Source organism: Natator depressus, chromosome 26 (assembly GCF_965152275.1).
Source record: "Natator depressus isolate rNatDep1 chromosome 26, rNatDep2.hap1, whole genome shotgun sequence".
NCBI lineage: Eukaryota > Metazoa > Chordata > Testudines > Cheloniidae > Natator > Natator depressus.
Window position 1 is genome coordinate 11973881 of NC_134259.1, and position 144179 is coordinate 12118059.

General features: G+C 45.1%; 1 protein-coding gene across 1 annotated transcript; it reads right to left on the reverse strand.

Moving 5' to 3' along the window:
* Window positions 1-21829: 21829 nt before the first annotated feature.
* On the reverse strand, window positions 21830-117828 carry LOC141978094 (substance-P receptor-like). The gene is made up of 5 exons (XM_074939943.1): window positions 117039-117828; window positions 74696-74890; window positions 32731-32881; window positions 31689-31885; window positions 21830-28699 (listed from the first exon to the last, which is right to left on the reverse strand). Exons 1-5 carry the CDS (start codon window positions 117467-117469, stop codon window positions 28408-28410), a joined length of 1266 nt encoding a protein of 421 aa, XP_074796044.1. The 5' UTR covers window positions 117470-117828; the 3' UTR covers window positions 21830-28407.
* Between the last annotated feature and the right edge of the window lie 26351 nt (window positions 117829-144179).

Below are 144179 nucleotides of genomic sequence, written 5' to 3' on the forward strand. Positions count from 1 at the left end.
AGCTAACATGTGCCAAGTGGCATGTTTTAAAAGTCTAATGTGGATAAAGTGCCCTGCCTTTAACATGTACAGCATTAAGGGAGAGTGTAGCCGTAAGTTTACACTTTAATATGCTAAACTGGACAAGCTAAAGTCAATGTACAAACACTACAGAGATGGGAGGGGTTCTTCAATTGTTGTTGTAAATCCGCCTCTCTGAGAGGCGGTAGCTAGGTCTTCAGTCGACCTGTCCTACACAGCGCTAGGGGTTAGGTCTGCTTAACTATCTCTCTCAGGGTGCCAATTATTCATACCCAGGAACAACGTAACTAGGGCGACCTAAGGTTTGGGTGTAGAGTGGGTCGAGGTCACCCTTTCTCTCTTCCCAAGTGGTGTCTGTATTATCACTTGCCCAGGAAGTCATGTTGGGACATCCTTAAAGTGTGTCCCAAATGTATCCATCATCGTTGTTTTACTGTATTGGATGTTTTTGATTGGTTTGGTCTACTTACAGTTTCTGATGTTAAAAGAAACTCTTTCCAATGGACTCTGCAGACCTTTCGCAGGCATTGACTCTGGAATGTGTTGATGTTATCCATTTTTGTTTCAGATTTCCATGCCTCTGATCCACAAAGGAGGACAGACAGGATGGCAGAGTTAAAACTTTTTTTGTCAGTGCCACTCGGGCTACATTTCCAAATCTTTTCAAGTTTATGAAAGGTGTTTGCTGCTGTTGATTTACTTGTCTTATATTAGTGCCTTTTTTAACATATTAGTTAGCATGTTTGCTAACCCATGGCAACATCCCATCTGAAGTCCTAGTGTACACAAAGCCTGTGACCATGGTTAAGTCACTTAGGGTATGTTTACACAGCCCTGGGCAGCAAGCCTCCCAGCTTGGGTCAACGGACTTGGGCTCACGCTATCACACACTCATGAGAGCTATGTAGCTACTGCTTTGAGGTTGTGATTTGGGCTCTGAAACCTAGGGAGGAGGGTGAGTTTCAGAACTAGTGCCACCGCCCAAGCCGCAACTTCAAAGCCCTGTCTATGTAGGTGTCTTTAGCATGGTCGTGCGAACCCAAGTCTGTTGACCCAGGCCGGGAGGCTTGCTGCCACAGGCTGACCTACCCTCTGGGTTTTCAGAAATGCTCTGCACTGACCAAATTCAGCTCCCACTGATGCTAATCGGAGTTCTACTGCGAACTTAATGGGAAGCCGTTTAGCCAATGATGAGCAATTGTGAACATCAAATCCCATCCCTTAGTGTCAGTGCCTCACACCCAGGGGTGCTGGAATGGTGGGGCAGGGGATCATGGCCCCCCATTTTTATAAATGGGAGGGCTATGCCCTCCCACTTAGAATCATAGAAGATTAGGGTTGGAAGAGACCTCAGGAGGGCATCTAGTCCAACCCCTTGCTCAAAGCAGGACCAAGACCAACTAAATCATCCCAGCCAAGGGCGTACGGGCAAGTGACAGGCAAGAGGGGACAGAGAGAAATGAGCAGGGGGTGGGGTTTTGGGGGAAGAGGCAGGTGTTGCGAGGGAGGGGTGCCACAGTTCAAGTGCCTGTGGGCTCCCCCCCCCCCCCCCCAGCACTTTTAGGACACTTCGACTGCTCCTGCTTAGTACAGCATCTGTACAAATAGGTCTAATAACCCTTCCTTTGTCTTGTTTGAGACTGTACATACAGCAGCAAGCATGACAGAGCCTCAATCTCCATTGCGACGGCTGGATGCTACAGTAATAATACATTCCTGCCTTCAGCAATTTATATTCTTCCCTCCTCCCCACCCACAGTCCATTTAGCTCTTTGAATTAGCATTTTATAATTAACGTCTCTGCTTTCTTCGGCATGTTTTCAGTTTTTTTTCTCTCCGGTCCTTTGTGGTGGTTGCTGGTTTGTTTTTTTGGAAAAGGGACGTGTGAGATAAAGGCACATCCCAGGGGAGGTTAAGCTCTAGCCCAATTAGGCAGCTTTGTCATCTCTGATTGTGCTGGGTTTACATGTGTGCCTTGACTGAGAATCTGCTCCTGGCTATGAAGGAGCCAAGGCTTTGTCAGAGGGCTCTTGACTGATTAAATTTATAAGCCCATACCAGAACTCGGGGAGGCCCTGTTGGGGGGAAAACGCAGCCTAATCTTGCCTAAAAATGCCTGTGCTGAAAGTCTCTCTCCAAGGCTGCAGACATAAGACATAATAATGTGTACAGTTTTTTACAAGCGAGAGTAATTAAGCATCGGAACAATTTACATAAGGTCGTGAAGGATTCTCTCCATCACTGGCCATTTTTAAATCAAGACTGAACCGGAGCAGAAAATCATCCAAGCAGGAATTGTTTTGGGGAAGTCCTTTGGCCTGTGTTATGCTGGAGATCAGATTAGATTATTCCATTGGTTCCTTCTTTGAATCTATGAATGTGAGGAGGGGGAGGGAGTTTGGCTTTTAATGCCACTAGTGATTTAGGGAGGTCCTGGGGCAGTGGTATTGTGTTGTACCAGGAGAGGACACAGTGAGGCAAACACATCCAGAGAACATACTCTACCATTGTATTCTGGCTACCTGATGTCATGGAGAGGGCTTTCTGCTCCTCATTGTGTTCCCGCACAGAGGAGCCAGACCTTAGCCCCATTTGGTGTCTCACCAGTATTGTCTACGTTGGAATTTTAGACACTAGTGTGGCTGTGGTTGCATTATTTACACCAGTGGCTAAAATTGCAGCACGGAGAAGGCACGGAAAACTTATTCTTTGTTTACAATAATCCCCAGGGGCAATTTTAAGATCTCCCAGGGTCTACAGCAAAAGTCCCCTCGCTCTGCTTTTGTTTCATGCACTGTATGCTGGATAATAACACGAGAGGGCTCCAGGCTTGTAAAACTAAATTGTCTCTTTATTAAGAGAACTATTTACAGAGGTTCTGCAACTGCAGTTAATTTTCCAGCCATTTGCACACAGACTGACTTCCTGGTGCATCTTCCAAACTCTTTCCTCCTGCAACCTGTGCTCTTCCCTCCAGGTTTCATGCAGGTGCCTATTCTGTTCCTCACCGTTGTGCTTGCAGGGGTATCTTCCAGAGTGAGAATCAGTGATCCCTAACTTGAGTAACCCTGTCTGTGGAGCTTATTCTAGAGTTAATGAAGATCTTGCGTCCGCTTTGAAGGTCAGCTGGTTTTGGCAAAGCTTCAAGCCCAGGAAGATTGAAAGAAAAGGGAGATGAGTGGGAATAAGGAAGGAGAATTGCATATATTTTATGCAACTGCTTGGAGAAAGGCCTCTCTGAGGCTGTGATCTGACAGTATTGTTCAGGGAAATACAGTATCACTGGAGACAAGAAGAAAACTCATGGAAGGATGAGACCTTCAAGCCCCTATGCAGAGTTCACAAAAGCCTCAGGCAGAAAACAGTGTGGAAAGAACAATATTGATTCAGTGTAAGAAATGTAGTTCTGTAGACAACCAAAGCAGTTTGCCAGGAAGAATTGGAAGGTACAATAAGAAAAATTAATGAAGAGGTTCTTGATGCCCGCTAATCTTTTACAGAGCTAATTTATAAAGCAGAACTGAAGAGAAGTCTGTAATAACTATCAGCAAGGAGCCTCTACATCAGGTCTGCTTTGCAGAATGGCAGTTGACTTTGCAGAAAGCAGGCTCCTAGGAATTTGAAGCTGCTTTTCACGCAGAGCAAAATAAGTCACATAACTGCAAAACACCATGCAATGTTGTCGGGCTGACATTTTCTAACCAACTGGGGGATTTAGTTCCACAACTTCAATTAATTTCCAGTAGGAGTTGTAGGCGGTAAATCTCAATGTTTGATGCAAAAATGGTTAGTTAAAAAAATATAATGTATTCTTATTATGTCGGATTGGAATAAACTTTATTGCACCTTCATAGAACCATAGAAGATTAGGGTTGGAAGGGACCTCAGGAGGTCATCTAGTCCAACCCCCTGCTCAAAGCCTCACCTCAGTCCCCGGAAAAATCATGGAGCAGGTCCTCAAGGAATCAATCCTGAAGCACTTACACGAGAGGAAAGTGATCAGGAACAGTCAGCATGGATTCACCAAGGGAAGGTCATGCCTGACTAATCTAATCGCCTTCTATGATGAGATTACTGGTTCTGTGGATGAAGGGAAAGCAGTGGATGTACTGTTTCTTGACTTTAGCAAAGCTTTTGACACGGTCTCCCACAGTATTCTTGTCAGCAAGTTAAAGAAGTATGGGCTGGATGAATGCACTATAAGGTGGGTAGAAAGTTGGCTAGATTGTCAGGCTCAACGAGTAGTGATCAATGGCTCCACGTCTAGTTGGCAGCCGGTGTCAAGTGGAGTGCCCCAGGGGTCGGTCCTGGGGCCGGTTTTGTTCAATATCTTCATAAATGATCTGGAGGATGGTGTGGATTGCACTCTCAGCAAATTTGCGGATGATACTAAACTGGGAGGAGTGTTAGATATGCTGGAGGGCAGGGATAGGATACAGAGGGACCTAGACAAATTGGAGGATTGGGCCAAAAGAAACCTGATGAGGTTCAATAAGGATAAGTGCAGGGTCCTGCACTTAGGACGGAAGAACCCAATGCACAGCTACAGACTAGGGACCGAATGGCTAGGCAGCAGTTCTGCGGAAAAGGACCTAGGGGTTACAGTGGACGAGAAGCTGGATATGAGTCAGCAGTGTGCCCTTGTTGCCAAGAAGGCCAATGGCATTTTGGGATGTATAAGTAGGGGCATAGCAAGCAGATCGAGGGACGTGATCGTTCCCCTCTATTTGACATTGGTGAGGCCTCATCTGGAGTACTGTGTCCAGTTTTGGGCCCCACACTACAAGAAGGACGTGGATAAATTGGAGAGAGTCCAGCGAAGGGCAACAAAAATGATTAGGGGTCTGGAACACATGACTTATGAGGAGAGGCTGAGGTAACTGGGATTGTTTAGTCTGCAGAAGAGAAGAATGAGGGGGGATTTGATAGCTGCTTTCAACTACCTGAGAGGTGGTTCCAGAGAGGATGGTTCTAGACTATTCTCAGTGGTAGAAGATGACAGGAAAAGGAGTAATGGTCTCAAGTTGCAGTGGGGGAGGTTTAGGTTGGATATTAGGAAAAACTTTTTCACTGGGAGGGTGGTGAAACACTGGAATGCGTTACCTAGGGAGGTGGTAGAATCTCCTTCCTTGGAAGTTTTTAAGGTCAGGCTTGACAAAGCCCTGGCTGGGATGATTTGATTGGGGATTGGTCCTGCTTTGAGCAGGGGGTTGGACTAGATGACCTCCTGAGGTCCCTTCCAACCCTGATATTCTATGATTCTATGGAAGCAGGGCCAATCCCCAACTAAATCATCCACCTTCATTAAATTGGAAGAAATACTTGGGGCTTGGAGATTAATAATATACAACAACTGTGAGGAAAGGTGCCAGGGAGTCATGCTGGCTTCTTCCCGGCTGGTGCTTTCTACCAGGCAAATTAGTCTGTCCCTGCAGCCTCCAATATGTCAGTGAATGGTCACTTAGCTATGATTGTCAGTTGTCTGTGATTGCACCTGATGGAGGTTTCGGCCTTTCCTTTGTCTGGGGCAGCAAACTTGTCTGATTCAACCACATTTTAGTCCCATATTTCTTTCATATTTGTACAGACCTTTTGGCATTTAACACATACACCATGCAAGAATATTAATGATCAGTGTGGTGGTGGTGGTTTTTTCCAGTGATACTATACATAACCCCCTATTAGATCCATATTATTGCGTAAGTGAATTGGGGTCCACTGACCTGATCCGACCAACTGACACTCGCTATCCGATAGCAGTGAGCAAGCCCCTTGCCATCTGGCATAGGGATGCTCTTAGGGTCACACTTTGTAATCTTGGGAACTGTTTGGTTACTTGGGAACTGTAGCTCACGAAAGCTTATGCTCAAATAAATTGGTTAGTCTCTAAGGTGCCACAAGTACTCCTTTTCTTTTTGGGAACAGGAGTGTCTTCTCAAAGAACTACCCACCTCCCCCTTTGTTAAGAAATGTGTATATTCTCCTTTTTCTAAGATCCCGAAGGGAAGAGAGATATAGCATCTGGCATGTCAAGGCCACAAAAGCTAAGACAGACGCCTCCTCTCTCCAGCTTCATAAAGAAAAACTTCAGTTTTAAATTCACACACAGAATTTTCAGAATATTCTTATTAAAAATGAATTCATGTTTCCCTTAAAGTTACATGCATAGTTGGGACACAGTTTGTAGAAAACTTTTATTTTTTAAATCCTTAAAAATAGCATAAGCTTCCTTGAGGTGCTTATTTGTAAATGTTTTTTGTATTTAAATGCAAGCCTTACAATAATGGCATGATGCCATTGTTCTATAATCAATCGTATGTTTTATACACATGTATACTATCACTGATTATTAATATAAGAAGCCATCTGAGTACAAGGTATTGATTGGGCAATTAATTAGTTACCTAGCAGTGCTTAAACAACTTCCCTACCAAACTCAGAAAGATAACAGTTCTTGGAGAGGTGGTTCTTAAGACAAATCAATGCCTTTTTGGAGGACTATTTGAGCTAAAGACTCTTTAAGAATCACGTAACTTTAAAGGCTATTTCAAGGCTAAGACACTTGTTTGAAACATGGTTCATGAGTTGAAGTTCTAATAAAACTCAAGGAATATCTCAGACGTCGGACTTAATACAAGAAAGAGCTAAAAGGGAGATGATCTGAGAGTTCAGAATGATATACTTTAGTCTTATCTAGAGCTACCAAAGACAGGGCCACTCTCAAAGGTGTAATTCCTCAAGGCTGTCGGCAGACAGACATACAAAATAATTTGTAACTGAAATAAACATGGTTTATTGTTTGTGTTTAATTTCCCCCTTTAATAATAAAACAGCCAGTTGATCGTCATAATTATTTTGTTTTTAATCATGGCATCCCCTAAGGCCTGGCAAAGAACCTCATGAGACTAAAATAGTGGGAATCACATCCCTGAATGGACATTTGAGAGAGAACTTAAGATTTGGCCCCTGCATTTTCTTGTTTCTGTAGTTTATGCATTTTAATAATTTTTTGGAATACCATTACTTGGTGCTCAACAACTTGGATCTAGCCCATACAGTCTTGTGACTTAACTCCCTAGTCGTCCTGCGAAATCTCAGCCTCAGACTGTGGAATGAAAGTGAAGAAGAAGACTCAACACATTGGCTGTGTTTTGCTTGATTTGAAAGGACTGGATAATTTTATGACCCACAGCATTTGCAGCGTGCAGGATAAAATAATATAAACTCGCTCTTATGTAGCTGGTCACTGGACGTGCCAGGGAGGAATTCTCCACCCATGTGCAGCAACATGTATAGCACTGTATTATTGATTTAGAAGCATTAGTTTTTTCACTTTCCTTTAGAAGCATCTGATATTGGCCAGTACTGGAGGCAGAATACTAGACTTAGTGGTCCCACAGCAGTAGATGTATCCCTGTGTTAATATGGGGGCAGAGGGCAGGGGTTGGACCTCCCTATTAAGGAGTTACTGGGGGGCGGGGGGGGGGCTGGATCAGCTCTCAGTGCAGGGTAGGGCAGTTCCATGGGCTGCTCTTTCTTGTTGCCATGGTGCAGTGGCCTTTAAGACACAGGTCGCCATTGGCCATGTCTCCATTTGCCCCTGGATTCAGCTCTATGCCTGGCATAAAGAGGATGATGATACCCTGAGAGAGGTTAAGACCAACAAACACCATAAGGCAATGACTAATCTGGCCCACAGCATGATCGTGGTAGCAAATTTTTCTTTTCTTTTTTCAGTGAGTCTGGAGGAACCCCACTCCCTTGTGAATCAAGGTGGCATGAAGCTGGTATGTCTTTGGTCCGCTTCCATCCACAGAAAGGTCACATAACAATGCAAGTACCCATAAACAGTGTAAGTACCCACCAACACAATGGGATCTGGGGACCAATATAGAAGCAGCCCACTGTTTGCTAGCGGTCCTTTACTGGGATCAGTCATGTTTTCTGGAGCTCGGTTGTAACTTTGCAAATGCACCTATGGTAGGTGGGTATGAATTTTTATAATTAGTAGAAGTGGACTCTGCTTGAAAATAAGGAAGATGAAGTTTCAAGGCAAATAAGTGGCTGCACAGTGACTTGCTAAATTGGAGCTAGTTCTCCAAGCATGTAGAAAATAATCCCCATGCATTTTTCTCTGTTAAAATTTTCCAGGCAGTTTGGATTCAGTCAAAATTATGTTACTCTTGTTTCTGAAAGTTCCTAGATATGATTGATGGTTTCGTTCAAATGCCAAGTTAATTTGTTTTGTTGCTTCTTTAAATCACTCTTTTACGGATTCTGGCAATGTCTTTAATCGTCCCTTGGATATAAATTACTTTTCAGCAATTGAAATATGATTTTCTTTTGTGGTCTCTCTGTCGGAAATGTAACGACCAAAAAAACAAAAATAAAACCCTTTTTCCTTTGCACAGAACAATTCTCTCAGGAGTTTCTCATTAGCTGTCAGCCAACAACCCATCTGTGTCTGTTTGTTCTCTGCCATTTCCGCATGCCAACATTTAGTTTCACACAATGTAAAATCATCCAAAGATCAGGGTCGAGGCCACATAATAGGAAACCCAAAGCCTATTTGTTTTTATACAACTGTACTTTAGGACCAAAATGCCCTCATAACAGAAGTGAATTGGTATTTTCTTAGCTCATTTTTCTAGAAGAACCACCTGGGTTTTCTGTTCAGGCCAATAATTCTTGCATTTAGATTTAACTTTATGGTAGCTTAGATTAGATTTCAGAAGCTCTTCCTTTCTGGTACCTTGCCTGTGACCTAGCACAGGGTATTGGTTTCCTGACTTCTCTCCCCTTCTCTGCCACTGACCTGCTGTGTAGCCTGGAGCAATTCTCTTAGGCCAACAATTTTCAAAAGCGTCCCCTATTTTGGGATGCCTCGAGTTTTTGGGAGCCCAATTAACCCCCAGGACCTGATTTATTTCCCCCTCTCCCCCCCCCTCCCCAGAGGTGCTGAGCGCCATCAGATGCCAGGGACTGCAGCTGGGGCTCTCAGAGTCTGAATCTCTGCAAACTGGGTCAGACCAAAGGTCCATCTAGTCCAGTGTCCTGTCTTTCAACAGTGGCCAATGCCAGATGCATCCTTAGTCATAGCTAATATTTGTAAAACACATTGTGATGTTCGGGTGTTAATATAATTCTCCACTCATCCCCGTCCAGTGCTCCTGGCTCTTGCCAATTTCCCTTCAATTAGAGCTGCCACCAAATTCCTCCATCCCATTTGTGTTATTCACAGGTAACATCAGATACTTTTGCGAGCACTTGTATTTGCTACAGATCCAGTTCAGAGCACAGAAATTCAGAGGTTGGGTAAAGGTCATTTTGAAAATGTTGCCCAAATTTAACAGGCCAAAATTAGATTCTAATTTTGATGTTAGTTTCAATCTCCCCTTGCTAATGGAAGTGTTTTGCATATCCTTGGACTTTTCTGATATTTACTACTTGTGATCAAAGGCACCTATTGTATAGACAGCTGTGCACACACAACAAAAACATGGTCTGTGCCTGAAAGGGATTTTTGTTATGTTGTGAATAATAAACCCAGCATTATAGGTAATGTGACAGCTACGGTTTCTGTCCCTGCACATCTGATTTATAAAGCAATTAGCTAGGTTCTCAACTGGTGCAAATTGGCATGTTCACGTAGCTTGAACTGAGTATCAGAGCTACATGGATTCACACCAGCTGTGCATTTGTGTTCTAAATCGAACACAATTTACTCACCCTTTGAAGACTGATTCTTCTTCCTGACATCTATAAAAGAAGCATTGCAGTGTTTAATATCTTCATAAATGTATGTGTGGACTTTAACGTTCAGCAATGCCCGTTTATTCTAGAAGCCAATGTCAAATCCAAACTTGTCATGACTCTGAATGCTTAACTTTGCTCGGTTACATTTGAATAAAGTGGCCTATTGGTTGTTAACAGAGAGAATGAATTTGTAATGCATAGCAAGTCAATCTTGCAAAACATTTTTGACTTGCTCCTTTTCAAATTCTACATAAAACTGTTTCATGCTGTGAAGTTATACTTTAGTGGTAAGACACATTGGACTTTTGATAATGCTAAAGCAAAAATATTCTTTAACTGTAATTTTTGAGGGGTGGGGACTGTTTGTATGTTTGTACAGCTTTATACACAGCAGGGAAATACTGGAAAGTGACTAGTAAATAATATTAGGGCAGGTGTCACTAGGTGGCACTGTTACAAATCTGCAAAGTTCATTTTTTTAGCATGTGAGCAAATGTTCAGTTTTGGGTAGATGTTCGGTGCTGGTGGTGTTTGAAAGTTTTGGGTTATACAAGGTCCTATATAAAGGCGATGCTTCTTGGAGAAGGAGGGTGGATATCACCAAGAGAGTTTGCTTTCTCCCTTAGCCTCTGTTGGAAGTCCATTCAGAAGGCAGAGTTGTTCCTTGGGAATTAAGCTTTGGTGTAGGGCTAGAAGAAGAGATTGCCGTGCATGCTTTTTGACCATCTCTGTTCCAGGACAGGTGTAAGGCCTGATCCTGTGAGTGCCTTGTGGAGATGGCTGAGCATGCTGAAATCTCACTTCAATAGCAATTGAGGGTGCTTGGCATTTTGTAGGATTGGGCTCTAAGAGGGCAGCAACATACTGCAGTAACTAAAGTTCTTTACTGGTCTTGAAGATGAGCACCAGGGGGTGGCAGGTGAAATTCACTGGTCCATGTAGGCCTTCACAATAGAACTCAGGTGGTGCCGAGGCCTTGTTTTAGCAATCTACACAGTGTGCGCTTTGCAGTGATCCAATCTGGAGGGAAGAAAGCCTGGGTAATTATGGTGGGGTCCTTATCTGTGAGGAAAAGTCACCATCTATTAGCAGGGCAAATTGGAAGAAGCTACTCTCTGGGAAACCAGGACCTCCACTAACAAGACCTGACTAACCATACTGGATGTATATCTGGCTACAAACCAGTGGCATAGCTAGGAGTGGAAATTTGGGTGGGACCCGACTTTCAGGTGGACGGACAATGACAGATGGCGCTAGCTCAGCTTCTCTGCCGACGCCACGCCCTCTTCCTAGCCCTGGTGCCTCCAGGCAGAGGGCTTCACCTGCCAAGCTGGGCACGCGCACGGGGCGGCTCAGAACCTGGCAAGGCAGAGCTGCCGGAGCGTAGCTTTCTGAAGGGTGGGTACAGAGCTCTGTCCTGGATTTCAGGGGCCCAAGGGATGCTGTGGGCTGCTGTGGCAGCCCTACACCCCTGCTCAGATTTAGGTGGGCCTGGATGCTAAGCGGGTGGGCTGCAGCCCACCCAGACCGCCTCCCTCCGTCCCGCCCCCTCCCGTGGCTACGCAGCTGCTACAAACCCTAGCTAACGATGCATTCAGCTCTGCAGCTGCTTAAAGACGGCTGTGGCACGGCATGCCAGGCCTGGCAGCAGCAAAGAAGTTGAAATTGTTTCCAGTGTAGAAGACTGCCCCTTTGTTCTTTTTCAACACTGGTGACCCCTCGCCAAATTAACTTGCTTGTTGCAGGAGCTTCGTTAGCCAGAGTGCGAATCTCTTCCCCCCGGCAAGCTTGCAAAAGGAAACGCATGTAGGTGTTGCCTTTCTAGTCCGGAGAAAACAAACAATTCACCCTTTCAGACCCTTCTGCATGGAGAGAAGAACCTTCTGCTGTTTGCTCTCTGGCTGCAGAGATTCCATGGAGCACAGACGCGCTATCCTCTTCTGCAAAAAGAAAAGGAGTACTAGTGGCACCTTAGTAGCTCACGAAAGCTTATGCTCAAATAAATTGGTTAGTCTCTAAGGTGCCACAAGTACTCCTTTTCTTTTTGCGAATACAGACTAACACGGCTGTTACTCTGAAACCTGTCCTCGTCTGGAGTCTGTTCTTGCCACAGTCACCTGGTCTGAGGGGTGGGGTGTCCCCTACTGAGAAACCAAGGTGATGGGCATATTAAGAATGCCTAGCAATTAGGTTTGATTATTTCTATTGCAATGGGATCATTACTCCCATTGTACTAGGTGCTGTATAAACAAATCTCTCTCACACACACACACACACACACACACACACACACACACACACACACACACACACACACACACACACACACACACACTGGTGCAGCAATTATTTATTCCTTCAAGGTATAGCTCTTCAAGCCTTGCGAATGCTCATAACATGAGATCACTCAGTTAAAAGTCAGAGACCTTCTACTTCCTGAAATGTAGTAATAATCATCCTTAGCTTTTACATCAGCTGATCTCAAAGCACTTTACTAGGAAGGTCAGTCTCATTACCTCCATTTTACAGATGGGGAAGCTGAGGCCCAGAGGTAAGGCAACTTGGTCCGACGTCACCCAGCGGGATAGTGACAGAGCTGAGAATGGAATTTAGGTGTCCTGAGTCCCAGCCCCATGCTCTATTCACTAGGCCACCCTGAGTAATTTATTTCGTGCTTTTCAGCTAGGAGATCTCAAAACACCCCTCAGCAAGGAGGACGTCTCATTATCCTCATTTCTGTAGATGGAGGAGCAGAGACTTTTCCAAACAAACTGGCAGAGCTGGGATTAGACCCCAGGTCTCCTGACTCCAGGTCCCATTGTCCTTACCCTATCCACTGGACCATGCGTTCTCTCACTTAGGAGTTTCTGAGACCTGTGCCAGTCTTACTACCCTGGGTTCTGAGTGAACTTTTCGCATCTCACACACTAAGGAGCAGATCCTGCTAGGTGCTAAGCTGCCTTAACCCCAGATAAGCACATTCAGACTTGTGGGCATTCAACATGTTGCAGAAGGCATTCTGTTTCAAGGAACCAGATTTAAGCAAGGCCTATATTAGCTGTAGAGATGGGGGTGGAGGGACTCTCTCTCTGGCTAAGGTAGGGTAGTTTCCTACAATAAATTTTCTAGTGCATTGTTCGTTCTTTACTTAATGACCAAAATGATGGGGTTTCCAATCCCATTCCATTTGGAGAATATTCCATCGTTTGAACATATTTCACTGTCAGGACCGTCTTTGGATAATCGGGCTATACAACCAAGAGATCGGTTCTGCAAATCCTATGTTCTTAAGTACTAGACAAACTCTAATATTTTCTGAATGGCACAATAACTGCGCTCCTGAATGTAATTATTTCATTGAGAATGCAACTTTCTTCCTCCATAGACTTCAAACCAGGCAGGGCTGATGTAGTGTGAATTCCAGTTAGCTCATATGACTTTGCATCCTGTCAGTTTTGCAGTTGAGGCTTAATTGATAATCCTTTCCAATAAGCACAGCCCAGACATTTTACTCAACGCAGGGGTATGTGTTTAAAAACTGGGAGTAAATATGATGAGGCATTGATTTAAATAAAATATATACATTAAACGACTGTATCCTGGATCTAAAACCGTGAATTTTGGAGAGACATGCCATTCTTGGACTTCACTTTTAAGGGAAACCATGTAGTTTCTGTGCATAATGCAGCTTCCATTCAGCACTGAACCAGAATTATGTTTCAGACTTCTAGGTGCTACTTGTGACTATGCCCCCCATAAGGCTTTATGGAAATATGCTTATGAATGTGTATATGACATAATTAGAATATGTTTTAGGCTACATATGCCATGTAACATGTCTCTCTCGAGGTTATGATCTACTGAATCTATTAATCCTATTTGTATGTATGTGTCATTTTTGTATTCAAAGTTATGAATATTGGGTGTGTACTGGCTTGATTTTTAAGTAGCCTTTGTAAAGCATTTGGTCAGCTTCTTCAGAAAGGAACGGGCAAATTAAATGCCCAATCAAGAAGCACTTAAGGGACAATGGATCTTGGAATGCTCCAATCCACATAAGAAGTCTACCTGAGGACCTTCAAGGTAGCATGTGACCCATGGCTGCTACCTGTAAGTTCTGAGTCATGAATGGACATGTGACTGGCCCATGTGACTCCAAAACTCCATTTTGTAGCTGGATTCTACACAGGGGGAGGGAGGGGTGTCTACCCACAAGAGAGAGTCTATTTAAACCCCTGGGAGACCCCTCTATTTTGTCTTCAGGTTGCTCAAGAGAGAGCCTCTCCACCACCAAGGATATCTGAAAGAAACTGGAACAAAGGATAGGAACTAGAGGGGGTGTGAGTGATTGCTGGACCCAGACTAGAAGGGTCTGTAAAAGGAAACTTACGGGGTGAGGTTTTTAATCTGTATTCAGTTTTTTCTTAGACATAGACTTGCATGTTCTATTTTATTTTGCTTGGTAATTCACCTTGTTCTGTCTGTTACTACTTGGAACCACTTAAATCCTACTTTCTGTATTTAATAAAATCACTTTTTACTTATTAATTAACTCAGAGTATGCATTAATACCTGCGGGGGGACAAACAGCTGTGCATATCTCTCGATCAGTGTTATAGAGGGCGAACCATTTATGAGTTTACCCTGTATAAAGCTTATACAGGGTAAAACGGATTTATTTGGGGTTTGGACCCCATTGGGAGCTGGGCATCTGAGTGTTGGAGACAGGAACACTTCTTAAGCGGTTTTCAGTTAAGCCTGCAGCTTGTGTGGGACGTGGTTCAGACCTGGGTCTGTGTTTGTAGCAGGCTAGCGTGTCTGTCACAGGTAGGGTTCTGAAGTCCCAAGCTGCCAGGGAAAATGGGCTTAGAGGTAGTCCCAGCACATCAGCTGGCAGTTCCCAAGGGGTTTTCTGTGACCCAACGCATCACAGGATTCACCCAAGAGTTCTGAAGGAATTCAAATGTGAAATTGCAGGACTACTAACTGTCGCCTGTAACCGATCATTTAAATCAGCTCCTGTACCAGATGACTGGAGGGTAGGTAATGTGACAGCAATTTTTAAAAAGGGCTCCAGAGGTGACCCCGGCAATTACAGGCTGGTAAACCTGACTTCAGTACCGGGCAAACTGGTTGAAACTATAGCAAAGAACAAAATTGTCAGACCCATAGATGAACATAATTTGATGTGGAAGAGTCAGCATGGTTTTGTAAAGGGAAATCATGTCTCACCAATCGACTAGAATTCTTTGAGGGGTGTCCCTAGCCTCTGTTTGCTGGAAGCTGGGACTGGGCAACAGGGGAGGGATCACTTGATGATTCTCTGTTCTGTTCATTGCCTCTGGGGCGCCTGGCACTGGCCACTGTCGGAAGACAGGACACTGGGCTAGATGAACCTTTGGTCTGACCCTGTATGGCCGCTCTTTATTCTCTTTACACTGTTAGAGTGGTGTATAGGTGCTATATCAGGGGTGAAAATCTCATCTTCGCCCCCAGCACCCACAAAGGCTGAAGTCTCTGGGTTTGCTCCTCCTTAATCTGAGTGAGTTGGCTGGGGGCTGGACTGCTGAGTTAAGAGCTGTCATTCAAATTTCTTCTTTCTCAATCATCCTTTAAAATGAAGCAGCGATCAATTAAATTCAGACCCCTCCAGCAAGTTCTGCTCCAATAAGAACCCTTCTGAGATGGGTTTGATATAAAATCCTTCTCTCCCGTCTTCTATGAAATATTTAATATTTTGCTCTGAATGGTTGGTGGTCTCCCAGAGGCAGAATGGTGCTGCTAACTTCAGAGGGAATCAGTTATGTGGAATGAAAGACACGTTTAAAAAGCCCAGACTCTCCGTGTCCCTGAAGAGGCAGGAGAGATACTTTTAAACTTCAAACAAGGGGTAGGAGAGAAATGAAGAGGGCATAGGGACAGGCGGAGTAAGGTGATGGATCGCTTCACATCTTGCTGATCGGAATGTAGGGATTGCCAGACTGGATCATGTGGGGGTATTAAAACTGTGTAGTCTGTCACTTTAAATTTCTGCAGGTCTTCCTGGCCTTGCTTCCAAGCTAGGGGGCTCTGGAGGGACATGGAGGATCTATGTCCTGAGCAGTCAGTTCTGCAGAGAGCCAGCCTCAAGTAAGGTGGGATGAGTTTAGAGAGCAGCCTGTTTTCTCCCTCTCTGATTTTGGGTTCTTGTGTAGCATCATTCTGAATTCTAAGAAACAAAGTCATGTTACATTGCAACCGTCCATCAACAGTATTTTGTTTTTTATCTAGCGTAGAACCATAGGTTTTGAAGGGACCACAAGGGTCATCTAGTCTAACCCCCTTCCAAGATGCAGGATTTGTTGTGTCTAAACCATCCAAGAGAGATGGCTTTCTGTGTGTATGCCAGGAAATGTAACAGATGGGACCCACGGTCCCATATCTTGTCTCTAACACTCCAGTCCCAGCTGTATCAGTGGACAGTGCAAAAAGCGGGTATTGATGGGGTAACCTGCCCCCAGAGGAAATCTGACTCAGTCTATCTTCCAGAAACAGATCTCAGCCAACAGACTTCATGGAGGGCTTCAAAGCATCAGGTAGGATTATTAAGGAGGAGTTGATGCAAAAAGGATCAACGGGAGTAAAGATTTTCAGGAGAGACTCTTCTGTCTTTAATGGCTAACCATTTTAATTCTATCAGCAGCCTTTGCTACCATTGGTCATGATGTTTTCTTGACTCGCGTGGTCAGTCTTCAACGGCTCTGTCCCTTCCTCTTGAAGACAGCTTAATTGCTTTTCTACCCTGAAGGGGGGAGCTCTTGCGGGGCTCTGCAGAAATCTATTGGAGCACAGATCCTGTTCAACATGCCTCTGGGGCCTCTGCTGAAATGGGGAGGGGTGCTTCTACCTGGCACCTAGTCAGTGCAGGAAGGGGTTAACAGCATATTGCCCTGGGATCAGGCAAGCAGAACTAGGCTTTGAGAAGTTTAAGGCTTCATAGCAGAGCTGAAAGCAAAACTTAGGAACACCTCAGATGGTTGACAGTGCAGTTTAGTAACACTCTGTATTAAGTCATTTGGTGGAGCGATAAGTAGTCAGCAAATGCATTATATATTGCCCTGCAAATGTCAGCTTTGCAAAAGGAATCCTCCAATAGGATGCATACTATAGAGCACTGCCAACATGGGCTGGAGCCAGGTCAATTTATGATACCCCTGAGGCTTCTGCATTATTCAGCGTGCTCCAAAAATAACTGGAAACTAGCGTTCCCCTGCCTTATGATTCAACTCCAGGGCCGTTTTTTCCTCCATTGCTCTGCGCTGTGTGCAGTCATTTTCAGCGATCCAGTGTGGATGTACAATACTCCCATTCAGATTTGTATAATCGTGCAAGGCACTGGAGAATCAGACTTTAGATTCTTCTGGGTGTGAAAACTTGTATTGCACCTGTCTCTGGGCTGACATGTCCTGTGACCCACTGTGTAGCATATCCCAACAGGCAGTAGGCGAGGTTATAGGTGCAAAGTCTGGGATGTATAGAGAAGAGAACAATAAAGAGAAGGAACCAGGGAGAGACTAAGGCTACGTACACACTACAGCTTAAGTCGGTATAAGCTATGTTGCTCAAGGGGGTGGCTTATTCACACCCCAAGTTGCACTGACCTAAGCGCCGGTATGGACAGTGCTATATTAGCAGGAGAGCTTCTCCCACAGGCATAGCTGCTGCCACTTGCAGGGGCTGGAGTAATTAAGTCAATGAGAGGGCGCTCATCCATCGGCTGAGAGTGTCTGCACTCGCGGCCCTACGGAAATGCAGCTGCATCGGTACAGCGGGGCCACCGAAAGCTCTGCAGTGTAGCCATAACCTGAGTAAACTGTGATCCAAGACAAAGACCTGGGATATGCCTGTTGAGTATCACCTGAGAAGCAGGCGGCGCTGAATGGAAAGTGGGTCTGGCCCAGGGCAAATGGGAATAAATTGCAGAGAGCCTCTCCCCGTTAGCTCCCTATTATTCAAGTGTTGCCACCATTAACGAATTGATCTGGAGATGGTTCATCTAGTGTATAACTTGTAATTTAATGATCCACTGCCTGGGGCATGAATAGGGAGGGATTCTCAGTGTCCAGCTTTCTATCTCTTGAACTAAAGGAATTAATGCCTTAACTGGTAGCCATAGTAGGCTGTTATCCTCTAATGAACCAGCCACTAGAGGGAGATGCATCATACCCTTTGCCAGCAAGATAGGAGTGGTAGGATTGTGAGAGCAGTAAGTACTTTGATACCCACCTGGCTCCAGCTGGAAAGCTTTGACTCTTGTTCAGTGACCCACACGGCTTTATTTGTGGTTGACCAGCTCACGCTGGAGAACAATCTTGCATTACAGGGAAAGATGCTTTAGTTCAGGAACCTTTTGCTGAGAGCCAGAACTTCCAGGCTTAATTTAGCCCAACCCAAAGGAATGCACAGTTGATAAATTGTATGGTCAGTTGCTTGACCATGCTTTCATTAGGTGTGGAATATATTCAAGAGGCCAAATAACGAATATCAGACAGGTTTATTGCTAAATGTCAATAGTAGTAGAGTACAGGAAGAAAGGCTCAATATGATACCATTTTCTGGGAAACCATCTCGTGCAGGGTTGTTAAATTCACCTTATGCAGAAGGTGTGCTTCCAAAGTGACACATTTCAACTAGTAGTATTTATAGGATGATCGTATAGGTTACAAAACTCTAGAATCACTAAAATCCGACCCATCCATCTGTACCGGTTCCTTAATGTGTTGTTCTGTACCTCCCTTAACTACGTTTTGGATACAAGCATCTGAGGTACTGTTCAGTGAAGGTACCTCCCCAGTTTGTGCCAGGACAAAACAATGATGTATTTTGCCTTTGATGTAAGTTTTTTGCGTTTTCTAATGCCAAAGATGATTTTCAGCTTTGCAAAGTGTTATGGGATACCTAGCACATGTGAACCGGGTTATAGAAAGACAGGCCAACTGCTAGAAATACATATGCAATACATTGTTATATTGATATTGTGTGCGTAATGCATATTAATATATGGGATGTGAATAGCACATATTGATAAGGTGATACATTGGCCAATGTTATAAAAGCAAGGACAGGAAGGAAGACCTCTGAGGACTGAATTGAATTCAGTATAGTGGGGGAACTAGATTAAGCCATTTTGTGACTAAACTGGAAGAAACCAGATGTTCACGATGCTTTTGGTCTGGGGGGGACTGACCCTGGGCTTTCTGGATCTCTGAGGAAGAGCTCCTATTGGTTAAGCTAAAAGACCACAGGCTGGCTTTTTAAAGGTATTTAGGCACTTTAAAATGTAGATGGTGCCCAATGAAATTTTCAGATGTGCCTAACTCCCATTGATTTCAATGAGAACTAGGGAACTAAGCCCTCTGAAAACCTCACTGGGCATCTATCTCCAACTTAAAGTGCCTAAATACCTTTAAAAAAATCTAGACACACATCCATTAGATTTAGCAGACACACAAACCACTCTCCATGGCCTTGGCACTAGAGGGAGACAGAGCTACACTATATTACTTTTGCTTTTGCATAGGCTGAGACTAATTCCATTTGCTCCATCCCAGCTAATTTGGGTAATAACTTGTCCCTCTGAGAAGAGAGGGAATTTGAATTCTGCTTTGAGACCAGCGTGGGATGAGAGAAGCCTAGGCTAGCCCTTTAAGGGGGAATTCTTCTAGCATTTGACATGACCACTGGATAGAGGTATCACCAGTGGGAAGATCAAAAACAAGATGCTCTGTCAGAGCATGAGGGGCTTGATTCTACGGCCCAGCATGGCCGCTTTGCACGAAGCATAACCTCTCTCTTCTGAAAGTGATGCAAAGTGTCCTTAATGACTGTAGATAGCCAGCGGAGAACTCGCGGTGCAGGGGAACTCTCCACTGATGTAAAGCTCTTTGAGACAGCTCTGCCCTAAGGGGATCGGGAGTGTGACGTATTGTAGGCGAGTTGGAGCTCCACTACCCCATAGCCTCTGGCAGGATAAGGTTCTTTATGCAAGCAGTGTAAGTTAGAGCTGCTCCTGTGTGGCTCTAACTTGCCTTGGGGCTGGGTGACAGCTGAGCAGGGATTTGCCTCTGGCTCCCTGCACTCACTTCCCCTCACTCTAAGTGAGTTCCAATCACATAAGGTGGATAATCATCCCCAACAGTCCCCTTTTCTCTACCTGACGTGCAGCTAACGAAGAACATGTATCCAGGAGCTGTAATCTCCACTCAGCTGTGATGTTCCCTCGTGGGACGGCCAGCACAAAGCTGTTCCATGGCAAAAATACATTAGGGTTCCCCCCCTCCCCCGCCCCAATGAAGTGATCTGTAATGAAAAGGGATCTGCTGAAGGCTTGGTATATGAGCATGTGTGCGGCTGGGACTTCAGCGGAGATGCCAATCAGGTTTGCCTTTGCAGCACTAGTTCAATTAAAAATTGTAAATTACAATCTGCTGGAGATAATTAAAAGGGGTTGTGTGTGTGATAGGAATAGTCAGCTACTGATTGCAATACCGTCTGTGCTGTCTTTAGGAATAAGGATGGGGCTGTTTTTCCCCCTCAGTGGGAATAGTTATGAGTGGTACATCTAGAGAAAACCACTGAAATATGCACTGACTGTTGCGGTGAAGGCCGGATTTAGAGGCAGGTGACCCTGGGGTGCTGGGCTTGGGGGGCGCCAGGCTCGGGGGGGTGGGGGCTGTTTTTGTGGTTAGCAACAAAAGGGAAAATACAACATTTGGAGTCACATGTTTCAGGTATTCAGTGTGTGGATTCATTCTTCACTAACCTCCCAGAATGTTCTGGACCTTTGTAGAATCTTGTGGCACCTTCCAGACTTGCTGAGACTTTCCGTAAATACAGATTTACAGATTCGAGTGTGCAAATGTATCCTCTTATGTGACAGGGATAAATCGTGCATCAAAGTTGTGAAATGGGCTACAAATGCAATAAAAAATAAGGTATTCTAAAGTTTAACGAATGGGGGGTGGGGTGCCGCAGACCCTCTTCACCTCGGGTGCCGTTTGGTTTAGGGCTGGCCCTGGTTGTGGTCCAATTTTTAGAAGTAGCTGTAAGAATAGATATGATGGTACAAAGCACAGAAGTGACAGGATGATATATTCATGCCAGGCTGGGATAGATTGCCAGGAGCATGCCTGGTGTGCTTGAGAAGGCTATAGAAGTGATGAAGTGTGTTCACAGTGGTTCCTGCCCCATGAAACCTGAGAGCTGATTAGCATAATGCTATTAATATTTTAGTGGGATCACCTGCAACACGAAGGACCAAATTCAGCCCCTGCATAAATAGGCGCAACTGTTGTTGAAGTCAACGGGAATTGTGCCTACTCGCACCAGGGATGGATTTGGTCCTGTATTTATATTGCATCTTAGTGGTGTTACTCTCTGGTTTGTGTAAGGCCCCAATCTGGCAAAGCCCTTAAGCTCATGTGTAACTTTAAGCACGTGGGTCATCCTATTGGAGTTTCAGGCACATGTTTAAATGCTTTGTCAGGTCTTATATATATATAAGCTTGTTGGCGCTACATAATTGAAAATTGTGTTGTTACAGGCTACTGCCAGAAGGGTCTTCCCAGTTGTCCGACCGCAGCTCTTCGTGTAAAGAAAGGAGCTGGTAAGTACATCACATTTTAAAACGTTACAGCCACTCTCGGACGCAGTGTGTCACACTTCATGGAATGCTGATCTGCTCACGTATGGCTGTTCCCCTGATCAGCCTCCCCTAGCTGTTCATAGATGTATCATTACAGATGTATCATTACTCCTTGCGACTCTGAGTTCTGTAGCATCTCCTTCTGCTCTTGTGTATCAACGTCTTTAAATTCAGGGAAAGTGACCGCCCCTTCGTTCAAACCCAGAGAGAATACCTCTCGCCCACCCACCTTTCCAGTTCTTGACTGGCATCACCAACAACCCACACACAGCTAAAATCACTGTTTATCCAGCAGCCGGTTTGCAACACAGCCTCACGAAATAAATGTTTATTTATGAAAATATGTTTTTGACTTAACAGTAAACAAAATCAACATTTTTTGTTTTACATAGACATTACCACCGAATGCACGTCATACAATACTGTAATCATTAGCTGGACCATGAATTGAACATAACAAGCCATTGGTACATCACACTGTGATTTTTTTTTTCTGAATGTATCATATTGCACAGAATTAGAATCACGTTGTCCAGGGCTAAAAGCTTAGACTCAGACTGGATGAAACCATCATCTAGTCTGACCTCTTACCCATTGCAGGCCACAGAACCTCACCCACGCGCTCCTGTAATAGACCCCTAACCTCTGGCTGAGTTACCGAAGTCCTCAAATCTTGATTTAAAGACTTCAAATTACAGAGAATGCACCATTTACTCTAGTTCAAACCAGCAAGTGCCCCACACGGCAGAGGAAGGCAAAAAAAAACCCAGTCTCTCAGGGAAAGCCAACTGTGATCTTTTACCTTTCTCCAGCTGTTGCTCAGATTTATTACCCCCTTCTCCAGGGCATCATGAAGCTCAACCTAGAGGTTTTACTGTGATTCAGCCATCTGCATGCAAACCATTTCAGATCATTTAAAATACTGGCCTGTGGATTTTGTGAATGGACTGACAAGGTGGCAAATCTTTGAGTCTTGGGCTGTGACATTCTTTATATAGTGTATGGGGTGGGGAAATTATGAACATGACATTAAAAGATTTGAGTCTGGATGTCTCTCTCTAATGACAGGAAGAAGATTGAATCTTGTAGAATAGGTCCATGAAGCCCGTTGTGGTTATAAAATCCTGCAAGATTATTCTAGCTGAGAGGCAACTGTGCTTTCCCAGCTCAGGGCAGATTGCCAAGAGCTAGTGGGCTTCACCGATGTTGCATAAATGTAGAAGACTGCAGACACTCCTCTTCCGTACAGGAATGGGACCTGTTGGGTCGGCATAGTAGAAACGCTAATGCCTCAAAATGAGCCAAGCAGCTAGTTTTGGATCATTGCGTGGTTGGTAATGGTAGTCTGAAGACCATGATAGCCACAGATCATCCTGTCCAGTGCATAGAGCTAAGTACATTTCTCTTGCATGGGCCACAAGTAATGGCAGTTTGGGTTACACCTATCACTTGAGCTATCCCCTTTCTGAAAACTTATTCTAGATTGTGGCAAATAAGACGGAGCTGCTAATTTTCTTCTTGCTGTATGTATGTTGATCACTGACAGTAACGTGGCGGGTGTCTGGGGATATATAGGGAAGAATGTGTTAGTGAGCTGGTATAGCCCACAGTCGGGGCTAGAAGATCTAATCAGCTTTGTGTGGGAATTCAAGTTAGGGGTCAGTCCATTGGCCTATCCAAAGCTACCGAAGAGAGCCAGCTAAAGCAAATGCACCATGTTCGGCTTAGTTCTGCAGACATTGATTTTGACAATCTGAGATGATGTCTTTATATCATGAGGTTGTGATCTTGCTGCACTTTGGCATTGTGATTTGTATGTCATCTTGTTTGGCCTCTCTGTGTGAGGACTAGCCGCGAAGAACAGCCCCTGAACTCCACGAATCTGGCCTATTGTACTTATCTATTTTAGGGCCCGGGCAAGACAGGGGAACCAGGTTCAAGGTACAAGTGCTACTGATTTTCAGCACCCGTCTGTCATCAGATGCACAACTGGATGCCATACGCCAGCCCCTAGAGGGATGAGACTCATTATACCTGTTCCCAAAAGAGAATATTTTAGATGCTGATTTCAATTTTGGGGTGTTCAGACACAGTGTTTTGGTTTGGTTCCTCTATAAAGACAGGGGTTGCTTTCAATCAGACCTAGGTTTGGTTTGCAGAAATCCCTTCCCCTTCCCAACGTTTTGGGGTGGTTAGAGGCAGAGTTTTGTGTTGGAGTCAAGTCTGCTTGACATCCTTAGATTTTGAATAAATAGAAAAAGCTGTATTTGTCCTGACACTCCAGTGTGTAGGGTGCTTAATTAGTAAATATACTGCTGTTTACTATATTCGTGCATCTCTTCGCTCTCCCAGGAGAGAACATGCAGCTTCCATTAATGTCAATAGGAGTAATATGTATGAGTAACAAGGGAGGAATAGATCTCCTATGTGACTATCTCAGAATATTATTATTCAGCATTGCAGAAAGCCTGGAAATAAATCACCATGCTTTGGGAATTGGATTTCTGATAAAAGAATTGAGAGTAAACCTGAAACAGATAAAGCCCAAGGACTGTGCAATACAGTTACATGCTTTGAAAGGAAAGGTACAATAGTATTTAGACTCGCAATGTGTTTGTGCGGGGGCGAGAGGTCCCCATGTCTCTTTCATGAGCTCTTCAATTAGCTTAGAAGATTTACATGCCAATATCCCTATCTCATTGCACAAGAGGGTCCTCAGAGCTAGCTAACTTGTTGCATACATGTATGTACGTCTTATTTATTTCTAATAGATGTGGACCTGAACCAAAAGCCGAACTCCAGATCCTAATTCTTCAGAGTCTCTACAACAGGCTGAGGCCAACCCCCTAATTCAAATAACCTTGCATTTTTGGGAAATTTTGGCTCTGGACTCCCTCTAGCTTTTAACTATGCCCATTTTATATTGAACACTTTGGTTTTTACTAACCCACTCTCCACCGAATAGAAAGAAATACCTTTGGTGGCTTAGTCTTTGGAAATGTCCTAGTCATTGGGCCAGATCCTGAGCTGGTATAAATGCTTGAGGCTCCATTGAAGTCACTCGCATTATACCCATTTACACCATATGAGCATCCTGGCCCACTTTATTTCAAGAGACAGATAAAATGATTTTTTGAATGATCAGTTGGATGCTACATGAGGCCTCATTTTAAGATTCTGAGCCTGCAGCCTGGATATAGTTCACACACATGTTAATAAGAATGACCCCCTGATCTAACTTTGTAAACCATTCGAAACTCTTTGTAAACAGTTACAGCATACAGATATTGATGATTGTGTATTCCATCACTTTTAATTTCACCACAAAAACTGTAACATTACTTACTACTTTCTCACTGAGTTATTACTTCAAGTAAAAACACTTAGGTATGAACAGAGTTGCTTGTAAAGTTGAACAAGTATGAACAAGAAGTATCTTATGTTGTGAACTATGGTGACTTCATTATCCCGATGCATGTCCTTAGGGCTCTCCCATGTTTAACATCTAGTGTTGGTTGTAAACTTACTGTAAATAGGCCACTGATAAAAGAAAACAATAATTCTTGTTCTCCCTGTGTGCCTTGTAAGTATGGAACGACTATAGTGTAAAGCATGCAGGAATGTAGGCTGGTTAGGTGTGTGTTTGGGTTTTTTTAAGGTCAACCTGTAGGTACCGGCCCAGCACAAATTTTGTGTATATAATATTGGGAGTACAAGCCAAATCTTGCTTGCCTTACTCATGTATGTACTCACGTAGAGCTTTACTTTGAATCATGTGGTTTTACTTTGATTTGACATTTCTGTTGGGGCTGCTTGTCTGAATAAGTCAACCAGCGTTTCGCTCTGAACTGTCATAAAAATGAACTCCTGCTTTTACAGCACCTTCTTTACGTATTGGCAATGCAGCTCTGATAAATTTTGCAAAAAAAGGATATTATCCAACATCCATTTAAAAACCTTTGATAAGATCAATTCCACAGAACTTTGTCAGAGCAAAAGCTCATTGCTGGCATCATAAACTACATTGCTACTATCCCACTAAGGCATTTCCATTCACTGGGCTTATGCTGTGCATTGGGTACTTAAATGTTGTACGACAGCATGATACCAAGTGGTGTAGATATAGGGTCAGACTTCAAGCAGTGGGTCTGAAGTCTGCATGCAAAAAAAAAAAAAATCCTCTCCTTCATCTGTGACCCTTCCTTTTCCCCACATCATGCAAGCTACTAGAAAATGGTCTGAAGAATAAGACAGCAGCAGTGGGAAAAGGAGTGTGAGCTCTTGTCCCAGAAGACGGGAAGCATGGGAGATCGTCTCAACCAGGACTTGGATGAAAGGAGATGTTAATAATATACAGGAGGTGTACTGTAGCAAGGGTATACATGAAGTGTGGCACCCTATAACCTTATACGGTCATCACAATAAAGAATGGCAGGCTGATATGTCCTGCTTGGCAGAATGTAGACTAAAAAAGGATAGGGTGGCTTTTGCTAGTTCTACCTAGCAACAACCATGAGAGAAATCTGTGGACTTACTACTGGTATCCTTACTTACATTAAATAAAGGTATTTCTGCCATCAATGAAAACAGTTTGGGATGGGGATTTATTTAACAGCTGTATCTTCCTGCGGTCAGTTCACAGGCTGCTTAATAAAGTACCTCCCAAATGTAATCTCTGTCTTAATTCCATACATTTCAGGGGATTTAACCAAAGGATAGGCAGTCCCTTCCCCTACCCCACAGTTAGCTCCACCCATGTATCTGCAAGGTATTTCAGTCTCTTACAACGAATCAGAGTTTTTCAAGTTTTTCAAGGTATATTGCAACTACAGTAGAACCTCAGAGTTATGAACACCTCGGGAATGGAGGTTGTTCGTAACTCTGAAACGTTCGTAACTCTGAACAAAACGTTCTGGTGGCTCTTTCAAAAGTTTACAACGGAACGTTGACTCAATGGAGCTTTGAAACTACTCTATGCAGAAGGAAAATGCTGATTTCCCTTTATTATAGTAGTTTACATTTAAGACAGTACTATGCTGTATTTTGTTTGGGGGGGGTTTCTGGTCTATGCTGCTGCCTGATTTCGTCCTTTCAGTTCCAAATGAGATGTGGTTGACCAGTCAGTTCGTAACTCTGAGGTTCTTCTGTAATGGTATTGAAATGCAAGGCATACAATGGAAAGCATCTTCCACAATAGACGTATACCACTTCCTTTTTAGTAGGTTTTGTTTGTAGATGTGTTAGACATTCCTTGTACCTTTCAGTTACACAGTACATTTGTATTAGATGACACATGATATTCTTTCCTGTTAGCCTTATTCCATGCTTCTTTACAAAATTACTTTCCACTGGCATTGTTAAGCCTACATCTGACTACATGCACTATCTACTGCTATCTCTCTCGTTATCCGTAGTCTAGCCCCACATGCACACTTACGAGGTTTCATTCATTCAAAAGATGCTTTTTGCCAACTCTACTGTCCAATCGCAATTGCATGTGTTGGAGACAGATGTCTCTTGGCACTCTGAAGATCTTGCTGCTCTGGTGTCCCAAATGAAGCAGAGTCAGGTCTGGTCAGCAGTTAACTGGGAAACATCCAGGGAAAACCCAGGCCATGTTTTGAGAGGCTGGGAAGTGTGCACTGCTGAAGGCCTGTTTGCAAACTATATTTATTTCCTGACAATTAGGGCTAACAAAGACATTTTGTTTCTTGCTGTATTTCCCTTTATATACGAAGAATAATTTGGTGGGTGTTGGGGGGGGTTAAAAAAGGAAGAATGTATCAGTGAATTTGGTATTGTGCGTCTCTTGTACTATCCAGATGACAATGATAGAAGCCACAAACCCCATGTAGAACTTTAAACAAAGGCATTTCAAAGCTCTAGAGTGTCGAATTAGCTTTGTGTAGGAATTAGAGCAAGAACAATGGATTGAGGTGTATCTGAAACCCCCAGAGCCAACCAGCTAGAGCAAACACCCGAGCTTCGGCTTGGTTCTGCAGTCATAGATCTCGATGATCTGAGATGAAGTCTTTGCATCATGAGGTTAGGATCATGCAAAGAGTTGAGTCTAGGAGACCCAGATGAAATCAAAGGTTGTGCTAGAACCTTTTCAGGGGTAAGAGCAAAAGAAGCTGAACATGTCACATGGTCAATTTTAACTTGAATCCAGTAAGCAATGCTGGACTACACTACGAATAGGATCCTCAGAAGGAGGAGGAATATACTTTGACAGAAAGTTGAGCAGTGGAGAATAAAAAGAAAGGCATGGTAGCAATAAACCTGAAGAGCTCAATCTTTCCTTCACCTAAAAGGAACTGAAATCCTCTGTGTTTAACCCACCACGTGCAAGAGAGGCAGCCTTGCTGTAGCGTAGCCTACTAAGCTAGTGGAGGTGGACGCTCATTTCGTATTGGCTGGTTCGTAAGTCGCCAGCTCTGTCTTCCTCTTTTGATACCATTTCTCCATTTTGTTAATCAGCAACAAGTGAATGGCGAGTAAGGGAGGAGGTAGGACAACAAAAATAGTGGGGAAAGCAGATGGAAAAAGCCCCCTCCCCCCCAGTGGAAATCTATATTGCATTCAGACACCGATCAATGGCAGAGCATAGCTTGAGAATGAACAGCATCACTGCAGGCCAGGTTCTGATACCTACCAATGCTGTATCCTAAATTAAGATCTGCTTTCAGTGAACAGCATCTGTTAAGCATTCAGCCCAGCAAACAACTGCAAGATCCCATAGAGAGAGAAGATATTGTCGGTGTTAACTGGTGTAATTACATTGGGTCAGACAGGCACACTGTTGAGAGGTGGCTACTGTCACAACCAAGGCATAGCATCTTAATCAGGAAAAGGTGAATACAGGCACACCTGGATATATGGTTAATGGAGACCTGGGGCGTAGGTATATGCAATATTTTCTGACCCTTGCTCGGTTGGATGGCAGCTTAGGAGAGCGTGTTGGAATAGAAGCTGAAGCTCTCAGAGATGGTTTTAGAGTCACTGCGGGAGGAGCCGTTGGATGTCATATCCACGGACAGGCGCTTAATTTTGTTGCTCTCTTCAATGTCTTCCTCAGTGTTACCGGTGACGGAGGATACCGTTGTCTCCATCCGGCTGACCTTGTACATGCTGCTCTGGGTCTGGAGGTACCTGGCAGACTTCATTTCCAGCCCTTCGTATTCCCTAGCACTGATGAAAGGGCACCACCGGAAAGCGTGCTTAAAGCCAATGCGGAATCTGAGGAGACAGCCAAGTGCAGGGATGTTAGGCCTAGCATGTGCTGAGCTGGTTTCAGAATGTTTTCAATGCAATCCATAGGAGGAGACCCCCAGCATATGCATTGATGCAAGAAGTGTGACCAACTCTCAAACCTTAATACCCCTATGGTCCAGTATTCTGTTCACTAGACCATGCTGCCGCATTCTGTTCCCATCTCTGCTGCTGACTCACCATGTGACCTTTAAGTCTTTACCCTTCGGTAAAGTGGGCATTGGGATTTCAGAGAATCCTAGAAATGTCGGGTTGGAAGGGACCTCGAGAGGTCATCCAGTCCAGCCCCCCTGCACTGAGGCACTTTGAAGTAAACCTAGACTATCCTGGACAGGTGTTTGTCCAACCTGTTCTTAAAAGCGGCCAATGACGGGGATTCCACAAGTTCCCTTGGAAGCCTGTTCCGGCACTTAACTACCCTTTGAGTTAGAAAGCTTTTCCTAATATCTAACTTAAATATTCCTCATTGAAGATTAAGCCCATTACTTCTTGCCCTGCCTTTAGTGGATGTGGAGAACAACTGATCACTGTCCTCTTTACAACCGCCCTTAGCATATTTGAAGACTGTTATCAGGTCCCACCCCCAGTCTGCTTTCCTCAAGGCTAAACATGAAAGGTTAGAAAAACTGGGCCTTGTAGTTCAAGTTTTCTAAACCTCTTGTCTGGACCCTTTCTGTCTCTCTGTGCAGTTCACCCACATCTTTCCTAAAGTGTGGTGCCCAGAACTGGACACAGTACTCCAGTTGAGGTCTCATCAGTGCCAAGCAGACCTGGACAATTCTCCTGTGTCTTACATGTGACACTCTCTCCTGTTAATATACCCCAGAATGACATTAGTCTTTTTAGTGACCGGTTCACATTGCAGACTCTTATTTGTGATCTATTATAACTCCCAGATCCTTCTAAGATGTACAAGTGCCTAGCCAGTTATTCCCCACTTTGTAGTTTTCTGTCCATTGTAAAAGCACTTTGAGATCTTTTGGATGCCAAGTGTTACATAAGAACTAGGTATTATCATACAACACCTTTTAATCCAGGATCTAAAAGCTCTTAAGTATTCTTCATTTTGGTGCTTAATAAATAATTATTCCAGTGAATACAACAATCAGTACTATGCTCCCATTTCCAGTAGGCGAACAGAGATATCAAACTTCCCCCAGCATCACAACACAAGTTAATGGCAAAACTGAGAACAGTGTCTTGTGCTGTGATCCCTAATCCAGCCCAATGTAACCACTGGACTGCACTGCCAACAGTCAATCAACCATCACTACCTTGCTATGATACTTGGTAAAAGAGAGAGGCTTGCCAAACTCTTTTGCAGTTGGGGCATATAACTGACAAATTTACTCAAACAAGTTTTGATTTACCCAGTCCCTCTTTGCATTCCAAGTTCTTATTTCCAAGGGTAGAACTCTTGATGGCTTTTATGCATCTGTTTACGTAGTAACACTGATTAAGGGCTTTAGCAATGTTTTGTGTGTTTCTCACCAAGTTTAGACCGGAAATTCTTGGGTGCCTGAAGTGTGCCGTACTCAATTCTGCATGAACCGATGACATTATATACAAGTTAAACTGAAAACCGTACTCCATCCAAATACCCACTGGAGCCATGGGAGTTTGACAGACTAGACACTTCAGGATTGGCCCAGTTTTATAATCTTGTATCTGCTAGCACAGTTACAATTTTATTTAAATGCACATACATGTGTCTCTATATAAAGCAGGGATCATAGCTATGGTGGGAGGGTAGGACTGGTATAATCTATTAACCCAGAGGCTGCCACTCATGCCATGGTGATGGGTCCCTTTACAAATACAGACCCAGCTGGGCAGTAAGAGGGTATCTCATTCCAGGCATACTGCTGCTATCTGCTCTCTGGGCATGGATTAGAGCCTGCTGATATTTGTTGGTATTTTTGCAAAATATTTCAAAACTGCATTGCTTTGTTTTGAAATTTTAGGAATTAAGGTTTGCCTAAAGATTGTTTGACTTTAACTTTTCTTCCTCCTCCTTGACCCTGGAAAAGTAGGGGATAAGGGAGAGAAAGTGGGGAACAGCCAAGCACCTTTTCACCCCCATTGAGAAAAATGGAAAGTGTTTCCTTTTAAAGGAAAAACACATTGTCGAAATGAGAACTTATTTCATGCTGAACTTTTTTCATTTAAGAAAATACAAGGTGACCATCATTAAAGCGATTTGATTATGCCTTTTTTTGGTAACTGAATAAAGATTGGATATATCCCAGCTCTAGCAGGGATTTTCATCTAGCTAAAATGGGGAGCACCATTATTCTCCACTAGACTGCACTATCGGATCCCAGAGGAGCTATTAGAAATATATACTCTGGTGAGTCTGATCTACAATCTGCTGTAGCCCTATTGACAAGGGAAAACTGTCCTGGAAATAGCTTGGAGTTTTTATTTGACTTTGGCTGCCTAAAGCCTTGGAAAATATAATGCCTGATTATTCAGAGGTGCTTAATACCTGCAGTTCCCATTGACTGCCGATGGAGATGTAGGAGCTCAGTACTTGGGAAAATCAGCCCCTTAATTTAAGAAACTGGTAGGGAGAAGCCCTGGTGTAGCTGTTAATTTGGTACACTCCGGCTGTAGGAAAAGGAGGGATAGCTCAGTGGTTTGAGCATTGGCCTGCTAAACCCAGGGTTGTGAGTTTAATCCTTGAGAAGGCCATTTGGGATCTGGGGCAAAAATTGGGGATTGGTCCTGCTTTGAGCAGGGGGTTGGACTAGATGACCTCCTGATGTCCCTTCCAACCCTGATATTCTATGATTCTATGAAAACCCAAACAATTTGCTGAGTAATTTGAACAGCCACCCCTGATGTGTTGGCTCCCTGCTAAGCTGCAACTCACCACCATGTCTAGGGTCCTCTTCTGTACCCAACCCATCCCCACATCTCCCCTTTATTGCACTCAGTCAAGCTCATAACCCACCTGTCATTGAGGCAGCAGTAGATGATTGGGTTATACATAGTGGAGCTCATGGCCAGCCACATTACTGTTAAGTAGACCTGCTGGATAAACTTCTCCTGGTACCAGTCGGGGTTAAAAAAATGCAGGAGGAAGTAGACGTGGTAGGGCAGCCAGCAGACTGCGAACGTGCACACCACAATGATCATCATCTTCACCACCTGTACACGAGAGAGACAGAGACCTGGTTATATAAGTTTACGCTGTACCCTTTGAGCAAAGCGTACCAAACAGAACCGAAGCCAGCGTGATCGACTAGGGGGAGAATGGTGGGGTGGCCGTCCTGGGACGAGCAGTCCTCTGTTTATCCACAGGAAAACAGATTGGCAAGGCAGACTTGTGCTCCATATGCTTCAACTCTGCCCTGGAAAGGACCGCTTCAAGGAGTAAGTAGTGGTCGTCTTCCTTCCTTCAACCCTTGGTCTTTCTATTGTGATTTTCAACCAGGGGAGGCAATTATTTCTGTTGTGAGAGTGGTGGGGGCTTTGGATCCCTGTCTTTAGGAAATGGATTGAACCCAAACATATTCTCCCCACCCCGCCCTATATCAGTGACTTTGGGCCACTGCTGTCTGGGGCTAGATTTGAAATGGCGGCTCTGTCCCGAGCAGGATCCCATTACCAGTTATCTGAGCCACCCAGTCTCTCCAAAATACAACACACGCCTTAATTTCAGTTCGGTATCCAAGCACTCAATGCCACATTGTTAAAAATATACCCCTCCTATTTTGGTGCCGGAGTTTTTGGGTATCCAGCTGGCATCTTGTTGGACCTGATTTTTCAAAGGAGCTGAGCAACTGCCACTCCTATTGATTTCATCTGTACTGTACACCAAGGCATCCAAAGTTGGTGGCCACTGTTGAGAAATTTGACCGCTGTGTATATGCTACGTTCCATTTAAAGAATGGCTGAGAGAGAGTAAATTAACCATAGACCCCAAGTCTATTCAATTGCCTTTGCACACCCACTCCCCAATTATTCTGCCATGAGGCCGGAAAGCTGCTTACCTTTCGCTTGGCGGACACTTGCTCGTGGTAGCGGTCAGAAGAATCGCCGGGTATCTCACTAGCCCACAGAGTGATGCCAACCACCGTGTAGGCGCATCCTATCACCAGGAGCGGCAAGAAGTAGATCAGCACGGTCACACAGAATTGATACCTGAAAGTTTGTCCCAGTAAAATGCGGTTGAGTGCACAGGAAAACAGGCAGGATATTTGAGGTCTGATTCTCGGGCGCGCTGAGCACCAGCAGCCCTCATTGACATAAGCAGGATTTGTGAGTGCTCAGTACTTCTAGAAGGTCTGGCCGTTGGATTTAAGCAAAGCAATCGACACCCTTGCGAAAACGTGGTGTAGCGGGGCAGTCGCCCTGCTCTGCCCCTGAAGGGGTTAAAAACAGCCCCGGGGAGCCAATCGGAAAAGGCTGGGAGGCAGCCAATCAGGGCCAGGCTGGGCCCTATAAAAGAACTGCAGGGCCAGAAGGCAGGGCAGTCTCTCTTGAGCCCTGGAGGGAGAGGGCCTAGCTTCTGGGGAACATATGGTACCTGAAGCAGGCAGTGCTGGGGAAAAGGGCAAGAGGAGTTGGGAAACTCCAGCCTGGCAACTCCCCAGGCTGAGGCCTTGGTCAAGTCCTAAACAGGTACTGGGGCTGCAGAGGTGCAGCCCAGGGACAGGAAGAGGCAGCTGGTCCAACCCCCTTGCCAGTGATGAGTGGCCATTACAGACTGCAGTCTGCCCTAGGGAAAGGGGGCTGGATGATGACTGGCAGTAGCCATTGAGGAAAGGTGGGCATAGAGGGCTGGGGGTTCCCCTGGGAGGGGAGACCCAGAGCATGGGGGTACTGCTGGGGCAGAACCCCGAGGTAAAGGGCACCAGGGTCCAGGAGGGACACGGGGCCAGTAGCAAGCAAGACACCAGCCTGCAGAGGGTGCGCCGTACACTGGAAAAAGGGCTAATTCCCGGACGACCAGCAGGAGGCGCCCCACCGGTGAGTCTTTGACTTCGCTACACGTTGCAGGAAAAATGTTAAGGCTATGTGGCAGGGTAGTACCCAGGTCGCTGAGATAATTGACTGACCGGAGAAGTTTGCAGGCTTCACTGGAATCCGTTAACCTACTGGGATAGGGATTGTTGACGTTTGTGGGGCAATGATTAGGCTAATGAGATATTTAGCCCAATAAGTGTGAAATCTAATTGGCAGGAACAGGAAGTAAGGGGGAGCTCAGAGAGTCAGGTGGGTGTGGTAGAGAACGCTGGGTGCCAGGCTTCTCCTGACACATGCCTGTACTGGGTTCTGCAGTGCCTGGAATCTGAAGGTGAAAGGTAGACATGGGGGAAAGGAACAGGCGGTGTGTATGTTGTGAGTTAGAGACGACCCAAATGGGCCAGGCAGCGTGGCACACTGAGTAGCTGAGGGAGTGCTCTGTGACAGCCTAGTTTAAACTACCTGTTAGTTTGCTTCCTCCACCTGTTGGATCTTTTCATACACCTTGAAGGCTGGGCTTTTCAAAAGGGCTCGAGAGAATTAGGCCTCCAGTTCCCACTGAAATCCAATGCCCTTTTGACAATCCCAGACACGCATTCTTTGGGATGGAGGCTGCCTCCTTACTTAATTTCTGTGCTTGGGGCCACTACAGGTGAGTAGTCTACAAGTCAGTTTAGTCTCCAGAGTGCAGTCAATTTCTGTTCTCAGCTGCAGCTAATCTCAAAACCTCCTGAATTCTATTATTGTTGGGGCATCCTCCTGAGAAGTGATTTTTGTTTTTAGGCAGTGAATCATGAGTGTGGCTGAGCTGTTTCTGGAGCTGACACTGCTTCATGTTGTCATCATTTTATTGAAGAGAGATCCTATTATCCCATACAAATAAAGGGCTTCACACCCCAGCCGGCTATCAATCAGGCCATACCCATCCCTGATGGGAACACACACAGAGCCAGCCTGAATAAGCAGCTGTCCGGAAAGGAGATCGCCATCTCCGTGCATGCTATCATTCTTGCTGTCGAAATGTTACAAATGGCTTCCGTGTAAACATTTGAGTGAGCTCACAAGCAGAACTGGAACGTTGCTGTCTATCTGGAGTTTCCCATGCAAGCAATGCTACGTTCTGTGCTGAACTGAGTTGCTGTGTTTAGTTGTGACTGACATTAGCACCTTTCCAAGAAAAAGGAAAGCATGCACTTTACAAACTGTGTTCTAATTGGACACGGCACTTCTTCCCCTAGAATGTAGAATCCTACTTGTCTTTGCACCTTCCTCCATACAAAACCTTCTTCCTGAAACCCCATTCTCTGATCCAGTCTACCAGAGTTCCCCTTCAGGCCCTCAGGGAATTCTAGTATTTCAAAATCTAGTTTTGTCCCAAATCGGAACAAAGTAAAAAATCTCAATTTTTTTTCTTTTCAAAATGAAATATTCCAAAAAGTTTTGCATTGACTGACATTTCATTTTGATGTTTATAATGAATAAAGTCAAAATGTAATGTACCCTAAGCAAAACAAAACAAATCATTGACTTCTCATGAAAATGTTGATAAAATGATGCATTCCCGTGAAACATTTTGGTTGTGTGGTATCAGCATTTTCCAACAGAAAACTGTTCCATTGGAAAAAAATTTGACCAGCTCTACCTCTTACAGAAAGCCTATAGAGCCCATTCCTCACCCAGCCTTCCCTACACAAAGGTTTAGCTAATCCACAGATGCCCTCAAAACACTGTACATTCCAAATTTGAAATAAGTTTTGAAAACATGGCCCCAGGCTTTGACTTATTCTCGTCTACATTCCTTTATCAGCTGAGACTGGAAGAAGTACACCATTGAGAACTCACCTACCTAGGAGGGACTGAGCTAGTTATCAATTCACTTGAAACAAAATGTCGTGGTTTCTTTAGGCCAAGCTTGGTATAAAGGGAAATAAACACTGAACTATAGGAGAACTCAGTGTAGAGATAGGTTTAACATTATTCTTTGTTACAGTAGCACCCAGCATTGGTACTTCATTGTGCTAGGTGCTGTACATACACATGGTAAGATGTAGCCCTGGTCCTGAAGAGCTTATGATCTAAATACATATCAGGGAGAAAGGAAGACTTGTCCCCATTTTACAGGTAGGGAACTGAGGTATAGAGATACCAAGTAACTTACTCAAGGCCATATAAGAGCCAGGAACTGAATCCACGTTTCCTGAACTGCAGTCCAGTGTCTTAACCACAAGATCATGCTTCCTCTATCTGACATTGAGGAAAAGTCAACCAGCTTTTTTTTTTTAAACCTGTTAGTAATCTGTAACCACCTGATTGCTGTGTATCCCCAAACCCTGGGGAAATTCAGATCTGTACTTTGCTGCGGGGGGTGAAATTTTCAGAAGTGCTTATGCTAATTAGGAGCCTGTGGTATACTGAGGACTAGGTTGGAGCTGCAAGCTTTAAAGGCAGAGGGTTTTCCTGTTCCTGCTTGAAGCCGCAGGGGCTCTGTAGGGAAGCATGCAATTATCAAAGGCAGTCTTCAGAAAAGCCAGCCTAGAGTAAGACTGGGTTAGTTGTGGCTCTCTGATTTAAGGAGCAGCCTGTTTTGTCTCTCTCTGTTTTGGGGTTCTTGGGTTCTGAATTCCAAGAAATAAAGTAGTGTTACGTTGCAACCTTCCAGCAAGAGTATTTTTGTATCTAACTTCTCTGTGTGTATGTCATGAATGTGACAGAGCTTTTATGCCCCATTTTCAAAAATTACGTAGGAAAATTTTGCTTCTGGTTCCTCTTCTAGTTTACAGTTGGTATGAGATGTTTCTCCCCACAAGAGTTTCCCAGATGCTCTGCTGCGTTTACAACAGTTGCAGTTTCCTGCCTTCTAAGTTTACATTGTTCCTCTCCTGCCTTCAAGGGCAAAACCATATATTTGGACAGCAAAGAGATTGGAATCCAAAAAACAAAACAGATGGAGGCTCCCTGGAAGCTGCTGTCCAGTTCAAGCATTTCTCCAGTATCTATTGCCTCATTTACATTGTCTGTCCCTGGTCTTGAATGGTGAAATCGGACTTCAGCTTTTGGAAACCAGATATCACTTAGCTCTTGTCACTCACTGTGTTTGGTATCTAAACATGACCTGATGATTACCAAGGGCATTACAAGTATTAAACCTCTCAGCACTCCTCTCAAGGAGCATTGGTTATGTTAGATCCGTTATACAACTGGAAGCAGGCACCAGGAAGGATTAAGGTGTGTATGATTTCCACTGGGTGTTAGTGGGAGCCATGCACAGGTATCCAGGGGTAGGGTTCAGCTCTGCGAGTTGCCTTCAAGTCTCACCATACAGCAATCCTTTGGCAAAGCTAACAGAGCCAGAAGTGCCCGCTCCCGGTCTGACTCTAACCACTAAAACGCACATTGCCCTTAGTTCAGTTACTCAATGCATGTCAGGAGAAAATCTACGGAAGTTGAACTTGCTGTTTTTAAGTCAGTTTAAAAATCAGGTCCGTTGGGGCAAGTAATGACCTCGGCTACAATGGTGTAAATCCAGAGAGGTTAGTCGCTCTGGTGTAATGCATGGCTGAAAGGCACTCAGATACAGCGGCAATGAGCACGCGCTAAGCACCTATATAGATGGGATAGAGAACTCTCTTTACAGCAGGAGATTTAATCAAGGGGAGGATGTTCCAAAGTGCCTAGATGGTGCGGGAGTGGAAGTCCCATTGAAAGTCAATGAATTTTAGGCTCTTCTGAAACCTGCAGCAGGGTAATTCAGGGGATTTGGGCCTATTCCAGGTTGATAAATGTAATGGTTGGCTTTTTTTAAAGCCGTGTACTTAACCACTCCATCTGAAAACAAAGAGGCTCCTCTGATTGCCCTTTCACTCAATCTTTGTCTAAAAGCATTGGCTCTTTCCTGAGGGTACGGAAATGGCAACATAAAATGACCTCATCTACAAAATGGTGTATTTCTATGGTCGCTGTTGCTTCAAAGGATTTCCAGCACCCCCATTCCCACCCCCCCCCCCCCAATACATTAGCAGTTCCAGGAAGGCAATAGATCACGAAAGCAAAGCTAGAAGCGCCCTCTAGTGGCTGAAGACTCATCATTGCAGGCCTGCACTGTGATCGCAGCCCTGGGCGAATAAGAATTTATTTTGCACAAGATTGCAACCCTAAAAAAACAACTCCATTGCAAAACATGACGAGATTGGCCTGACGCCCTCAGTTGCGAATCCAGGTGGGCAATTCAAAGTGCCCCATCAAAATTATAAGTAAAATTAAATAGACATGAGCTCACTTGATGGCAGTTCAGTGGCTGATATGAAATGAGTTGGATGTCTCCGCCCAGTTTATACTTTGGGGGTCCTGATCAAGTTCTTAATGGGTGAGTATCTGTGTCCCAAAGGCCACCTTCCCAACCGCACGTCTAAGCAGGAGGCACGTGGATCAGCTGGGAAAAATGGGGACAGCTTGTAATGATAATCTGCATTAGTCTCTGGGGAGAAGGGGGGGTCAAGCAAGCATCTGTTGCCAGGAGCAATTGACCTGAAGAATTCAGAATGAGGGATGTGGTGCAGTGTACGGGGGGTTGGTGCTGTACACTTAGGCCCAAGTCCTCAAAGATAATTTATGCTCCTAACTTCCACGGATTTCAATGTAAGTTGGGAGCCTGAATACCTTTGTGGGTCTGGGCCTTCCTGTGCGTCTCTAAGTTTGGGGATCGGCATCGTGCTTAATACTAAAGGAGAATACACGGACAGCAGGGCTGACCCAGCTCTCACACCAGTTGGACTATACGGGCTACTTTCTGATTTACGTCGGTACAAGAGGAGAGGTTTGAGCCCACTATGTATGCAGGCTGCCGGGAGGATGGCAGAACAGGTTGGGAGCATGACCGTGTCACGCTGTATGGTGTGATGAGGCAGCTGCATTTCAGGTCTTCCCTGCCTCAAGGGTATTCCTGCACAACACTTGATTTGGTCCATTATAGAGACAGGAGCCAGCTCTGCAACTGCGATCGGGGCTCAGATTCTGAACCCACTCAGAGTCGGGGGTGGTTCAGACCAGAGGTTTGATTTGGGCATCGTCGGGACGTTGTGGGGCTTAATTAACATGTATGACGCACTCTGCCATAGGGCCTTTCATCTGATGATCTCCACAGGAAGCACTATTACAATGACACAAAGCAGAACGCTGACTCCCCACTGATTAGGAAATGCCATAAAACAAGGCACTATGGTAGGTCAGCATTGCAGTCCGGGGTATGAATGGCAGCTCGCGTAATTGGACTGCCCAGCTGTACAATAGCTAGCTCGCTAAACTCAGAAGTGGGGATGCTCCAGCACAGGCTTCAGTACAGCTGTCCTAGCGAGTATGTACCTACAGGAGACAGACGGCTTGTGCGGCCCAAACTACGTCTTCCCTGCTATTTTTAGCAAGCTAGCTGTTAGCACAGGTACATCTCCACCAGCTGCTATTCGCACCCCTGGCTGCAATGTAGACTTACCTTATGGTTAGGGACACCCAGAGCGGGTGTTCCAAAATCTCAGACTGTCAGAAGTTGGGACCAGACAACAGAGAAAGGATCACTCGATACATTGCTCTGTTTTGTTCATTCCCCCTGAAGCACTTGCCTCCAGCCCCTGTCAGAAGACAGGAGACTGGGCTAGATGGACCATGGGTCTGACGCAGTACAGCCGTTCTTGTGTTACCAAGGGAAGTATTCCAACAGTTGAGCAGTGAATTGTTAAAGAGGTGATTCATCATTAGTAGAACTCCAGCGTACCTGGCACAAACAGAAATAAGACCGTCTCTGCACCAAAGACCCCAGAGTCTAAAAGAGACACTACGGTGGTGATTTTTCTCTAAATCTGAAAAGCCAATGGAGTTGAGAGGCTGGGAGATTGGTACATCTTGGTAGTGTCAAGTAGCAAGTTGTATTGGTAATTAACTCGGAATTCCCATCTCTTCGGGTTGAGTGTGACCCCATGAATACTGTTCCAGATAGCCCAGGGTGTAATTTTTTGTCTGGCTCTGATGTGTTTATTAATGTGGGATTCTAGAAAAATAAGTAATCATAGAATGAATCGGAAGTTTGCTTGCTAGCTGCAAACTAGTGAAGCGGTGGGACATGTTGGTAAACACAGCACCCTGTCACCGTGGAGCTGTGTGAGATTTATAACTCAACCTTGGCTCGTAACAGGGCAGCCAAAAATGGATGAGAAGAGAAAGTGATCTGTACCCTGCTTGGGTCATGGGATGCCAAGTATGGCTTTGCAGGAATTTTTGAATGATTATTGTCTTAAGTGAAATGCCTTTAAATGGGATTAATGAAAACTAGGAGAACTCTGTTAGCAGCCAGTGGCACTGGAGGCTAGTCCTGGCCTGTGACCTTTCATATCCCAGCGTCCTGTCAGGTGATTGGGGTCAAGGGATAAACTTAGATCTCTTCCCAGCACTATTGTCACGCATTTATTGCAATAACTAACATTGGTTGCTGATCACCAGTAATTTTCTTTGTGCTCTAAACTGAATAGCATACCAGTTTGTAGACTCTCACAGGCACATCTGTGTCTTGTCTGTGACTCTGTCCATCCATCTGTATTTATAAAATATCTGTCACTGGTATCTAAGCGCAGAGAAATGCTTTTTATGCCCTAAATACTGCCTGGGTATCTAAGCTCAAATATTACCAGGAGAAATGGGGATCAGCGTGTTTGAAGAAGAGCAGGGGGACCCAAGGCGGATTGAGTAAACGGGTTTCTTTATTGTGGTATTTGTTCCCCTAGACCCAATTGTCGAGTAAGCCCGGAGTTAATTACATTACAACTTTTTTATTTAAGTTAAAATGTAAATGCCCACATTTACTACAACACCCCCAAACCCTTATTTCATAATATGAACGCCCATATAATGAATATTAATAGCTATATACTGAATATATATTGTTTACAGCATTAAGCATATTATACAGACATTTTTACTGTGAAGATACATTTCTTTGCAGTAATTGTAGTCACATGTTCCCTTAATCAGCTGTTCGCAGGGGAGGGAGGAAGGGGCCATGACCCCAAGCTCATCTATGCAGCTGGGAAAGGAAGGGAGGCAGAGATAACACTTCTTTACTCGAAGGGTATATTTTAAACAACCGCATTCCTTATATAGCTGCAACGCTTATCTATCCTTAACGAGCAGAAGGGAAGGGAAAAGAATGGCTGCGTGTCTGTGCCTTTCTCCCTACTACATGGTGCTTGCCTGTGCCTCACTGCCTTATACCATGATAGTCGTCACCCGGAGTAGGTTTTTACTTAACCCTTACGTACCCCAACACAGCCATATAAAGTCTGGTTGAAATTCTGCTCTCACATCCTCATCTAAAAGTGCCCAAACCCTGTAGGGGTTACACAAACTGGGCTCTCAGGGTTGATACCCCGCCAAGCCCTGCTGTATTGCTTGAAGGTCGGGGTTTTGGTCTTCCTCTCACAGAGCACAGGAGTACGCTGTTTCACCACTCCAACCAAAGCAGATGCTGCACTGGCCGCAATGGCGTAGATACCCCTAGGCCTTTGCCCCGTAGCTAAAAATAGGTGAGGCTAGCCAGCAGTCCACCCTGGATAAGATGCCCCAGAATGTATAGAGGATGGATGCTAGAGAATGCCGATGCTGTGTGGGCTCTGAGAATACGTCTGGCTGGAAACGGGAATTTCTCTTCCGAGGGAAATTCTGACACTTAATTTTTTTCTGTTTCAAACTGCAACAAAAGCCAAAAATTTTTAAATTTTCCCAAAAACAATAATTCAGAACTATTTTTATTCAGGATAATCCAATCCTCTTGTTTCAATGATGTCAAAACACGCAGTTTTAACTTGATCATTTTAATACATTCTGGTTTGACTTCTACATTCAATTAAAATATTGAGTACAGTATATTTAAATCCATACGTTATGATGATTAAACTGAAATGCATTGAAACATTAAAGTTGAAACACAAGGTTTTTGCCTGATTAAAACCTTTTGACATTATCAAAATGAGACAATCAAAATGATTCATTTTAGATTTTTTTCCCATTGAAAATCTTGTTGAAATTTATATGTTCCGGTGAAACGTTCTGATTTTGATTAAACTGCATTTTTGGCAGACCACTGTTCAGCTATTACTTTTTTTAGCAGCTCCAGCTCTACTGCAGATCTTCCTGAATTGGGGGAGGAGCTGCTATGGCTCTCAGCTGTTGCCCCACATCTCCCAAGGCTGGGGAAAGTGTCTCCCCCACCCACCCCTCAAAGACACTAGGAGAAATGGCGTGTGTGATGTGTATAATCTGTATCTAGTTAAGACTTGTTTTATGAATTGTACCTGTGGAGCAATTATGGGGGGTAAGGGTAGGATTGGGGGGAGGAAGGGAATTGCTGGGTCCTGGTGGGAACCTCAGGCTGTGAAAACAGCATTGACCAGTGTTTGCAGATTTTGCAGTTCTAAGTTGGCCACAAGGTAACAGACAGAGCCTGACTCCATCCTGGCTTCTCGTGGGTTTATGGTTCTGCTTTAAGAAGTTTATTATCCTTAATCATAGCTGATATTCTGCTCTTCCTGTGTGCTCAGGTCTCATGTTACAGAGAGAGCAAGATATAGTTCTGCCCTGGCTTGCCTATCCTGGAGCAGAATGTTACCCTGAGCAATTAGCCTTGTAGCACCGGGAGCACTGCCAGTAAAACCCCAGCACTCAGGAAGAGCAGGAAATCAAATGAGAAGCATTCTTCAAGTCTCATGAATTAGTATCTGCCTTCCTAGAGCAACGTGCTAGGCCAACAGCCTTCAACGGAGCCTCTCTGGGTCACGGCCTCAGATACCCATGGGGGGAGTTTTCTGTTGTGGCTTCGAGCCAGGATTTCAGAAGGTTCACCTTGTTTACCTATCTGGTTGGTAGATTATTCTCAAGCCTCCCCAGGAAAGGGGGCAAAGGGACTTGGGGGAATATTTTGGGGAAACAGAAACTCCAAGTGGTCCTTCTCCTGAATCTTTGTCTAACTCACTTGGTGGTGAAAGCCGTACCCATCCAAGGACAGGGAAGGATTTGTGCCTTGGGGAAGTTTTTAACCTAAGCTGGTAGAAATAAGCTTAGGGGGTCTTTCATGCCGGCCCCCACATCTGTACCCCAGAGTTCAGAGTGGGGAGGGAACTCTGACACAGACAATCAAAGAACCATTAGGATACCCAAAAGAGGCCCAGTATTAAATGCAAGAACAGAATTCCCTCTTTCTTTCGCTGCCCCATCCTCAGCAGCTTTCCCCCTCCCCAGCTTCAATCCCTTCTCACTGTGCTAAATTACAGAAAATACCTTCCTCAGCAGGTAAATACAGTCTCTGTTGCTGGTATCGTACAAATGCACCCACTGCTCCTTTGAACCAGTGTCTGACACCACGTGGAGTTTGATGTGATTCAAAGATTCATCCCCTTGATAAGCCGCATTGTGCTGAGGATGTCTGGTTATCTCAGTTAGTGAAATCACAGGTGTTAGGAAGAGGCCTGAGTTTGACTGTCCACACCACTGGTCTTGGGCAAGCGTTGAGCCTGGACTTTCAGCACAGCCTTCTACCACTTCAGCTAAAGGAATAACTCCATTAGCCAGCAGTAGGTCTTGATCCTCCTTGTGGACCTGCCACCAGAGGGGGATGTGACATGCACTTTACAAGCGAGTGACAATTAGATTTTTCTTCTGACAAGACAAACAGGGATTGTCATTTCCTTATGTAACCACATTGAGGTTGGTGTCTACTATGTCCAAGTGCATTGCTATTATAATTTATACGATGCTCACTTTGGGTCCATCATTCACAGAGTTTGGAATGTACAGGGTGTGAATTTCTTAGCAGTGGGACAACTTCAAACTCATTGGGAAGGTGGATTCATACAGGAGGCTGAAACTCCAGGGGCTTATCTGGAATTTATCTGATAAGCTGGAGCCTTCAGAATTGGACTGGAAATAAGATAACAGGCTTTTTTGCAAGATTTCCAGCTCTTCCATTAGTCAAGGCAGAGTTATTGCAAGAAGACCATTTCTTGGGGTATTTCCAAGTCCCAACTAGTTCCAAGAAGAACAGAAATTGTGAAGAAGGGGGAAAAGGTCACTGAACTTTTTCAAACCTGATTCTGTTCAGATGTTTGGATGAAGATGCAGTTCGGTCCTTTTATTGAAGTCGTTTAGCTCCTTCTTAGTAACTTGGAGCCTGATCCTGAGATGCCCCAAGACCCTACAACTTTCATTGAAGTGGGGAAAGATATATGACACAAGATTCAGATGCACCATGAAACCAATGATATACCTAAGATATATGAAGATATTTGCGTCCTCTGGACAGACGACTTAAACTCCCTCAGAGATTTCCACCACAATGTCAACAGCCATCACCCCTCCACTAAACTCTCTCTCGAACACTCCCACACCAGCATCAACTTCCTGGACACCACGATCAGCTTCAGTGGTGGAACCTACAGGCAACCATATACAAGAAACCCAGAGATCACCACACCTACCTACATAGATCTGGTAACCACCCCAAACACACCAAGAAATCTGTTATCTATGGCCAGACACTCAGATACGACAAAATATGCTCCAAGAAGAAAGTCTGGGATATACACCTTAACACACTCAAAACAGCCTTCACCAGACAAGGGCACTCCATCAGAGAAGTAGACTGAGTATTTAGGTGGCCTGTTCCCTGATGCAGAGAGAATCTGCTTTAATACAGCCTTAGTTTAATGCACAGCCCTAGTTGTCACCTGCCACCCCACACTGGAACCCCTACAGGGTATCATCAAACTACAACCATTCTGAAAGAAATCTTTCAGAACCCCTTCTTCTGGCCTTCAAACCATCCCCCAACCTCTCTCAGCTCATCATCAGAAACAAGCTCCCCACAAACCAAGACCCACCAACTCAAAGCAGCACCAGACCCTGCCAGAACAACCGATGCAAAACCTGTAGCTCCGCTGTGACAATGCTCAACACCCCCCACAACACACCTTTCGAGATCCATGAGTCCTACACATGCCTATCACATCATGTGGTGCACTCATGCAGTGCACTAAACACCCCAATAACTATGTGGGTGAAACCAGACAATCACTACGCTCTCAAATGAACTCACTCAGGAAAATGATAAAAGTCAAAAACACCCTATCTGCTGGGCGGGGGGGGGACTCCCTTCCCAAAGAGGTCAGCTCTAGAGTAATCAATCAGTTCCCATCCTCAAAGGAAAAGTGCACAATGCTCTCAAAAGATGAGCCTAGGAGCTTAAATGACTGTATTAAAACTATGATTTATGGTGTCTAGCAAAGACATTGAATTTATGGCTTCTTATAATAATCTGTTACCCTCTGACCCCCCTTTTTGTCTATGGCTACAGGGATGTTAACGAGCCACTTCACCTTGAATGGTCCCTTAGAATGTGCGCTAACTACTTATGCTAAAAGAAAAGGAGGACTTGTGGCACCTTAGAGACTAACAAATTTATTTGAGCATAAGCTTTCGTGAGCTACAGCTCACTTCATCGGATGCATTCAGTGGAAAATACTCCTTTTCTTTTTGCAAATACAGACTAACACAGCTGCTACTCTGAAACCTGTACTTATGCTAAACTATCTGTTCTACCTGTTTTTAGCTATAACTCTGAATACCCAGACCTGAAGAGGAGCTTTGTGTAGCTTTCGGCAGCTTGTCTCTAGCACCAACTGAAGTCGGTCCAATCAAAGAGATCACCTCACCCACCTTGTCCCACGAGGTTCATGAGGCAGTCTGGGACAAGCTAGTGGAGCCTAAAGAACAAGGACGGCGATTTAGGCCAGACTGATGAAACGCCAGTGGAAAATGTTTGAGGCTCATTAGTGAATCATTTCCTTGCCGATGAAACACAGGCATCTATGGTGCCGCAAAGAGTGGGCCATGTTATTGACCAAGGGCCTGATTTTTAAAAGGATTTAGATGGAGATGGGGTACATGATGAGATTTTCAAAAGCACTGCTTGTGAAGAAAGATGCCATTCAACTTGAGTAAAGGTATCCAAGTCTGGCTCATGAAGAGCAGTTTCGAAGCATAATTTTGTTTCCAATCACGTACAGCGATCAGTGTGGCCTAACACAATGCACACGGTGGGCAGGTGTCTTACTCGAGCAGAATTGATCAAAAAGGTGATTGCGCCATTACGTTTGTTATGAAGCTCCGAACTTATGGAGCTGATCCAATAGGCTCAGCTGAAGTGGAAATTTTATCCAGTGTCCCAGTGAGCACTCATCAAAACTACAGCAGCGGAGATAGCTGTGGAAGAATGTGGCCTTTGGTTGTAAAGAAATGAAGGCAAAGTCTTGTTAAAGATGACTGGACTGTGAAATCATAGGATGTTTCTTGGGGCTTATTAATGGGAGGAATCACGTCTGCTTTTGTATCTTGGTGTATTGGTCTTTTTGCAATGGTGAAGAGGAATGCAGATTGCTCAGTGGTATCTACCATATTGGCCCATATCTGCTTTTGTCTTGTACACACCAGTCCACAACAGAGCACGGATGTTGCTGAACTAGGGAATAATGCGTGACTGACGTCCCAGTGCCTGACCCTGAGCAGCATTGAGGTGCAGTCTGTTAGTCCCCCAGATTTTGTCACCGCCTGCAGCCATACCTCGTGATGTGCTCTTGTTAAAACTCAAACTAAGCAGGTTAGGCTGGGTCAGACTTCTATGGAAACCCAGGCTGATGCAGGAAACTTAATCAGTAATTCAGCAGGTAATTGAGCCAATGACCAAAGGTGATTTGAAAGGTCTTTGTGTGCCACTGGAAGTGCATAGTCGTCTTTTGGATAAAAGAGCCCCTGGACACTTTTGGTCATTAAAGACCACCTGGTGTGTGTTGAAAGATTTGCGGCTGGGGGAGTTGCCTCAGTGTCCTAGCCAAATTAAATTCCCTCTGCAGCTACCATTGGATAAGTTAGTCTGTCTTTGTCCCAAACTGTTCTGTTGAATTGCTGCGCACTGTTTATCAGCCACCACACCCCACCTCGGAGGAGGCAGCAGAAAGTGCATGTTGAGATTCTTCTAGATGAAGGGGCCATCAATGCAAAAAGCTCTTCTCGCTGAAATACGTATTCTGTTGAGCTTCTGAAGAATTCTGCCACGTTTCAGCTCTTTACAGGAAGCCTATCAAGAATGCACTTTGCTCTACACTGAACGGAGGTGCAGAAACAAATGCGTCTCAAATGTTGTGCAGTGTAAGAGGGCACTAGTTCCAAACAACTGTGAAGCAGTCTAATTCTGTTGGTTCAGCTGTGTCTTGGGGCCAGATTCGCAGTGCTTGTCAAACTCAGTGGAGTGACACCAATTTACTTCAGCTGAGGAGCTAGTGAACTGGTACAGCTGCCTGACCAGGTTGGCCTGGAGGATATCTGAAAATGGATAGCTTGGCTGGATGCCACAGATGGATCCATCTTATTCTGGGGCACTTATAGCCAACAGGGGCCATTGATTCTTTTCTGGTCGATCACCTTTGTTTTTAATATACCATGCTGCCTGTTCCTCCACGGCATTGCACAGGGAGTAAGTCATTTACACCCGTGCCAGGAGGCTGTAAAAACCAACTACTCTGCCGTAGAGACTCTGGCGCTGTGTCTGTGAAAGCGGCTGCTGTGTTTTATGCAGTTCGCTGTCAAGTCTGTGTGGCATGCACTCTTGATGGATCATGATTGCAGTCTGTAATCACCCAAGTTCCATACCAGTGCAGTTAATTTCAGGGCCAGATGTTATCCTGTAGGTTCAGAATGACTGTGTGTTTTACTTATCAGAAAATTGTATGATTGAATAAAAGCGCAAAGCAGTGAGCAAACTTCCTGACAGCATGAATTATATGTAGCATTATTATTCCTAAACACATGTTTGTTGCAGAGGTTAATTAAACCTCAGGAGCCACACAGTGATGGCATCAGAATCTCAGCATCGCGGCAAACACCTAAAGGTAAGAAATGAGTAAAGGTTTTAAGCAAACAGTTTCTTATGTTTTTTACGTGAGAGCCAAATCTCAGCAGGCCGAACATGTGGGGCATTGCTTCCTGATGAGAGATGTAGCATGCGCTTTCTGAGGATGCTCTGAAGTGGAATACAGCCCTGATTTTCTGGAGGTGTGGAGCAGTGGCACCCAGGAGCTTTGGGGTAGAGGGGCAGAATTTGGGGTTTGGGAAATAGAGGGGATCTGAGTTACAAGGCCACAATGTGTGCCCTGGATTCCCCCTTCCAAGTGACATAAGTTTTGCCGACATAAGTGGTAGTGAAGACATGGCCTGACGCTGTTTAGAAAAGTCCCCAGACAGTCAACGCAGGCTTGCTTAGAACGCAGAGAGACACTGGCGGCAAGTGTTTTGCGCTCATTGCCCAGCATTAGCCGCTACATAACGTCATTAATACAGCACGGAGGAAGATGGTTTCATGAACTCAGCAGTGCATCCCTGTTCTCTGGGTTCATGTGAGGCTGTTGCACATATTACTTACATTTCAGGACATTAATGTCAGTAGAAGCTAATTTTAATTGTCATTAGAAGTGTAATGCAATTAGAACTTACTAATTACAGTGACATAGATATTCATGGAGACCTGAATAGTGCAGTTCAAGCCTCCACAACTTCAGCTTATTTCCCTTCTTGTACTTTTCTATGGGGGGAAATCCATGCCATCCTACTTCAGAACTCACCACTGGGAACGATGTTGGGTTAAAATAAACAGTGACTGCATTAGCCAGCTTCTTCCTTTTCTCATCTTCATTCTCACCTTTTGATTTACTGATGCCAAAGGCCTTTGAACACATCAGTGAGGTGCAGCCGATATTTTAAGGAGCTCATCCCATCCGTGGGCTCTCCCATAATCCAGGAAGCAGGTGATGCTACTTGACAAAGTATGGAGCAGCCATTAGCTGCGCCATGGTTAAGGTTGCAGCTAAATTGCTTTCTGATAGCTGAATTTCACATCCCCCTTAACATTCACCTCCTCGGATAGTTTGAAATCTGATTTTGCCATTTCCAGAAGTGGGGTAGAGTTTGTGGTGCAGATCTAAGGCCATTTGATCAAGGTATCCTCAGTGGGTGAACACTCTGACTGAAGTCAACAGCTGAGGATCTATCTCACAATTGCTACTGATCGCATTAAAAGCATGGACACCAAAACCCAACTGGTAAAATGCACGGATTTGTAACGAATGAATGTATCATTGCATATGATCCAGACCATGTCAAAAACCTCAAACTATTCCTAAATAACACTCTCACCACATGGGAGTGGACGCACAAAGGCAGTGCTGCACAAACTTAGCCTGGTCCTCTTTGCATGAGGGAATGAAACTAACAAGAAGGAGCAGAAGGGCGTGGATGCAAAGCACTTATTTTTTGTTTGTTAAAAAGACCCAGGCTAGCAAATAGCATCAATGATGTTGGCACAGGGCATTTTTGGGGGCACAAACCACTAGCTACAGTTAATCGACTCTCCCAGGTGGTCACTCACCCTCAGGAGATGCCTTCTGCTTTGCCTGAGTTGGTGTTTAATGAACAGCCACGCCAAGCAAGCAAGGATTCAGCTAAACTGGCAATGCATAAGTAAAGCAGAGTCTCTTCGCTATGCGCTCATCCAAACATGTCTTTCATCAGCCTATTGTAGCTAGGCAGCATGTACGGTTTGCTTTTTTTAGTACAACACTCCTGCAGATCCATACTTACGTTTTCAAATGACTTCTTGTGATTAGAACACATCCAGTCGCCCTCCACTCCATATATGGCATCTTTCTGCCAAATTTCTCATTGTCTTTAGTCATTGGGTCCCTGGGTTCTGTTCCTGCCCATGTGTTACATGTCCTTATACAGTTCACTTAGGGCAAACTTTCTTCCCAGCATTCAGCCTGGGTGAAATTCATCGCTGTTCAGAAGGCCACGAGGGCTTAAATGGTGAATACACCTTGCACTGACTCTGAGCAGGGGTGAACTGCACTCGCTGTACACTATGGTGGTCTGCTGATTCCCCTTCCAACCTGCTCTGGGAGAGACGGACAGATGCCGCTTGCTACGTGTCTTAGAGTAACACCTGCTTTTCTCCACTGCCACAAACTAGAGGTTGCTCCCCTTTAACCCTGTGCAGCTTGTGATGTCATTCATCAATATTGTTAGCTAGCACAGCCCCAGAATCGTTAGTACTGTATCTACTGTGGGGCTGTGATCGGTGCTTCAGAAACTGTGGGTGGAGGCCTTGGCTACTGTCCCTCAGCATGGCGTATCTGGAGAACAGCACGGGGAGCTCACAATCTTCCCATTAACCTGTGCACGATAGTCTCTCCACCTCTGAGTAGAATGCTCACTTGCCTCACCGGGGAGATTTAAGTGTCTACAAAGTACTCTGAGCTCATAAGAATGGCCAGACTGGATCAGACCAAAGGTCCATCTAGCCCAGTATCCTGTCTTCCGACAGTGGCCAGTGCCAGATGCCCTAGAGGGAATGAACAGAACAAACAATCATCAAGTGATCCATCCCTATTGCCCATTCCCTGCTTCTGGCAAACAGAGGCTAGGGACACCATTCCTGCCCATTCTGGCTAATAGCTATTGATGGACCTATCCTTCATGAATTTATCTAGTTCTTTTTTTAACCCTGTTATGGTTTTGGCCTTCACAACATCCTCTGGCAAGGAGTTCCACAGGTTGACTGTGCATTGTGTGAAGAAATAGTTCCTTTTATTTGTTTTAAACCTGCTGCCTATTAATTTCATTGGGTGACCCCTAGCTTCTGTGTCATGAGAAGTAGTAAACAACACTTCCTTATCTACTTTCTCTACACCCATCATGATTTTATAGACCTCAATCAGAGCTCCTCAGACAGAAGGTTCTGTATTGCTGTCTAAATATTTTTGGGCCAAACACTGTAAGCCAAACTCAGTTCTTCCTTGGACAAGACTCTAGTTAAGCCTTAATAGGAGCTTTGACTGAATAATAACTCCAGGGTTTAGCACGTAATTATTGGGCCAGATTCATCCCTGGTGTACCTTCACTGGCTCCAGGGGAGCTGCTCCAGGGATAGGTTTAGTGCAGTATCAATTAGAGGGCCATTTTCTACTCATTTTGTACATGGAATCTCATTTGGCCTCATCTCCATGAAATACTAATCTAATTTTGTAGGGCTGTTTTCTATTTGGCTCATTACAGAGGTGCCTTCGCAGCACCACAGTTAAGGTTGCGTTGTGATCCCCATTGAACGCAGGCTCTAAAGCAGTCTCAAAGAGCTGAATCCAATTGCTCAGTGGCAGCGGAAATATCTCAGTGTGAAAAGGGAGGACGTACTTGACTCTGGGAGTGACGTTAGACAGAAATGAGGCGTCCCTTTAAAAAAGGAGCCATAGAGGGAGTGTGTGTGTGTGGGGGGGAATTTGCTCCTTTTGGAGCAAGAGCGTCGTGGCTTTTCAGACCCATGTTACTCAGGATTGACAACAGGTAGCCATTTGAAATTTCCTGCATCTTTTCTCTGTTATGTTATGATGTTTTTGAGGAACAGGGACTAGTGTAAATGACTAGAACTGGGTACAATTCACTTGATGAATTTCTCAGCAGAGACTCTAAGGAGATTGAGCTGTCCTCTCTAGCAACCAGGTCTGAGTTTAAGCAGAGGGCCGAGGGTGATGGGTAGGAAGCCAGGCACCCTTCGTCAACACAGAAGCTAAAAAAGACACTGACAAGCGCAAGGAACCCCATGACGCTAATGCACACTCATGATAGTGAGGAAATACGGCACTGAGCAATGAGAAGGATTCTAGTTGCAGTACTTGAATGTCTTTACTGTTCCAGCAAAAGTCCCATTTAAAAAAGCCCGCAGTAGCCTTCCATCTCTTTCCACATGCACAGGCAAGCATGCAGATTGCATTTCAGCTTGGAGGTTCAGCTATTTCGTGTTTACTTAGCCACTGCTAGAAAGTAACATGGGACTCTTTCTATATTGCAAGTGGAACAGCATGTGCATTCACAGAATATTATTCCAGGGCTCCCGAATCATTCAGTGCACCTGAGAGTCAGTGAGTGTGCTCGCTGTCTCTCCCGCCTTCCTTTGTTGGAGGCAAATATTAAGCCTGGTTGAGAGAGGCGGGTTGAAAAAACCTGTTTACAATGGATTTGGGATCCAGAGAGCGGAGCTGTTTTTTGTTTCCCCAGGAATTGCATTGTGATGGTTTTATAGCATACACATGCTGCACAGATGTGAATTTTCATTCATAAAAATGCCAGGTTTAGCCTTTTTTTAGCTGTGTTATCTCAGGAAGCAGCTATTTTCAAATGCACAAACAAATCCCAATTGCTGTGTTTTAAGAATACTGGTGTGATGGCTGCCTTCTTGGCTGACAGACTGGGGGATTGAACCGGGGACAGTTAAAGTGCCAGGGCTCTGCGGCTGAGGGCTGTAACAGCCGATAGCTGGGGCTGCACAGAGGTCTTCCAGGGTTGGGGCAAAATCTGAAACTGAGGCCCCCCCCCTTCCAAAAAATGATCACTGAGGGAGGCATTTGATGGTTGGACAGTGAGCCCACCCTGCAGTCATCCCACAGCGGGCTGCTCACAGTGGTGCTGGAACAGTTTTTATAGCGGGGGTGCTGAAGGCAGAAACCTTGTTTGAGTTGTTGTTACTGCTTCGAGGCAGGGGGTGTGACAGCACCCCTATTTCCACCACCTATGGCAGCTCCTGTCCCATAAGGCTGGGCCCAGCTCCCCACTCCACGTGTTGTGACCTGATTATACAGGGTCACACCCCCATTCAGGTTTGGTGCAGCTGCCTCTCCATCACAGCTATAGATGCAGCCAGGCCTAAATTTTTAGAATTGAATTAGTGAATTTAGGCAGCTCACTTTTGGGTGGCTTAACTTGAGATAGGCCCAATTTTCCAGAGAGGTGAGCATCTACCCTCTACAAATGAGACCCCTTTTTAAGGTGTCTGAAGCGGAGTGCACAGAAACGGTGCCAACCAAAGTGACAAGTCACTTTTGGAAAGGTAGGCCCCCAGTCTTTGAGTCAAGCTAAGCTTTCCATGCCCACTGCTCTAGACCAGAGGTTCTCAAACTGTGGGCCGCGGACAACCGGTGGTCTGCGGATGGTTCCCTCTAAGTTGCCCACCTGGGCAGCCACACACAAGAGAATAAAGGGCCACCCACCTAATTAGTGGAGCCGCACCTGGGCAGCTCCACTAATAAGGTGCCTGGACCCTGGAGAAGATGCACATGTAAGGTGAGGTGGTGGCCTTGTGCAGAATAGGTAGGGTGACCAGATGTCCCAATTTTATAGGGACAGTCCTGATATTCGGGGCTTTTTCTTATATAGGTGCCGATTACCCCCCACCCCCGTGCTGATTTTTCACACTTGCTATCTGGTCACCCTAGGAATAGGGGGTAGGTGGGAGGGGGCAGTGCGGTGAGAAGAGGGGGTGGGAGGAATTTGGGACATGCAGGGCTGCGGTGGCTAGAGAAAGGTGACTTTTCCCAGCTCCAGGGCTGCAGCTGCTGGGGAGAGATCCCCTTCCTTCCCAGCCCCAGCTCGGGGGCTGCCGCGGCGGGGGAGAGAGGGCACATCCATCACATTAGAAAGGTGAGACTACTGATACTAAAATATGAGTTGTGGGCTTTTATTTGTAGAACAAAAAAAGTTAATTATTATTATTTTTTTATATAACGCTTTTATCCAAAGCGCTTTACAATACTTAGCTAATGGTACAAACAACATTTGGAAAGATCATTAAGCGGTCCGCCGAGACCCTCAGCAATTTTCAAGTGGTCCACAAAATAAAATGCTTGAGAACCCACACCCACACACAGCCTCCCTTGAATTAGCCCAGTTCAATCCCTATGCATTCTAGGGAATTCGATCATCACTTTGAGACTACAGCTGGGTGGGAAGTGGATTTCCTGTCCCATGAAAGTTTCAGAATTTCAGAAAAATTCCCATTCTACCCTGGGATGAAACGGAGACCTTTTCATGGAAAAACCCTGGCGGTGGGGAGGGAGAGACACCCACCCCGAATAGTCCCATGTTTAGAGCACCTGGTTTGTAGGAGCTCACCTTCAAGTCCCTACCACATCTCAGAGCAGAGCCTTTCATCTGAGTGCACTAACCACTGATCTGCAGAGTCCGCCTTTCTTGTTCTGTGGTCCAAAGAATATTTAATCTACCCTATTGCAGCTTCCTTTCAACAAGGATCAGTTGAGGGCTCTTATCAGGAGAAGAGATGCTTGATCTGACAAGTTTGAACAGCAGGTGGTTGGTGGTGCCAAACGTCACTCTGCTCTCCAAGTGTAGAGACTGCCTGTTAAATTGATCAAACGTGAGTCTTATGACAGCCCACCTGTGAAAGACTCGTTCATGTCGCACCGCACCCTGAAATAGTCACGGGGTGCAGGCTTAATTCAGAATCAGGCCCAGAATTTTGACAGCCCTTTGCTGTCGTTGACTTTGGGGGAATTAGCAGGTGTTTAGCCCTTGCAGAATTGGGCCTTTAGCAGGTAAGGTATTCTTATTTATACGATAGTAGCAACTAGCAGCCCTGAGTGAGATGAAGTGCTGGGTGGATACATATAAGAGCCATAAGACGCCCACACTATAAGTAGGCAAGACAGACACTAATAACTTTTAAACTAAGTTTCACTACCCACTTCTCCCACCTTTCTCATTGTCCAGATACAGCAGCCAGCCGGGGATTTGGACCCATGTTGGTTTTATGCCAAATAAAATCTTAAATGAAAAACTTCAGACACTAAAGGCCAGATAGTTAAAAACGGCTTTTACAGTGTGCCAACAGAATTTGCTGGGGGCATCCATTGTGGCACAAATGGACAACTGAGTGCACAATCACGCAGACTTTGGTTGCATTTTGAGGACGTGCCTCTCAAATTCTTCTTTCCTGGTCAGCGCATCAACAAACCACGAGTCGAATACACATGTAACTTGGCAACAATGGGCCAGGTTCTTGTCTCGCCTTCGTGGGTCTGAATTGGCAGTTACCTCACTGAAGTCAGCGGAATTACCACCCTAAAGCAGGTGCCAGGGGAAAATCGATATCTTTAAAAACGGATATTAAGCTTGCAGAAGTGCAAACAGGCGAGTGAAAAAGAATGAGAGCAGCAGGAGAACATCACTTACCCAGCTGGGCTGGCATGCAAAAGACTCCAGATTGTGAACTGTAAATCAGTAAGACTCTGTCCTTTTATTTTGCAAATGAAAGAAAAATAAGCTTATTTTACTTAGCAGTCAAGTGCAACCATCTTCCCCTTCTCCTAAATTTAAAAGCATTGAATCAGCAGCTAATAGAACTGGAATAGATTAGACCTCAGTTTAAAAACAAAGTCAATTGTTTATTATAATTCGTTAACAATGGCAAGATTAAGTTATAAGTAGACACCAAAATGGTGTTAATTCACAGGGGTCTACGCAGGCACGGTATTTTATCCACTCGAGAGGGGCTTAACTTCCGTAAAGAAAGAGGTTAAGATTTACTTTCTCAGTATCCCTTAATGCAGGACAGAGTAGTCTACTAACTGGAGTAAGGGACTTTGAGTCAGGACTCTTGGATTTCATTGCCAGCTCTGCCACTAACTTAAAATGATCTTGGTCAAGTCATTTAACTCTCTGCCCTAGACCCTTGCAATCCAACCCCAACCCAGCTACAAGTGTCGGGTTCGGGTTGGGCCTGAAAGCAATCTGACCCGCTTGAGGTGGGTAATCTCTGATCGATTCCTCCTGCCTGTGGTGGTCAGCCCGCAGTGGCTGCATGTCGTGCTCCCAGCCGACTGCTGCCATTTCACTGCATTGAATATGCTGTGGAGCGAGTGTGCCAACGAGTTGCAGCATCTCTCACTCTGCAGCATGCCCGGCACAGCAAGAGGGCAGGACTGTGGCACACACGGCAACCCCATGGGCAGGAGGCAGCCAGAGGAGGATTGTGGGCAGGGGGCCAGGCCCCAAAGACAAGGCAGAGATGGTAGCAGTGACACAGATTCTAGGGCAAACGTTGGGTCTGAAAATGACTCCACGCTCACAATGGGTTCCGATCGGTTATGGACTAGTTGAGTTTGGGTTGGGCTTTAAAAGGAGACCTGAACAGACCTCTTCTCTGCGCTTTTGTTGATACATATCTAGGTTAGTTGTTATAACTACTTCACCTCACCATGGTAGTGAGGCTTTATTTGTCTTATTCATTCATGTCTGAGAAATGCTCTGACCTTTTAGGAAAGGTTCTTTGTAAGTGCAAAGAGGAGAATGAACTGGCTAGTGTGTATGTGCACCCTTGCCCCCTACTGGGTGGAATTAGAACTGTTCACCTGGGTGTCATAGGTCCTATACTGCCAGCAGCCCGCTGAGAGATTCTCCTTTAACTCAAGTGGTAGATGCATGATCTCTTGGAATAGCAGGATCCAAGTTTGTATCCTCACTGCCTTGAAGTTCCAAGTGGCCACGGTGTGTAGCTTAGTGGCAGCTAGGAAGTGATAGGTGCCCATGTTTGTTACGTTGTTGTTAGAATTGTTCAGGTTTAGTTATCTTCCCAAATAAGGTATCTCCTTAGATAAAGAAGCTTTTTCCTTTTGTGATCCACCTCCCCCCAGGAAGTACATGATATTGCCCATTTGCTCTGTCTTTGGCTACCAGAGACAATGTTTCTATTATAGCCTTTTCTTTCCTATCATCTTTACTAATTGTCCTAACCTTCGTGAGTTATGTGAATTGGGTTGGGTTTTTCTGAAAAGAAATGGGATATCAAATGCCAAGCGGGATGATAAATATCACTAAATCTAAGGGAACAAAAGCAAAAGAAAAGTCGATTCATAAGGCCGTAAGGGACTGTTGTGATCCTCTAGTCGGACGACCTGCATAAGACAGTCCTGTAAAGAACATCTATGAATTATGCTCTAGTTCAAACAGGAATGATCTTTTAGAAAAACATCATCCTGTCTAAACACTGGCACAACATTAGCTTTCTTCTAGTCTTCTGGAACTTCCCCAGCATTCCAAGATGTATTGAAAGTCACATTAACAGTCCAGATTGCCCCTCAGCCAGCTCTTTTAAAACTCTCAGATGCTGATTTTAAAATGTCTGACTTTAGTAGCTGTTTAACTTCCTCCTGAGTTACTTCTGAGATGAATAGTGCCTTATAGAAGCCCTATCTTGCAAACTCACTGACATCAGTAGTCCCACCGACGTTAATTGGATTTCTCCTTTGAGTAAAGGTCTGTAAGAAAGTCTTGACAGGACTATGCCCTAATAGTCTATGTTGTAGAATAGTTCTGGCTGGAATGAAATTGCATTGCTAGCTGTTTTCCCTTTTCTGATTTTCTGTGTGCTCAGAATATACAAACCCAAAGAACAAGAGAAATGACTATCAATGGGGAGGGGGAAAAAAACAAACAGATCATTTAATTTAAAGCAAATAACTTATTGATTTTTCAATGGCCTTCTTTGTGGTCATGGTACGTAACTATGATTCATGCTCTCTTGCAGTTATCCTAACATGCACCATGAAATTTAACTGTTCATGTTGTTCATTAACAAGGCATCTCCATGGCTACGTAAAGCCACGGGCCAATACCACCTGCAGCAGAGGAGAGGTACATTGACCAAGATGCTATGTGACCTATGCCAGGAAGAGTCTCTATCCAGACGGAGAGCCCCAGCCCAAAGTCTGTTTATCTGGATTTGTCCCTAACGTGGATTCTGAGAAATGAAAATTGTCAGGCACAAAGGGCCAAATTCAGACCTGCTGTGAGTGCTTCCAGCTACCGATGCAAGGTATCGGATATCTCTTTGGTTCCAAGTATTCTTTCAATTTCTTCCATAATGGGGAACCTGGTTATGACAGGGTAACCCCCATCTTGGTGAGTACATGGCTGGATCTTGAGTGGAGAGAGGACAAAATTGCATCCCAACTAAGCACCCAGTTTGGACCACAAAAGACCAAAGCATGATTCAAAAATACTGTGTAGACATGGTTCAGTGCCATGAACACGGCAAGGCTAAATGATGTTGTATCCTTGACTTGTTACGATCAGGAGTGCTCCAGTATGGCGGTACTGGAGCTCTGTCCCCACCTGTCTTGCCTCTGTCTTCCTTCCTCTCCCATTTCAAGCTCTCTGCCCATTATCTTGGCCATGAGACTGCAAACAAGCTAGCTGTGACAGCATTTCCTTCCTTAAAGAAACCCAAGTCATTCCACAGTGTCAGAGTGGCATTTGACACCAGCCAGCCATCTGCCTCTTCAAAGTTATTTTAGGAAAAGCAAAACAGCGTCCGGAATTAACACTGGCTTCCCATTACTAGGGCAGTGTTAGAACTGGGACCCACAGACCTCACAGCCCACCAAAACCCAACTGCAAGGGAGATCAGGGACACAAGATGTAAAAGTGCAGGGAACTTAAAACCAGCACGGGATGAATGGCCCTGATTCTTTTGCTACATTATTTCAGATCCACACCACTATAACCGCAATGATTTCCAGGGGAGAATTAGGTTTAATATGGATGAAGACAATATTTTAAATGAGCGCCATTCCCTGACGTATCCACATCTCTGCAATAGTGACAGGCCTGTGTGGAACTAAGGAGACTGGATTCCATCAGGACAGGTGCCTTTTTGCTCTGAGCAGTGTGCGCAGTTGCAAATTGCTTTGCATTCCTACAGATCGTTCATGCAAGCAATTGGAGCATTTGGCCAACATCAATCAGTATTAATCATTTAGTGCATCCCGCTAGGAGGTAGGTTTTAGGTCCATTTTATGCATAAATTAATTAACAAAAGATGAGCCATACTCAAAGGTAATGCCTATTCCTTCATGTTTATACACCAGGCAGCAGAATAATAATTCTGATTATACAGGCATCAAAACTTAACAGTTCACAATCACCACAAATAGACCTTCCAACGCAGGGGGAAGAAATGGAGAGAGTTCAGGGAGCAGCCATGGGAAGGATTAAAGGATTGGAAAACCTGACTCATGATAGACTCAAGGGGTTCCATCTGTTTTCTTTAACAAAGAGAAGGTTAAGGGATGACTTGATCACCATAAGCTCCTATCTGGGGAACAGAAATTTGATAAGACATCTCTTCAGTCTAGCAGAGAAATGTATAACAAGATCCAATGGCTGGAAGACAAAGCTAGACAACTCCAGACTAGAAAGAAAGTGCAAACTTTAACAGTGAGGGTAATTAACCGTTGGAATAATTTACCAGTGGATTCCACTTCACTGAAGTTTTTTAATTCAATCATGGCTTGCTGTTTTTGTAAAAGATCTGCTCTTATTCAAATGGGAATTACTTCAGGGAAGTCTTATGACCTATGTTATGCAGGAGGTCAGACTATGGGGCCGTCTGGCCTTAGAATCTATGACCAGCAAAACTGTCTTCCAAGGGCAGGTGCTGAAATCCTCACCACTCATTCACATCCAGGTGAACTGCAGATTAAACCTTATTCATTCCATCAGGGCTCTATGTCAGTGGAGGGAGGCAAAATTCAGCCACCTCCAGCCAAGAACCAGGACACTAGGTTGGCATGTGACCCCCTTCACCCCCTGTGTACCACCACCTCTCATTCTGCCCCCCCCCCCCCAGTTCCAGTTTTTTTTCAGTCTAAGAACTTGATAGTCACATCTCCCTGTCTTGGTTGCACATTTACCTGGGGCTAGTAGATCCACATAAGGACAGTCTGTAGCCACTCCCAAGGCCATTGTCAAGGTGACCTCCTGCTCTGCCCCAGCATGTGCCAGCCAAGGGACTAGTTTGGCAGCATGCAGAGCCTGGGGAAGATGCATGAAGCCTTATGTGGGGCTTCTGGGGAGTGGAAGATCTAGCACTGCCCACCTTCTGTTGCCATTTCAGATAGGCTAGAGAGAGAACTTAAGTCTTGCCTGAGAGCAGAAGTCCCAAGCTGGCTTGTAGGAAAGGTAACTGTAAGAACTGAAATTTTGCTGAGCAGTAATCTGTGGTGTATTGTTAAAAATAGCTGTTCAGATATTTTTGCAATATTAACCGCAAAATAGGTGCAAAAGATACAACAGATAAAATTGCCCAAATACAGGTATAAACAATGAGTAACTATCTGGAGAAAATAACCCAAGATAAGAAGTATGTGCCAAAAGAAGGAACCGGGTAAGGGTTAGTGTGATAAACAAGAAGGGAAAGAAAGGTTATACTTATCCTAAAACATCATGAGGAAGTAGAACTATGCAGCCTGGATGAAGGCTCTCGGAGAGCTACATGAGCTGTTGGTAACTGTGTGCCTCTCTGTGTGTGAGCTGGCTTTGCTATTTAATCAATAAATCCAATCAAATAAAAATGGATTTATCCAAGGTTTGTTGTTGTTGATGAGCTAATCCAGACTTGAGAGAAACCCCTCTGCTTAAACCTCTAATCACAGTTAAAATTTGTAATTGATTACTGGTTATCAATTCATTATTAATTATCAGGAAATTATCAATACGGTGCACCAGAGATTAGTTTCACCCTGTATGAGTAGTGTCTGCAGTGACACTTGCAATCAAGCCTTACACTTCCAAGGTATAATCTGAGGGCACAGATCACCAGCTGGGCTCAGGGAGAAATCTGCCCCCTCACCCACACTTCCCCCCCATTGTGTAGTGTTGCAATTAGGTACATTGTGTAATTTATATGCCGCCTTCTAAAACATCCAGCACTGACTGCTGTTGGTGGCAGGATGTTGGCTTAGATGAACCAGAGACCCTCCGCAGTGTGATCAGCTCTGGTATGAGGAAGCTTGGGATTTCCCAGCCCAGCTTTTTCAGTGCAGCTCTAGTTTTGGCAGAGGGTGTAAACTGACAACAAAATGGAATGAAATATTCGGTGCTTGGCATGCCAACCTGGAGGCCCTGGTAAAAACATAAGTACAGCCATACTGTGTCAGACCCATGGTCCATCTAACGCAGTATCCTGTCTTTAAAAGGTGGCCAGTGCCAGATCCTTCAAAGGGAATGAACAGGGCAATTACTGAGTGATCCATTCCCTATCCTCCAGTCACAGCTTCTGGCAGTCAGAGGTTTAGAGATACCCAGAACATGAGATGGCATCCCTGACCATCTTAGCTAATCAGAGAGAGAAGGTGGATAAGGTAATATCTTTTATTGGACAAACTTCTGTTGGTGACAGAGAGACTGACATTGTCCGACACAACTACACTGCATACTCCTTGGCTAATAGCCATTGATGGACCTATCCTCCAGGACCGTATCTAATTCTTTGTTTTAACCCAGTTATACTTTTGGCTTTCACGTGAACTGCTGGCACCAAGTTCCACAAGTTGACTGTGCGTTGTGTGAAGAAGTGCTTCCTTATGTTTGTTTTAAACCTGCCGCCTATTAATGTCATCGAGTGACCCCTAGTTCGTGTGTTATGAGAAGGAGTAAGTCACACTTCCTTATTTACTTTCTCTACACCAGTCATGATTTTAAAGACTTAGTCTCCTCTTTTCCAAGCTGAAAAGTCCCCGTCTTTTTAATCTCTCCTCATTTAGAAGCTGTTCCACATCCCTGATCAATTGGTTGCTCTTCTCTATACCTTTTCCAATTCTATGTATCTTTTTTGAGATGGGGTGACCAGAACTGCGTGCAGGATTCCAGGTGTGGGTGTACCATGGATTTGTATGGTGGCATTACGATATTTTCTGTTTTATTCTCTATCCTAATTATTATCTAGCTGTGCCAATTCATTTGTTTTCTAATGCCTTTTCAGCCACCCGGTCGATTTCCTGCAGCAGAGGAGACTCAAAGGTTTGCCTCAGTGCACGATGGAGCAGCATTTCCCCTGCATGAATCACGCTGGAGTGATTTTGCTGTTTGCTGCCCCATTAGAGTAATACACTTAGTCCCGTTTGAGATGAACAGCAGCGCTTCAGAGAAGAACCTTTCAGTGCAACTGCATGGTGGGCTGCAGGACACATGGCTTGTACAAAACAGCCTCTTAAAGCTGCTGGTACATACAGCAGGGTTCACCAAAACACGGGTAGCTAGATTCCACCTGCTCAGCCATGGTAGGGTACATTAGCCTGGGGAGAGGACCCAGCGAGCCCTTCCCAGCAGGTTAATCGGCTGGCCTAGGACTCAGGCCGGAGCTCAGTTCCCATCTCTCTGACTCCTGACCTAAGGCAGTTCTCTTCCTCTTTGTGCTCCCCCATAATTTTTCCATTCTCCAACCCTCTGTCTGGGCCTGTCTGTTTAGATTATAAACTCACTCTGGCTGGATGTCTGTATAGTACCTAGCACAACGGGGCCCTGAGCTCAGTTGGGGATGGGTCAGCTAGCGCACTCGGCAGGAACAGTAGAACAATGCTGGCCCGTCGATTTCCTGGATGGCTGTGTGGTGAAGGACACTGGCTACACTGCCTCACCCCCAGCGATGCCCTCCCTGCATGTCTCCCAGTCCTTAAGCATTGCTCCTTCGAAAGGTATCACACCTGCAGGCATGGTCACTCATGCAGGGCGTGTCCTTCCCTTTGTTTGTGCTGTCCAGGCTCATCAGAGCCACTGTAAAGCCCCATGGTCTTCATCATTCGTAACTCGGGATAGGCGTAGCGTTTTGGAGGAAAAAACAGCCTGAAGGCAGGGATAACAGAACACATTCACCCAATGCTAATTGAAGGACAAACGCCCTGCGATCATCAATAAGTTGCCTTGTATTTTCTGCAGTATCAACCCTAGATATTTCTACAAGGAACTGATAGAAAAATGTGACATTTTCGCTAAGTGTCACTGGTTTCCTGACAGCCTCGGTGAAGGTAAATAGGTTTTAAAAGAGGGTGATCCCAATGCAAGATGCAATGGCTCTGCCCATTCAAAGCCAGAGGCTTAGAGCGCTTAGCTGGATATTTTTCTTCAGCTGACGAGACGCTAGACAAGCATCAAGAGTGCCAGCATACCTGGGATGAATTCTAAACGGGATCACAAAGGCTTTTGTTTGAAAGAAATAGTGAGGAGAGTGGATTTAGTCAGCCCTTGAAAAGGGTGCCCAAGTTTTCCCAATTCTCCCAGGGAAGCAGAGTTGCAAAGAATCTGCATGGAAAAGCAGCCCAAGCTTGTACTCCAGCAGCTGGGACTGGAGAAGAAGGGTTGGATCACTCAATAAATTACCCTGTTCTGTTCTCTTCTCTCCCTCTGACACACCGGTCATTGCTGGAAACCAGGATACTGGGCTAGATGAACCACTGGTCTGACTTACTACGGCCGTTCTTATGACATTGTAGTATGAACAACACATAATTGGGAAGTCTCATTTTGTTTGCGAGCACTCAGAGCAGCCTGGAGGAAGCCTCTGATGACAGCAGCCTGCATTTGATTGTAGTTTAGCCTGGAGACGTGCGGATTGCTCCCTAACAGATGTTTTTTCCACCCAAAGACAGGGTGTCCTCTGTATCTTTACTGGAATTCCGAGGATTTCCCCCTCAAGCTGTGTAGCAAAATCTCTAGGCTAAATAGGACTCATGTTGGAACCAGTCAACATGGCTCTTTAATCACCCAAAGTCTTGTTTCACTCACATCCTTGCCCCTCCTTCATAACTGGAGAACCCTGGTTTTGCATCTCAGCCTGGGAGCACTGCTAGAGAGTCGCTGAAATACATTCTTCTGTAACGCTAGTTTAATTCAATCTGAGTCGATGCATTTTTAATGGTCCAACTGAGAGGATAATTTAGTTTCCGGGCTTGGATTAGGGCCTCAATTATGTAGCAATTCCAAGCACAGCTACTGAGCTGGTTCCACAGCAGGTATCTGCATGGTGTCTTATGCAATACCTTTCATCTGAGAGCGTTAATGTTCCCATTTTACAGAAGAAGCTGAGTCATGGATGAATTCTGAGGGAAGACCTATTGGGTGAGCCAGGAAAAGAACCCAGAAGTCCTGACTCCATCCTCTGTTTTTATCACCAAGGCCTTGCCTACACAGAGGAAACTGACTGGCATAGCTACTCCAGAATAATTATTCTGCAGTAGCTATTCCAGTGTAGCTCCCCTGTGTGGACGCTATTCTGGAAAAAGAGATTTTATTCTGGAATAATCACTCTGCCATCAAAGTGAAGTAATTATTCCAGAATAAAATGACTATTATTCTGAAGTAGCGTCCACAAGGGGAGCTATTCCAGGATAGCTACAGCAGAATAATTATTATGGAATAGCTATGCTGGTCAATTTCTCCATGTAGACAAGCCCCAAGATGCTTCCTTGATTGCTTCCTTTTTAAACAGTACTCCATTGTTTCGCCCCCAGAAGACAGACTATTGTACACTCGTGCATGTCCTATGCTGATAATTGAAGTTGAGTGGGGAGGGGGAAAGGAAGTGTGTGCATGACCCTGGGCCTAGTTGGATAAGATCACCCCGCTGTAAACTGACATCCAAAGTGGTTACCATGCGAGGAATTGAGGCAGACTGGAGAAAGTGCTCTGTTACTCTAAAGTCTCTGGCAGAGATTAGCTCACGTGGGGTATTTATATTCGGACACCTCTCTGCAGAGAGATTATCAAAGAATTCACTGGTTTCAGAGTAACAGCCGTGTTAGTCTGTATTCGTAAAAAGAAAAAAGAAAAGGAGTACTTGTGGCACCTTAGAGACTAACCAGTTTATTTGAGCATGAGCTTTCGTGAGCTACAGCTCACTTCATCGGATGCATAGCATATCGTGGAAACTGCAGAAGACATTATATACACACAGAGACCATGAAACAAAACTTCCTCCCACCCCACTGTCCTGCTGCTAACAGCTTATCTAAAGTGATCATCAAGTGATCATCAAGGAAGGCCATTTCCAGCACAAATCAAGGTTTTCTCACTCTTCCCCCCCCCCCCACACACACACACACAGACACACATACAAACTCACTCTCCTGCTGGTAATAGCCCATCCCTCTTTGAAACCTCTCTTTATAATGCGCATGATAATCAAGGTGGGTCATTTCCAGCACTAATCCAGGTTTTCTCACCACCCTCCCCCCCACACACACACACACCCCCCCTCCAAAAACCACACACACAAACTCACTCTCCTGCTGGCAATAGCTCATCTTACAATGTGCACAGCAATAATCCAAGTTTAACCAGAACGTCTTGGGGGGGGGGGGGTTTGTAGGAAAAAAACAAGGGGAGATAGGCTACCTTGCATAATGACTTAGCCACTCCCAGTCTCTATTCAAGCCCAAATTAATAGCACCATCAACCTCAGCCTGGTCCAGTCCACACATGAGATCCACTTCCTGGACACTACAGTGCTAATAAACGATGGTCACATCAACACCACCCTATACCGGAAACCTACTGACCGCTATTCCTACCTACATGCCTCCAGCTTTCACCCTGACCACACCACACGATCCATCGTCTACAGCCAAGCTCTGCGATACAACCACATTTGCTCCAACCCCTCAGACAGAGACAAACACCTACAAGATCTCTATCAAGCATTCTTACAACTACAATACCCACCTGCGGAAGTGAAGAAACAGATTGATAGAGCCAGAAGAGTTCCCAGAAGTCACCTACTACAGGACAGGCCTAACAAAGAAAATAACAGAACGCCACTAGCCGTCACCTTCAGCCCCCAACTAAAACCCCTCCAACGCATTATTAAGGATCTACAACCTATCCTGAAGGATGACCCAACACTCTCACAAATCTTGGGAGAAAGGCCAGTCCTTGCCTACAGACAGCCCCCCAACCTGAAGCGAATACTCACCAACAACCACATTCCACACAACAGAACCACTAACCCAGGAACCTATCCTTGCAACAAAGCCCGTTGCCAACTGTGCCCACATATCTATTCAGGGAACACCATCACAGGGCCTAACAACATCAGCCACACTATCAGAGGCTCGTTCACCTGCACATCCACCAATGTGATATATGCCATCATGTGCCAGCAATGCCCCTCTGCCATGTACATTGGTCAAACTGGACAGTCTCTACGTAAAAGAATAAATGGACACAAATCAGATGTTAAGAATTATAACATTCATAAACCAGTCGGAGAACACTTCAATCTCTCTGGTCACGCAATCACAGACATGAGGGTCGCTATCTTAAAGCAAAAAAACTTCAAATCCAGACTCCAGCGAGAAACTGCTGAATTGGAATTCATTTGCAAATTGGATACTATTAATTTGGGCTTGAATAGAGACTGGGAGTGGCTAAGTCATTATGCAAGGTAGCCTATCTCCCCTTGTTTTTTTCCTACAAACCCCCCCCCCCCCCCAAGACGTTCTGGTTAAACTTGGATTATTGCTGTGCACATTGTAAGATGAGCTATTGCCAGCAGGAGAGTGAGTTTGTGTGTGTGGTTTTTGGAGGGGGGGTGTGTGTGGGGGGGTGGTGGTGAGAAAACCTGGATTAGTGCTGGAAATGACCCACCTTGATTATCATGCGCATTATAAAGAGAGGTTTCAAAGAGGGATGGGCTATTACCAGCAGGAGAGTGAGTTTGTATGTGTGTCTGTGTGTGTGGGGGGGGGGCGGGGGGGAAGAGTGAGAAAACCTTGATTTGTGCTGGAAATGGCCTTCCTTGATGATCACTTGATGATCACTTTAGATAAGCTGTTAGCAGCAGGACAGTGGGGTGGGAGGAAGTTTTGTTTCATGGTCTCTGTGTGTATATAATGTCTTCTGCAGTTTCCACGATATGCTATGCATCCGATGAAGTGAGCTGTAGCTCATGAAAGCTCATGCTCAAATAAACTGGTTAGTCTCTAAGGTGCCACAAGTACTCCTTTTCTTTTTTCTTTTTAAAGAATTCACTGTGCATTGTTACTTCTCAGCTTGGACACAGAGTCACAAGTGCAAGAGCAAAGCATGTGCTTTTTGCTGTCACGCTGACACGTGTAGAAAGATTCATGGATTATAAGGCCAGAAAGGACCATTGTGATCATCTAGTCTGACCTCCTGTATAAACACAGGCCATAGAACTTCCCTCAATTCCTGTTTTGAACTTGAATTTATAGTTTAGAAAAACATCAGTCTCGATTTTCAAAATGTCTACCACTAACCCTTGGTAAATTGTTCTAATGGTTAATTACTCTAACTGTTAAAAATTTGCACCTTATTGCTAGTCTGAATTTGTCTAGCTTCAATTTCCAGCCATTGGATCTTGTTTACTTTTCTCTGCTAGATTGAAGAGCCCTCTATTATCAAATTTATGTTCCCCAAATAGGAACTTCTCGACTGTGATCAAATCACCCCTTAGCCTTCTCTTTGCTAAGCTAAGCAGATGGAACTCCTTGAATCTATCATAAATCAGGTTTTCCAAGCCTTTAATCGTTCTCACGGCTGCTCCCTGAACTCTCTCCAGTTAACATCCTTCTTGAATTGTGGACACCAGAACTGGTTCCAGTAGTAATCGCACCAATGTCAAAGAAAGAGGTAAGAAACCTCCTCTGCTCCCCTGCTTATACATCCAAAGATTGCATTAGCCCCTTTGGTCACCGCATCGCACTGGGGGCGTATGTTCGGTTGATTATCCACTAGAGCCCCTGGCCTTTTTCAGCGTCACTGCTTCCCAGGAGAGAGTCCCCTCTCCTGTAATTATAGCAGAGATTCTTTGCTTCTAGCTGTATGCCCTGTGCAGCATCTCTCAGCACGCATTAGAAAGAGCAACAGAATCAATCATTGTGCACCGAGAGGCATAAAATCCTCGTTCATTTCAGACAGGCACCTATATTTTGGGGCTTATCTAAGTCTCTGGACCTTTGAGACTTCCCTGCTCCTCTAATACCATGGTTTTCAAACGTATTTGATTGCTCTTCTCCCCCCACCCCCCGGCCTCCTTTGTGTCTGTAGTAGTTCACCTTCCCCGGGCACCCAGCCAGCAGCCACCACTCGGGGTTGCCCGCTCTGAAGGCGGAGTGGAGAGCGGCAGCTGCTGGCTAGGCACCTAGTTCTGAAGGCCGCGCGGCCGCCAGCAGCAGCAAAGACGTAAGAGTGGCGTGGCATGGCAATGCCACACTTACTTCTCTGCTGGTCGTGCTACCCTCAGAGCTGGGCACCCAGGCAGCAGTCACTGCTCTCCAGCCACCCAGCTCTGAATGGGCGCAGTAAGTTGTTTCCCCCTCCCCCCTTCCCTAACGCATCTCTCGCATCCTCCCCAGACTACATTCTACCATGTACCCCAGTTTGAGAGCCTCTGCTCTATTACCTATGATATTAAAAAGGGAGTGGAATGTCGGGCAAGCAGTATCCAAGGCTGCTACTGCCTTGTCCCCCTTCCTAACAGCAGCCAGCGGACACTGGCCTGCGTAACGGAAGTCAGGATTTCGTCCCAGCTCTAACCCTGTGGAAGTGCTTCGTTTCGTCAAAGGCAAAGGATACACGGAGAAATGAGGCTGCTCTGAGTCCAGGCTCCCTTACTCTGGGTATTTATTAATGCAAGAAATAATCTGTTCCGTGATCTGGTGATTAAGGCCCCCCCCAAGCTGTTAACAAGTATTGGATCCTCACTCTGCCTCCAAGCTGAGTCTAAAGATTTAGGTTAATGACCTGCCAAATTCTGAAAATCCATTGGTTTAATTAGACTACAGTGCATGCTCCTGAACAAAGTAACAAGCCAGCTATGTACCGCCTGCCAATAAGTCAGTCACTGAAACCGTACGACAGGCTGGAGGTGAATATGGCAGTGTTTCATCGGAAGTTGATCTTTGCTTTCAGTTTCTTCCTCCTGCCCCCCTCAGATGAGTTTGTGATCAGAGCCTGAGCTCCTCTACTTTGAATGAAGAGTGTTTCGTGTGGGCAGTGGCAGGGCAAGCTTCCCTGCAGAGACAACCCACGCCTGACAATAGTGGGGGTGAGGGCAATCAGCTTCAGCAGTGTTCGTGTCAGTACAAGCCAAGCATCAAATTTCGGGACGGGGACATGATCCCATTTGCCCCCCATGCATTGCCTCTGCTTCCCTTCATGACTCCATGCCAGGGATACTGTGTATTTTGGCTGGGTTTTTGAAAGGAGCCTAAAGGGTTTGGGAACCTCACTACCTTCGGCTCCCTTGACGTATCCGGGCCATAATCCCGTGAAGCGAAGTCACCAAATACTGCCCAATTCCAGCAAGTCTTCACAGAGCTATCCCACTCTACCTTTTTTTTTTTTTTTTTTAATGTAGGCCATAATTACAAGATGGGGCTCTATCCTTTGTACCTATTATCTGTCGAGATATAACCACAGCACGAGAACTTACAAAGCGGCAAAGACTACCCAGAACTTCCCATCCAGCATGTTATGGATAACGTACCCAACAACACCTGAAATCGCATCTTCCATTCCAAAACAAGCACATTATTACTGACCCACCAAGCCGCCCTCCCGGTTTCGACCTGCCACGCAGACTTGGACTATGTTGAGCCAGGTCTGAATAAGCCAGCCTATCAGGCTGACCAGCATTATTTCTTTGTGCTTCCATGTCTATCCTATTGTCTCCTGTTGTCTTTTGTCTTGTACTTAGATCAGAAGCTGTAGGGACAAGGGGCCGTCTTTTTGTTCTGCGTTTGTACCGTGCCTAGCACAATGGGGTCCTGGTCCATGACTACAGCTCCTCGGTGCTTCGGTAATACGAATAATTAACAAGCTGTGATGTCGTTGTTGTTATCCGTTATGCAACCACATTCTGCTGCAGCAGGTAGAGCCAAAGCTGGTATAACTGTGAGTAGCTGTGCTTGGGATTTCAGAGCATTTTCATCTTAGCAGTGGCTAATTTTGTCATGAAAGGCGTAATTAACATTCTCCTCCTTAGTAACTTGTTTGCTGTTCACCAGCGTCATAAGAATTGCCCAGGGCCTCTGAGCCAGTGTGTTGTCACTGTAACTAACAAAATGCAATTAGGGGATGAAACGCAGGGGGCACATTGAGCCTTCCGGTTGACAGACTGACAAGAGAAGGAATTTCCCAGTCTCTGGCGCTCAGAGCGAGAGACATTGTCTCTCTTTATAGAACCATGACCAGATAAATTCACCTATTTGTAGTACTTGTTTGTGGCTTGTAGAGCAGAAAGAATGTAGCTAAGGAAATATTGAGAGCTATGCTTAATTTATTTTTCTGCATGAATTGTATGCTGAGGCCACATGTGCTTCCAGCCATCCAAGACAATCCAGCCAAAAGCTTCATGGCTTCCCCAAACTTTTCACTGTCACAAATCCATCGATTATGATGTGTAAAGAGCCGCCATGTGTAATACGATCTATGCAATGGCAATAATATAGATACGTTCGCTCATATCGTACATCAGTAGATTAATCTGCCTCACAGTGACACTTCGCAAAGGATTCATTCCGTGAACTAGCATGAGATAGTGTTGTCAAGTAGATAGGGCACTGGGCTGGGAGTCAGGAGATCTGGGTGCTAGTCCCAGTTCTGCCACTAACCTTCTGTGTAACCTTGGGCAAGTCCCTTTGCCTCCCACCCATTCCATTTTGTCTATTTAAACTAATAGGTCTCTCAGCAGTGACTGTCTCGCTATGTATTTGCACAGTGCCTAGCACAAGGGGCCTAAGTCAGGACTCTAGTTGCATAAATACAAATAATAAATAATACTAATTATCTGAACCTCCCAATGTTTGAAGTTCCCCAGTCACTATAATTGACTAGATCATCTCTACTATGAATTCTGGGCCATTACCTATCTCTGATTTGGGGCGCTGCATCAAGATTTGATACCCTTTAAATAGCTCTTAGAGAAATATTTGCTTTGGCTTCAACCAGTTTGATAATGAGTTTAGCAACCTGAACCCTAGCTGATCATTCCTCTGGGTTTTAGATCGCTAATGTCTTTTTGAACTCGTGACATTTCACTCACCCTCTGATTAAGCTTCTACAGAAAGGAAGTGAAACAGCCAGCCTCCCTGACATCAGAGGTGCAAAACAAAGATGGCTGCACTGCTGTCAAAGCAGTGGGGTCACCCAGAACCTTGAAATGCTAGAAATAATTAGAAGGAACCTCAATAGGAGGAAAATATATGCATGCTAGATAAACTCCTACCAGGTCTTTCATCTGCCAGTCTTGCTCAGGCTTTATAATATACACATAGAGAGAGAGCACCTGGGTGATTTGATGTTAAAGTGTTTGTTTCTTGGCATGAGTTTGGGACAGTTATATTACTCGTTCACAAGTGGCTTAAGTGAAAATTAAGGAGGCATTCTGGAGCTCTCAGTGTGACCCAGTGGCTAAAAGAGTTAATATGATCCTGGGGTGTATAAAAAGGGGAATCTCAAGTAGGAGCCGAGAGGTTATTTTACCTCTGTATTTGGCACTGGTATGGCCGCTGCTGGAATCCTGTGAACAGTTCTGGAGTCCGCAATTCAAGGAGGTTGACGAATTGGAGAGGGTTCAGAGAAGACCCAGAGAATGGTTAAAGAAAATATCCCTTATAGTGATAGACTCAAAAAGCTCAAGCTATTTAGCTTAACAAAAAGAAGGTTAAGGGGTGACTTGATTCGTCTACTACGAGCCACATGTTGAATAAGTATTTAATAATGGGCTCTTCAATCTAGCACAGGAAGGTCTAACACAGTCCAATGGCTGGAAGTTGAAGCTAGACCAATTCACACTGGAAATAGGGTGTAAATTTTTCACAGTGAGAGTAATTAACCATTGGAACAATTTATCAAGGGTCGTGGTGGATTCTCCATCACTGACAACATTTTAAATCAAGATTGGATGATTTTCTAAAATCTCTGCTCTAGGAATTAGTTGGAGGAAGTTCTCTGGCCTGTGTTAGACACATAGATCAGAGGTTCTCAACCAGGGATCTGGGGCCTACTGGGGGGCCATGAGCAGGTTTCCACCAAAATAAAACAGAGAACAGGGCCAGTGTTAGACTTGCTGGGGCCCAGGTCGAAAAGCCAAAGTCCGAGCCCCCCTGAGGGCTGAAAGCCAAAGCCAGAGCAACTTAGCTCTATGGTGTGGGGCCCTGGGCAATTGCCCTGCTTGCTACCACCTAACACGTGGCTTTTCATCTACTGGATATGCAGAAAACCAGATGTTGTGGCACAGGTGGGCCATGGCATTTTTTAGCATGTTGAGGGGGGGCCTCAGAAAGAAAAAGGTTGAAAACCCCTGGACTAGATGATCACAATGGTCCCTTCTGACTTTGAGTCTGACCCTCTTCAAGATTGGCCCCAAGGATGGGGCAGCATAAGGCTAAAGGGCTGATTTGTACTAATTAGGGCTGGGTTGATGGTTTAGAAATAGATTGGTCAAGTCTTTAGGAAAATTCCTACAGAAGTTTATGTAGGGGGCCATCTCCTTTCTCTTACCCATGCTGGAGAATTTAAAAGAAAATCCTATCCCTGCTATAAAATTTTAGAAGATGGTTCAAAATGCCCTTAGGAAGGATTTCATTCGCTATTGAATTCAATAGGATTTTCAGAGTCGTTTTTAATATAAATCTATTGGCTTCCGCCACAGGATTTTGTTTTATAAGCAAAGCATGTTTGACCCAGCTGTTCTAGTGTCCTATGAATCTGAATTTCTGTGAGCTTAGGTTCAGCAGGTCTTAAACCCTGCATGGCAAGGTCATAATAGCATCCTGGAAGAGCCCATACACTCCAAAGGAGCATATCTGCATTTCAAGATAAGAGAGGGTCAGGTATAATGGAGAAATGGCTGCTCTTGGCACATAATCATGGACATAAGCGCTGGAAAGGATCTTTTCAGTCAGCTGTTCCATCCCTCGCAGCCAACGCAGAACTATTCTGTATGGCACTGTACGGTTTTAGGAGCTTTGCCAAGTTTGCATGGCCGCCTTTTTCCACAGGCTAACATTCCTCATGACAATGAAGTATTTCCTTTTCCTAACTTTGTGCCATTACTCCTAGCTTTCCACCCTTGGCCCACCCTCGCCAATTCTTCTACCGCCTCAAAGTATTTACTTGGAGATGGTTCTCATGCCCCTTTCAGTCATTGCTTAGCCAAGCCATCCATACCAAACTCTTTTCATCTCTCCTCCTTAAATCTAAACCCTTAATCATTTTAGTTACCTGCCCCTGAATTTCCTCCATTTTGTCAGCGTCCTTCTGATATAGCTCCATTTTGCCATTTCCTTCCAGAATTATACTCACTCTATGAAGCATTTTAAGACACAGTTCACATGAAAGGTGCCATACAAAATAAAGCTGCAATAAACTACAAGCATAAATAATGCCCTAAGAGCAATGAACAATCCATCTTCCTCCACAGAGATAGGACAGGATATTCTATCATCCCTTCAATGAAATTTCCATCAAGAACTAGCTTTAAAGGACAGAAAACAGCCAGGCACAGCAATGGCTCTGGTGTAGCATTTTGATCATCGTTAGTACCACATCCAGTTTAATTTATATTTCCATGTATTCAATAGGATTTAGTTACCTAGGGCCGTTATGCTGAACAGTTCCTTAATCCACAAATGAGAACCTTACTCACTCTGAATAGCAGTTTACCCATGAGTTATCGGAATCTGGCCACCAATAATCTGTGTTGGTTTTATTTATTTGTATTTTTATCTCCATTTAGTTGGAGTCTTCCCAAGCTGATCATAGAAGTTAAACTGTAGAAAATTCATCAAAAATTTTCCAACAGAATTTTTCAATTGGAATATGTTGCTTTGTCTAAATGTTCTGTGGGAATGTGTCCATTCCAATGAAAGTTTTGTTTAGGGGGGAAAAAATCTAAATGAAGCATAAAGAACATTTTGATCTCTGCTGAATGGAACATTCTGATTTTTTGTTTCAAAAGTTATTTTTATCGCTTATAATATAATGTAAAACAATATAACACTCCAAAAATCTAAATAAAAATTAAAATTTTCAATTAACCCAAAACAATTTAAAAAAAAATCATGTCATGGATACTTTGAAATTTGAGGTCTCTGTTCTCAATCAGAACAAAAGCAGATTTAAAAAGTGGGGAATTTCTCTGCAAATGGAAATTTACAGTTCCTGCATAACACTACTGAATTGCACATTGGTGCAATGAGCCAAATTTGTCTTTGGTGTAGCTCTGGAATTAGAGCATGGATAAGTGTGGCCCAATTAGTTCAGTAGGGATAAAATACATTACCAGCAACAGCATCTTCGTCATGATCAGCCAATATGACTTTCTTTTGTGTTCAAGCTTGGTCAATACTTGTATGGAAGGCCTTCAGAGAACACCAACCTATTGTTCTGTACTGACCTCATTTCCCTCCCTCCTATTCAACTGCCTAAGAAGGGGTACATGAGAGAGAATACTTAAAAGTTCTTGACCTTAAGTGTATGTACCTTGCCTGAAAGAGATAATAAATCTATTGTTGTATAAAGTAAACATACGATGGATGCAGTACCATGGGATATTGTAGGGTTTACTTACATCCTTTCTAGAATTAAAAAAAGAAAATTGGTGACTACTTGTACGCTCATATGCTGCATTGTAAATGGAATTGGATGCTTTTGTGAGATCAGAGGCTGTATGGTCCAGTGGCTAAGGCGCTAAATGCAGAGTCAAGAGCCCTGAGTTTTGTTCATGGCTCCACCACTTTGTGTCCTAGGCAATTCCCCGCAGTTCTCTGTGCCGGTTTCCTCAACTGGGGATAGTGATAACCTCCTTTAACCTGAGATTCTCAAGTGAAGGAAGAGCTATAGTGTATAAAGGCTAAAATATTGCCATGATACTGAATCTTGCTTCAGGGGCTCAACAAACTGAGGAGCGGGAAGACATTTTCGTCATGGAATATAATAGTGGGAATATTTGTATGGGAAGGTAGGAACCCTGCCACAGCACTGAGTAGGTGGCATACATTGAAATCAGATGGGTGTATCCCACCAAACCAAATGTCCTGTGATTGCCAGGAGCCTGCACCCCTTCCCATCTTTCCCCGCCTGCTTCTGTGTCTGTGTATATTTCACAGTTTTTTCCCTCTGTAGAATGCATCCTTTCTATGCTGTGTAGCCTCCCCCTCCCCCCCCCCCGCCTTGCTTTTCACTGTAGGAAAAGGAAAGACTCACGTTTTTTCATATGCCCTGGTATCGTGCTCCGGCCATTCCAGCAGACACACCACCCTGTTGGGAAGCTCTGCTGTCATAGAGTAATAACCCTGCGGGAACGCCAGCAATAAAGCCAGGAACCAAATAATGCCGATGACTACCCTGGTGGCTGTGGCTGACAATCTGGGTTGCAATGGATGGATAATAGCCATGTACCTGTAACAGAGAGAGAGAGCAGGGCTTTAAAAATGAAGCAGCGCAATGTGGCACGTAAAAGACATGGATTCTTCTTCAATGAGACTGTTAACATAGTAAAGGATCTTCTCCATGGGATTGCCGGTAGCAGAATCTGGCAGCACAAGAATAGCTGAGATCTGTTTATTTTGTAATGATCTCTGTTCATGGGGTTTGAACCCATGACCTGCAACGTTAAAGCACCATTTGAGCTAAAGTACTATCTCTGTTAGCCTCTATATGGACCAGGCAGCAGAGGGAGGATGCAACACACACATACACCCATGTTAGATACCCCCCCCCCCCAAAGAGTACTGCTTATTGGCTTGTTTGATAGTGATTTGGTGGCATAAAGTTGTTGGTTTCTCAATTAACTGGTGTTTTCTCAAGTCTTTTTTTCAAACTCCTCCTTTTAATAGCTTTTTACCATTTTGGGGAGGCTCTTTCCCATGGAAGCGCATAGAGCTTGGTTTCCCTATCTAGTTCTAGCCAGTTTGGGATGAAGAATGATTTGCAGAAGTTCTTTGCATCATTTTGAGTGAGGAATAAATGTGACAACCACCGCAATACATTCATAAATCAGAACAGAGGGGAAATTCAACAAGTGGTGCGCCCAGTGCTACATCTGATCTGTACAAAGTGATTGCTTAATCCAGTTCCTAACAGACAAGTATCCATAGTTCTCTTTTCAACTGGTGCTAATGAGTAATCTCAGCAGAGAGACAAAGGGATGAATCTGTAGATACTTTAAGGCCCCCATCAATGTAGTATTGGAGCATCTAATAATTTCTGTCCACACTGCATCTCTGTGAAGTAGGAATGTGTTGTTTATCCTCATTGTACAGATAGTGAACTGAGGCACAGAGACACCATTGTGAGAAGGAGCCAGATTTTAAAAGGTATTGAGATACCTAACTCCCATTGAAATCAATGGCAGTGCAGTAATTAAATACCTTTAACAAGTCAGACCAAGGGCATGCAGGAAGACTATGGCAAAGCTGGGAATTGAACCAACATTGTCTGAGTTATAGCCTGTTGCCTTAACCACCGGACCATCCTTCCTCTTTGAATGCCCCCATGGGAATAGGAATGGGGTAACCCTCTCAGCCTTTCTGTGGCTGCAGTTCATAGGCATGGGTTACAGATATCACTGACAATTTTGAGGTGTCTCCCAGGGTAAGTAGTAACCACATGGTTTTCCTCAGTGGATTCATGCTGCAAGGAATTTGGGGGGGGGGAAATAGTCTGACTGCTGCTGATCTGGCAGTTTTTCCTTGTTCATTTCCCTTACTTCCTTTGTCATGGTGAGTATATAATCACATGCAATTTATTTTATTATATAGTGTTAATTCCTTTTCCTGACTTCAGGTATGCAATTTTTGTCAAGCCCAAACCTCAGTGCATCTGATACTTTCGCCATACAAAAAGAGGGGTTATTTTGTGCCTAAACCCACAATAGTAATTTGTGTCTGCTGAGCTAGTCAAGCAGGTGTTCATGTTAAATGTGGTGCTAAATTGCAGCCAGAGCCATTACTCCTTTTTGTGTCAGAAAACCTATGTTACTTGTGTGTATATTTTGTAATCAACATTAATACCTCTAGGCAGGTTGCAATTTCCCAGAGTTTTGTTCCAGGAACTTGCTGATTATTTATTTTTTTCTTTAGAATAAAGCCAAATAGGAGGAAAGGGGGGAAATCTATATATCTCATAGATTTGTTGGTGGTTTTCTGTAAATAATGACAATGATAAATAATTTCATAAGAGCTCAAAAAGCAGGGATAATATGCGAAAGGGCTTATCACTGGTAAAGATAAATAATATTGAAGGAAAAAACAGTGTCCCTGCTAGCTGCCCTGAAGTAGCAGATGCTGATGCCTTGCAGGATAGCTTCCAGTTGGAGGAGAAATCGGTGATGCGGTGTCTGGGTGTATTGTTAATGCAACTGTTTATTTACGCAATATACACCAGTCCTTGAACAGAGGTAGTCACAAACAGCATGCAGGCAATCCTTTTTTCAGGAATCTCAGCCAAAACATGAATGTCCACTTCCTAAGGGCAAGAATTGACTCTGGTTAGAGAGATTAAGGCAGAGAGCAGCCTCTCTGTTTGCCACAGCTCCCTTGAAATGGAACATCATCACAAAACAATAGTGCAATATTTCTTCAAAAGCTGATCAGTGCGTGTAGGCTGAGGGAAAGAATTTGTAAAACTGTGTGTAATGGTGCCACTGGTGACACCTGCCATAACAGGAAATACTGTATAAAGCTGTGGATATTACTGTGATGTCTTATAGGGCAGTCATTCTCAACCTTTCCAGACTACTGTTCCCCTTTCAGGAGTCTGATTTTTGTCTTGTAAACCCCAAGTTTCACCTCACTTAAAAACTACTTGCTTACAAAACCAGACACAAAAATACACGTGTCACAGCACACTATTTCTGAAAAATTGCTGACTCGGATTTTTGCCATATAATTACAATATTTATGTTCCAATTGATTTATTTAATACTTACATTTCAGTGTATAGTATACAGAGCAGTATAAACAAGTCATGATATGAAATTTTAATGTGCACTGACTTTGCTAGTACTTTTTATGTAGCTGCTGGCTGTAAAACTAGACCTATCTAAATGAATTGACAATACCCCCTGGAAGACCTCTGGTTGAGAACCACTTTTATAGAGGGTGAATGTCTAAAATCTTTTAGATCACGTGATCTGTTTTCTCAAATGCAATGAAAAAGGTAAAGTTTCAGTTACGTGTTGCAAAACGAGAAAGCTCTGGGAAAGGAAAAAGTGGCATTAAGGCTAGAATGGAGCTTAGGAGATTCAGATTCAAATCCTGGCTCTGCCACAGATTCCCCCATGTGATCTTGGGTAAATCACTTAACTTCTCTGTCTTAGTTTCTCATCCATGAAAAAGAGAAAAAAAATTGTCCTGTCTATTTAGATTGTAATCTCTTTGGGGCATAGACTGTCCCTTGGAAATGTTAGTCCACTGCCCAGCAGTTGTGCCTGGTCTTGGTTAGTGATATTGTAATACAACTAACTAACTATAGTACATAAGGCAGGCTGCTTTTACTACGACAAAAACAGAGGGTGAAATTCATCTTTCTGAAATCTGGTTGTGCCACGCAGACGTTAGCCAGTCATTTTGGAAGGATTAATTGGAAATGGCAAAAATTCCCGCTTGCCTCAAGTGCTTGGGAAAAATGTCCTTTTCTGGCCCCAGGAAACTGACTCTTGGTTTCAGCATGCGTACTGGTGCATATGACGTCTCATACTTGGAGAATGAAAGACACATGCAGAGGAGTCTCACCATCTGTACATCCAGTAACTCCGTACTATGCCAGATTTCTGCTTCCTGCCACTTCACTTGCCTGCAAAGTAGCTCTTTTATATCACAAGTCGAATGTAAATATTTCTGCAGCTCAGCGTGGGCTTTTAAACCCTCCCAGAATAAAATGGGAGATAGGCACAGTCTCTGTTTTCTGTATTATGGATCCTGAGTTGCCTTGAATCTCTCAAGCTACTAAGCAGCCTTAGGAGAAGCTACGGTCTCCATAGGAATTCATGAGTGATGCAGAAGGGACGGGCTGATCAATGCAAAACAAGAAGTTATTAAACAACACACGTCTCGTGTCAAATGGAGGAAAGAGAAACTCTCCCTTTCCTCCCAGACGGGAAATGTTTCCAAAGGGACGTTTCTCTTGTTTACTGGTTGGAGACTCAGCTTCTGCATCCCAGGCTGAGCCAAACTCCCCTCTTGTCCAGTAGCGCTGCCCCAACGGCTGCAGTGGAATCACAGTAGCATAACCAAGAGGAGAACTTGGCCCTTTTCTATTCACGGCTTCAGTGACGCCTTGGGCAAAGTTACCTTCTATTGTTGTTCTGGCCATTTTAAGGCTGCAATGTTTATCTCTTCACCCCATTCTCCTTTGTTTTTGGTTTTCCTCCCTATGGGATTGGGATGTAGAATAGCTCAAGTTTCAAGGTTTCCTTTTCTTTATTCTGCCCTTGTGTTCACGTGCACTCCCAGGCTGCATCTGTATTACTATTTGTATCACGGCTCCTAGGCAGCCCCTGCCCCACGGAGCTTACAGTACAGTCCTCGTCTCTCTGAGGACGGGATGTGTTCTCCTTCACAGCCCTTGTTCAACATTTAAGTTTCCCAAAGGGGGGAGGAAGTGTTGTTAGAGAGAAAAAAGAAGCACTCCCTCCTTGGTGGTCCATGAGCTCCCCTGTAAAATGGACCTGGCAGCATTTTACAGCAGAGATAGGCTCAAGCCATAACACTTGGATCCAGACTTTGAACACCCCAAATTTGGAGGCGTATTCAGATCTGGAGTTTGGGGTCAGGCCTTTCTGAATATGGGACCATTCTTCACCCTCAGTGTATGAAGTCAAGTTCTGATGCAAATGCCTCCCTTTCTCCCCCCCCAACCCCAAAATTGGATCGAGGAGTTTGCCTTGAGCTCACCTCGAGTTTGCGGTAATGGCTCAAAACATTAGTGCTTACTATATGGTGGCTACCATTAAGGCTATTAGCAAGAGGGCTGTTGTGTTTTAATGGCCTGAAATGAGCTGTGACCCTCACTGCATGGTAGCACATGCTACGTCTGAGATGGCTGAGCACTGGTCTCCTTTGTAAACCCATTTAGGGCTTGACGCAGCAAGGTCCTGAGCTCATCTGTTAGGTGCTGAGCACCCTCAACTCCCACTGATGTTAGCGCATTGAGGGCAGTCAGCGTCCTATAAGAACAGTCCACACCTTTCAGGACTCAAATCCTGAGACAAAATTCTGTGTTTATGAAAATGAATCCATTGAAAGCTCGGAGAGGTAAAGAATCTCATCGCAGAAGAGGAATCATGGGAAGGGGATTACACTAGAATTATTCACAGCTGCAGAAATACAGGCATAGCAATGTGGGGCTTTTTGTAATAAATTCCCTGCATTACTATGTGGTCTGTCAGCCCTACTATTGCTGATCCTAGCGCTCAAGCTGACAGTCAGAGCCAAATTCTTCCAGCCCATCAGCTCACAAATACTCCGAGCTGCTGCATTTGGTGTTTGATTGGCAGGAGTTGAGTTTTCATTTGTAAAATTAAAATGGACAATGTATCGCCCTTTCACGAGAGATTGACCCGCAGCAGCGGGGGGAAAAAAGAGAGAATGTTATGTAGAAACGTGTGGGAGATGCACCTTGCCAACTATGTGCCTCTACCCATGGGTACCACAAAGCCTTATCAGTCTCTCTCAGCTTATCCAGCCTGATAATTATCCATCTGAAGTCTCCGTCAGCCATTTGGTACCTGAATTCAAATCTAGTTCTAAAGATGCAAGTAAGTGGAGCTTCCCGGGCTGCCCTGGGGAGAATATTTAACAATCTAATGAATCTCACTGGGAAGGAATTTTTCCACCTACACAGCTGAAATGTTCCTTTTTTTATTTTCACCTCATTATTCCTAGCTTTGTTTGCTGGGGCCACTCCAAAAGAATTCCTCTTCCTTCTGGATGCCTTTTGAATTCTTGTTGACAGTTACGTCCCTCTGTCATCAGCCAGCCAAGCTACACTATACATTATTCCCAGTCCTTGTTGTGACCATTAATTCAGAGTGTCTCAGTTTTTATGGTACCAGCTTGAGACACCGGAGGCTTGATTTGCAAGAGGGCCGAACTCCTGTAACCCCACCTGCAGTCGACAGGAGCCACCGGTTCTCAGCACCTCTGAAAATCAGGTCCATGGTGGCTCAAGCTGGACACCTATAATTGAGGCAGCCAAAATCAGTGGCCACTTTTGAAAATTTGGACCCTAGGACTCTGTTTTCAGCCGCATGCGGGGGAGGAGGTATTTTTTAAGGCACTGTAAACAAGTTGGACACCGCCTGCGTGCCCCCCCTCAGAGACTGGGGTGCCTCTGCCTTGCCCCACTCTTTATTCTCTCTCTTCTAGGCACTTTTACCCAGACTTCACGTGTTGCTCATCCAAACACGCCCTTATTGGGGTCTGGGTTGACTCAAATAAAACAAACGCCAGAGGGAAAACTCGGTCCCAACAATCTGTTCCAGGGCCTGGCTCTTACCGCAGAGCCTGGGTGAAAGGAAAAGTCTCTTTATCAGTTCTTAAGAGGTGACCTGCTCTGGGGTTGGGCTTGCAGCAGCCCAACTCAGGGCTGACTACTCCCTCACAGATTTCCCAGAGTCAGCACCCCTCAAGGACTGCTTCAGCTCCCTTTATAAGGAGCCAGCTGTTCAAGCTTCCTTCCCTGCGCCATGTTTCTGGCTGGCTCATTCAGCAAGCCAGCTCCAGGCTTCGAGTCTCCTGCAGGCAGCTCCCTCATGCCTTCTGTTCTCTGAGTTAGGGGCCTAACTCCCCTTGACTTCCAGTGTGATTTAGGCACCTAGCTAATCTATGCCTGGGCACCTAAAGTTGGGCACTCAATGGCCTGATTTGGAAGGATGGCAAGCATCTTCAGCTTCAATATAACCTGCAGATCCCTCAGCACTTTTGGAAAATCATAACACCAGACTGCAAGGGAGCTCCTGGGTCATCCAGTGCAGTCCCTGCTATCACAGGCAACCCCACCATTCTATCCCCCTCATAAACTTATCAAGTTCTGTCCACAGTAAGGAAGAGATTTTTCTGAAGCCATCCAAGTGATTCACTATCACAAATACCATTGACAGTCCATGGGACTGGCACTTTGGAGTCACGGAGGCGCTTCAAGAAGCTTCCCACCCTTTCGCGAACAACCTTGTCAAAAGTGTCCCTGGACTTGGTTGCCCCAGCTTGCGGTTGCCCGACATGAGATGCTTTAAGGGGACCGGATTTGAGAACAGATGCTCAGCATTTCTGAAAATTTGGCCCCTTTTAAGGCCTTTGGAGTTGGCAGACAAGAATGAAGGTGCCTGCAATCCTTAGTTGCTTTTGAAAATTTAGGACTTGAGGCCCAGATCCTCAAAGAGAATTTAGGCTCCTGATTTCCATTGAAATCTATGGGAGTTAGGAGCCTGCATACCTTTGAGGGTTACCTACATACCTTTGCAAAAAGAAAAGGAGTACTTGTGGCACCTTAGAGACTAACACATTTATTTGAGCATAAGCTTTCATGAGCTACAGCTCACTTCATCGGATTTCTTTTTGCGAATACAGACTAACATGGCTGCTACTCTGAAACCTACATACCTTTGGCTTTCAAGGCAAAAATTTGAAACTTGGGTGCCAAAATGAAGGCATTTAAGGGTTGAGCACCTGCAGGTTTTCTAGATTCCAAGGCCAGAAGGGACCATTGTGATCATCTAGTCTGACCTCCTCCATAACACAGGCCGTAGAACTTCCCAAGATAATTCCTAGAGCAAATATTCCTATTGACTTGGATGCCAGAGAAGGATAATCAGCCCCTCTGAAGGTGAGGTTTTCTTCATTTAGGTGCCTAGCTATGGATTTATTGTGGGTTCATCCCAGTATGAAAATTTTGGTTTGGAGTTTGAAAATTGGGCATTTACTTCCCTTACTCAGTGCTCAAGTGCAGCTTTAAAGGATTTGAAGTCATGACGTAAAGCAGACCCATTGTTCGCTGGGCTATGCAGTTTCATTCGTTAATAGCGGATTGCAATCAGACATAAATAACCGCTTTTACATCTCAAATCAACTTTCTGGCAACACACTCTAGAGAACTTTCCTTCTCCGTTAGTGCTTCACAGATGTGAAAACCGTCCAGATGATGAAATGGACAAATAATTGTCATAATGATGAAATAAAATCCAGCCAAATGGCCTAGAGATCCCTTTAATTGTCAAAAAGAAAAGGAGTACTTGTGGCACCTTAGAGACTAACCAATTTATTTGAGCATAAGTTTTCGTGAGCTACAGCTCACGAAAGCTTATGCTCAAATAAATTGGTTAGTCTCTAAGGTGCCACAAGTACTCTTTTCTTTTTGCGAATACAGACTAACACGGCTGCTACTCTGAAACCTTTAATTGTCATCAATTTGTCTATGACACTGGCTGCTGGAGTGCTCCTGATGGAGGCAAGACACCAGAATAAATGTGGCAAGTCCTTTGGAGGAGGAAAAGGCACAGAGTGAATGTGAGAGACAGAGGGGAAAGAGGCAATACCGCATAGGCATACTGATGAGGAAAAGCAATCCAGGGAGAAGAAAGGAAGGTTAGGGGATAGCCTTGGGACCTAGGAGACCCCAGGTTCAGCTCCTTGCTCTAGGCAAGGACCTTAGGCCATCACTCAGGGCTGGCCTACGCTAGAAAGTTAGGTCCACCTAGCTGTGTCACTCCAGGGTGTGAAAATTCACACCCCTCAGAGACGTAGTTAAGCCAACCTAAGCCCACCTATGCCTCAATGTAGACAGCACTAGGTCAATGGAAGAATTCTTCCTGGGGCCGGTTTTGTTCAACGTCTTTATTAATGATCTGGATGATGGGATGAATTTCACCCTCAGCAAGTTCTCAGATGACACTAAGATGAGTGGAGAGGTAGATAAGCTGGAGGGTAGGGATAGGGTCCAGAGTGACCTAGACAAATTGGAGGAATGGGCCAAAAGAAATCTGATGAGGTTCAAGAAGGACAAGTGCAGAGTCCTGCACGTAGGATGGAAGAATCCCATGCACCGCTACAGGCTGGGGACCGATTGGCTAAGCAGCAGTTCTACAGAAAAGGACCTGGGGATTACAGTGGATGAAAAGCTAGATATGAGTCAGCAGTGTGCCCTTGTTGCCAAAAAGACTAACGACATATTGGGCTACATTAGTAGTGATTATTCCCCTCTATTTGGCACTGGTGAGGCCTCATCTGGAGTATTGCGTCCAGTTTTGGGCCCCCTATTACAGAAAGGATGTGGACAAATTGGAAAACATCCAGCGGAGGCCAATGAAAATGATCAGGAGGCTGGGGCACATGACTTAGGAGGAGAGGCTGAGGGAACTGGGGTTATTTAGTCTTCAGAAGAGAAGAGTGAGGGGGGGATTTGATAGCAGCCTTCAACTACCTGAAGAGTGGTTCCAAAGAGGATGGAGCTCGGCTGTTCTCAGTGGTGGCAGATGGCAGAACAAGGAGCAATGGTCTCAAGTTGCAGTGGGCATGGTCTAGGCTGGATATTAGGAAACACTATTTCACTAGGAGGGTGGTGAAGCACTGGGATGGGTTACCTAGGGAGGTGGTGGAATCTCCATCCTTAGAGGTTTTTAAGGCCCGGCTTGACAAAGCCCTGGCTGGGATGATTTAGTTGGGGATTGGTCCTGCTTTGAGCAGGGGGTTGGACTAGATGACCTCCTGAGGTCCCTTCCAACCCTGATAGTCTATGATTTTTGATCAACCTAGCTGCCATCTCTCAGCGAGGTGGAGTTACTATAGCGACGAGAACCCCAGCGGCACAGCTGTGCGTCTGCAATTGTGCCACTGTAACATTTCTAGTGGGGACATAGTCTTGTCAATGGGCCTTAGACAGCTGGCCTAAGTGGGGCCTAAGTCTTGTCAATGGGACTTACAGCTGGGACCGGAAGGGCCAGGTTTTCAAAGGTATTTAGACACCCAGGATGCAGATATGTGCTTAGGAGGACTTACATTGCTGCCGAAGCAGGTAAGGAAGCCAAACCTGCTTAGGTGAGTTTGAAAATCCCACTAGGCGCCTTCCTGTACCTTTAGGTTCATAAGTACCTTAGAAAACCTGGCCCTAAGTCACTTTTGAAAATTGAATTTAGGAGCCTACGTCAGTCAGGTGCTTTTTTTACCCTTAGCGTCTCTGAGCCTCAACAACCCATCGGAAAGAAAGCTGAGATATTTCCCCGCACATGGGTGTTGAGAGTATAAATACAATAAAAGTAAAATAAATACAGTGCTCCAATACTATGGTAATGGGGGCCATGAAAGCATTTCAGTTAGATGGAAATGTCTAAACATATGATGAAATTATACCACGATTGACTATTAACATATCTTGTAATTATATAATAACGGTATCACTGTGCAGAGAACAATTATATCATTATCACCACCGTCTCTTTTTTCTTTCTTGACATGAACATTTGACGAGAAATACAAGGGGGAAAATGTGATCCTGCAACCTCCTTAACTCCACGATAAGAGCATAGAACCAGGGCTGTCAGCTCGCGTGCATTTGTGAGAGAAAAGTATCACATCCTCCCTGCCAGCTTGTCAGCTGATCTCTCCCTGCCCATGCACCAGACATGCTGGCAGGTTATGGAGCAGGACTATTGAATTTAGTAGCCAGTGAGCTCATTCTTAGAGAATTGTATCCCGGAGGTAGAATTCTAGAGGGCAGCTCACAACTTCCAGTGATTAAATTCTACAGCGTTTAAAGATACATTTCTATCAAAACATATTGGGTAGGGGGTATATAGCTTCTTCTGAAGCAAACAGCTGCTCTTATGTATTAGGATATGTCTGTACTGTAATTGGGAGCGGGGGGCTGTTTCACACCTGGAATAGACATACCTGAGCTAGCTTTAATCTAACTCGGGTACTGATAGCACACAGGCTAGTTCCTCGAGTGATTACCCAGGGTTCCACGCTGCTCTGGGACCAGAGAGAGAGAGATTAAAGTTAACTCAGCTATGGCCGTTTGAGTTGTAATCGCAGGGTGCCTTGTATATTATAGAATCAGGTATCTGATTTTCGCCCACGCAGGGCCTTGCAATACAGTGTGTGAAATGCCTTGGTAAGCAGCACAGCTCTTTCTCATCTTCTCACCTAGATTCTCCTCACATCTCATCAACCCCATTGACTACTCCTGATTTACACCAATGTGAGTGGGAGGTAAACCAGGCTTTCTCTGTTTCTATATGAAAACCATTGAATGTGCCAGTAATTTTTTTTTTTCCTGCAACGCTCAGAGATGGGTCTGAAGCAAAATCCCAGAGCTGGACACTCCTGAACTGCAGGAAGGAAATCCAGGCTTTTATGGTTTAGGCCCATCTCTATACAGTAGTTTCCCTCGGGGTGTATCTGAATGGGAATTTCCTGTCTCCTAGCCTTGCTTCTCCTTCATCTCAGCTCTGCTTTGCATAGTGCAGTTGGCAGTCCCTTCTCTTTACCAACTTTGCCCAAGCCAGAGTTTAGGGAAGACCCTCTTTGGTGACATTAGGTAGCACAAGCCCTTACTCTGGGAGTTACAGACCCAAAAAGAACCACACGGTCAGTGTGTGTCCAGCAGCCTCAATGAAGAATCCCTCTGTGTATTCATAGCAAACTAAATCTGTCTCTTCTCTGACCCAAGGGACACAACCCAGAGCTGTACTAATCCTGGGCTTGCAGCTTGTTGCCATGGAATGTGCAATCGCTAGGTACATATAGATATTCACACCCTAAGTTGCCAAGAAACAGCAATTCAACATAAACAGTTCCTGGGTATGTTCTGAGTGATGTTTATTCTTATTATTATTTCTGATTTTCAGTGTGTACTTTTGGAACACAGTGGCTCATTTTTTGGGGGGGAGCCAAAATTGGGTTTTATTGGTATTTTCAAAAATTAGTTTTTCTGGATTTCTGTTAAATCTTGTATCAGAGGGGTAGCTGTGTTAGTCTGTATCCACAGAAACAACAAGGAGTATGGTGGCACTTTAAAAGACTAACAGATTTATTTGGGCATAAGCTTTCGTGGGGGATAAACCACTTCTTCAGATGCATCAGTGTTTTCCCAGTCATAAGAAAGCTTATGCCCAAATAAATCTGTTAGTCTTTAAGGTGCCACTGGAGTCCTCGTTGTTTTTGTTAAATCTTGGTCTCTCTTGCACCTCTTTCTCCCAGGGCTGAGGTTGCAGAAAAGCCACCACCTATCTCAAATAATTTTCAGCCCTGCACAAATGCTAAATTTGTTAATTTTTTTGTTTAAGTAAAAACTTCTTTCCCAACACTTTTCTGCTTTGGGGGTTCACTGAGCTTAACCTAAAACAAAAATATATTTCAGGGATGAAAACGCAAACTGGAGGGGTCATGTAGGGCTCAGAGCAGGGAATTCTGGAGCATTCTATCCCAGTTCTGCCACGGAGTGACTGACTTCATATGCAGTTTGGTTATAGCCATGGCAGTCCCAGGATATTAGAAAGAGAAGGTGGCTGTCTTTTATCTTTTATCGGACCAGCTTCTGTTGGAGCGAGAGAGAAGCTGTCGGGCTACGCAGAGCTCTTCCTCAGGTCTGGGAGAGGTACTCAGAGTGTCACAGCTAAATACAAGGTCGAACAGATAGTTTAGCATAAGTAATTAAGGCAGAGGTTTTCAACCGGTGGGGTGTGCCCTCCTATGGTGTTCCTTGACTTTAGCAAAGCTTTTGACACGGTCTCTCACAGTATTCTTGCCAGCAAGTTAAAGAAGTCTGGGCTGGATGAATGGACCATAAGGTGGATAGAAAATTGGCTGGATTGTCAGGCTCAACGGGTAGTGATCAATGGCTCCATGTCTAGTTGGCAGCCGGTATCAAGTGGAGTGCCCCAAGGGTCGGTCCTCGGACTGGTTTTGTTCAATATCTTCATAAATGATCTGGAGGATGGTGTGGATTGCACCCTCAGCAAGTTTGCAGATGACACTAAACTGGGAGGAGAGGTAGATACGCTGGAGGGTAGGGATAGGATACAGAGGGACCTTGACAAATTAGAGGACTGCGCCAAAAGAAATCTGATGAGGCTCAACAAGGACAAGTGCAGAGTCCTGCACTTAGGACGGAAGAATCCCATGCACCGCTACAGACTGGGGACCGAATGGCTCAGCAGCAGTTCTGCAGAAAAGGACCTAGGGGTTACAGTGGACGAGAAGCTGGATATGCGTCAACAGTGTGCCCTTGTTGCCAAGAAGGCCAATGGCATTTTGGGATGTATATGTAGGGGCATTGCCAGCAGATCGAGGGACGTGACCGTTCCCCTCTATTCGACACTGGTGAGGCCTCATCTGGAGTACTGTCCAGTTTTGGGCCCCACACTACAAGAAGGATGTGGAAAAATTGGAAAGAGTCCAGCAGAGGGCAACAAAAATGATTAGGAGACTGGAACACATGACTTATGAGGAGAGGCTGAGGGAACTGGGATTGTTCAGTCTGCGGAAGAGAAGAATGAGGGGGGATTTGATAGCTGCTTTCAACTACCTGAAAGGGGGTTCCAAAGAGGATGGATCTAGACTGTTCTCAGTGGTAGCTGATGACAGAACAAGGAGTAATGGTCTCAAGTTGCAGTGGGGGAGGTTTAGGTTGGATATTAGGAAAAACTTTTTCACTAGGAGGGTAGTGAAACACTGGAATGGGTTACCTAGGGAGGTGGTGGAATCTCCTTCCTTAGGGGTTTTTAAGGTCAGGCTTGACAAAGCCCTGGCTGGGATGATTTAGTTGGGGATTGGTCCTGCTTTGAGCAGGGGGTTGGACTAGATGACCTCCTGAGGTCCTTTCCAACCCTGATATTCTATGATTCTGTGGGGGCACGGAGGAATGTTTGTGGTAGAGGGGGTTTGAGATGCAACGCCAGGCGGCTCGGTCCCACCCCATGTGGCGGGGCTCAGGGAGGGAGTACCATCTCCAGGGCTGGGAGTCAGTGTCCACATCCACCACAGCCACAGCGATTTCCGCTCCTGGCAGCCTCTACTCCCAGCGCTGCCTCCTCCCCCAGAGGGTGTCACACGTGCCTTCCCCCACCCTGAAAGCCTGAGGGAGGAGGGGCAAGTATTGTGTCTATTTTTGTCTGCATGGGGTGGAGGGGCTCAACCAAAAATTGTAACTCAAAGGGGGGGCTTCAGCTCAAAATGTTTGAAAACCGCAGTTGTGGGGGATCTCGTGTAACTCACTTCCCTTATACGTGGTTCAGTTTCTCCTTTTTTTTAAATGGGGATAAAACAGCATGGAAAGGGGGGCATCAGTCAGCACAGCTAGTTAGTTTCTGTAAAGCCTTCTCAGACCCTACAAAGCAAGATGCTAATTATTAATGTTGTTAGTGTTCCGATCCTATATCTTACAGTAGTGACATCACGGCTTCGGTCTATGGCTGTGATCTCTTGGCTAGGAGGATCTTAAAGAATCGTACTGAGGGGCTTATTTATTAGAACTGGTAAAAAACCTGAAATTTCAGTGAGAGCTGAAAAATACAAAGTTTTTCAAGAAAAAGACCAACACTCTTCTGCACTAACTGCTTTCCCTCTCCCTCTTCCCATTTTGTTCTCATCTGTCATTTAACACATATACGGGAAGGGATTAAAGGGACTTGAACAAATGTTTTATTCCCTCCTTTTCCACAGCCTTGTCTAGATTTCGCTTCTCCTTAAGCCATTTACCTTCACGTTTACATCTGCCTGAGCTCGCTCTGACTGTGGTGCCTCAATAGCACCGTCTAATAATATTTAGCACTGCTATCATGCATTTTGTTCAAGGGCCTCACAGAAAATATTAAGCCTCAGAACACCCTTTGAGGTCGGTGCTGCTATACCCATTTTACTGAATGGCTAACTGAGGCACAGTGGACTTGGGTGACTTGCCCAGTGCCATACAGTGACTCAGGGGATTGAACTTCAGGACTCCAGACTCCCAGACAACCTGATTTAATCATTAAGACCACACTCCCTCCCAAAGCAGGGAATAGAACCCAAAACATTGTCTCCCTGTCCTTGGCTCTAAAACACCCAATGACTCTCTCCCTCTCTATGGCAGTGTTCACTCACACTTATTTATATCGCACCAGCCATCTGATAAAGCATCTAACACGTGTAGGAAAACAAGGACGCTGCTCCAAAGAGTGATGAGTGGGGATCAGACTTGAGGACAGCTGTGCGGGAGTGAGGCTTGGCACCAAAACACGGGCTGGGACTCCCATCTTTTTGCTTTAACAAAGTACTCTGAGCTGCAGGAGCATGCTTGGCATGCCATGGGCATGCTGAGAGGCTAAGGTAGAATTTCTGGGCTGCACGAGGCATGGAGGGCACACATTCTATTACACAAAGTCAGTTGTGTGGGCTACACCATAACTAGCCGCATCCCTGGTTTGGCCCGTACCAGCTGCTTTGAAGAAAGGTGCAAGATACTCTGGAATAGGCAGTTTTCTGCAACTTGGCCCCAAGGAAAGTTTCCTCCTGACTCCCATTAGTTAGAGGTTGACATGTGCCCTGAAGCATGAGGGTTTGTATCCTTTCCACAACTTGTGTGTGTAATTTTTGTTAATGTTCACCCTTCGCAAATGAACAGAGGGTTGTTTGGGGGCAGGCTTCACCTGGAAAGCTCCTTCCTGCTCAGTTGGTTTACGTTTTTCCAGAGGCCCCTTTGGGAGGAAGGACATGAATTTTAAATTTATTTTCAAGCCCAGCTGACATGAAAACATCTGATTCAAACAGAAAAGAGAGACCGACTCCCCCCACCATCTAAAGATTAGATGTAAGATAACTGACTGTGGCATGTACTGAAACCAAATCAATGTCAATAATTTATTACTGGGGAAAAATAACACGTCAATTTCAATTTTGTTTTTAAAAAAACATCTCTGCAGGTTTTTTTTTTTTAAATGAGCAAGTTTCCATTAAAATGGAAATTAGATTTTACAGGCAGGGTACAGAACGTCTGTGGTGTGCAGGACTTGGGTGGATAGATGTGGCCTGATGGCAGGTGCAGGAAAGCGAAAAGGAGGTTGAAGTAGTTAAGGCTGTCCTTCTGAAACTGCCCTGTGGGTAAGGCACTGGGTGGAATTCAGAGTGGGCATGTCTACACAGCATTTTGGAGCGAGCCTCTGAAGCCCACCCCCCTCCCTAGGCTTCAGAGCCCAAGCCCTGACTTCAAATCCGCTGGCTACACTCCTTTTTATGGAGCACCGGCATAAGCGCTGCTAGACTGTCTGTCTGTCCACCAGGCTGGAAGGCTCACTCCAAAATACTGTGTAGACATACCTTTATGGGTTCTGTGCCTCTGTCTCCCCATCTATAAAATGTGTTCCTAGCGCATAGGAAGGTGATGAAGGTGAACTGCGTTAATGTTTGTAAGGGGCTCAGATACCGTGCTGGTGACGGCCATAACTATCTAGACAAACAGTAAAAGAAAGAATGAGTCACAGCCAGATCCTGCCTTTCACTTGTCCACGCAAAAGAGCAGGAGAAAGTCATGTGGAAGAGGCACAGGCCTGAGTGATCTGGGTGCTGGCTCTGCTACAGACTATCAGCATGTTACAGAGCTTGTTTGCCAACATGTTGAACATGCCCAGTGCTCACTGCGTTCAACAGGAGTTCTGGGTGCTCGGCCCCTCTGGAAAACAGGCCGTTAATCCCCCTGCACTTCCACAGTTACTCCGCTGCAAAATGAGGCTAAGCACACCTCCTCGGGGGTGAACGTGCGCTTTGAATGCCCCAGTGCCCCAGCCCGCTATGGAAGTGAACAGGATCGCTTCCTTGCTGGTGTGTACGCAAGGGACCACAGAGGTGTTTGTGTGTGAAAAGCACAGCTTCCCTTCTTCACTAGCCCAGCAGACTTTGAGAAAGGGCTGCTGCTCAGGGGACTAATAAAAGGGTACGGAGCCTTTCACCTGTTGCTCCCCAGTCTGAATCCAGCCCAGGTTGGTAGCTGGAGGGTGCTTGGTATTCTGTGCGAAGATAGATTCGCGATGGGCGTGTAATGTTCAGCATTGTAATGCCTACCTCCTAGGTGCCCTGCTGGCCAGTGGAATTTATGACCCTGAGTTAGGAGCCCAGGCTCCTTCTCAATCTAGCCCTTAGTGCAGGGGTGGGCAAACTTTTTGGCCCCAGGGCCACATCGGGGTTCTGAAACTGTATGGCGGGCTGGTGTAGTGTAGTAAATTGCTCCCCATAGGAATGTGCTACTTACTTACAGCGTACTACTTACAGCTGCCAGCCCTGGTGCTCTGAGCGGCATGTTAAGGAGGCGGGGAGTGGCGGGGGGGGGTGTTGGATAAGGGGCAGGGAGCCCCGGGGAGCGGACAGGGAGCAGGGGGCAGTTGGATAGGCATGGGAGTCCCGGGAGGCCTGTCAGGAGGCGGAGGTGTGGATAGGGGTCGGGGCAGTCGGGACAGGGGAGGTGGGATAGAGGGTGGGGTCCCGGAGGTTAGGGGTGGGGGGTCCTGGGAGGGGGCAGTCAGAGGACAAGGAGCAGGGGGGGTTGGATGGGTCTGAGGGGGGCAGGAAGTGGGAGGGGGCGGAGGCCAGGCTGTTTGGGGGGCACAGCCTTCCCTACCCAGGTGTCTATTAAATTACTCCCTGTAGGAATGTGCTACTTATGGTGTACTAGTTATGGCTGCCAGTCTTGGTGCTCCTATGGGGAGTACATCCCTATGGGGAGCAATTTAATACACTACCCCTGGCGGCTCTCGCAGCCCTGCCGCCCGGCAGGAGCTCGCAGCCCTGCCGCCCAGAGTGCTGGCGGCGCGGTGAGCTGAGGCTGAGGGGAAGAGGGGACAGCCGGGGAGGGGCCGGGGGCTAGCCTCCCTGGCTGGGAGCTCAGGGGCCAGGCAGGATGGTCCCGCATGCCGGATGTGGCCCACGGGCCATAGCTTGCCCACCTCTGCCTTAGTGGGTTCCCTCCAGTTCTCAGCGAACAAGTGACCCCGGAGTTTGTCAGCCGACAGAGGGGGGGTGAGTAGGGAGGCTGAAATACCCTCACCCCAAGAGAGGGGAGTCACTCCAGGTCAGAGAAGAGGGATAAAGGGGGCATGAGGCTCCTCGGTTGACAAACTCCAGGGCGGAGCTTGTGGGAGCCAGGATATAGGCCTCTCCATGAATAGGTCGACAGCCATCCAACTTGCTTCCAATGGAGATGGGTCTCAGCCTGAGCCTTCCTACATGGAGAGCACATGGCAAGAGGCGGCTTTGCTTTCGTGCACAAAACAGCATTCAGACATTATACACAAGGCTGGGTTTATGATGGGAGTTAAGCCATGATCAAAGACAGAAACCGGAATTTAAACTGAACCAGCCCTTTTATTGAGCTCAACAATACAAGTTCCAGTCTCTGGTCAGGAAGAATAGTATTTAAGAAGGAGGCGAATGATTCTACTACTAGTTCATATCCCAGCCCATTAATTTCTGTGTGCATAGCTCTGTTGGTTTCCCCTAAGAGACTGCCCTATTCAAGGGGTGTACAGTTGAGACTCTTTGTTATGTACTCCAGTAGTTTCCTTAGTTTCACCTTACGGGAAGAGAACCGGTCAGCGGGTAAAACACTATGTTCAATCAGGCTTGTTTAAAAACCAACATACACCTTTGTGCAGCACTGTTTGGTTTAGGTAAATCTGCAGAGTGCAGTACCAAGATACTGATCTCCCTGTGTGTCCTGAGGATGCTGGACTTTTTTAATAGCGAGGGTTTTGCTCTAAAAGCAGCTTGGAAGGGAGGAAAGTCAGTGTAGCATGGTCCTCTCTCAGTATAGTTATGGGGAAGGCTCCTGTGTCTGTCGTATGAGCGTGAATATGTCAACCCCACTCTGCAAACCACACCAGCACTTGGACTCTGCATGACTTCCCAAAATCCCCTGTCAGCTAGTTATACTCTCTTCCTGTTGCATGAGAAGTAGGGTGACCAGACAGCAAGTGTGAAAAATCGGGACAGGGTGTAGGGGGTAAGAGGAGCCTATGTAAGAAAAAGACCCAAAAATCGGGACTGTCCCTATAAAATCGGGACATCTGGTCACCCTAATGAGACGTTACCTGCTTTGTGCAGGGCTGGTGTCTTCTATCACTTACAGCAGTGTAAATCAATCCACCCCTGCCTTCTCCCTTGAGGAGCTGTTTCCACCTGTACAAAGTGAGGTGTAAAATGCTACCCTCCATGTGAGGCAGTGGAGAATTCTGATTCAGAAGCATTTCACATCCATTTTGCTACACACTGGGCAAGACAGCTGTAAATCCGTCACACTAACTTCAGTGGCGTTATTGAATTTACAACCATTTCAGAGCTGAACCAGACCCCCAGGGCTTTTGGAGATTGTACAAGGTTGCTTGGGAACCCTCTTGATTGATGATTAGAGCCGGGCAAAAATTTTTGGACTAAACTTTTTTCTCCCACCCCACACACACACTGAATTGTTTTGGTCTGGAAACCCAGCTCCCTCTCCCTAAAAAAAAAAATTTGGAAAAAATCTAAATATTTAATTGAGCTTTTTAAACAAAGCATTTAAATTTGTTGATACTTTTCATTTTGAAAGGTACTTCAATTTCGTTACATAAGTTTTAGAGTGTAAAAAAAAAAGTGAGAACAAAATATTTTGTTCTACCTGAAGTTAAATTTTTTTCACCTTTTTTGGTTTTCTGAAAAATTCCAAAACTTTTAATTTCAGGTCGACCCTGAATTTTCTTTCCTGTTTTTTTTTTTTCCGGTTTGGCTGAAAAATCAGTTAGTTATTCATACAGTTCTGCCAATAACATCTTGAACCCTGCTCACCTCAAAGACATTACAGGAGTAAGTTTCATAGCTGTGCTAATCTCTGCTCACTCCATCTCATGACCGAACCATAAAAGGAACACGCAAGCAGCTCAAGACAAATTCTGTAGCACATCAGCTTCCTTGCTAACAGATTCCTCCTCTGCCAAACAACCCCTATCTCCACGGGAAGTTCCCAGGTACTTGCTAGCATTTGGCTAAGGGTGAAATCTCAACCCAAAGGCTGCCAGTGATGTATGGTGTGTAGTTGGAAATTCAGTTGTTTTCTCTGGGAACGTTACCAGCCACAGATGAGGGAAGAGAGATGCTATGAATCCAGAACCAAAACGGCATATTTGAAAATTGCTTATTATAGTCTGTCTTGGCTGTGTCTCCTTTGACTCTACTTAATCTTTGCTTTGGCAGCTAAACAGAGAGAAAGGGTGCGTGTCAGAGGTGGGGATTGTATGTTTTTCTTCAACCGCGTGTGGAAAATTACATCTAATCCTCTTTCAATACAAAAGGACAAAATCTCAGCTGTTTTAGTTCTAATTGCTATCAACTTGCGCTGTATTTATACAGGGCGTTGTTGAAACTCGTTCTATTCTAAATTCTATATTCACAAGCCTCAAAATCAGATGGTTTGAGCAATGATTATATCAAAGTAAAGGAGAGAGAGAATTTTTATTACGGTGTAAAGTACATTTATCTCAATTATACCAGATGGGTCAAGAAAAATTCAAGACCTGCCCACAATTCTGATCAGCTGTTTACTAGGTTTGCCTGTTTTGATTGGCCATATTCCTGGAGGTTTCATCACATGACATCTTTAATTAAAGATTCATCTTTAATTCCTGGAGACTCCAGGACAATCCTGGAAGGGTGACAATCCTACTGTTTACCTAGGGTGAAATTCCTCCTGTGCAGAGACCCAGTGCACAGTCTATACACTAGTGAAGCACGACTTTAAAAAGCTTAGCAAGAACCCTATACTCTGGTCCACAGGAATGGCTACCTAGCAGCTCACAAGTTGATGTTACTGCTATCTGGCCATCAGCATCCTGGCTGGAGTCTGCTGCACAGAAATCCATCCTCACCTAGAGACATGCCTTGGAGCTAGCTGCAGCCAGAGTGGATTCACCTATGTCCAGGGTTGGCTGGCCTTTTAAGAGGGGAGCTAGGAATAGCCTCACCTGTGCCTTTTGTGATTTAAAGTAATGAACCACAATGCAGTAAGGTTAACAGCCATATACACCTCTACGTGCAAGAGACCAGCTGCACAGAGACAAAACCTTGCTTTGACAGAGGCAGAGAAAGCCGCTCACACATCTGACCTTTGACACGCCTTAGAGATCTGCAATGATTGAGCCATAGGTGAGTGGCAGAAGCCATTCTAAAACCCATTTGAGCATTCTGCCATATTCAATGGACTGGACTGGACTGCCACGGGGTGCACAGCCTAGCCAGCCAGATATTTTCCTCCCTTAAAAAAAAATTGTCTGTCTATTGTTTTTTTCAGTTGTTACCATGACGATAAAATATCCCTGGAGTGTAGGGTTACGTCTGGACAGCTAAGAGTACATTTGGTTATTAAATAAAAATAAAATTCATACTTTATGTATTCCTTGCGTCTAGAAATCTAGCGCATGCCTGGATAACTAACAGAAGGCGGTTATCTTCACCCCTACGGAGGCAAGATTAATCTAATAATAAAATCTTGGTTTATGAAGCATCTTTCATCCCAAAGGCTCCTGAATTGCTTCACACACTAATACACACGCTATATATAAAGGATGATTGCACCAGCCATTGAAATACGGCAGCTGTTTAGCAGCATATGGTGATAATGCACAACAGTTTAGGACAGGACACAAAGAAGAACGTTGTACCCAAATAAAACTCAAGGGGGAATTTCAGTTCAGTGGGATGCCATTGCCCCAAAATGGAATTTGGACTGAAACAGGGCGATGAACACCAAGACTCTTGCATGCGCGCACACAGGAAAAGAGATGCTGTGAATCAGACTAGATATTGTTATCGTTATGGGCTTAGACTGCAAGCCATTGTAGGTTTCATCTGAGAGACCGCCAGCAGCACAGAGCCCCCTTAACACCATGCTAGGGGCATGGTTCAGTTCTGTCATAGAAAGAAGAGAGCTGCCAACTGAAGTAAATAAAAGGTTCACGAGTAAAGTCCTGCGAAAGAGCAGCCCATCAAGGACCCATAGAAATCAAGACAGAAGACTAAGGGCTGGTTTCTTATCTCAGTTATGTAGGTGTAAACCTGGGTACGTCAACACTGCATGCTCCTTATGGCAGTGTGTAGAGTACGTACGCTGCAGGTATTTATACCTAGCCCAGGTATAAATAGTAGTGTAGATGGCACGACACTGCTTAGGTGAGTAAAGACGTGAACCTATGGGTATGTATCCTGCACTATGCACCCAAGCAGTGCCTCCCTGGTCTGCCCTCCTATTTTTAGCAAGGTCTCCCTGCTGCCGGAGCCTTTCCGCACTGCCTCCCTCCTGCCAGAGCCTTTCACTGCCATGCCTCAGTTTCCCCTATATGTAAAATGGGCACAATGATACTTATTCCCTTCTTTGCAAAATTCTTTGACATTAACGGGTGATAAGTGCTCCATGTTATTTATTCAGCAAATATTTGTGATACCCATCAAAACAGTGCACTATAAGGGAATTTTTCTTTTGATGCTGAATAAGGACATGAATAGTATATCTGAAGCTGTGTGAGCCATCTGCTGCATGGATGTACATCTGGGGGACCACAGAGTCTCCAGTGGAGATGAGAGTTTAAACAGAAGGCAAAGGGAAGCCCTAGTGGCAAGGGGACCAGGACACAGACAACCTGGCTGACTTGCAGTGGAAAGAAGCTTGAAGAGAAAAGAAAAAGAGAAACCTAGTAGAACTTCAGTGTCCTGTCATGCACAGAGGAGTCTTTACTGACCAGCTCTGGGGGAAGCGAGCAAGGAAAGGCTTGAAATTTGGCAAAGCAAAAGTAGGGCCTTCGGAGAAAAGCACAAATGAAAGTGGATCGTCAAAGCCAAGTGAGGCTATGGCACATGGGGAAGGGATCAGACAACAAATACTCAGCTGCTACAGCTAGCAACTCCAGTGACAGACAGGAGACAACTGTGAGGTGTAATACATCTTCACCGAAACAGATGTTTAATAGCAAAGCTGACCCCTCTCTAGCCCCTTAATATCCGCTCACCAAATGTCTGGCTTACAGCCTAGAAGGATTGCTGACCTCCGTATCCTCTGACCATAACAGTGACAATGAGGCAAGACAAGCCGCTGGTTGTTTGTGCATATTGCTTTGACACCAGACAACCCTGCCCCGAGAGAGAGAGAGAGGACCAGATCTTCAGCTATTGTAAAAAAGCATAGCTTCCATCGTGATGGGTGCTCTACAGACATAGAAAGTGACAGCCTCTGACCCAAAGAGCTTACAATCTAAAAATACATGGACCAGTGTCCAAGCCATAAATTAATAAGGAGCACTGACACTATTACTGCCCTACATTCCAATGAGGGAAAAAAACCAAGATACCTCTACCATCCTCTTCCTCTCCCCCCACAAAAAAACCACCTCCCAAAACCAACAATTGTTAAAACATAGGCTAAAATCTCAAACATTTGCTGGAGAGTGAATATAGCCAGTATGGCAATTGAGACTAAAGCCAAGAATCAGGATTCCCAGGTTCTATCCCCACTCTCCCATTGACGTGCTTTGCAACCGTGGGCAAGTCACAGTCACCTTAACTCCCTTCACAAATAGTCATATCCCCCCCTTATAAAGCCCGTTAAGATCTGGGTGTGAAAAAGCACTGTATGAATGCTATGCAGTATTGTTTGTTATGAATGCACATAATTCAGATGAGAAACAGGGGCTTTCTTTTCTACATGTGTGATTACACAATGGGCTTTTTGGTGCCAAGCACTCCAGAGGACACATGATCATGGAGGTCTGTACATGCAGGTTAGTTTCTGCCTGCCGGCATGCAGCTCATCTGTTGCACACTGATTTTTATAGTATCATTTTCAAAGGTCAGAGGCCAATGTTTCCGAGAGTGGCCAGAGATTTTAGGTGCTACGGCTTTTTAGGTGCCTAGCTTGAGACACCATAGGCCTGTTTTTTTTTTCAGAAGTACTGAGCAGCCACCACTCTAACCAAAGTCATTGGCAGCTGTGGCTAATCAACACTTCTGCAGATGAGTCCCAGGGCTCTTAAAAGTTGAGGCATTGAAAATCAGTGGCCATTCTCTGGAAGGTTTTGGCCATAACAAGGGATAGGTCTGAGCCATCAGCTCAGTTGTTCATAACTGGCTGCTGCTACATCATGGGACAAACTTGAAGACGGGACCTAGTAAGTCAGCAGGAGTCAGTCAAGAGGGCATTGACCTGGGTTCAATGGCTAGTTTGGCCAGTGACCTGCTGCGTGACCTTGAGCAAGACACTTTCTCTCGGTGGCTCAGTTTCCTGATCAGTATCGCACTCCTCGTTTTACAGACCTTCTTTTTCAACAATAGATCTCCAAGGGCTACATAAGAGCCAAACATTAGATCCAAAGTTTGAAGGAATCCTGCTCAGTGGGTCTGATTTGGGCCCGTCTAACTCTGGAAAGCTTATTTTACTTTCCCCTGTCCATGAGACCCTATACAAATTTTTACAGTGGAAATGAAAGATTTGGAATGCCTTTGAAAGAAAGCATGTAAGGAGCCAGTTTCATCCTTGCTGGCAACTGAGCTACTTATTCTGCTTGAACCGAGTGTTTACAAATGGATGTAACAGACCCAGTGTCCTATCTTCAGTAGCTAGAGAGCAGAACTTGGAGCTAATTTCCAGCCTGGAGCAACTATCTGACAGAAAGGGAAGTGTCTACAAGCCTGGTCCCTCTTCTCTGCTGTGATTCAGTTTCCAGACTTTTGTGCCACAATAAAGAATTATACAACCGTAAAGGGTAGAAAGGATTAAAATGAGGATTTTCATTACTTTTGACAAGGTATCTTCATATCCTCATCTGGATTCACAAAAGACCTTTTGGATTATCAGCCTACAGTGCATTCTGAACCGCAGGCAAATATGAAAAAGATGTCACACTTACTAACGTGGATCTTTATAAATACGCATGTAAAGGAAAAGAGAAAACATTTAACCAGAGAGTGACTGTGGACATGTTCCCACCAAGATTGTGAATGAATTTTTCTATGAATTCTTTGTATGGTATTTACACTACTGGAGATAGGCTTCAGTGAGTCAAAACAATCCCCCACAAATTTCATATTCTCCCTACCACATTTCTTTATTGAGAAATTAGGTCTTCTCATTAGATTCAATTAGTAACCTAGGTCTTATGCAGCTCACACATTCCAGTTGTGTCCATTGGAGTTTGTTCCATCTGCTGAGTTTATTCCCTTGCCAAAAGTCAATGGCTTTATCCTTCTAATCTCTTTATTTTCAGCTGGAGTTCTTACCCTGTGCTCCTTGAATGGGTTTGTAATTCTAGAACGAGGCAGGGGAAGAGTACGTGCACACAGTAGAGGTGATAGCTCTGCATTGTTGGCATCCAATCAGAAAGCGGATGTGATTTAGTTTTTGAGGTTGTTTGCACCATTGCACATACTTTGTCAAAGTAATGAAAATTCACATTTTTCTCCTTTCTACTCGTTACTGGTACATAATGCTCCTACCCCAGAACTGGAATGGAATCCATTGCATTTGTCTCATCTGAAAGTCTCAGAACGGGGCTAGGTTGCGATGTCTGGTTCTGATGTACTCGATGACCCACGTAAATGGACCGTGGTGGCATTAGAGACTCCAAAGCTGATAGTGCCCGATGACTTTAACATCCACGTGGATGTTGAATACTTACAATCAGCTGGTACCAACTGTGCCAAAGTCAACCGAGGAATGTCATCTAGCCAGAGTTCAGAAACATGTAAGGGCCTCTCTAGAAGGCTGCTAGTGCCATCTGTACAGATCTCCCCACCATACGTAATCCTAGGGACAAGATCACAGGCCTCATCCCTAATTACAGCATGGCCTGTTGACACTTTACAACTTCCAAAGTGTTTAACAGAATAAGCTTAAGACTGGGGTTGCCCCACAATTCTAGCATTCTGGTGGTCTCCCTGCCCCCCATTATCTTCAGGTTCAAGGAACTCAAGAGCTCACAACAGATTGCCCCTGTTTGATTTCCATATCCTCAAGGTATGGCCCTATTGTTCCATCTCTCAGCCGTCTTAAGGTGGTTATCAAAGGGATATAGCTGCTGAAGCTACAGGCAAGAATAAGGGTCTTCACAGAAGCCCGTCAAAGTCATCTGTACAAATCCCCACTCCATACTTAATCTATTACCTCGTTTGCTTTTTAACTAAGGATGGCCTTCCTGTTCTTGGTGTAATTCCATTCTTCTTCTCTGTGTGCCTTGCAGAGATACACAATCTGAAAAATGTGAACCAGCATTTTCAAAGCCAGCGCTCATGACAGGACAGCTGCTCTCTGAAGTAACATCAATGCTGTCTGCTTTCATTTCTGTTTTCTTCCTCAAGCAATGAGATCTGACTGATACTGAGCTTTCATTGAAGCTGATTCATAGAGCAGAAGGCTGTAGGGGATATTTGTGCCGTTTCCCCGAACCTCTTCCCTAGCCAATATGTTGCCGCATTTTCCATTCAACTGCAATTTGCCATTGTGCTCAGGGATGTTCTCCTGACCCTCCTACAGAAATGAATATGTCATATACCAGCAAAAGTAACCTGAGATTTTTCTGAAAAGTTTGCAAACATCTCTGGTTTTTTGCACTCAGAATATTATCTGTACTGAATGCCCCTGCAGGCATTTTCGTCTTTAAAAGATTCCGACTGTTAAAATAAATCCCAACTGAGTAGATGCAAGGCATATCAGTAGAGGTTATTTGGAGGGGGGCGGGGGGAGAGAAGAAAAGAAAATGAAGTGTTTTGCTTTCAATTTTACACATCACTTTCTGTCACAGCACTTACATGCTGTAGTGCAATGTATTACACAGGTGTACAGAAGCCACCGACAATTTTAAAGTGATATGTGACAGATACAGCTTAAACCAGATTTAAAAAGGTTATTTTCAGCAGCAGCACGCTGTATTGTACTAATGATAACAGACTTTTACTGCCAAAATTTCGTGCCTATTCAGTGGATCAGATTTGTGGGTAGGAGCAAAGTAAAGCAGTTAGTATAAGAGGATTCAGTTTAGCTCCCAATCATGTATGTGATAATACAGTCTGATTGTGTACCCATTTAATTATGGATTTTTATTTGTCTTGCTTCATGGTTCCTATATCATCGACAACTCGAGATCTTCTGTGCAAATACTATTCTCTAACTCATTTGTATAAAGAAGCTGCAGCCCATAGCTGATCCCTAACAAGTTTGTGCTCATCTGCTGATCATGCTGTTCAATTATTGCAGTCAGACACTTGGTTGGTTTGGAAATATTCTGTCCAGAGCTTTGGATTTCCTGTCCTTTCCCTGCTTTGGTTCTTGAGCCAAGGTTTTTAAACCGAGCCTGTTAATTTTCCCATCATAGTTAATTATGCTGGTAGAAAGAGTGAGGATTAGCTTCTCTTATTTGAGGTAGGCAATTAGTAACAGCCCCATTTTATAGATAGGAAAATGGAGGTAGAGTTTTAGGCCAAGTTTTTCCAAGTGGCCTTATACTTTTGGGTATTTAAACCCAGATACTTGGGGCCTGATTCTCAGAAGTGCTAAATGCATCTGGCTTCAGCTGAAGTCAATGGTACCGACCGGTGCTGAGTGAACACCTCTGAAAATCAGCCCCTAGATGTCCCAAGCTGGGCACCCAACAGTTGGCAGAACTCAAAATTTAGTGGCCACTCATGGCCTTTGGCAGGTCACTTAAGCCAGCGTTCTATCAGGCCCTATGGGGGGTCGGTGTCACAACCAGAATTGGAATTCAGCTTCCTGGCTCCCTGGGCTCTAGAGAACCCTCTGCCTCTACTCATTACTCTGTGAAATGTTCCACTGTTTACGTGCTGCTTGCTGGCTCGTAGCTACATCAGGGAGTCCAAGGAGAAGGAGATCATCACTGGCAGACCGCCTGGAAGCCTGATAGATTCACTCCATGTTCCTCCATTCCACCTTTGAAAATAACATTCAGTCCCATCCTCACAGCTGCTATCAGACAAAACAGACCTCACGCTTTCCCAGGTCATCCATCAATTCCTTTACAAGGGGTAATGTTTGCCCAGGTAACTTCCCCATCCGCAGGGATCTCTCTGAATTGACAGCTCCGCAGAAAGGCTTTAATTCTCTCCGTCCTGCTTTCAGAGAGTTTGTTGATGCATTTCCACATCTTGCTGTAATGCCAGCACAGTCCTCTAATTCTCCGCCCCCTCTAATGATGTTCTCTTCCCTTTGATGTGATACTTTAAAATCCCTAGGAATCTGACCCACTCTGATCCATATTCGTGTGGTTTCTAAGTTGCAAATACACTAACTGAAACTGCTTTGGCTCCCAGGCTTTATGCTGACGCCCATCACTGTGGTAACAGTACCTTCCATGTTAGTTTGACGGCCAAAATGAAGTCCTTGGTGGTCTCCATAGAAGCGTCATCTCATCTCTGTTTATAGGCTTTTCTGCTTGGGGTCTAGTGATTTGCCCATTGCAACATGGGCAGTGGCTCAGGCTAGCCACGCAAGCTCAGACCCAGGGGGTCAGGGGGCTAGCCCGAGCCGCCACCCATGTTGCAGTGTCCCTGCTGCTATTTTTAGCACACTAGCTCAAGCCAAGCTATTGCCAGTCTCCAGCCGCCAGGGGGAGAAGATGCAGCCTCGGATCGGTGTGAAGTAGGGACACACCCGGACCTTGCCTGTCTTTTTTTTTTTTTCTTTTTCTTGCAACACTGGCAACAGGGGAGGGTAGGACGCATTTGAACCTGTATAGCAGCTCGACCGGAGTACAGAAATACTCTGGGATTGGGATGACCCTCCCTGGGCCAGCTAAGCTGGCTTCACGGCCAAATTATGCCAGTAGGCTGGTGCAACATGATGCACCGCAGCCGCACCACTGCGGCTGATCTGGCTTCAGACGCAAAGTCCTCCGGCAGTGCCCAGCCAGGCCAGGATCTAGGGATTCCTTCTTCCCAGTGCTGACCCCCTGCCCCCAAAAGAGGAGGGGTGACTGCTCAGAAAGCAGAAGGGGAGCTGCATGAGGAATCAGCATAGCAGAACCTTGAGTAGAGCAGAGAGAAGCTTGGCTTAGCAGAGTGAGCTGGCCCTATCCCCCCACCTTTCTAGTGTGTATCCTGAGGCCCTGTAGACTGAATGACTAGCTGCTGTAATCCTGCTGGGCCCTTTTCGGCCCCCAGCTAGTTCTGTGGTGTGTGGATGTTCTGGTCGGTGGGCTGCTGTGGGTGCTGCTGAACCCAGAGCTTAGAAGAAAGCCTGGTTAAGTGATCTTCTCCAGCCAGCACAGCTTTGTTTCTCACACAAGTCTCAACTCCGTTGTTCTAAGTGTAAGGCTTCACTGCAGCGTAAGCCCATGCTTGAGCCTGGGCTCAAGGCTACATCCTCCCCCCAACACCCGTTGCGTCTACACTACAGTTGCGCTAACCCGGGGCTTGGACTCAGGGTTCCAGGACCTTGCAGGGCTGGGGGATCCATGCTCGAGTCAAGCCAGGACCCGGGGTCCAAGCCCTATTGCTTTGCAGTGTAGCCGTAGCCCTGCTTGACTCAAGTCCCTGAAGCCATCCAGAAGTACCCCACGATTCCATGGGACAACTTCCGTCGTCCTCTCTAGCCCAACAATCTGCAATCCACTCTGTTGAAAATGGAAGCCTCCCCCCGCCCCCCCGCCACTTGGCAAACGGCAGGAGCTCAGGTCAGCATAAAACCCATTCTCTCCTGATCACCGATCTACCAGCACACTGTCAGAGAGCCTCCTGGGTCTGCAATGGAGAGCAAACCCATCAAGCCTTTGGCAAAGCGAGGTGCTTCCTGGTAACATGCAGGGCGGGCAGTAACTTTTTCCCACAGTGCACCATGATCCTACGGCTAGAGTGGCCACATGTCGGAGGGGTGGGGCCCTTGGGCCTCTGGGATATGGTTACTTTGACTCGAGTCTGTACACTGCAAGTGTGGATGCCAGAGCCTTAGGTTTGAGCACAGGTCTGAAACTTTTTAACCTTGGATTAAAATACGATGTAGACGCTCAAGTCCAGGGTTCCCTAACACGGATCGGCTGACTCGAGTCCCACTAATCCTGGGTTTACGTTGCAGTGTAGACATACTATAATAGTTAGGAATTCTCCTATGGCCCTTAGTCCAGATTCACCAGTAGCCTCTGGCTGCTTTGCAATGCTCCAGCAGGTTAAACAGTGTTTACAGCTGCTCCATATGGCAAGTGGCACAGAGCAGCTAGAACATATGGCCCGTTCTGGCCTATGATCAGTTTAATTTTGTTATCCCTACTAATACCTCTTTGGATTCCTTTAACTCCATCCTCTCCATCCATGGCCTTTACACACTATGTGTTACATGCTTGTAGAGCAAGTGCTCAGGGGTGCTGGTGCAATTTGTATAGTGGGTGTGCTGAGAGCCATTGAACCAAACTATAAAGCCTAGATATGATGGAAATAACTTCAAGCCAGAGGGTACAGAAGCATCTCCAGCACTCCTAGTTCCAGCACCTATGCAAGTGCTATCTTTTGCCCGATGGGATGTTAAGATTGACAATATAAACTGATTTAGACATGACGATAAAGGAGCTACACAGAGGCTTACAATGACTAATTAAAAATGTCAAGGGTGACAAATTACGTCAAATTACAGCCAGCTGAATCTGTCACCTTTCAAAGAATCTGCAAGATCATCTATAAATTCATTATTACACATTTGACATTCAGATGATTCACAAGATTATGCCAGCTACTTGTGTGCAGACGGTATGTGCTGCATTTTAGAGAGAGGCCTAATAAAGCCCATGTTGCTACATGATTCAGACGTATCTCATTAAAGTGCTTTTAAAAAGCCAAACAGTCAAAAGAGTGGGCTTTATGGCTAAGAAAAAGCAATGTGTCACACACTGATTTAAAAGTGTATAGGGACCAAGAAGAGGGATTTCAAAGGTCCAATCAGTTGCGGACTTAATTGCATAGTCAGTCATAGAATAATAGAACCGTAGAGTTAGAAGGGACCGCAAGGGTCATCTAGTCTAACCCCCCACCAAGATGCAGGATTTGTTGTGTCTAAACCATCCAAGACAGATGGCCATCCAGCCTCCTTTTGGAAACCTCCAGTGAAAGAGCTTCCATGACTTCCCCAGGCAGTTTATTCCCTTGTCCTACTGTTCTTACAGTTAGAAAGATTTTCCTGAGATTTAATCTAAATCTGCTCTGCTGTAGTTTGAACCCATTGCCTCTTGTTTTGCCCTCTGTGGCAAGAGAGAACAACTTTTTTCCATCTTTTTTTATGGCAGCCTTTCAAGTATTTGAAGATCACTATCATGTCCACACATAATCTCCTCTTTTCCAAACTAAACATGCCCAGTTCCTTCAGCCTTTGCTCATATGGCTTGCATTCCATCCCTTTGATCATCTTTGTTGCTCGCCTCTGGATCCTTTCCAGTTTCTCTACATCCTTGTCCAGTTTTGGGCCCCACACTACAAGAAGGATGTGGAAAAATTGGAGAGAGTCCAGCGGAGGGCAACAAAAATGATCAGGGGGCTGGAACACATAATTTATGAAGAGAGGCTGAAGGAACTGGGATTATTTAGTCTGCAGAAGAGAAGAATGAGGGGGGATTTGATAGCTGCTTTCAATTCCCTGAAAGAGGGTTTCAAAGAGGATGGATCTAGACTGTTCTCAGTGGTAGCAGGTGACAGAACAAGGAGAATCGTCTCAAGTTGCAGTCGGGGGAGGTTTCGGTTGGATATTAGGAAAAACTTTTTCACTAGGAGGGTGAAGCACTGGAATGGGTTACCTAGGGAGGTGGTGGAATCTCCTTCCTTAGAGGTTTTTAAGGTCAGGCTTGACAAAGCCCTGGCTGGGATGATTTAGTTGGGGATTGGTCCTGCTTTGAGCAGGGGGTTGGACTAGATGACCTCCTGAGGTCTCTTCCAGCCCTGATATTCTATGATCCTTTCTATACATTGGTGACTAAAATTGGACACCGTACTCCAGCTGAGGCCTAACGAAGCACCGAGTAGAGCAGAACTATCATCTCCCGTGATTTGCATGCTCTACCTCTGTGAATGCAACCCAAAATTTCATTTGCCTTTTTTTTTTTTTTTTTTTTGCAATAGCACCTCCTTGCTGACTCACGGAGAAGTGGTGATCCACCACGATTCCCAGATCCTTCTCAGCAGTGCTGCTGCGGAGCCCGTTATCCCCCAGTCTGTACCTCTGCATTTTGGTTCAAACAATGCAAACAAAAGAAATGTAGGCTCAGTTCCTGATGGCGGGCAGTAGCGTTTTTATTAGCCATACGGGAGGAATAAAGGTTTATCCCGATTTACTGTTTCCTCTGTGCGTGCTGTTTGAATACTGAAGAGTCTTTAAACTTCTCACTTAGCTGCATATTATGACATTGATGGCCCTCTCATTTTGCTTGCTGAATTCCAGCACATCCCATAACAGCAGGTGTGTCAAACTGAAAGCAGGTGTGACAGCAGGGTGTGCGGGTGGGTGGACAAAGGAGCTGGAACAGAGCTAAGGTTAATAAACCTCCAAATATTCAGAAAAAATGGTTGGAAATCCTACTCAAATATGTTCCCTAGGTGAAATTTACCCCTGTGCACAGGGTCAGCACAAATTTGCATCACCTAAGTCCTCAAAATAGAACTTCAGTGGTGCATAGGTCTTGTGTTGGCTCTCTGCACAGGGGTGAATATAGCCCCATATGTATTTGGAGTCATAGTTGGCTACTTCACTGACAGAAATAAGTGTCTTTTTCCCCCTGTATTTAGTCCTGCGGAGCCAGTACAGCAAAAACAGAAGGAGCTGCAGGATTTTATTTTTTAAAAACTTTTCCTTGTATGTCAGGTTTTCTACTTTTTGGGCGGTGGGGGCGGGGGAGTGTTTGGGTTTTTTTACATTTTTGTTGCTGTCCTCTGGACTCTCTCCAATTTGTCCACATCTTTCTTAAAGTGTGGCACCCAGAACCAGACCCTGTACTCCAGCTGATTCCTCACAGCGCCTAGTAGAGAGAGACCATTACTTGCCATCTCTTACACACAACGCTCCTGTTAATACAGCCCGGAGTGACAGCAACCTTTTCACAACTACATCACATTGTTAACTCATATTCAATTTGTGATCCACTGTAACCCCCAGGTCCTATTCAGCAGTGCTGCCATCTAGCCAGTTATTCCCCATTTTGTAGCTGTGTATTTGATTTTTCCTTCCTAGAGGTAGTACTCTGCATTTGTCTTTATTGAATTTCATCTTGTTGATTTCAGACCAATTCTCCAAATTTGTCAAGGTCCTTTTGAATTCTAATCCTGTCTTCCAAAGTGCTTGCAACCCCTCCCAGCTTGGCGTCATCTGCAAATTTTATAAGCATCCTCTCCACTCCATTATCCAAGCAACTGAAAATATTGAATAGTGACAGACCCCTATGGGACCCCACTAGATACATCCCTCCAGTCTGACAGCGAACCATTGATAAGTGCTCTATGAGTGCAGTCTTTCAACCAGTTTTGCATCTGCCTCATAGTAACTTCATCTAGACCACATTTCCCTAGTTTGCTTAAGAGAATGTCACATGGGACTGTGTCAAAAGCCTCACTAAAATCAAGACACATCATGTCTACAACTTCCCCCAATCCACTAAGCCAGTAGCCCTGTCAAAGAAGAACCACTAACCTAAACCTAAAGAATCAGCTGCAGACAGAGGTGTCAAGTATACATACTTCACAAGAGGTTACTTGCATAGTCATTGATGGTTCTGCAATTCTTTGGATAGTACATTGGCTAGTACAGGGATCGGCAACCTTTGGCACACGGCCCATCAGGGTAAGCCCCTGGCGGGCCAGGCCGGTTTGTTTACCTGCAGCATCCGCAGGTTCGGCCGATCGTGGCTCCCACTGTCTACGGTTCGCTGTCCCAGGCCAATGGGGGCTGCAGGAAGCGGCGGCCAGCACGCTTCCAGATGAAGAAGTGGGGTTTTTTACCCGTGAAAGCTTATGCCCAAATAAATGTTAGTCTTTAAGGTGCCACCAGACTCCTCGTTTTTGTGGATACAGATGAACGCGGCTACCCCTCTGATACGCAGCACAAAGAGTGTCACAAGACAGAACTACAGGACCAAGCAGAGTGCATCAGTTGAGTACAAATACAGAGCTACTGCCAAAGAAATGTGTTCGGTTACTTTGTTTTGCCATGGTTTGCTCTTAGAAAATTTTTGTTGGCTATTACTTATAACTCTGTTATACTCTAGGTGCTTATAAATTGGGCTTGCTTCATCAGCTATGAATGCCAAAAAAAATAGCTTGAGCCCCGGCACCTCTTTCCTTACAAATTAAGCCCTGTGTGGACCCCATCTCTTCCAGCAGACCTCCTTCCCAAAAGAGCATCCCATGGTTCAGGAAGCCAAAGCCCTCCCATCAACACCATCTTACAGCCGTGTGTCCCTGCTTGGACCCTTACCCTCAACTGGGTAAGCCACCTGCACCCCTGCCCCTTTCATGCTCACTCCCAGAGCTTTGTAGTCACGGCTGATTGGCTCAGGGTTATAGCAGGCAGTATCATCAGTGCCCATGTGGATGAATAGCCTGGAGTAGTGGCCAGAGGGATGGATGAGCCTCAGCAACTGTTCTGTAATGTCTCAGGCATGGGCTCCAGGCAGGCAGCTCATCTCCCAGGATGTCAGGTCAGCAGATGGATGCCTCTGACCAACACAGAAGGCAGTCCCTGACCTCCAGCACCCTATGTTGCCTCCTGTTGGGTGTGGTGGCGATGAGTCTCCCAGCCTTGGGGACAGATGGCAGCTCCTACTCAGCCACTGGGGTCTGCCTCTGTCCTCCTGTTGCCAGTACAGCATACCAGTTCTTCACCTCGATGGACAAGGGACAGCACCATCCACTGCCCGAGAGAGCCAGCAGCCAGTTTCCTCCCCATAGAGCAGCTGGTTCTCCTGCCTCCTCTGGTGCCACTGTAGTCAGCTAGCATCCTCTCTCCCAGATGTTTCCAGGTACATCCTGCCAATAAAGCCCTTGCGCTTCTGGAGGCTACGCAGATGAGCCACCTCCTCCTGCAGCTCTTATCTGCTTCTGGAGGGACTCCACCAACAGATACCTTTCTCACCAGGTGTTTCCCCCAGCCTGGCTTTCATTGGTGGGGGCATGCAGGTTGTGTTCCCAGCTAGTCAAAACAAGGACGTGGGCAGAAACCTTCAGAGTCAGGAAGCCAGTCTGACTAGGACCCCCACAGGTGCAGTCAGAGGAAGTGCAGTGATATTAGCAATGTGCCATTTTCCTCCCATTGCAGGTTCTTCCTTGTAGAGTATCTGGAAGTTGGGGGGAGGGATAGCTCAGTGGTTTGAGCATAGGCCTGCTAAACCCAGGGTTGTGAGTTCAATCCTTGAGGGGGCTATTCAGGGATCTGGGGCAAAAATCTGTTGGATGATTTAATTGGGGATTGGTCCTGCTTTCAGCAGGGGGTGGGACTAGATGACCTCCTGAGGTCCCTTCCAACCCTGAGATTCTATGATAAGTTAAGTGGGGGGGAGGGGAAACCTACCTCCCTGCCGTCCTCCACTGGTGAACTAGGCTGGCTCTTTGCAAACTGACCGCTGAAGACCTAGATTGCACACTTCTGTATAAAGTCCCCTAGCATGCAAGCAGGCCCAGGAAAACCCATGAGAATTTTAAAAATAGCTTACAATTTTAACACTGTTTTCAACACACCAGAATTAGAATCCAAATTATTGTCACATGCAAGTATTGCCACCTCACCTCTTTTCCAGAACAATAAACCGAAACCCTGATCTGAGTTCAGAGCTTGGAGACACCCTGCTACAAACCTGTAGCCGTGCTGAAAACTGACCATTGATGCCACATACTCATTCCTACTCTTTCCTTTTGTCTCGGCCAGTATCTAGTTCATGGTGGTAGTTTACTTCTCACCCTCTGACTTCATTTCCTTAATAGTTGTTTCTGAGGGACTTTGTCAAAGACTTTTAAAAAGTCAAAATAAACTGTATTAACTAGTGGGTAAAGGAGAACCAGGGTTTTCTTAGCTCAAGTAGTAGATTAGAGAAGCATGATTTTTCTAGGCAGGAGCCATGCTGGCTTGTCCTTTCCTAGCTTGGTGTTTATAATTCTGTCTGTAATTATCATTTCAACCAATTTACCTGGTATTGAGTGCCGTCACTGGAAGAACTTGAAACTGGAATCTGGGAAATGCCCGTGCAGCTAGCAAGTACTACTCTGCTCCCACTGACATAGAAATGAAATGCTGCACAGCACCAGACTTGTGCAGCAGGTTCTCACCAAAAGTCTGTAGAGCGGTAGCTGTGGAGCCCTTGCAATTCTTCCGCCCAATCCTGTGTGGTGCTGAATGGTCTCAATTCCCTTAAATTTGGCAGCGGTTAAGAACGCACTCATCCCCTTTCAGGAGCAGGCCACCGATCTGCTGTAACAATTAGCTCCTAGCCTTGCTGTAACGGCTGTGGCACTTCAAGCTGATTATCATCTCCTGTGGAAAATATCTTGATTTTTTTTTTTCAGAGCACCTGCAGCTCCTGTTAACTTATGCTAGAAATTTGGCACCTCTGAAAAAAACGGGCACTATATTTGCAAGTAAAATAATTTTTTTTAAAGCTACTTACACAATCCAGTTTCAGATTCGGTATACCTAAGTTCTATTATGTGTGAATTTTACATAAACAGCTTGCAAAATGTTTGCTGATTGACTGTGGCATTGGGTTTGTTCATTCTTTAGAAGGCAATTTCGCATCCTCTGGCAAGTGTGCTATAGAAATTATTTATAGAGGGCACATTTTGAAATAGATTGTTCAGCTTTTTGTGAAGCAATGTTCTTGTTAACAACTTGATGGCTAATATGCCAAGCATCCTTTAGATTACATATCCAAGTTACTGACAGAGATGAATCACTCCACTTGGGGAATATAAACCCATTCAATTCTTTATGTATTTATTCCCTCCTCCCCTCCCCCCCCACATCTACTGAAAATACGTTGATTTCAAGTGCGTTTTCCTAGCTGTAAACCAGCCCCTGCTTTGCTGAGACTACATAGCTGTCACTGGTTGTGTCAGTCTTATAGGGCATGTGGAACTCCGGTACATGTTTTCACCCTTGCTGCATGGACTATCTTTAGGTTTGCGGTTTGAATGGGAAGCATTTGTCTGATCCCTTGCTGGAATGAGATACTTAATTTAACCCACGCTATAAGCTCTTGTCTTGAAACACCACACCACACTCAAAATTGATTCCTCAAGCACACAAGTCTGGAGTGAAATACCTGGCTAAAGTAGTTGAATGTTTTCATCAACCCACCATTTCATCTAATTACTGATGTTTGATCCAAACGCAAGATAACAAGGGATTTTACAGCGCTATCCATGTTTCTCGACCGAAGGGAAAAAAGAAACAGAGGCCACCCTGAGTCCACATTCCAAAGAACAATAACTCATGTGAGATTTGGCATCAACAAACGAATCCGATAATTCACTGCCATCAGCATCTTATTCTGTAATACTGCGGCCTTTACTATATTTGCCTATTGTCATTAATCAGTATCTCTTTTTCCCTCAGCTGACATTTTATCTTTGAACTGACTGAGCCCAATTCTTGTGTGATGCAGCACCTAGGAACATACGTACTGATACCATATGCACTAGATTTTCTGTACATTAAATTTAATTTGTTATTTATCAAGCTATCAGGCCCACTTTTCAACAGCACCTTAAGAACCCAAGAGCCTTTGTTGAAAGCAATTTAGGTACTTGAGAGCCTAAGGTTAGGTCTACGTTAACACTGTGTCGGTAGAAATTCTGTCACTCAGGGCAGGGTGTGAAAAAACACACCCCTGAGTGACATAAGTTACCCTGACAGAAGCGCTGGACTGGAGAGCACTAAGTCTGCAGGAGACATGCTCCTGCTGACATAGCCGCCACCACCACTCATTGGGGGTGGGTTAATGATATCCATGGGAGAGCTCTCTCCTGTCGGCATAGACCGGCTACACGGGAGATCTTACAGCTGCACAGATCAGTGGCAGATTTCGAGTTAGTGGGGCTCTGTGTGTAGCTTCATTTTTGCCCCCCCCCGAAGCAGCCAAGAGAAAGAACATTCTCTTATCTTCCCCACTCCCACCCCCTGTTTTTCATTCTTTTTTTCTTCATCCTCCTCCTATAAGTAATGGGAAGTAATAGAAAATAAAGCAAGGTACCTTGATTGGGGCAGGGGGGTTGGGTGTGGGAGGAGGAGTGAGGGGTGCAGGATCTGGGAGGAAGTTTGGGTGCAGGGTGCAGGCTCTGAGCTGGGGCAGGGGGTTGGGGTGTGTGAGGGGGGCAGGGGCGGCGCTTACCTTGGGTGGCGCAGCTTCCAAAGTGACCAGCACGCACCCCCCCCAAGCAGTGGCTCCAAGTTGGGGGGGGGGTCCAGAGGGTCTCCGCGCACTGCTGCCCACAGGCACCATGCCCGCTGCTCCCATTAGCCGCAGTTAGCCGCGAGGGCAGCACATGGAAACACACACACACACACACACACCCGGGGCCGCAGGGACATGCCGGCCATTTCCGGGAGTGAAGCAGCATGCAGGGAGGGAGGCAGAGTGGGCAGGGAACCGGCTTAGCCCTGCTGCGTGCCCCTTGGGGGGCCGGGGGCAGCGGGTCTGGGTGCACTGCCCGGGGCAGGTGCAGCACACGGGTGTGCAGAAACGTGCCAGAAGCCGGCTGCTTCTAGCCATGGCATGCAGGCAGCCTGCCTGTCTGTCTGAGCCCGCCGGCTGGGATTCAGGGACAGGTGGTCAGATATTTGTCCTGCATTTCGGGGGGCCCCCTGTCGTTGGAGACCCCCTGCCACTGCACAGTTAGGTTCATGGTAAATCCGCTCCTGGCACAGATGTATCAGTACAGCTGTGTTGCTGTAAGCTCTCAAGCGTAGACATGGCCTGAGTCTCATTGCAAGTCAATGGGAGGCAGGCTGCTAAGTCGTTTAGGAGCTCTTGAAAATTTGATCCACTGTCTGAGTGCTTGATTAAGCAACTGACAAGACCCCATGATTGTTCACAGGGTTGCTGTAGCCGTTTTGGTCCCAGGAGATGAAAGAGACAAGGTGGGTGAGGTGATCTCTTTTATTGGACCAACTTCTGTTGGTGGCAGAGACAAGCTCGTCTTCAGGATGTGAACATGAGCTCTGCGGCGCTCCGAAGCTTGTCTTTCACCAACAAAAGTGGGTCCAGAAAAGATTCTAAAGTATTTGTGTGCGTGAAAGTCTGGAATATTAATGCAACAGATGTCCAGCCCCAGGCCTGCAATAACCTACTTGTGTTCCATTAACTGAAAATACTCATTGGCAAGTAGTGCGGATTTTCAGGTTTTCCTTCGGAAGATTCACTTTACAAACTAGTTGTCCTTGCAGTCAATGGTTATTGAGAACTCTGCACTAACTGAAAAAACAAGCTACTAAGAGAGCATTTTGAATGCTTTGCAGCCCTAACGATCTCTTCCCACAGTGATGCTGGATAGGTGCAACACCCCTGAAATACAGATCCTTCTGGGATGGAGCGGAACCTACACAATATTTGGGGCGGATTTGGGGTCGGGGGAGGAATTTGGGCAAGGATCTCAGGGCAAACAAAACCCATCTACTTTGATGGAAAATGCAATGGGATCTTCATTTTCCATGAAGAACAGCTGTGATCCTAGGGCCGTGCTTTTCAGCCTGTGGCCCACAGATGCCTGGGTGGCTGCAGACTATGTCTAAGGGGTCCGTGAAAGGTTGTCATTACCATAGATGGGTGATATTTTGACCTGTAGTGCATGGCCCCCAGAGGGTCCGCAGACTAAGATTTCCAAAGGGGTCCACACCTCCATTCACACTTTTTTTTTAGCAAAAAGAAAAAGAGTACTTGTGGCACCTTAGAAACTAACCAATTTATTTGAGCATAAGCTTTCGTGAGCTACAGCTCAATATTTGAGCTTATGCTCAAATAAATTAGTTAGTCTCTAAGGTGCCACAAGTACTCTTTTTCTTTTTGCGAATACAGACTAACACGGCTGTTACTCTGCAACTTTTTTTTAGGTATCTGCGTGTGAAAAAAGATTGAAAACCACGGCCTTAGAGTAATGTTTTCGTAATTGCAGGTGGCGTTACCATGTGGGGTTTGATTTCTCCTCTTATTTCCACCAGTGTAACTCCACTGAGTTCAGTGGAGTTACTTTGGATTTACTCCAGTGTAAGTGAGAGGAGAAACAGGCTCACGCTCTCAAGCCCGGCATGATAAAGAGATTAAACTTGTCAATGATTTCCCATCCCCTTGTCATTAGAAACAAGCTAACAAATCTTAAGCTACATTTCACAAGCTGTAGATGAATGAGTAATGACATCACTGTCAACTGCCTTCAGAAATTTCCATTAACAGTTTGCATTTTACTTTTCAAGTCAGTCTAATTCTAACACGTTAGCCAAAATGCCCTCAGCAAAAAAATGATCTCACTCGATCTCATTTCTAATTACTGCAGAACATGCAGATGAGAAAAAAGACCAGAAAGAGGGAAATTCTAGAACACCACTCTCTATATTTTGAATTTTAAATACCAAGGGTCAGCAAAGGACCACAAGGTTTTCTAGGAGGTACCAACAAATAAAATTTATCATCATTTTAGAAAGGAGTAAACTGAGGCAGAGACAGGCTCGGTGATTTGCCCTCAGCCACATAACAAGTCAGTGAAAAGATCTGCTAAAGAGCAGCAAAACCCAATTCAGCCCCAGAAGTCCTAACCTCTAGTCCTTTTCTTTGACCACTAGATCACAGTTCATCCCTCCACTGACTTACATTTAAACCCCAAGCGCCAGTCTAGACATTTGCTTCCTTGCTTCAGCACCAAGTTGGCTGGTTGCTGAATTTGTGTTCTGAGAACAAAATGTGAGCGAGATGCTGGTATGTGCTGGCAAGCCACAGAGAAAACAGGTGTATCTATCACTCACTATAAGCTGTACAAGTCACAGGACAAACAGAACAGCGATAGAAAATAGCATTTTCCATCCCCAACTTTGTAATAAAAGTAACGTTATTCCAACAACCCAGTTGCCTTTAGTGAACACATTTGTACCCAGCTCTAAAATTTCCACAAGTCCATCTCAGAACAATATAAAGCAGCAAATATCGAACCGCACCTTTGCCAGGCAGAGGGTTAAATCCTGGAGGTCTTTACACAGGCAATTTCCAACTGAAATCAGGAAACCGGTTAAGATCTATAGTATCTGGCCCACAGCTGTCTCATGCATGTTCAACTATAAATATATCTCATGTAATTGGATTATACCATGCTGTTTTAAATATAGATTTTAATCTAAAATGAGGAAATCAGGAAAATTAATTAAAACAGTGAGTGAAATTGTAGAGGGCAAGACTATAGATTTCCTCTGACTGAAAAAAAAAAAAAAGAAAATAGCCACAGGCTTCTCTGGGGCACGATTAAAACAGACCCTTTTCATTAAGCTAACAGCATTCTCCTGGAGAGAATTATCGGGGGGAGGGGAGGTAACCCTTATCTTGAGTGCTCTTTTAAAATATTATCTCTCTTGCAATATTTGTGTGTGTAGGGAAGAGATCAACAGGATGCTAAGGCAGCAGAAGGAACCCCAGCAGTGGTTCTCAACCAGGGGTACCTGTGCCCATGGGGGTATGCAGAGGTCTTCCAGGGGATACATCAACTCATCTTGAGGGGGATGGATAGCTCAGTGGTTTGAGCATTGGCCTGCTAAACCCAGGGTTGTGAATTCAATCCTTGAGGGGGCCATTTAGGGATCTGGGGCAAAAATTGGGGATTGGTCCTGCTTTGAGCAGGGGGTTGGACTAGATGACCTCCTGAGGTCCCTTCCAAAAGTACAATTTCAGTACAAAAGTAAAATTTCATACCATGACTTGTTTCTACTGCTCTGTATACTGTACATTGAAATGTAAGTACAAGATTTGTATTCCAATTCAGTTATTTTATAATTGTGTGGTAAAAGTCCGCAATTTTTCAGTAATGGTGTGGCTGTCACACTTGTGTATTTTTAGGTCTGATTTTGTAAGCAAGTTGTTCTTAAGTGAGGTGAAACGTGGGGGTACACAGGACAAATCAGACTCCTGAAAGGAGGACAGTGGTCGGGAAAGGCTGAGAGCCACTGCACTACAGAACTTTGTCATCTAAAGGGTGAGAGCCCCAAAAGCTCGGGAACTGAATAATAAATACACTTTTTTTTTTGTCTTGCCCCATGGACCAGCTCTTTTGCATGCCCTGATTTTCACCCTCTCCCAGCTCCATCCAGAGCCTGGAAACTGGATGGCTGCAGAATTATAGACGGGGGTCTTTATAGGCTCCTGCCTGCAGCCTTGTGTGCTACGACCCCTTGACTAAAGGGGAGCAAGGACCAGGTTAAAAACAAAACAAAAAAATCCACCCATGCTCTGAAACCGGGTGTGGTGGCTGTTGCCTGTCGTTGGGCACTCCCCAGGGCAACCCCGGGGCCCGTTCCTAGCACCACCCCACCCCGCAAACTCGTGCGGCCTGGCCATCCCACCTCCTGGCCTCACCTGTCCACGGCGATGGCCGTCATGGAGTAGATGCTGGCAAACACCGCGGCGATGGGGAAGAAGTTGTGGAACTTGCAGTAGCCCAGCCCGTAGTACCACTCGTTGTGGATGGCATAGGTGAAATTGACGACGGTGTTAAAGGCGGCCATGGAGGCTTCTGCAAAAGCCAGGTTCACCAGGAAATAATTGGTCACCGTCCTCATCCTCTTGTGGGCGAGGATGATCCACATCACCACGATGTTCCCCACCACCGCCACGATCACAATGAGCGAGTAGGCGACGGCCCAGAGGGTGATCTGCCAAGCGGGCTGGGCGAACTGGTTGGCATCGGATTCGTTGGCAGACGCGTTGTGGGACCACAGAGAGTCTATGTTCTCCCCCGCGTACAAGACCTCGTCCATCTTCCCCGCTCCCCGCCGCGCCGAGATCATTCGCGGGGAGCCCTCTGCGAAGAGTCTAGCCCGCGGGGACCAGGCGGCAGCTGGTCAGGAAGGCTTGGGCAGGCGGGGTCGCCTACAGCTGGGGCACATCTGGAATTGTGGGGCACATCTGTCGGCTCGGTCTCTGGAGCCCGCTTGTTCCGGGCAGCTGTCTGCGTCGCTGACCAAGCTGCAGCTGTGTGCAGGGAAAGGTGGTGGGGTGAGTCTGTGTCCCCCCCACACACACACACACTCACCCAACCCCCGCCCTTTCGGGGAGAAAGTGAAGCCACCCCGGTGTAAACTTCTCTGCGCCGGTCGCAGCCCGGGCAGCAGCTGGCAGCCCAAGGTGTCTCCAGGCGCAGATCGGGAGCTCTGGAGCCCGGGCTGGGCGACAGAGGGGTTTTATATCGGCACCGCTCACGCGTCAGGAGCGCTGGGCAGAGCCGGCGCTCAGGACCCTCCCTCCCAGCTGCGGCGCAGCAGCTGGGCAGATGTGGCCGCGCGGGCATCACCTCTGGAGCGGGGACCGTCCCCGCAGCCGGCCAGGGACGCGTGGGAAAGCTCGCTCCGCCGGGATCCTGCTGGAGGCGTCGGGGTCTGGGGAGCCGGGATCCAAAATGGGGCTGGATCGGGGTGTCCCCCCCCACCCCCAGACGGGTTTTTTGTTTGTTTTTTTGTTTGGTTTTGGGGTGGTTTTGATGCAGGCGGGAGGCTGAAATCGGGTCCTTCCACCGGCTACTCCTACCGCGGTCACCCTCGCGCGGCTGCAGCAGCTGGGCAGAAGTGGCTGCTTGCGCCTGAATCAGGTCCCTGCCACCCTCTCGGGGGTGTGGGGGGGGGGTAGCAACAGCTGGCCAGATGTGATCGCTACGGGCAGCCCTGGCAGGCGGGACCCTCCCAGGGGAATCTCGTGGCTGGGGCGGGGTACCGAAGCGGTGGCTGCCGCTCTGGAATTGGCAGGGTCCGGGCTGGAGGTTCCTGAGCCTGCCTCGCAGGGAGACAAAGCCGGAGCTAGATCCAGGCGGGAGCCTGCTGGTGCACCCCCCGCCCCCCCAGATTCAATGCAGGCTGCAGGCAGCTTTTCTGCCTTGTTCTCCTGCTGACACTTCCCGGAGCTGCCTTTTCCCGGCTCAGTTTGGCAAATGCCATTGCAAGGGGGCAACAATGGACCCAGGCGGCTGTGGGGTGGAGGGAGAGATGCCCTGTGCCCTGGGGGGCGAGGGAGACTTGCACCTACATCTGTTATTCTGTGCACTGTGCGTGGATGTGGAGGGGAGCTTCCTGCATTCATCTCTGTGCAGGCGGCGTGGGAGGCATGCAGGCTATGCAGGGAGTGAGTTTTGTGCATCAATCTGTCCCCCCAAAGGAGGGGTCTGGATCCAGCACACAGTGGCCCTCTCTGGTGGCTGCCTGGCCAAGTGCCTCTCTTTGCAGGGTGCGCAGCAGAGACAGCTTGTGCACCGGGATATCTCAGCAGCAGGCCGGGCTCAGAGGCATCTGGGACTCCTTTGTGATTCTGGCCGGTAGAATTCGGAGAGTGGGTGCAGCCCATGTAACCCTCTGCCCAGTGGGGATTGCACATGCATCCCTGCTTGCACTGTACGGGGTCTTGGTACGTGCCCAGTGCGTGGGTGATGGGGCCTGTTGCTCTGACCTGTGCAGAGCTTCTGCAAGGGTGTTGTTACTCTCCCCAAGTGACAGTGGTTAACGCACACTGTGTGTAAGTATGGGACACAACGGCAGTGGGAGAGAGCAGAGAGCTGCAGCCCACACTTTAGATGCGAGCACAGATTCTGCAGCTTTTTCTCCTGTGCAACTGGTTTTAACGGACCAAATTTAGGCTTCCGGTGTTTTCGATATGACCTTTGCTTGTGTTGTTTGCCCAGTGCCATGCTATGGAGGATGTACCATAAACACCTTTCTGTTGTACCCTCCCTCTGCCTTGCCACCAGCCTGTAGACTCTTTAGCCACCCACTTGGGTGTGTAATGTAGATTGGCTTCAGATACGACTCTGATCCAAATTTTCCCCAAGTTTGCTGGAGTTATCTAGAGATTTGCCCTGGTATTTTACATGAGTGACCCTTTCTGTATCTGGCTTGGTGCTGCCTGGTCTTGGCCACATACCTGGGTGTCGTTTGCAGCTAGACATTGCCGGTATGGGTATGGATGCTTGTTGAACTCACCAGCTGGGCCTATGGCAGCAGAAGTTTACCGCCCCTGCTCCAGGCTCTTGTACGAGAAGCAGTGGGATGGCAAACGATACTTCATGGGGAACTTTTCCACAGTATGCATCCGATGAAGCTCACGAAAGCTCATGCTCAAATAAATTGGTTAGTCTCTTAAGGTGCCACAAGTACTCCTTTTCTTTTTGCGAATACAGACTAACACGGCTGTTACTCTGAAACCTTTCCACCCAGTGTGAATCTGACTCACATCATATGGTGATATCCAGACATTCTCATCAGACAGCTGCTTGGTGGCCTGTGTGAGATGTTCACAGTGGAGAAGTGTCCTTAGCACTGTTCCCCTCATTAGAAGCCTCAGTTTGCCATTGCCAATGTAGAGGAGCTTACACTGCCTCTGATGTGCCTCCAAGTAAATAGAAGATTTGGGGCAAATTCAAGCCTAGTGTAAGCAGGTAGAATTCCACCAGGGTGGCATTTTGCTCTCCGTCTCCAGAGATGCCAAACCAGAGTATCAAGTACTGAATTCACTGGAGAAAATAGTCCATTTTCAACAAGCCAGGCACTCTGTAGAGATGTGTACAAAATACACAGCAGCCAGGCTGCCCCCAGACTGGCTTTGATGATTTCCCCAGTCTCTCAGCAATCACAGTAAGGCTTTATCTATACACAGTTTTTGTACCAATGTAACTATACCAGTTTCTAAACAGATAAGTAAAATCTGTGCAAAAATAGTATTTAGACCAGCCCAGACAACACACACGGATATCAGTGGGGAGGAGAATACTATGTCCATATTTTTAAAACAAGCCCAGCTAATCTATGATTTTACATTTGTAAGGGCTGCTCTTGGATTTAACAAGCACATTCAGCATCGTATTAACACTGGCAGTGTATTTCTAAGAGGTTGTTTTTTAAAGCTGGTAGGGAAGGAGGCGATACTGAGACATGGGCAAGCACCAAGTCATCGTTAATTCATTACTGTCATGATCCATTAAAAAGTCACAGTAAATGCTCTTCTGGAAGCAATTGTAGACATGCTTTGACCAACAGAATATAAGATGGTTTAAAAATCAACACTTTTTTCCTTCTCTTACCTTTAAATCCATCATAAAGAAGCTTGAGAGCCTGAAATTACAAAGAAATCACAACATTCTAGTTTCAGCTCACTATTTGTTCATTCTTCTTGGCCTCATTTTGATCCCAATTACACAGACTGCATCTGGAATCACTCCAGGGGGCCTGATTCTCTTCTCACTTATGCTGGCCTTACACTGGTGAAGTGCCATTGCGTTCAATGGAGTTACTCCTGGTTGACACCAGTATAGGAGGAGAGAACCTGGCTCTATGATCTATGTTCTGTTTCCCTTTCTCGGAGTAATACCTGATTCCACAAATCCTGCCACTGAGTTCAGTGGGACTGACTGTTTGCAGTGTAAGGCACTATTCCATGTGAGTGATGAGTAAGGGTGGCAGAATCTGGCCCTGTAGAAAAACCAGCCAGCCGATTGTCCTATTAAAGCGTGACTGTTAGAAATCAGCTGTGAGCTGACATGCAAGTTATGCTGAAGTATTGTGAGGTCAGAGTGATTGAGGTTTGACTACAATTCCCAACATGGTGGGTTCAAAACTTGCTCCATCTCACACAGAAGGACTGCTTCCAGGGCAGCCAGTGGCGAATGGGTACCTGCTGCATGGGGTTAGGGCAATCAAAGGCAGGCAGATGTTGTGCTAGCCCCGTCACTCCCTTTCGTACTGTTGGCAATGGAAACTGACATGCCCCAGCAATGCTGTGTATGGTGTTGCAGCCATGTCGGTCCCAGGATATTAGAGAGACAAGGTGGTGACGTCAGACCAACTTCTGGTGAGAGAGACAAGCTTTCAAGCTTACCCAGAGCAACATAAGACCTGAGGAAGACCTCTGTGTAGCTCAAAAGTTGTCTCTCTCATCCACAGAAATTGGTCCAATAAAAGATATTCCCTCACCCCCCATGCCTTAACCATGTCAGCCCGATGACAGGAATGCGGCTCGGGGCAGACTTTGATTATGATTTCACTTGGATTTTTGTGTATTGAATGTTACCTGCTCATAGCTACTAAAAATAAAAGCAGGTTTTTTAAAAAGAATATTGTATGGATTCCTTTATACCGATCTTCCCTTACAGCCTTTTCAGCACATTATCCTTGGTTTTGTCCGCTAATATGGTTGTAAACAAAACACATTGATACATCTGGGTAGGAGGCAATTGCTTCCTTTTTACTGTGGTTTGTACTCTGATTTGTTATCTGTTTATGTGGAAATTCAGTCGGCCATTAAGATCTATAATCCTGAGCCATTTAGAGCTTGTCTACATGGGAAAATTTACCATCGGAACTACACTGGTATAAGTATACTGATATAGTTCTGCTGGCAGATTTGGCAAATCATTACTGAAGTGGGCTGTAGCCCACGAAACCTTATGCTCTAATAAATTTGTTAGTCTCTTAGGTGCCACAAGTACTTCTGTTCTTTTTGCGGCTACAGACTAACATGGCTGCTACTCTGGAACTTGTACAGTTGAAGTCAGTGAGATGGCTGAATAGGGGTTTAATAAGTTAAACATGCACTTAACTTTAGACATGTGCTTTATTAGAACTGAGTCTCTGATTCAGCAAAGCATATATGTGTTAAGGGAGGTAGTGTGGTTTAATGTATAGGACACCAAATGGGGACTCAGGAGACCTGCGTTTAATTCCTGGCTCTGGCTTGTTGGGTGACCTTGGGCAGGTCATGTCACTGTCCTGTACCTCAGTTTCCCCATCTGTAAAATGAGAATGATATTAAAGCACTTTGAAATGTATAGACGAAAAGAACTTATTAATCATCATAATTGCAGTATCAGGCAGTAATGTAAATCCCAGGTACGTTTTGTTTCCCCAGCATAGTTTTTCAATATACTGGCTATTCTTTAATAAGCATGATAATACGTTAGCTCAACCCTTGTTTCATTTAAGTAATTTTAAATAGTCACCTGCAGTTTAAAACATAGTGTTTAATTGTAAGACTCCTAGTTCAGATTTTACTCTGAATTCCTAACCAGCATTAGAGCTACAGTAGCAAATAGCATTTGTAGTGTATTACTGGATTAACTGTTAGCACACAGCAGTATAAGATACCTTTGCTCCCTCCAGTACGTGATCAAATTATAGAAAACAGACCCATCTGAACACAGCCTTTTCCTGCACAGAGATTCTTTAAGAGTTTTTACAGGTTCTTCTATGTGGCCTACACTGACACTGACACCTAGGGAGGTGGTAGAATCTCCTTCCTTAGAAGTTTTTAAGGTCAGGCTTGACAAAGCCCTGGCTGGGATGATTTAATTGGGGATTGGTCCTGCTTTGAGCAGGGGTTTGGACTAGATGACCTCCTGAGGTCCCTTCCAACCCTGATATTCTATGATTCTATTGTGTTTGTGGTTTATATACCCCAGGCATATAGCAAATATATCACTGCTCTTTAACAAGAAAGGAGTCCCTTTGAACTATTCTCTTGTGATATACAGCCCTGGAGATTGTTTACCCACAGAAACTCCAGAACCTCTGACCCCAAAGGAGCAGTGTATCCCAGTTTAACCTTTAAACCATCACTCCCGTGCAAGCCTCAGCTCTTGTGAGCATTTATAAAAAAACAAAAGAAGGTTTATTTAAGAAAGAATAGGGAGATTCTGCTAGAATCGAGAGAGCATGGAAACAAAAGTTTACAATACAAAACAAAACCATGAAATGTGAACCTGGGCCTACACTTATTAATAGTCACACTTCCTGTCTAATAAAGTAGGCTTTTCCCACCAAAGTTCATTCAGTTGCAAAGCTGGTTGGCTTCACAGGAAGCAGGATCCAATTTTTCATGAGCACACCTTACTTCTCAAGGTGTCTCCTCAGTGAAAGGATTCACAGTATCTCTCCCTCCTCTGTTATACTGAAACAGTCTTTTGATTCTAAGCATAGACAGCACAAACTCCTGTCTTAATGTAATGTTCCTTTTTTTTTATCTTCAAGAGATACAAATTGTTTTCAGTTGCCTCTGATGGATTTCCATTGAAAGTCTTGGGATTGGGAAAAGCTAAACAATTGAGTTGAGCATTGTGTTGCATCACCAACTAAACAGGGCGGGGTGACAACTGTCTCCTTCCTGAATGGGACATGACTGAGACATATTCTCTGCAGTGACTAATTTTTACTCCAAGTCTGTAACGCATATTTTCAGTATAAATGCATTATTCCTTAAATATAACCCATACATATATCTTGCAATGATTATGAATCTTACCAAGTTATGAGCTTTCTGTAGATACCTTACATGTTACTCTTTATGGATAAATATCCTGTAAGATGTGTCTGATGCAGTGAGTTTGTCAGGTCTGAGGTTAGAAGAGTTTGCAAAGAACAGGGGACCCTTTGCCTAGGAACCGCTGTGTCACACATGGCAATATCTAATGGGAACCTCAACATTAACTCTTCCCTCCGTGCAAAACTAAGCTGTCATATTTGGGATACCACACAAATCTGATCTGTCCAATGTATTTGTTCATTGTGGACAGTTTATGCTTTACAGTTGTCCTTAGAAAGCAAGAGAAAGAGTCATTAAGTACGTGGGGGTTTTTAAGTGATGGTAGTATACAAATAATGCTCCGCTCAAAGCATATCTGCCCTGAGGACTACAATAGGAATACCCAACCATGAAACCATTGCTATATGCAACAATTAAAGATTAGATTCTACCACACACCAAACATCTCTCAAAGTAGCACTTTACAGCAGACGTATCCAAGTAGAACGCATCAAAAGCAGAAATCAAATTAACATTACAACAGCATCTCCTAGCGCCACTCTAACTAAGGTCTGTCAAGTCATGCATTTCATAAGCCCTCTGTCATTTGTTAAAGGTTTATGCTAGGTAGGTGCTGTGAAAGAAGCCTTTCATATGCTGAGTGAACTGCAAATAGCTGCTTTTACACTGTTCAGATATGGATATACTGCTGAATACTTTTCACCTTCAAAGCATGTTACAAATATTAACCTGTCTTCATGTAGTCCCAGTTTTATCAGTGAGTAAATTGATGCACAGGGACATCATCCCGAGTATCCACTAGCTGTGGGTGTCATTTTTCCAGGGCCTAAATTGAGGCATCTACAGCCTGATTTTCAGTTGCCAAGCACCTGCCACATCAACCAAAGTCATTGGGAGCTATGGGTGCTCAGCACCTTGCAAAAAGCAAGCCCTCAGTGTTTCACGTTGGGCAACCAAAGCGAGTGGACAGATGCTTGTGAACATCTGGATTTAGTGTCAGAGCAAGGTGGTGTTAAATTGGGATTAGGACTTGGGCGCTCCTAAATCTTTGCTTTCTTATTAGTACACCTCTTCTCTCCTTCCCTATAGCCATCCCCTGCAATTTACCTAGTGCATCTACAGTGCTTTGCGTTATTCGTGCCTTATTCTTTAAGAAAAGGATACTGAATACCAATTCCATTCTTGTTGTCTATTTCATGTTGTCCAGGTCCCAGTCATGTTCTGACTGGACCTGAGAAAAAAGAATGCATCTTTTTTTAAAAAAAGAACAACAAGGTATCGCTTCATTGCTTGAAATACTTGCAACTAAATGTGCTGCAGTATCAGGAGTGTAGTTTAATTTGTTTGTTGCCAGCCGTCTTGGCTCAATGACCAGCCAAGGCCATTTTGATATCCGTCTGTTATCATACACAGAGGCAATTACACTCTTTGGTGTTATTTACATTACCCATCGTGTTGGTTTCTCATATTTTGCTCCAGTGCAAATCCATTTCTACGACAGTAACCATTTCACAGATCGCTTGTGTTAGTGAAGACCGTGTACAGTGATTGAACCTGAATGATGGACATTTTAACCAGGGGACGCTATAATGATTAATACATGACATTTATACAGCGCTTTACGTGCACGAAGTGCTAACAAACATTAACCCCTTCAGGTAGGTGAGATTGCTCTAACGAAGGGGAAGAGAGAGGCAGAGAGGTTAAAACTAAGGCAGTGTTTTGTGGGCCTCCAGTTTTGGTAACCCAACTTGAGACACCTTAAAGTGCCTGGTTTGGGTGCTAAGCTCCCAGATCACGCAACTACAAGTTGCTCAGCGCTTCTGCAAGATTAGGCATCTCGAGCTGGGCACCAAGAAGCAATGGCTAATTTTGAAGATTTTATCCTTTATCCATTATAAGTGCAGTCACTTTTCACTCACCAGGAGAATGTGTAGCCATGGGGATTTGCCTGATGTTGCAAAGGTTATGGTTCATGTTCCTTTCACAGATAGACTGGTTTTAAGTCCAGAGGGGGACTTCTCACTGACACCGGTACTACACAAATGTCACTCCACTGGCTTCAGTTCTGTTACTCCAGGTTTAAACCTATGAAACAGAGGCAAGAATCTGGCCAGTTAGTTCAAATCATGAATGGTGGAAGGTGCACCCAGGGGAAAGGATAGAAGCTCCAATTAATATTGGATGGCGGGGCGGGGGGAACATGCTAGAGAACATTCTGTAGAGAGCTATCTTGGCACAAGCCAGTTAATGGAACAGATGTCCAATGGATCTTCTAATTCATAGTGCCGATGAAGTGTTGCTGTGGATAATGGAGCTGGGGGAAGGTCAGTCTCAAGACGAAAGATACTGTAAACTCAGCATTCTGATACACATTGAACTTAGCTGTTTGGACAGTCAGCTGTTTGGACAATTCACTCTAAGTTATCAGGCCCTGAGTGTCGAGACGCTGCAGCTGGTTGCAGGTATGTGCCAAATGCCAGTCCAAAGTTGTTTAACAGGGCTTGATCATTCCAGGCATCTGTCCAATTCTGCATACCAATCCCCTCTTAACCAAGACTTCTCAGGTGTGCCTGACGATGGTTTCTGTTTTAGTGAACATGTCAATCAGGAGCCGCCTTCAGAGCAGAAATAGCGCCTTGAACGAAGAGGCAATGAATAACGGGAATAGGATAATCATGTGCAAGTGTTTTGAAATGAGCTAAGCCCCAAAGAGGGTGAAAAATCAGCTTGGATGCAACAGGGAGGTGTAAATAAGATTAGTGGGATGAAACTATGATGAGATTACTGGTTCTGTGGATGAAGGGAAAGCAGTGGATGTATTGTTTCTTGACTTTAGCAAAGCTTTTGACACGGTCTCCCACAGTATTCTTGTCAGCAAGTTAAAGAAGTATGGGCTGGATGAATGCACTATAAGGTGGGTAGAAAGCTGGCTAGATTGTCGGGCTCAACGGGTAGTGATAAATGGCTCCATGTCTAGTTGGCAGCCGGTGTCAAGTGGAGTGCCCCAGGGGTCGGTCCTGGGGCCGGTTTTGTTCAATATCTTCATAAATGATCTGGAGGATGGTGTGGATTGCACTCTCAGCAAATTTGCAGATGATACTAAACTGGGAGGAGTGGTAGATACGCTGGAGGGGAGGGATAGGATACAGAAGGACCTAGACAAATTGGAGGATTGGGCCAAAAGAAATCTGATGAGGTTCAATAAGGATAAGTGCAGGGTCCTGCACTTAGGATGGAAGAATCCAATGCACCGCTACAGACTAGGGACCGAATGGCTAGGCAGCAGTTCTGCGGAAAAGGACCTAGGGGTGACAGTGGACGAGAAGCTGGATATGAGTCAACAGTGTGCCCTTGTTGCCAAGAAGGCCAATGGCATTTTGGGATGCATAGCCAGCAGATCGAGGGATGTGATCGTTCCCCTCTATTCGACACTGGTGAGGCCTCATCTGGAGTACTGTGTCCAGTTTTGGGCCCCACACTACAAGAAGGATGTGGATAAATTGGAGAGAGTCCAGCGAAGGGCAACAAAAATGATTAGGGGTCTAGAGCACATGACTTATGAGGAGAGGCTGAGGGAGCTGGGATTGTTTAGTCTGCAGAAGAGAAGAATGAGGGGGGATTTCATAGCTGCTTTCAACTACCTGAAAGGGGGTTCCAAAGAGGATGGCTCTAGACTGTTCTCAATGGTAGCAGATGACAGAACGAGGAGTAATGGTCTCAAGTTGCAATGGGGGAGGTTTAGATTGGATATTAGGAAAAACTTTTTCACTAAGAGGGTGGTGAAACACTGGAATGCGTTACCTAGGGAGGTGGTAGAATCTCCTTCCTTAGAGGTTTTTAAGGTCAGGCTTGACAAAGCCCTGGCTGGGATGATTTAACTGGGAATTGGTCCTGCTTCGAGCAGGGGGTTGGACTAGATGACCTTCTGGGGTCCCTTCCAACCCTGATATTCTATGATTCTATGAAACTGAGGGAAAGAAAACTTAGGCTGTCCTCATGCAGAGAAATATTAATGGGCTTCCTGCATTTGCAATCCACCCATAGAGCGCAAAGTGCTTTGCAAAAGAGGGCAAGTCTCATCCGCATTCTATAGCTGGCACAGAAATGTGAAGCAAATTGCCTAATGTCACACCGTGTCAGAAGCGGAAACAGAAGCCAGATGTCCTGGTCCCGGTCTCGTGCTCTGTCCCCGCTTGACCTCTGTCTTCAGACCGTCAGAATGGTCTTGTGGTTAAGGTACCTGCATTAGGAATTCCTGGCTGCGCCACAGACACCTTGTGTTACCTTGACCACATCTCAGCCACTCTCCGCCCCAGCTCCCCATCTGTAAAATGAGGATGAGACTTCCCTACCATGGAGAGATGTTTGGATAAAGTGATTCGTGAACGTGGTGCAGTCAGATGCTATCGTGACAGGGCAGAGCATAAGGTACTGAGATGTTCCGAACTACAGACACACACAGGCCCCTTATTTTCCAAGGGAGCCCAACCTGGGATATAAAAAGACTCCAAAGTGTTACTCAGATCTGCATTCAATGGGCATAGGAGGTTTTAATGGTCTGAAGAAAATTCTCATCCATCTCACTCACTTCTTTTCCTTGATACGTGTAATATCGCCAATAGTAACCACTGGAATCAATGTCTACCGACAGCTGTCCCTCGACAGTGGGATTAAACTTTGGCAATCCTGACCCATGTCAGGTGTCTGAAGCCAGGAAATAAAGAGCGGCCTTATCAGCACTTCTCTGTCATGCCCTTATTACAGGTGCTTGCTAGGGCTCAGAAGAACCGCGTAGGTCATGGAGTGCGGTACCGGCTATCGCAGGCAATCCCGTCCGATCATCCCATTCATAAATTTATCAGGCTCCATTTTAAACTATTAGGTTGGTTGCCCTCCACTACTGCTATTGAAGAGCTGTTCCAGAACCTTCCTCCTCTGATCTGCAGAGCTCTCAGGAGTGCACACGACTCAAAACATTTGGAAGGGGAGCAGAAAATCTTAGGTTTGAGGTAAAAACGCACACCTTTCCGACCATCTTTATACGTCATGAAAAAGAGGCATAAACCTGCCTTTTTTCTATGCAGGGCACCTTTAAAGCCAAACAGTAGTGCAGAATTAACTGGCTACATGATGCAGCTTCAACCAGGCAGTCTGGCTAATGGGAGGATTGAATATGTCCATCTTCTGGGAGGGTCCCAGACCCAAGTCTCCAGCCTGATCCCAAATGTTTACGCTGCAAGGGCCCGAGTGAGCTCTCCCCAGCCAGCCGCAGCTTTTTTATCTGACTGTAGGTGTACCCTCCAAGGCAGTGAGATGGTATGTATAGACCCCATCCTGCTACAACCTCTAAAGGTCTGTCCACACTACACACAGAGCCCAGGCTCTGACTCAGGTCTGAGTCCAAGCCCCGTTTCTGTCCACACACATAAGTCAGTCTGACTCAGGCCAGCAAGAACTCAGGACCCAGGTGTGACAAAGTGGGAATGTTCTTAATGTTTGCTCTGAATACTGTGCGGGTACCTCAGTTTCCCCTATGCAGTACTTAAGTATCTAGGTGGTGGGATAAGGGTGTATGATTGTTGCAGAGCCCTAGAGGGGCAGAGGTGTGCAGGGGTCTGCACAGAGAATGGCCGACACCCTGTCTCCTGGCAACTGATAGCCTGGGCCCCTCCTCTGCAAAGGTGCCAACTGAAGGTGTTGGAGAACAAAGAGATCAGGTGACCTCCTGGCCCGGGAAAGAGACAAAGGAGAGGAGGGGCTGTAGAGTTTCAGTTTGGAGCTGGCTGGGGAAATGGAGGGAGGTCCAGGAAGGGGCTCTGACCTCCCTGCCCCCCAAGATGGACCTGACTGAGGGGTCCTGGTCTCTGTACCTACAAGCTCTGTTTTAGACCTGTCATCTAATAAACCTTCTGTCATCTAATAAAGTTTCCGTCATCTAATAAACCTTCTGTTTTACGGGCTGGCTGAGCGTCACGTCTGACTGCGGAATTGGGGTGCAGGACCCTCTGGCTTCCCCAGGAGCCCCGCCTGTGCGGACTTGCTGTGGGGAAGCGCATGGTGTGGAAGGGGATGCTGAATGCTCTGAGGTCAGACCCAGGAAGGTGGAAGCTGTGTGAGCTTTTTGCCCTGAAGACAGTCTGCTCACGGAGAGGAGGCTCCCCCAGAGTCCTGACTGGCTTCGCAGGGAGTCGTTCCAGAGCATCGCCCAGGGACTCCGTGACACCAGGTCCTAAGATGCTGCTAAGGGGTGTGGGTCAGCTGAATGGACAGTGTGGATGCAACTCAAGCTGCAGACCCAAGTCAGAAGATCTGTGTAGTGCAGTATGGACACATTATCATGGCTGTGAGACCCGGGTCCAGCAATTGTAAACGCAGGTTTACAGTGCAATGTGGATGCTCCACCACAGGCTTGGAAACACTGAGTCCCACAGTCCCAGTTTTACAATGCAGTGTAGACATACCCTAAGGCGTTAACAGGTAGGCTAGCTACTGCCTTCACTGTGGCTATTTGCTGGGTCATTGAGAGTTGGGATAAGAAGGCTGCAGGGCTGGGGGTGGGGGTGGTTGCACTGTAAATTCCTGCCTATCTCCTCTGTAGCAGATAGGCAGGAATTTACATCAGGAGTGGGAGTTTCAGAGAGAGGGAACTGGAGGAGTCCTCCTAGGACAGAAGCCTGGGGCAGACAGGAGAAAGCAGTGAGGGATTCTGAGGAGCAAGTCCTGGCTGCTTAAACACAGTGTCCCTGGACTGGAACCCACAGCGGAGGGCAGGCCTAGGTCCCTTACCATCCCCAGAAAAGGGGTAGGAAAGCCTCCCAGAGCGGGCATTGGACTTTGGCCTTGGGTCTATGTATTATCCTGGGAGGAGTGAGATTATCAATGCCCTGGCTGGAGGGCTGGAGTCCTGAGGAGAGACCGACCACAGCAGGGCCACACAGCTGTGTGGTGAGGGAAACGAAGATGGAGTCGCCTCAGTGCCACACCTGGCCGTGAGGGGACAAGGTGCCCGGCAGTAAGAGATCTGCAATGGGTATGGGGGGAGGAGGGGGCTGTTATTTTGTTCTGTGTTTTGTACAGCACCTAGCACAATGGGGTCCTGGTCTAGCCTGGGGCTTCTAGGCACTGTGGTAATGTAACAACCAACCCCCACCACAATTCACTTCATATACATTCAGTGGCGCAGGAGCCAATCCATCCCCCAGTACGCCTGAAATTCAAGTGAAAGCAACATGCTGATGGCTTAAGCAAACAACCAAAAAGTGGGAGGGGGGACCCCGTACCGTGTGCCTCAGCCCCACATCGGTTAACCCTCTTCCTGGAAAGCAGGATACGTGAGGGCAGAGGACTGCGGACTGGCTTTCATACACCCTGGGCCTGGCACAGTCTACTGCTGCCGAGTCTGCAGCTGCTTCAGGCTCTCAAGCCAGTGCTGCTCTTTCACTTGTACCACAGGGTGGCAGCACTGCCAAGAAATCGGAGCGGGGACAGCAAGCAAGGGCTGGAGAGCTGATTTAAAATCCTTCCAAGTGTTGCTGTTACCCCATCGCACCTCCGAGCCCTCACCCCGGACTTGGTGCCAGCCTAGGCAGCCCTGGAGGGCAAGGGCCTTTGTCTGTGTGCAGTACAGGCAGTCCCCGTGCAGGCCTCCCTCGCGGCCCTGCTGCTGAGTCACCGCTCAGCCCTGGACGGAGCATGTCTGGGGTCAGAGGAGAAGTCATTCTCCCCAGCATGTGCAGACTAGCCAAAACTCACACCTCTTTCCATCCACCAGGACATCCGTGTGCACTCGCGCCATCCACAGGAAACTCCCTTCTACCTCTGGCATGACAGCCATCCACAACAAACTCAAATGCGCCCTGTGAAGGTTAGAGTTAAGAGTCGTGGTACCTACCGACACTTACCTAACAGGGGTCTTGTCACTGCTACTTCCGATGTTAGTTCTTTGGGGCAGGGACTGTCTTTTTTTTCTGCGTGTATACAGCACCTAGCACAATGGTGGCCTGGTTCATAACTGGGGCTCCTACGTGCGACAATAATACAAATACTGTAATTATAATGTCAGGTTTCAGAGTAGCAGCCGTATTAGTCTGTATTCGCAAAAAGAAAAGGAGGACTTGTGGCACCTTAGAGACTAACCAATTCATTGGAGCATAATATTTCATGAGCTATAATTGTATCTTAAAAGCCTGAGATCTGAATTAAAGAAGTGCAATTGTACACTGGCTATGAGAGGAAGCCTGCTGGAGGTAAGCCGTGTGTTTGGGTGTTAAGTTGGCTGGTTGGTAAGGCATCTGATTTGTATGTAGGCTGGATGGTAATTTTGCCAGAGGAAGTGGTGACTTCCTTTGTTTGTGATTGTGTCGAAAGGAAATACTTTAAGCAAGTGTTTTGGGTGGGAAAAGACTTACATATTGCTTTGAGAAATGGTAAATCCGGCAGGGTTACTCAATGTTTGCAAGGCTCTTTGAAGACACCAATCCTGTTTTCTGTATAAAAAACAGCATCCTCCCCATGTTGTACCGTGCATAGCTCAGAGCAGTGTTCGTCCATTTAATGGATTTCCTGAGCATGGCAGAATGTTGTTGGTAACAGAGTGGTTATCAAAGGCACGAATTAGGAATTGTACTTCTAAAAGGAGCAATATATGTTTTCAACACCTTTGCCCACACATCCATCTCTGTCATGTTCCCTCAAAGTCGCAGGAAGTTATGTATTGTGGGCATAGGTTTCGCGATGGATCCCTCCAGATTGTTGATAGGTAGATCTGTCATTTGGGTGGAAAGCCATAGCATAAGTGTCTAAGGAAACTTCTCGAGATACAGGATTTGCACAGATTCCCAGCATAGGCAGCTTTGCCCATTTGTGGATCTTACTCCCAGTCCTATGATCCCAAAGTCACAGTGGCTAAAAAAAAAATTAGGCTTTGATTTCAAGACTCTGACATACAAGGTGAAGTTGAAATCCCACTTGGAAAGGGAGCAGGGTGAAACTTGGCACTAATTGTTTGTTTCCTGAAAAACATAGTTTTGATTGACCTGAAACTAGTCACAAATTTGACATGAAATCACCACATAGTTTTGGGCCAAAATGTTTTGAGGGCTTAAGCGCCATTCACAAAACCACCGGAGGAGGAGCGCCGCTCTGAAGGATTTTAGCTCAGCGGGTAGGGTACTCACCTGAGAATTGCACCCAGATCTTCCACATCCAAGGAAAGTGCCCCTAACTACGGGGCTAAAGATTGGAAAGGAGATATGGTGGTAGCTGCTTTTTCATCAGTCTCTATCACTTCCTGTCCTTTACTCTTATGTTAAAAAGTGTCTGAAAAGTAAATGTTTCCTTGCATCCAAACAGATTGGCTGGTTAACTTTTCAGAACTGCCAGCAAACTGGAGGAATCAGTTATTCACCTTGCTCTCGTTGGAAACCAAAAGTAAATGACATTATTAAGCCATCTGGACTTACTAGCAGCTCTCTTCTTCCTCACTGGATCTAGGTCCATTCAGGATTAATGATTTCCAGCCCCACTGGTTCCAAAATACAAACTCAGCTCCCAAGACAAAAGTGTAACATTTGGGAACTAAGTTAGTTCTCATGCCTTTCAGAGTTTTAAAGGAGTATCAGCTGCAGTCAACATCTCATTGCACTCCTTTGTCAGATAAAAAAGACAATTAATACCATCTAATCAGGCATTTCACTGAGCTACTGGTGGTAAATACAGGTAAATAGGTAAGATGTTGGGTGTGTCCAATAGGTCTTTTCTGTGTTTCAGTGTAGGGTTGCCACGTTGATCTTTCTATAGTCAGGAACTTCCCCATCTGCTCTAACTACTGTATTCAAGGCATTTGCTCACCCCCTATAACTTAGTGCTGTCATGTTAACATATCCTTCCTTCCCCAGCCTGAACGAGACCTACTGGTTGTTTTTCTTCTTGCTGCTACCAATGAGATCCATGCAAGCAAAAAGAACTCTATAGAACAGAGTGGATGCTTTCCTACCAGGCTGTCTGCAAATAGCTCATCAACACCATGAACCATTGCTTTAAAATAAAACACATAAGTAAGCCACTTCATAGAATCATAGAATCATAGAGTTGGAAGGGACCTCTGGAGGCCATCTAGTCCAACCCCCTGCCCAGAGCAGGACCAATCCCAACTAAATCATCCCAGCCAGGGCTTTGTCAAGCCTGACCTTAAAAACTTCTAAGGAAGGGGATTCCACCACCTCCCTAGGTAATGCGTTTCAGTGTTTCACCACCCTCCTAGTGAAAAAGTTTTTCCTAATATTCAACCTAAACCTCCCCCACTGCAACTTGAGACCATTACTCCTTGTCCTGTCATCTGCTATCACTGAGAATAGTCTAGATCCATCCTCTTTGGATCCACCTTTCAGGTAGTTAAAAGCAGCTATCAAATCCCCCCTCATTCTTCTTTTCTGTAGACTAAACAATCCCAGTTCCCTCAGCCTCTCCTCATAACTCACTTCCTCAGCTATGGCACACAACACAAACACACCACCGATTCCCAGACTTCCTTTTCTTCAGGATTGCTTGTCCCATAATAACCCTCTCCACTGCAGGGTTGCTCTCTCATAGAAACTATTTTTCCCAGCATGCCTTTGGGGGTGACCCTTCAAATTGGTCAGAGCTGAAACTTTACTGTCCTAAGTGACCATTTTGCAAGTGACTGCTTTTTGTTATACCTGCCTGTCTCCCAGCGAGTGAGTCAGGCTTGCTTCTGTTATGTTTTTCTCCATTTTTCCTTTCCCTGAGGAGATGGCATGTTCTAGTCCTTTAGAGCAGTGTTTCTCATCCGGTTTGCTGCTTTCCTAATTTGTATCAGGGAGATCTCAGGGACCGGGACCGGTCTGCAAGACTGGGCATTGAGAAACGCTGCTTTAGAGAATAGAGAGACCAGAGGGAAATAGTGCAGGGATGAGAGGTATACACCTGGCTTCAAACACAGACTCTGTGTAGGTGGGTGCCACTTCATGTATTTCAACGGCGCTGCATCCACTAAGGGAAATATTATTGGACCTAGTCTATATTATGGGGGCTTGTCTTAGAATTCAATAACATTATAAAGCATCTTGAGATCCCTGGATGAAAAGTACTATAGAAAGGCAAAGGTTGAGTCACTCTTCTTAGGTGTGGGGGGCCCTGAAACCTCATAATTTTAAATTGCTTTAAAAAGGGGGAAATTGGCCTTATTATCCAATAAAGAAGCATAAATCTTCATAGCATAAACCCAGCTGCCCGTTAATTGAAGTTTGCTCTGTTAACTGAAATGCCACTATGGTAACCATTCTCAGCAATTTTGTTCTCTGGTGGGCAGTGGAGCTAATTCATGAGCGTGGTTGTGCAAAATCAGTGCTTTAAACAGCCGTCTCTGAAATAAGGTTATCGAGGACATCCGCTTGTCGTCTGTCCCATGAGTCAGCTCCTTGTCGTGTGTCCGGTAATAGGACTTTTTTTCCCCAACACGTTCCATTCTCATTACTTACATTGATAAGTAAAAAAGTAAAATGCTTTTGGCATTATATATACTGGATGGGCTAATTCTGGGCCCCAACGCACCTAAGCAGGTGTTTGAGCCCATCTGTATTCAGGAAGGCATAACTTTAAAGATGTACTCAAATGCTTTATGAATACAGATGCATTTGATCAGGGCCCTAGAGAGGTGCTATGGGCCTGCTCCCACTGAAATCAAAACTAATTCAATGGGACTAGCTCTGGGGTGTAATTGTGTTCAGCACCATTCATGACTTCTCCTGTGAAATGAGTGATTCCCCGCCCCCCCTTCATACTGAGGACCTGATCCTGCAAGATGCTGAGAGCCTCTGGTGGTACAAAACACTCAGAACACTCCCAGAAGGTCCTTATGCACTTTGGTACTAATGCTATCAATTACAATCAGGGCTTTTCCTGCCCCTTGCAGCAGCTCCAGTCACTTTGCCTGAGAGTTCAGGAAGGCATTTGGTACAGAAACTACCATCATAGGTTCCAGCACAGGCTTGAAAGGAGAATGAGAGCTGGTGTGTCGTTTCTTCCTTTGGTTCTCTTTGGGCTGATTAATAATTATGGATAACAACGTCTTGGATTCATGTTGTGCCTTTAATTGCAAAGGATCCCAAAGAACTCGCCACGCTGGTGCTTAGAGACCACTGAAGTGTGGCCACCCTGGCTGGAATGCAGTCGCTGTATAAGAGGATGCAGCAGCACTGAGCACCAGTTAGGACAGGAAGTGAAGAATGCCATATCCTGTGGTAAAAGTGAAGAGGGCAGAGTATAACAAAGCATGAATGTAATCTGGAATTTGGATAGGCCTCTCTGATTAGTACACCTCTTGCAGAAAGGTCAATGATCAAAAGTGGTCAGAGCCTTTCTTTTAAACTTCCCCCGGAAGATGGTACCCCAGCAGCCCAACACCCTCTAACGCCGTGCTAGGTTATTGGAGGCACTAAAATGATTTCATTGTACTTTTGTATCCAGGACTAGGACTTAATACCTAACCAAACACACACAGTTGTTTTTAGCCAGTGGTTCTCAAACAGGGGTATGGGTACCGCCGGGGTACACAGAGGTCTTCCACGGGGTACATCAACTCAACTAGATATTTGCCTAGTTTTACAACAGGCTACATAAAAAGCACTAGCAAAGTCCATACAAACTAAATTTCATACAGACAATGACTTGCTTATACTGCTCTATATACTCTGCTCTGATTTTGATTTATTCCAATTGATTGATTTTAGAATTATATGGTAAAAATGAGAAAGTCAGCCATTTTTCAGTAATAGTGTGCTGGGACACTTTTGTATTTTTAGGTCTGGTTGTGTAAGCAAGTAGTTCTTAAATGAGGTGTCACTTGGGGGTACACAAGACAAATCAGACTCCTGAAAGGGGTGAATTAGTCTGGAAATTAGCCACTGCTTTAGGCCACTGCTTAGCCCTCAAATGTCAATTTTCACAGAATTTTCATAAAATGGATACTCTCACGTGAAACAATGAGAGATTGCAAATATTTTTCATATCATAGAATCATAGAAGATTAGGGTCGGAAGAGACCTCAGGAGGTCATCTAGTCCAACCCCCTACTCAAAGAAAAACCAACACCAACTAAATCATCCCAGCCAATGATTAAAAGAAATTGATGTTCATCTGAATTAAATAGAAATTTTAAATGGCTCACTTTCTTTCCAAATGATCCTCCTGTGGAATAAAACAGCCAAAATCTCAAGCATTCTACCAAATTAGACGCTTTTTTTAAAATTCGATACAAAATGCCAAAAGAATTAGTTTTGAGGCATTCAAATTTCACAGTATGCTGAAGAGCCTTATTTAAAAATCCGGAATCTATTAAAGAAATATTTACGGTTTAAAGGCTTAAGAAATACTTCTAGTTCATAGTCCTGATCTTGCAATTGGATAGGTGTGGGTGAATCCTTGCACTTGTGTGGAGTGCCACTGATGAGCTCAGATACAACAGTGATGGGCACAGTATAAAATCTGAGCAGAATAAAATTGACCCTGGAGCTTTGAACAAGCATTAGAATCTTCTCGTGCAAGACTGGGATATAATACCTTAAGAAAGGCAACTTTGTAGTAGTGAAGGCAAGCACTTTGATGGTGTTTCATAGGTAATTACACCAGTTTTATCTTTTGTATAGTACAATATGTACTATCAATCTTCCCCACATGAGTAGATTGATAGTGTCTTTTAAAAATCCATTTAAAACCATGGCATATAATTCAATGTTGATCCACTGATGTTGAACTGAATTCCTAAATTTTCTGCAGCAGTAACTAGTCACCTAATGTATCTGTATAAATCACAACTTTAGACATGTGGGGGAGAAAGACTGGGGTACTTTGTTGGCAGAGTAATTAATATATGTGTGTTCATATACTGCTTGAGAACATGGGGATGTGAAGAAAGAGGACAGCTGGTGATTAAGTGATAGAAAAATGACTGAAGGAGCTGTCACAGAATTGTTAATTATGTTTCAATTATGGGGCTTAATTCTGCTTGCAATCACATACGTCCCAATCCTGCAATAAACTCTGTAGAGGCAGAACCTCAATTAAATTAATGGGCTCTATGCAGACACAAGGTTCCAGCTACTGGGAGCTCATTTTAGGATTAAGACCTTTATTATGGGTGACTCTAGTTAAAAAAAGACACCTTCTTACTGAGCAGACTGACCCCATATGTATGTTCAAAATTGTTTGATGACTTAAATGATAATTAGTGCAGGTTACTTTTTTTTTTGGTCAGTTTCTTGATGAAAAACATTTGAATCAAAATGAAAAGTTTTATTTCTAACTGAAATGCTATTTGATTTCAATTTTCAAACATCTCAACATGTCTTTTGTTTTTTGGGGCAGTTGTTTTGCGGGGCTTCCCTTCCCTCCCCTTTCATCCCTTTCCCCCCGAAAATGGAGAGTGAATCAAAATCAGAAATATTTTTGTTTTCGAAAACAAAAATTTCTTGCACCAAATTTCGTGGAAACATATTTTATTCACCAGCTCTAAACAAAAACCATCTTCACTACATTTTACACTTACAAGCTCTGAGCTGGCAGTGGGGTTGCCTTTCTCACAGGGCAGAACTTGAAGACTGTAGTGAACCAGTCTGACTCCAGTCAGAATTCAGAATGCACAATATTTCTACAGGTTTCAGAGCAGCAGCCCTGTTAGTCTGTATCCGCAAAAAGAAAAGGAAGACTTGTGGCACCTTAGAGACTAACCAATTTATTTGAGCAAGAGCTTTTGTGAGCTACAGCTCACTACAGTATGTATCCGATGAAGTGAGCTGTAGCTCACGAAAGCTTATGCTCAAATAAATTGGTTAGTCTCTAAGGTGCCACAAGTCCTCCTTTTCTTTTTGCGAATACAGACTAACACGGCTGTTACTCTGAATATTGGTCATTTGTAGCCCAATCTGACCTACTAATGATAATGTGATACCTGTTGGGGAGGATTTTCCTGGCTTTCCCCTCTACAGACAAATCACTGATTCCCCAGTGGATCCTCACTGCATGGTGCTGGAAACTTACATTAGAGTAAAGCAGGGAGAAACCAAAATCTAGATGTCAACAGACTTTGGATCTGTCTTCACATTTGGCCAAACTTGAGAACCTGGGTTGCAAAATTGGTCAAGATCTGGCCTGGGTCTGAATGCAGTGGTTCTGGCCCATGTCCTAATTTAAAGGCACAGTACCAATTAGGCACAGATATCACTGGAGTATTCTTGAGAAAGCAGGAAGCCTTAGGTTTTGGTTAAATGCTTTTTTTAGGTTATTTAGGTATTTGTTAAATAATGAATGAAACTTGATTCAGTGTCTCTCAATCCATAAACACTCTCTCTCCATGGCTCTCCCTAGCCTACTTCCTGGCAGATATATGCAGGGTCCACAAGATGTTGGACCACAATTGCCCTGCGACACTTTACATCCAAAGGCTTAAAACTGAAGATTATGATTTTGGGATGATTCTTTTTTAAACTCTTGTAACAGTTTTTCCAACCTTTCCTTTCTGAGTCCAGTATGGTTAAATACAACAGATTGGGGTAGGAAACCTGTCCTTGAAATGAACTGGTTTTAAAATAACCCAGAAGCTTGTTACACTATTCACAGACTAAAAAGGTAATTGCCCTCTAATGATGGAGTTTTTGAATGGGCCCTTAAATTAATTAGCTGAATGAAAATGCGATTGGTTGGTGTCAATAACTCCATGGAAGTTTGTCACTTTACGAGCCTTGTCCGATTGGCTCAGCTTGAAATGTGCTGATCCTTCTAATGTTGTCCTCCAAGACTGAAAAATGCAGTCATGCGATATCATCTGTCCATAAAGCACTTTCCCTTTTAAACGTCAATTAGAGGCTCTGCTGTTTTGCTTGAATTTAATTAAAGGCTGTTGGTCACAATGGTGCCAGTGACATTCTAGTTATAGACACTGAAATAAAAATCATATTTCAGAACTCCTATTGGTCACTAATGCCACCTAGGATTATTAATGGAAAAAGTTTTTTAAAATTGATTCTTTACCATAAAATTGACTCTTTACCATTAATGGAAAGAGTTTTTAAAAAATGACTCTTTACCATAAATACTCTCAGCATTTCATTCTGCAAGGACAATGGAATTACATGTCTTCATTGCCGTTTCTTGTTCTTGTACATTAGCAGCTTTGCTGTTCTCTTGTTTGTGCTCTTAACTTTCCTTTAAGAAACTGAGTCCATGTGTATTAACAGAGTCGTAGGGGTGGAAGGGACCTCCTGGGTAACTGAGTCCTACAGCAGGCAACCCTGTCATTTAACTATATGATCCTACCCATAGTCTCTTTGCAAGCAAACAAACTAATCCCTCAACATTCTAGAAGACTAGAGAATACCATATATCTGGGCCAAAGATCATTGATAATACCACAATAGGTAAGGCGGGTGGGATAATATCTTTTATTGGACCAACTTCTGTTGGTGAAAGACAAGCTTTCAAGCTTACACAGAACTCTTCTTCAGGTCTTGTCTCTCTCATATCTTGGGACCAATGCTGCCTCAACAACACATCAGACCACAATTGACAGTACAGTCATATACCACATTATTGATTAGATTACTTATTTAACCTCTAGGTACCATTCTGCTTCACACTCAGGCATAGCCCCAGCTCAGCCACTCACAGCCAGCATTGGTGCTGATCCCCAAGCTGTGGTCTTCACCTACTGAGCTAAAAAGTGGGGTGTATCTCAGGGTCCATGGAGACAGGACTGGAAGACCATGCGCCTTGTCAGTCAACTCGCCTCAAAACCCCTCCTATCAGAGGGAACGGATATACTATTGAACTGGTAACTTTGCCCCAAGCCTTAATCTGAGGTCAACTTATGTCTAAGGTAAACATAAATGTGATGACTCATTGCACGATTGTTTTCTCAACTAACAAACAGTCAGGATTTGTCTCCTCTAAGTAAGATGAATTTTTGACCAGGTAGTCGTCACTATGCTGCATGCCATGGTCACTGTTATCTAACCAGGAGCAGCAGAGATCAGAATCTTATCCACCTATTCCAAAAATCACAGGCCCCTATCTCTTGAGCTAAAAGAGCATCTCAGTTTGTGGAGCGTGGGGATTATGACATATAGTTGAACAGTTCTGATTCTATCCATTAGAGGGCAGTGGCGCACATACTAGCCAGTCTATACATCAACAATAAAGTCCTGGTTTTGGGCCTCAGAAGGCCAAGAGTTGTGGACCAACCTAGAATAGACTGCATAACCTCTTTCTTGCCATAATCAATATTTTACCACTATAACTAGCAGTTACTGAATGACAGTTTAGAGACAACCCAGTGCAAGTCATTTAAATACAAAAAGATTTTGAACTGTTCTTTCTTCTTTAATATCCATTTCCAAAGCATGAGGCCATCAGCTTTTTTTCTCCTCTAGTTCCTAAGAAGAGCTTTCTTGTATAATTACTTGGAAACTGATCTCTGCTCAGTGGTTCAATGGTATCTTCAACTTCAGACGGGCTCAAAATGAAATGATCTAGCTAGCATGAGAATGGCTTGGTGCTTTTATAACTTACCGTGTAATAAGAGAGACAAGGTGGGTGAGATAGTATCTTTTATTGGACCAACGTCTGCTGGTGAAAGATACAAGCTTTCGAGCTACACAGAGCTCTTTAGGCTATAAACACGTAATATGAAGTGTGTGGTTGCCATTGTCAAGGGCAGTGGCTCTCAGCATTTTCCATAGTGGGGTTCCCCACCCATATAGCAACATAAGAAGGGCAGAGTGGTTATGACCCCGCTGATATTCGTGGAGTCATGACTCCCAGATCCAGCATCCCTGTTCTAGCATAATATTACACAGATGGCGGTACAGTGTTCATGCTGCCCTTTGCCAGCTACATGCCCTAGAATGGCTGAGGTTCAAGACCACCTAGGCAGATGGGCCCTAAAAGACATTATATAAAGCCCACTCATATCTTTCTCTCCCCCACTGCTGTACATGATAGAAGGTGTTTTCCTTCTGACCCCCTATGTGATCAGCCTATGCCTTGAAGTATAAAATTTGATTCTCCTTATCATCTTTTCTACCTACCCATGTTGTTGGCCATACCATTATCCAGCCAAAGTATTTAACTTCGTCTATGCTTGTACCGGCAGCAGGCACAGTGGTTACTGTTAAACATTCTAGCATTGCCTTTTATAACTAGATTACATTATTGTGGTATTTTTTATACTTTGAAAACTGACATTGTTTAATTGCAAAGGTGATTTAAAAAAATTAGGAACAGTCACTGCAATACAACTTGGTGGGTACACCCAATGAAAGTTCACATTCATTTTAGGAACTGACAGGTAATCAGTAATAAAGTTTGGTGCCTACTGTTGTTTTTCCTTTGACTAAAGTTTCCACTGATGAAATCTTATTACACTCTGTCAAGGTTCCTTCCCCACTCTGAACTCTAGGGTACAGATGTGGGGACCTGCATGAAAACCCCCTAAGCTTATTTTTACCAGCTTAGGTTAAAACTTCCCCAAGGTACAAACTATTTTACCTTTTGCCCTTGTACTTTATCGCTGCCACCACCAAACATCTAACAGATATATAACTGGGAAAGAGCCCGCTTGGAAACATCTTTCCCCCCAAAATCCTCCCAAGCCCTACACCCCCTTTCCTGGGGAAGGCTTGATAAAAATCCTCACCAATTTGCATAGGTGAACACAGACCCAAACCCTTGGATCTTAAGAACAATGAAAAAGCAATCAGGTTCTTAAAAGAAGAATTTTAATATAAGAAAAAGTAAAAGAATCACCTCTGTAAAATCAGGATGGTAAATACCTCACAGGGTAATTAGATTCAAAACATAGAGAATCCCTCTAGGCAAAACCTTAAGTGACAAAAAGACACAAAAACAGGAATATCCATTCCATTCAGCACAGGTTATTTTCTCAGCCATTTAAAGAAAACAGAATCTAACGCATATCTACCTAGATTACTTACTAAGTTCTAAGACTCCATTCCTGTTCTGTTCCCGGCAAAAGCATCACACAGACAGACAGAGAGAGACTTTGTTTCTCCCTCCCTCCAGCTTTTGAAAGTATCTTGTCTCCTCATTGGTCATTTTGGTCAGGTGCCAGCGAGGTTATCCTAGCTTCTTAACCCTTTACAGGTGAAAGGGTCTTTTCTCTGGCCAGGAGGGATTTTAAAGGTGTTTACCCTTCCTTTTATATTTATGACACACCCCCATGGCATTAATTTGCCATATAAATTTTCCATTTCAGTTTGATCATGAGCAGAAAAAGAAATTGTCTGTCTCTGCTATCTTCTGCAACCTAGTTCATTCTCTTCAGATTGACTCTGCAGGGCGGTAAAATTTTGTAGCATCTACTTGAAGCCTGCTTATAAAATTTTAAGTGTGTGGGCTGGTGATATTTTTACCGAGCCAGCATCTCTCTCCACACTCAACTCCTTCTCTCGTTGGTCTTGTCTGCATCCAAGCTGTATTGCTTTAATTATACAAGTAGAGTTGAAGTGGCACACTCTGCCTAATGGTCCTGCATTTAGGCATACGGCATCTTTATACATTACAGCTATTCCTGCATAGGAAGAGGAATAAGGCCTACTGGTATAAGACATATTTATACCAGTATAATTATGTTTGCATTAGGGAGTTGTATTCTTATAACTATTTCATTAAAAAAAATCACACCCTTAACTTGAATACTTATACCAGTACAAAAATTGTGTGTAGACCAGGCCTGCTAAAGATCTTTTATCGAGGGAATTGACTTGCTTTCAAGCATTTGCATGCTTCATAATGGATGGATCAGACCTGCAGTCTGGCAGCCCAAATGAAGAAGGAATCTAAAAGCAATCTTGAGAGGAGCCAGCTAAAAAAATTTTGACAAACTGTTTTGGTTTTTTTCAGTGAAGCTGTGTACCATGCAATCGGGTCACATTTAACAAATAGTTCCAAATGGAAAATTCTTTTTGGAACCTTCCCCACTGACCACTTCATTTTAAAACATTTTTCTTTTGACTTTTCAATTTGAAATAGCTTTTTGATTTCAAATGTGGCCAGTTTAAAAAAACAAATCAAAATAAAAATGAAAAACTATGGGGAAAAATCTCTTTGAGTTGACCATAACATTTTGGTTGATTCAAAACAAACTTTTTGGGGTTTCTTTATTTTTTTTAA

Excerpts from the sequence above, each read along its gene's own strand:
- LOC141978094 (XM_074939943.1), bottom strand. The coding sequence starts at position 117,469 with ATGATCTCGGCGCGGCGGGGAGCGGGGAAGATGGACGAGGTCTTGTAC. Across the intron at positions 32,882-74,695 it reads ACCAGGGCATATGAAAAAAC|GTATCAATTCTGTGTGACCG; the intron begins GTGAGTCTTTCC and ends ACAAACTTTCAG. Across the intron at positions 28,700-31,688 it reads TACTGCTGCCTCAATGACAG|ATTCCGCATTGGCTTTAAGC; the intron begins GTGGGTTATGAG and ends CTGTCTCCTCAG.